General features: G+C 41.5%; 12 protein-coding genes and 1 pseudogene across 15 annotated transcripts; 8 read left to right on the forward strand and 5 right to left on the reverse strand.

Moving 5' to 3' along the window:
- Positions 1-10374: 10374 nt before the first annotated feature.
- rps24 (ribosomal protein S24) lies at positions 10375-14116 on the reverse strand. 2 transcript variants are annotated; one of them, XM_062401194.1, is made up of 6 exons: positions 14006-14116; positions 13268-13333; positions 12957-13166; positions 12159-12272; positions 11022-11042; positions 10375-10467 (listed from the first exon to the last, which is right to left on the reverse strand). In XM_062401194.1, exons 1-5 carry the CDS (start codon positions 14006-14008, stop codon positions 11037-11039), a joined length of 399 nt encoding a protein of 132 aa, XP_062257178.1. In that variant the 5' UTR covers positions 14009-14116; the 3' UTR covers positions 10375-10467; positions 11022-11036. The 2 variants fall into 2 exon arrangements, with proteins under 2 accessions (XP_062257178.1, XP_062257179.1); XM_062401195.1 differs by lacking the exon at positions 11022-11042.
- A 1272-nt stretch (positions 14117-15388) lies between these two features.
- eif4ebp2 (eukaryotic translation initiation factor 4E binding protein 2) lies at positions 15389-20244 on the reverse strand. The gene is made up of 3 exons (XM_062400614.1): positions 19944-20244; positions 18164-18343; positions 15389-17970 (listed from the first exon to the last, which is right to left on the reverse strand). The coding sequence occupies exons 1-3, from the start codon at positions 20074-20076 to the stop codon at positions 17939-17941; spliced, it is 345 nt and encodes a 114-aa protein (XP_062256598.1). The 5' UTR covers positions 20077-20244; the 3' UTR covers positions 15389-17938.
- A 584-nt stretch (positions 20245-20828) lies between these two features.
- On the forward strand, positions 20829-24911 carry ppa1b (inorganic pyrophosphatase 1b). The gene is made up of 11 exons (XM_062400613.1): positions 20829-20995; positions 22327-22391; positions 22795-22848; positions 23063-23182; positions 23273-23359; positions 23445-23571; positions 23670-23797; positions 24024-24109; positions 24229-24301; positions 24383-24422; positions 24528-24911. The coding sequence occupies exons 1-11, from the start codon at positions 20935-20937 to the stop codon at positions 24557-24559; spliced, it is 873 nt and encodes a 290-aa protein (XP_062256597.1). The 5' UTR covers positions 20829-20934; the 3' UTR covers positions 24560-24911.
- Positions 24912-26186: 1275 nt separating this feature from the next.
- Positions 26187-30963, forward strand: sar1ab (secretion associated, Ras related GTPase 1Ab). The gene is made up of 7 exons (XM_062401450.1): positions 26187-26287; positions 27275-27345; positions 27576-27695; positions 27794-27859; positions 27945-28048; positions 28145-28276; positions 29739-30963. Exons 2-7 carry the CDS (start codon positions 27288-27290, stop codon positions 29853-29855), a joined length of 597 nt encoding a protein of 198 aa, XP_062257434.1. The 5' UTR covers positions 26187-26287; positions 27275-27287; the 3' UTR covers positions 29856-30963.
- A 493-nt stretch (positions 30964-31456) lies between these two features.
- Positions 31457-34345, forward strand: tysnd1 (trypsin like peroxisomal matrix peptidase 1). Its single transcript, XM_062401583.1, has 4 exons — positions 31457-32741; positions 33164-33294; positions 33426-33611; positions 33806-34345. The coding sequence occupies exons 1-4, from the start codon at positions 31648-31650 to the stop codon at positions 34006-34008; spliced, it is 1614 nt and encodes a 537-aa protein (XP_062257567.1). The 5' UTR covers positions 31457-31647; the 3' UTR covers positions 34009-34345.
- A 1882-nt stretch (positions 34346-36227) lies between these two features.
- On the reverse strand, positions 36228-62610 carry spock2 (SPARC (osteonectin), cwcv and kazal like domains proteoglycan 2). Its single transcript, XM_062401755.1, has 10 exons — positions 62284-62610; positions 49469-49514; positions 42974-43088; positions 42554-42659; positions 40662-40770; positions 40240-40374; positions 39295-39513; positions 38762-38824; positions 37732-37863; positions 36228-37190 (listed from the first exon to the last, which is right to left on the reverse strand). Exons 1-10 carry the CDS (start codon positions 62470-62472, stop codon positions 37045-37047), a joined length of 1260 nt encoding a protein of 419 aa, XP_062257739.1. The 5' UTR covers positions 62473-62610; the 3' UTR covers positions 36228-37044.
- A 5850-nt stretch (positions 62611-68460) lies between these two features.
- LOC133966564 (DNA damage-inducible transcript 4 protein-like) lies at positions 68461-69741 on the forward strand (annotated as a pseudogene).
- Positions 69742-70150: 409 nt separating this feature from the next.
- Positions 70151-76369, reverse strand: dnajb12a (DnaJ heat shock protein family (Hsp40) member B12a). Its single transcript, XM_062400959.1, has 9 exons — positions 76199-76369; positions 75677-75854; positions 74699-74844; positions 74440-74610; positions 73155-73234; positions 72959-73068; positions 72692-72864; positions 71996-72138; positions 70151-71280 (listed from the first exon to the last, which is right to left on the reverse strand). Exons 1-8 carry the CDS (start codon positions 76329-76331, stop codon positions 72017-72019), a joined length of 1113 nt encoding a protein of 370 aa, XP_062256943.1. The 5' UTR covers positions 76332-76369; the 3' UTR covers positions 70151-71280; positions 71996-72016.
- trmt2b (tRNA methyltransferase 2 homolog B) lies at positions 76353-79105 on the forward strand. Its single transcript, XM_062400958.1, has 2 exons — positions 76353-77384; positions 78309-79105. Exons 1-2 carry the CDS (start codon positions 76545-76547, stop codon positions 78927-78929), a joined length of 1461 nt encoding a protein of 486 aa, XP_062256942.1. The 5' UTR covers positions 76353-76544; the 3' UTR covers positions 78930-79105.
- Positions 79106-80377: 1272 nt separating this feature from the next.
- Positions 80378-89098, forward strand: scdb (stearoyl-CoA desaturase b). 2 transcript variants are annotated; one of them, XM_062400962.1, is made up of 7 exons: positions 80386-80536; positions 82296-82426; positions 83294-83575; positions 84406-84536; positions 84859-85064; positions 86175-86407; positions 87342-89098. In XM_062400962.1, exons 3-7 carry the CDS (start codon positions 83320-83322, stop codon positions 87539-87541), a joined length of 1026 nt encoding a protein of 341 aa, XP_062256946.1. In that variant the 5' UTR covers positions 80386-80536; positions 82296-82426; positions 83294-83319; the 3' UTR covers positions 87542-89098. The 2 variants fall into 2 exon arrangements, with proteins under 2 accessions (XP_062256944.1, XP_062256946.1); XM_062400960.1 differs by lacking the exon at positions 82296-82426 and having other exon boundaries at positions 80378-80536.
- Positions 89099-91890: 2792 nt separating this feature from the next.
- wnt8b (wingless-type MMTV integration site family, member 8b) lies at positions 91891-97582 on the forward strand. Its single transcript, XM_062400404.1, has 6 exons — positions 91891-92035; positions 92985-93018; positions 94006-94144; positions 94776-94901; positions 94999-95141; positions 96324-97582. The coding sequence occupies exons 1-6, from the start codon at positions 91965-91967 to the stop codon at positions 96891-96893; spliced, it is 1083 nt and encodes a 360-aa protein (XP_062256388.1). The 5' UTR covers positions 91891-91964; the 3' UTR covers positions 96894-97582.
- A 5261-nt stretch (positions 97583-102843) lies between these two features.
- Positions 102844-112308, forward strand: hif1an (hypoxia inducible factor 1 subunit alpha inhibitor). The gene is made up of 8 exons (XM_062401120.1): positions 102844-103232; positions 107353-107603; positions 108462-108610; positions 108761-108906; positions 109047-109153; positions 109728-109791; positions 109879-109989; positions 110287-112308. The coding sequence occupies exons 1-8, from the start codon at positions 103050-103052 to the stop codon at positions 110341-110343; spliced, it is 1068 nt and encodes a 355-aa protein (XP_062257104.1). The 5' UTR covers positions 102844-103049; the 3' UTR covers positions 110344-112308.
- A 398-nt stretch (positions 112309-112706) lies between these two features.
- On the reverse strand, positions 112707-117700 carry cuedc2 (CUE domain containing 2). 2 transcript variants are annotated; one of them, XM_062401589.1, is made up of 9 exons: positions 117611-117700; positions 116783-116887; positions 116063-116206; positions 115888-115949; positions 115465-115598; positions 115141-115308; positions 114989-115053; positions 114842-114902; positions 112707-114740 (listed from the first exon to the last, which is right to left on the reverse strand). In XM_062401589.1, the coding sequence occupies exons 2-9, from the start codon at positions 116854-116856 to the stop codon at positions 114594-114596; spliced, it is 855 nt and encodes a 284-aa protein (XP_062257573.1). In that variant the 5' UTR covers positions 116857-116887; positions 117611-117700; the 3' UTR covers positions 112707-114593. The 2 variants fall into 2 exon arrangements, with proteins under 2 accessions (XP_062257573.1, XP_062257572.1); XM_062401588.1 differs by having other exon boundaries at positions 117566-117700.
- Between the last annotated feature and the right edge of the window lie 23318 nt (positions 117701-141018).

The following is a 141018-nucleotide window of genomic DNA, read 5'->3' on the forward strand; positions in this document are numbered from 1 at the left end:
ACACATACTGCTGGAGCTGTGGAGACACAATCAGCAGCATCCTCCACTTCTCACTGTTGTTTTGGTGGTGGATTAACCTGCCAGACGTGGACCGTGCATGTGAATCACAGCTGTTTCATCCTGATGGAGGTGCTCTGACCCATCTTCCTCACACATTGTACAGCTTTGCACACGTGCACGGAGAAGTGGATCTCTACATGTATCTTTCCAATCAATCGATCCAAACAACATCAAGACAGAAGCATAATCCCGAATAAAAGGCATGTTTATCTCCTGCAGACGACGGCCGCGCACCAATCAGGTTTCAGATGGAAACGTTTAGCTGTGGTCCGACAGAAAAAGCCTGCACTTCAAAAGCACTTTTGATGTTTCCCTTCTGTTTTTCCAGGACACTCATGCATCAATAGTTTTGTGAAAAACACAGACTCTGAGACAATATTAGAAACAATGCCCGGAGGCGGTTCTTTGAAGCTGAACGCCAGAGCCAGTCGGCCAGTCAGCCCATTGATAGCGTGCTACTCTCTCCACTAGTTTGTATGATGCTGGTTTTTCAGCCGGGCTGGAGGGAATACAAAACAGCTCCTTTTTTTTCTTTTCCCGTCCAACCTATGTCAGCAGTGATGTTAAATCTTAATATTGCGGCCCGGGCTTCAACAGAGGCCGGTGAAAATCTCACCGCCATTTGCTCAGCGGAGCATGTAACATTTGGCATGAAGCAACTCGAGCGGCTCATAATACACTCATATCAAGTTAATATAAGCAAAGTCAAAGAGTATCCTTGTGCCTTTAGTCCTCTGAAGTACTGAGTAAATATTCAACGTGGCACTGGTTCACATTCGAGATCAGACTAGCTCTACACTGCGAGAAAGCAGATGTATCCCAAGAAGTCGTGGCAGTCGGTAAACTCCGGCACTGCACCCACAACACAGTTCTCTCTCTCTCCCCGTATTTGATCAGGTTTTATGTTAAGTCTTCGCATCAGATGTCTTTAGATTGTGGGCTGAGCCTCGCCGGGAACAAACACCACCGCTGGGACGCTAATCATAGCTGCAGCTCTTGGAATAGCTGCCCCAGCAGGCGTGAAATCATGCATACGTTCCAGCAGACACCAGGGATTACATAGGTGTTCTACTTCTCCGACAAACACACACACAGGGAAGTACTTCATGTAATCGTTCCCCCTGTAATGAAAGATAATAAGCCCAACATAGACGGATGATCGTCCGTGGAGAAGATTACCGCTGTCTTTACTGTGTACATGACACCACAGAGGAAGAGAGAGTGTGAAATACCTGTATTCACACCTGACCTTCACCAGATATAAGAAATGCACAGGGTTTCTGAGGAAGGTCCATGACGATTCTTGATGTCAAGTTTTTCACTGCATCATTAAAAAATGAGCATTTCCCAGTTAACCTTCCCTGACTGCTTTCTCTCCCTGGTATCCATATTTCATTAGCACTTCTCACCGTTCATCCCCTTCTCCTCTTCATCCCGGCTCCTCTTCTTCGTGCCAGTACAGTTGACTGCACAACAGGGAGCAGCTTACATTCTGGGTTCCTCTTAATTATTGATGGGCCTCTCGACACGTAGCCTAATCCATCTACACAACTTGAAATACTGACACGGGCTTTCTGAGGTGTAGCTTCTCCTTATGAGATTAGAGGCTGACCCATTTTTCACCTGACTTTACGGTGAATACAGGAGCGACTGGCATCTTGTGGTGTTGGACTGGGCACCTATTCAAATTGCTAAGAAAGAATCATTGAATATTTATTGCAGGGGCTACATTTTCTTCAGGGTCATCCATTTCATGTAAGGATATTGTGTGAAACATGTAAATTTACTATTTCTATGCATAGCAATGCCAATCACGCTGACATATGACTAGTGCTGGAGTTGTGCCGGATTTGGGCGCATGAAATAGATTTGTGGGTCTTGACCTAAAGTGCTTACTGGTGGTCGACCTTCTGTCGGATTGAGGCACGGAACATGAAACGACAGCCACTCTGTGCATATGTTTTAAACAGGAACTGTCTGTCACGTCTTGAAATAGGTCTTTACTTTGACTTGCAGCTATAGTAGGTTGGTGGCAAACGGTTCCAAAAACACACTCAGACTCTTGGGTCAGACCAAAAAAACTAATTTGGTCACAGAGGAATAAACATTAGGAAGATGCTGGATCGCTGACACAGAAACTGACGAGACGAAGTGGCCCTGAGGAAGGAGAAACACACAGGGACTGAACACACAAAGGAACTAGAGGAGACGCTAATTAAGTCGGGGCAGGTAATCGACGAAGGAGACAAACCTCCAGTAGTGGAACATACTGAAGAACATTTACTTTGTTACTCCACCCAAGAACATTTATAAAAATGTTTTATTTTCTGGTACTTTTCACTTTTACTCCACAACATTTTTCCATTATTGTTCTAGGTGCAAACAAATATGAATCAAAAAAATCCAAATATATAAAACAAAGTACAAATACAAGAAGATTAAAAGTCTAAACTGAAATAAGCCACTTAAAGAATGAGTACATACAATAGAAAATATTTTAATTGGTTATATATTATATATTTTTATATTGGCAAACACGAACGCAGATATCAATGTGTCTGTGAAAGGCTTGAATCAGTTGATTAAATCACTGAGGCTCTTCTCTAAATAATACAATAAAGAAGAAGAAAGGAGTGAATATTCTAACACAAGTGTTTTATAAATACACTGCTGTGATATTGGCTAAAATCACATCGCCCACGAGCACTCAACTGCTGCCCACAGTGTTTACCAGTGGCTTTAGTAGTCAACTAGTGCCTCTACTGAGACACTGGAGGACATACTGTGCTCTGATGGGGTCTCCGACACAGCCTCTGACACACGTAAGGTCAGAGCCTATTGATTTTTAACACTGCTCAATAAGACAGCAGGCTGCTCGCTGCAAAAGATACCACTGTAGAGCCGGTGTAGAGCAACACGGCCTCGGCTCAGTTACACTGGCTGCTACATCCATTTCATGTAGGTGCGCTATAATGAAAAAGCAATACAGGGGGATCTCTATATGATTGGCTTTCCACCTGGATGCTTTCATCCATTTTATCTCTCAGATCAGCAATCACCTTGAGGAAGAAAGGCTGCAGGGAATAGGGGAGGCCTCCCTCGCTGCACCATGCACTACAGAGGAGCAGCCAGGGCGGCGGCCTTTGTGTGCCGCACACAGCATACGTGGGCGGGAGGGAAAAGTGGGGCATGGCGCCTTTTAATGTGCAGGGCGGTATTATATATCCTTTTAATCATGCTCCCCCAACCAGCAGCAGTTTAGGATGAGAGTGACGGAGAGCCAACACAAAGCTAATTCCGCCGCTGTCACATCTGATCGTCTCTTCCCTCGCAAATGAGCAGCGGTAATGACACTCGCCTGATGGCCCATGCTCATGCACATTTGCGGGGGTAATGTTTGATAGAAATCAATCCGTGATAATATGGCGGATGGGAGCGCTAAGGTGATTTTCCAGAGATGGGTTTGGTGTATTGTGAATGGTTCAGGGCTCTGGGGGTATGTCTCCGAATCCGCGAGCAGGCCATGCTATATGTCCCCAGAATCTTTAACCTGTAACCCTGAGATGCACAGCAAAGAGATTATGTTGTTTTTTTGCCTCATGATGTTTAGCTCTACTTATGGTCGTCAGAGGGATTGGTGTTTTAAATGTAACATTTGTTTTATCGTGGGTAAAAGTGGGAATAGAATCAGAATGATAAACTTGCATGGACAGTTAAGTAAAGGGACTCACGGAGGCGTAAGAGCCAGTACAAATAAAACAGTACACAATTATTTGGAATCAGCAAACACAGGAATACAACAGCAGAACACCATTCAAATGTACAGTAGATCACTTCACACTATTTAGTATAATAACCGGCAAGTTCTGGCAGAAAAAGTATATTATCGTGACTTTCTCTGGATGTATGAAGTGTTAAAAACCAAATAACTCTCCCAAGGGTATTATGAGTTAATATATGTGTTAATAAAAACAAAATCTCCCTCGACAAAGAAGGTTTTTTACAGTTTTACAACAAATACAAATTTAGTTTAATATTTTCCGGCGCTGATTAAGCTTCTTGCTGTTTCCAAACAAAAGAATAATAAAAAGAAAACAATCTGCAAATACGTTAAGATTGCAGGATTAACACAAAACATGCCAGCGAGGAGACGATCACTCAAATGGCAATAATACGATTTTAATTATCTGGGCAAGTGTTAACAGACTGGTGAGTAAATTGAGAGTCCCAGATTTAAACAGGGAACATCAATTACTCTAATGATGACCTGATATAATGGTAATGACTAACTTGACTTTTTCATTCATTTCGTGTGTAGTGTATGAGGGAGGGGATATGTTGAGAGTCACTAACAACACCATGAATTATGCATTTCTCCAGCGACAGAACATATTATGGGCTCTGAGAGGCAATATGAGCAAATCTCCCTTTTTATTCATGCCAGTCCTGTTTAATGAATCACTGGGAGATTGCTCTCACTGTTGCCATTAATCAGAGCCTCTCTGCTGCTGATTGAAGAGGGTAATATGAATAGGAATACCAATGAGTGCAGGAATGTGCGCTGGCTGAAAAATGGCAGAATAACTCAGCCGCACACAGACAGCCGAGAGCTGTGCAAAGTCAAGAGACAACCTTGTCCCGTCCTCACAAGGAAGTCCATTACAATTGTTACCGCGTTCTCTGAGGATGAAGAGAGACTGTATCAAACCACCGTGGACCCACAGGAGACGGAGACTATTTTTTATTTTTTTAAACAGCTATTGGAAAACCATGTGCCACAGTCATATTGGTGCTATGGAGGATGTGTGATGCCACGTCAAGACCCAAACACAAATTTGCTTCATTGATCGAAGAAAACTGGACCTGTCTCGTCCTCCAGGGAGCGTTTTGTTCATAAATGGAATCTATAAATTTGTCCATATGCAGTTAGTGTCTGTAGAACAAGGACAAGTTATACACCATTTAGGTTTGTTGGGTGCAATTTCTCTCTAGGTTTTCAGATTCTGTTTCCGTCTGCCTCTAAAACCTTTACAAAGTTTGACGAGTGGGACCAAGATGTTTAAAGTAGTTTATGGATATTTGGGAAAATACATTTCACTTTCTCTCCTCGAGTTAGGTGAGAAGATCAATACCACTTTCTGTCCGATCATGTAATGATAATGTATCCTTAGTTGTGGTAATGAGGTCCCACTCGGTCTCAGTTGTCAAACACGACATTTTATCCCACCTTATAGAATTAAATTAGTAATTCTTTTTGTCAGTGTCCAATCCACTAACACGGAGGTGGCAGGGATTTGGACCTATACTGCAGTCAGCCACGAGGCAGTGATCAAGGTTTCACTTTTTGAGAGTTGTCGTCCATCTTGATAAACATATGTTCTATACAAGTCATATTTCAGCAAGTGCCAAGAAAAGTCTGTTAGCAGTCATGAAGCCACAATTCATTTGACAGTTTTAACTAAGCTAATCTAGTTTAATATATATCTCTGGTTTATGAAATATGATCTGTAGTGAGTCTAGTAAATTAGCTTAGCTTAGCACCAAACCTGAGCTGTGTCTCAATCCCTTCGAAGTGCCCGGTCTACACAGCCGATGTCAGCTGCATCCTTCATCCGCCGCGTGGACCGAGTCGGCTGAACCGAAACGAGAGTGTCATGTCTTTTAATTGCATCACCGGCTTATCCTGCCCTTACAGCCGTTGCCTGGCAACAGAGCTATGGACAAAAAAGTTCTTTGGTGTATTCAAAGCGTTGAAAGGTTTATTTTTGTTAGCTGTTCTGTTGAGTACTATTCCATTTAACAAATTAATTCTTATGATGTTTTCGCCATTCTTTTTGCCACCATTATCTCGTGCAAATTAAGAAAACAACTTCATCACTTTGAGGACACACACGCTGCAAACAGTCACAACACGAGCAAAGACAGAAACGAGCTGCAAACTGCGAAAATTGGCTGTAATCAATGTTTTGTGAAGTTTGTGAAGTCTGCCACTCATCAGTGGTTATGGAACTTCACAAAGCTTTGAACTACAGCCAGGTTCATCACTTTATTAGGTCCCCCCGGAAACATTTCTGTTGTGCATGTTGTGCTCCGTCATGTCTGAGAGGTTGGGTGGAGGAAGGCGGAGGATTTTGGAGGCAACATGTGTGATACTGGTGAGATTGTTTTTATTGGAGATGGACCTCATGGTGTGGAAACAGTAGTTCACAGCAGGATGATTTGAGTTATGCTTTTGTGAAGTAACAACAGTCGGCACAGAAATGACATTGATTCTTTAGCTGGGATCAATTATGGATGAGCTATCACTGATGCATTGATCAAAGCTTATTGTCTGTGTGACTTTACGGTTTAACGTTACCCTTGTTCTGCATCATTTAACTTAATTGACTGAAAGTGACTTTGAAGGGCAAAGAACCAAATTTTTGCACAAACCTGATAAGACGATATGATAGTTTCTCTAAAGCCCAAGGACACACACACACACACACACACACCAACACACAGTCTGTGGCGTACAGCGTGGCTATCACACGGAGCATTCCATCATACTGTCACTCACATCTGCTGCCCTTTCTCATTACTGCACCCTCCCGATTCTCCCTCTCCTTTAAATCCCCTTCAGCCAAACCCGTTTTTTGCCTCCCCTCCCCTCCACTTCAGCCCTGCACCTTATTCTCCCGCTCCCCTTTCTTCCTGCTCCAGACTCTTTTCTTCAGTGCCAACAAAAAAATTCTCAATTCCTCAGGACGTGGGTGGCTTGGCGGGGAGGCAGGTGGGCTGACATGCTTTTACACCGGCCTGATGTCCTCTGAGCCTCAGACAGCATGTTCGCAGTCTAAATAAAGGCCACACTCAAAGTGGTTTCAATACGCCTCCCATGATTGAAACCGAGGAGTGATTTTTCACATGTGCACACCGGCAAGAGAGCCAGAATAAGACAGCAGGTATCACGTTTCATCCACCTCTGCCTGAATCTGTGAAAATGGACTGATGGAAAATACCTTTGGTGCATTTTGGCGACAACACAATCTACCCAATGTAGCTGTGTCTGTTTGGGCAGATGTAGTAAGCTGCGGGTTTTCTCTCTCCCGTCCGCCACTTCCAGAGAGGGATAAATGACAAAACCATGTCGGGCTGGTGATGCAAAGAGGATAATTAGGATTCACCAAACACAGTTTGTCCTCAAAAAGCAAATCACTTCCCTGGTGCTCAGGGGCTACCAAGGCACAGATCATTTTATATATCAGCACCTAGCAACTGGCAGATGGAGTGAACTTAGTGCAGGCTGCCAAAGCTGATAGGACACTGCAGGACTGCAAAATGAGCTGTGATGATTTCCCTGCTGAGGCCAACAAGAGAGACACACCTCATTAAGATGCATAGCATCCCCGAATGCATGGCCACACTTTACAGCACCAAGTTGCCCCTTTGCAAAAATGTTCACAGTGCCACTGAAAACATAGAGTTTGTAGCTGATGTCTGCAAAACAAACACCGGCTAGCTCAGTAATTATAAACATAAACTCACTGGAACATCCCATATAAGAGAAATATGGTCCTGATTCCTAAATACTGCCTAATATCCAGTTTAGAAACCACATGGATACACAATAATGGACTGGTGCAAGGGGAAACAGGGAGACTGTGACATCTATTGCAGCTATTGATCTGCATGTACAAAAACAAACAGTGAGTCATCAGGAATTCTGTCCATTTTCTCCGTTATAATAGCACAACTCAGTTTCCTGCGTGGAGAGAGATTGGCCATTAAAACGGTGCATGTTGTGAGGGCGTAAATACGTGTCCCTCGTAACTGTCTGTCAAAAACCTGACTGCAGAAAACCAGACAGCAAATAAAAGCTCTTTGCTGTGCAGGCATGCAGGGGACTGTTGTCTCATTGTAGAAGTCTGTCCTGCTCCAGAGGAGGGCAGAGGTGAGTGTTTTATTTGTTATGTATGGGGGGTCCCTGCAGGGCCCACAGAGACCGACCCTACCACACACTTCCTGCAGACGTACCTGCGAGCATGACATTTGCTTTGCAGCTCAACTTCCACTCTTTTATCTCTCATTTCACTTATCAGCCTTTAACCCATCTCTTCTGTCGTCCTCTCAGCTCATACCGCATCTTCCTGTCACTCTTTCAATAACATCTTGCTTATTGCATTATCCCCCTGCTAACTATCCAATTGATGTCATCCTGTTTCCCTGTTATAACACAAACACAGGGGAGGGAGAGCATGGAGGGAAATAGACTTCACACGTCCAAATGCTGAAGACAAGGAGGGGGCCAGAGGAAGAAGAGCAAAAAAAAAAAAAAAAAAACAGCCAAGAAAAGGATTGCGGGACGCAAAAAAAAACGGTCCTGCAAGAAGAAAGAGAAAGAGAGACAAAGACAGAGAGGCAGAGACTCCAGGGACGGAGCGACAGTGCTGTGGAGACAGGAGCCTAATTTCCCAACACCATCTGTTCCCAGTCCCTGGGTTTGAAAGCTCCACTTATGTCAAACCTCCCACATCCACACACCAGTAGAACACTACAGAGCCGCGAGACACCCCACTGCCTCTTCTTTCCTGGTCCGTCCACTGCACCTTTCTAAGCACCAGTCCCCCCCATCCGCTCTGCCCCTCTACAGTGGCACTATAAAACAAACACACACTTTAGCAGAGATTAATGACACTGCCTGCTCTATTATTTGGGTCATGGTGTGTTTAGGATCCTGCTGGGGAAGAAAAACCACACATACATGTTTAGGTGCCAACACGTTAAATATCCCTACACACTGCAGGGTTGTTAGAACATTAACCTGTACACCAAGTCCAGCTTCCTCTTAATGAATGAGGCGCCGATACATTAACTACCATTTCTGTCGTGCTGGACTTTTGAATTATCTTCATTAACTGTCAGTGTTTAGTGTTGGCAGGGAAGCATGGATTGAAGCTATGCCCAAGGGGATGCTGGATATATATATATAATGCTTTCAGCTGGTAAAGAAGAGCCCACGATTCAAAATGTGTCAATTGAAGTGCCTCCAAGCTAGTTTTCTTTTTTTCCCAGTGGTGTAGGCAGGGGATTGGTGGCAAAATGTCTGGCCTATATACAAGAGTTTGTACAGGCATGGTAATGTCAAATAACAGTGTTTATAATTTTATATAATGTGTTAAATCGTATTTACAGTCCCTAATATGCAGCTATATAGTAGTCGCAGCATTTGGATGATGATCCTGAGAAGGGTGTTATTGTTTAAAAGGCAATGGGGGTTAAAAGCTCTTATTTTTTAAGTTGCAATAATAAAAGGCAAGTAGTTTTCTCGTTGCATGCAGATTAATGATAAATAATGCATCTTCCATGAATATCTTCGCTCTCTGCTTTGATTCTGAAGAGTAACGACACACGTCTCCTGCACTGAAACTAAATGCAATAGTCCACAAAGCGAAAAGAGGGGGTTGATGTTCCTGTATCTACAGCACGAGGAAATGTTATCAATATAACACTGGAAGGCAACAGTGGAATATGGGGGGTGGTGATGGTGGGGTTACCCTGAGGACAGACCATTCTCTGGCATTTTAATCACTTCATTTACTCAGTCTCAGGGTATTTCTATGCAAATGATCTGTAAAGGTCACGCTGCAAAGTGGGATAGCCATTCTGTTCCAAATGGTGTTTATAAACCGGATAAAGGCAAAAGTGCACACGCAGACAGGTTTATCTGCACATTAGTACAATTTAGTCTCTGGGGGCTTTGAGGTAAACATCCAGCAGGTTAACAACATATCATGTGCAGAAATGTTTAACTGTTAGTGCAAAGCATCTGCAAAATTAACAAGTGAAATGATAAATTACAAGGGAAACAAATGGCCTTACATGGACATAGTGTGCTCATGTCTTTAAAAAAATTTAAAATATAAATAAATAACTATTTTGACCTTCACAAAACCTATTTTAGTAAATTAAGGGCAATGAATGGCTCAGGTGTTATTTGAGCTGCTTTGAAGTAATGTCAATACAAAACCACTAGATGTCAGTGTTTACAAGGTTTCCTCTACTGGGGTTGAATATTGATCAAAAACGTCTTACAGAGAACCTTATGTATTTAGTATTAAAAACAAACCATAGAATTCAGAGGTTCAAAATGTAAATGTCGAACCCATTCAAGATGTTAAACACAGCTGTCATTCAACCAACATCACATCCTTTATCAATCCTGGGTACCAACCGTACTTCAAAGTACTTTGAATAATTTCACGGCGTGAGTTCAAGAAGATGAACTGGGCTCAGGTAGGACCTGGTTATTCAAAACACCAAAAAGCACACAGGTTCTTTTTTTGTCCAATTTTTTCCAACTTTTATTCGATGACAATATACAAGAGCATGTTGAAGCCAAGGACCCTCGCAGACTGTCCGGACTCACTGTGAGGGGAGAAGAGCAGAATTAGGACAAGAACCAAATCAGTTTGAATCATCAAACACACAACATGTGAGAAATATCAGGTTAAAAAAGGTAAAATTGGGACCACAAATGTTAAACGGTTTTTAAAAGGGAGAAACAGCATTAAACTCAACACCATAGTTATAAGCTCCATCTTTTTTAAAACAACTGTTATGGCTTTTAAAGGAAAATGTTTCAGGAAAGACTTCACATTTTAGTTCAGATGGACCACACACAAACAGACTAATGACACTATAATCTAAATGCTACACTCAGATTCTGCATCTAAAAACAAGGAATCTGAAGGATTTAAAAAGCACTTGTCTATGTAAGACTATGTAATCTCAAGGATAACCCTGTTATGTAGCAGAGACAGAGGGATGAAGGAGAGGGATAGAGGAAAAACCTATGAAACAACGCGGGAAAAACATTGAAGGAAAACTGTAGTGGGAAGTAGGGTGTGACATGCATGGCACAGTTCAGTTCTATCAGCTTCGGATGTGCAACACAGTGCCACTCCATGCTGCTTCTATACCTGCACAACGACACCTCATTTCTGCCAAAGAAATCCATGGAAAGCAAAATCAAAAACAAAAATGGAGGGGGGATAAGATGAACGTGTTGATACTTAAATTGTGGAACAGAAAAGATAAATCTGGAGTATGTTTTAAGGCCCAGGTTTTGTACTACAGTCAGAAACAAGCTAATGGAAACCATGGGAGATATGGTTAGTTAGCATCAATATATTTAGAAACCATTATGTGGGAGCCATAACAGGGGGAAGCGCATGATAGTAATCACAGAGCAGGTGGGATTGCTACCCAGGGACCCCTTCTAGTATTTTCCTCTCCAGAACATGGTATGAAGCACTATCAGCAGGTGAAGGTGATCATTAGAATTAGGAGCAGGAATATGGCCTGGCTAAATGTAAACCAGTGGGTCACATTTGATATTGGATGAATTGTGTACATCCAATGTGAAAAGCAGCGAGTCTGTGGCTCTCAGGTGATAGTTGAGGGGTAAATGGAGGGAAGTTAACTAGTATCCATCAAGCCTGGATATCTGCACACTGCGGTCAGTCTATCCATGGACATTTACCTTCTAAAGTTCCAGAAGAACATTTGATATGATTGGAAAAATGACAACGGCAATTAAAGCAGGAAACAGTGAAAAGCAAAGATTAACAAAGCGAGAAAAGAAAAGATGAATGAAAAGAAAATAAAGAAACAATTATGTTGCTCTGATTTGACAGGTTATATTCATCCACGGTTGATAACCACAGAACTACTTCATGTTACAGGTGCTACATGCTAGTTCTCTGCCACCCCTAATGAAAAGTCCTTTAGGGAGGTTATAATAATCCTTATTACAGTGACTAGTTGTAAGATAAAGTGAGGAGCTGGGCTGGATATGTTGGCGCTAGCGGTTTATGCTAACTTAAGTAGAAGGAAACAAGTGACAGAAACAAGAGTTACAGTCTTCGTTCCACCTCTAGAGGCAGGTCTTGGCAAGTACAGGACTTTTCCTTCATGCTTAACTCACAAGGTTTATGCTGGAGTGATCATTAACAGCTGCTAATGCTAACATTGTCTATGTAGCAAAAGACATCATATAGCCTGTTTAATGTTATCATTGACACTTTGGCACAAAGTATGTGAAACAGTGAAGTTACCTTCTTGCCAGCAGCACCCACACTGGCCTTCTTGGTGCCTCGTACTTTCTTCATTCTGTTCTTGCGTTCCTTGCGCTGTTTCCTTGAGGTCTTCTTTTTCTCATAGAGGCCGTGCTGGGGAACACAAACAAACATGTCAATACAAGAATCATCTAGAGACTAGATGTTCAATTTAGTTCAACTTCAAACTTTGTGGATATATTGCTGTAGATCTCAGAATGAGCCGTGTCAACAGAAGTTTGTTTTGAACGAGCTGCTCTGGAAAATGAATGCTGACGATGACATCAAGATTGTTTCATGTCTTAGAAGCTGCCAAAACAATAATTTCTAGGATGCAGCACAGACAAATGTGTTGCTATAAAGCTGCCGAGTTTCTACAACAGTCCATGACTGATTAACTTGATTTGAAATAACTAAAACAGCACCTATCTTTATCAATGCAAAATTTTTCCTCTGATGACTACAGATTTACAGACAAAAATGCTGTTAAAAAAAATGCTTTTTAATACATGGGATGGATAGTTGTCTTGCTTTTCACTTCTCATACCTCCAGACCTTCCAACTTAAATGTGTCGACTCAGTGGCTGAAACCTGCCTCTACAATAAGAAAAGACTGTCGCCTGGGTAGAAATTCAGATCATACTAAACTGACTCTGCTTGTTGCTGCTAAATTTATAAAGATGGGTAAAAACAGGATGCTTCTCTGCTGTGCAACACACACAAAAAAGAAAATCTGTATTTGCCCATGAACTGTCAAAGCTTTCAATTTGACAAGCAGCTCGACAGTGAAGAACTCACCCTGGCCAGTCTGTGTTTGGGCTCATTCTTCTTCGCGTAGTCTAGGGAGTCGTAGACCATGGCAAAGCCTGTTGTCTTGCCGCCACCAAACTGAGTCCTGAAGCCGAAGACGAACACAACATCAGGAGTGGTCTTGTACATCTTGGCGAGCTTCTCCCTGATTTCAGTCTTGGGGACTGTAGCCTTGCCGGGATGCAGGACATCGACGACCTGCAGGGAGGCACAGACAAAAGGGGGGGAAATGTTATCAAAGTGACAAATTATGTGAAAGATGAGAATTAAAAGGAGGGAAAGGGGATATGGATGCTCACCATTTGCTTCCTCTGAAGGAGCCGGTTCGTCATGAACTTGCGAGTCCTGACTGTCACTGTGTCATTCTGAAGACGGGGGAGGAAAGTTGTGATCAGTTTCTTAGCTTCATCTACTGCCCATAAGACCGTTAATACAATTCCCACAATGCAACTGTAACACAGAGTGGCTCATGAGCTTCTCAGCCATCATGCTGCTGTAGCTTCTCAGCTAATGTGTTAACTACAAATCAACCACAGCACTGGTCCTCTATTTTCTGTTACACAATAACATAAATATATAAACCTGAGTTTGTGGTATTAACAATATCCGTGTTCGCCTACAATGAGGGGCCTGCTCACGTATGGCGGCGGAGTGTGTGCTAACGTTAGCCACCAGGGGCTACTACTTAGCTTTCCGGTAGTATTAATACTTTTAACGTCTACCTACAATGTGTCAGAGCAGCCATGCGGGCGGAGGAGGCCATTTACGAGGTGGAATGAAGGTGGAAGTGTAAAGAGTGAATTATAGACGCTGACCCAAAGCGGGTGGACTCAGTGTGAGTGTGTGTAACATCAGTCCGGGTAGCATCGGGACGGCGCCGCTTCATTTCCACTCAATTCTCTCCCGCCCGCGTCAATATCCACATTTTATTATAAAGCGGACTTCCACCCTCACGTAGTGTGTAGTAAAAGTGTGACAATGGACGGATGGCCGCGATGATGAACAGATTATTCTGATATTGTCGCCACAACACTCACCATCTTTACGTCGGCCTCGCTCAGGGACGTAGAAAAGGAGGAAGGACCGGCAAGCGGCCGCAATAATGCCTGTTCAAAAAAGTTGCCCGGGCACGCACGCGCGATGCCTGATTGAAAATCGTAAAAAGAAAACGGAGGAACCACTTAGTTTAAAAAGTATTTGTGTCTGGTTATTTTAACTACACACTCTGGTTGAGGAAATATGATCAATTACGTATTTTTCCTTTCTCTAATTAATTTCAAACTGCTTCAAAGTTTGTAAATAAAATGCAAGACCTGTGAAGTGAAATCAGGGGCTAGGCCTGCTGGACGTGCATATTAAAAAAATACATACAACTATATTACTAATGAATACAGCGTTGTGTAGTGTACAACTGACATAAGGTGAATCCTCCTAAATCCACACGGGGTTAGTATTGCGGGATCCACTGTAATCTCTGAAGCACTATTGCGATAAATGACATGAATGACAATATTTAATAAAAGAGCACATGCATTCACAGATATACACATTTTACAGTTGTTTGGGTCGCCAGATTAACTCACTGGGGCACTTACAGTTGCACTTAGTCTCTATTGATCTCTACTCAGCCATCACCTAGTGCTCTCTGTATATTGTTTATGAAGTCTGTCTCTTTCCAAATCCAATTAAGTACAAAGCACCCAGCAGACACTGCATGGCATCTTGTCTGGGAACCAAGAGCCCCCTCTACAGTGATCAACCAGCACTATGCTTGTGTTAATTTGGTTAAGCACCACATTTTAATTTGATGATAAGAATTAAAACACATTTTTTTTTTACATTCCCTTACCATGTCTGTTTTTTACAAATTAAATTACAAAAGCCAAAGGACATACAACAAGCACTGCTCCAAAATAAACACATGCTTCTTGAATGTTACAATTTTCAAAACATTGATTCCAAGATAAATTGTGTGCACTTTGAAAATGACCACTCTGACTTTGCCTTCAATCCACTTCTGCAGTTTTACAATACTGTTGACTGTAGGTCATGTACACAGCTAAAAACTAAATGGCATATATTTACACACATTACCCTTCTTCAGAGACAGTATTTGCTAATATGCATATATTAGCAAATATGCCTGTGGGAATAATTGGGTCCCATGAACGAGAGCATGAATGGGAGAAATCAGAGAAAATGTAAACAAAGAGATTTTATTTTTAGCTTCTTAATGAGCACTTGTGATGTGACATTTCTGATGAGGAGAGAGCTTCACTGTGCTCAGCATGAATCAGTAAGTGAGCGTGGAGAACACTGTGCTAATGTGGTGGGTGAGTACATAGTTAAGACATGTTGAACAACTCCCTCCCTAATGTTGTCTGTGTCTGAATAAGCAAACAAACACACAAAACATTGCATTTTCTTTGTTACGGTACTTTATTGATCTTGCAGCAACAATGTCCACTGCTGTTTGAGATCCACTGAAGATAAAAGTTTTTTTAAATCCGAACGGATGGTAACAGTTACTTGTTTCACATTTCTTTCAACACGATGTTAAAGCCCTCATTGTCAAAGCAAACCGATCTGATATAAATCTGAAATCTGAATGACGATGCAGTTATACAGAGTTTAATCGTAAAAGAAAAAAATTTGCAATGCAAATCGGGTTGAAGCAAACCCCTGATGTACTCGTCACCAAACATGGTAGTAGTTAATTCAAAAGCCAAAAAGAAGAAAATGAAATCAAATCTATCAGAGATATCTTGTCAGCCATTCAGTGGTTCCAGTCACACAGAGAAATGAATGAATGGATTTTAAATCAAACAGAAACACAAAGTTTGTGGTGATTTTTTGCCAAATTTAATATTACTTATTGGACTGAATAAGCAGATACGACTATGATGACGGACTAAATGAGCGTGAGGTGCTCTTTCAACCACCATCACCATCTGAACTTCAGAATCCCAGAATGACACAAGTCACGTTCGGACTTCAGAGATGCATGAGGAAGAAAATTATGAAAGGAAAAAAATAAAAATAAAAACCTATTAGTTTTTATCTCAAGTGCTAAGTACGATGTGACCTATTCAATGTTACAGTGAAAAAATAAACATCTGTTGGAAAGTACAAATTGATGACAAGGAGCCTAGGTTTATAGTTACTGCATCTTGTGTCGAGTAAGGCATGGGCAGACATGACACGCGAACAGAATCAGGTAGCGTAAAATGGATTAAGGACACTGGAGACAGATTTGTAGATTAAGGGACGGCCTCCATCAAGCCCGGGTTCATACAGTGTTTCCTGGTTTCTCGACTAGTTCAAAGGCTTGACAGCGCTTATTCCCAAACTAATAACCCTCAATACTACCAAACTGTATTCAACGATAAAATGCATATAAAACATCTTGATTTATTTCAAGTTTTCCCCCACGCAAAATTTGTATATTTCACCCATTACTTTAACACTGGGATTTCCATGGAATTTTAACCACTTCCAGTTTGTTCTGAATGTGAAGCTGGTCTGGAGATGCAGAGAGTATTTCATCTTTTTTTAGACCCTGTTCAGACCTGGTATAAACATCTGTCCCGAGAGATCAGATCCCAAGTGGAGAGCTTGAAGTATGTCTTTTCACACCTGACATTAACATTTATCCTGAAAGCATCTCCAGTGACCACGATCAGTCGGATCTCAGTTACCTGCTCTACATGTCATTAGTTAGTAACAGTTGTGTTCATGAAGACAAAATTATGTTGTTTTTATGCAGTCGGAGTTTACAGATATGTCCAATGAAATTTGTGAGTGTGTGTGTGTTGGCACAAGAGAGAGAGAACTAAATGAGTCAATGAGCTAAACGCAGCTGTTAAGATGTTACTCATTTGAATTAAAGACCTGAATTTAGCGCAGACCACTTGTTATCGGATGACTCAGGATGGATGTAAATACCAGGTGGAACGAGGTCTAATACTCATCAGATTATGAACATAAATCTTCTGCCAAAACAATAAACCAGTGAAGCCAAAGTAGGTTTTAAAAGTGTATTCCCGATACTAGGCAGGGGATAAAATTTGCAAAAGAAATTTATAGAAAGATCTTGACAACCAAAGTGGTTTGATTATTGATATATTTTTATATATTGATATAATTCTTATGAAAAGCTTGTTTGTAGTTGCGGGATATACATTTAGCTTTATAGTAATAGTTGGAAATACAATTATTTGAGGATTTAAAAAACAATTAACGTCCCAGCCTAAGATTTGAATATGTTTTCCCCTGAAAATCAGAAACTCACGGGCCTGTGTTGGTAATGAAAGCTAAAATCTTGAAATGGCATGAAATAGTCTCCTTATTGGGAAAATAAAAACAACACAGCATCCCTTTTACAGACCAGCAGGGGGAAACTAAACTGACCAACCAACCAATAATAGATTGAGGACCTTTTCAAGTAGTTCCAAAAAAAGAAAAAACAAATCCCTTAAATAACATGCACACATGGGCCTGCAGAACCAAAGGCTGAATATGAATATCAAAGCTTTTGACTGATTCCAAGGCCGGTATTTAAAAATGACCACTTCCTTCACCAATTAATCAGAATATTATATGTTCTACACTGTGCTCTGTTGAAGATAAGAAGCTAAGAAACCTTTCAATTTGAGCACTGCTGTCGACTAATTGGACCATGTGTCTGGATACATAATAATCAGGCCTGAGTGGTTGTTGATTTGTTCAGCGACGGTTAACCATGTAAATCTATTAAAAAAAAAACTATAGCTTCCAGAGTTGGCCACACTGTACCTGTATGCATGATATACTGACTCCCCAATGGTTTACACACATTACATCCAGCAGTGAGACAGAGAGCTAGAGAAGATGGCTGCCATGAGGGCTCACAACATTGGTTTCTACAAGCCAAGCCACTGGCACGTGTGATGCCAGGTCATTTGCTTTATCGCTGGTGGTGTTCCAGTCGGTTAGATGTCCATTTCAAACTGGGCATCATCACCTAGAAAAAAAGAAAGGTGTGAGGGGATCACGCTGGATTGTTTTAGAGAAAAAAACAACAATAAACGACATATGCGTGTATATACATTTAATAACGGGTGCAATGTTTGCCTGCCTCTACCTTTAGAAGCAGATGACATGTGAGACGGACTGGTGACGGACATACAAAACAATTCCTTTGACATAATCCTTACCGGTTGTGGGCTTGCCATCATGCTTTTTGATATGGTTATTGGCTTCGTTCTTCTGGTTCTCACGTAGGACATTTTGGCTGGTCACTCCGGGGATGACAGGCAGGCGAGCTGGTGGATTCTGGGCAATGGGGGAGTTGCGCCTGTCCAGGAGGAACTTCCGGTCGTAGATGATCCGGGTTCCTGCAATAGGACAAACATCAAGTTTCTGTTATTCTGCTCCATCTGAGGAAATAAATGTTTAATTGGGTTCTGTTGATTAGAGTCAAAAGGTTGATTTTCTACAAGCACCGTCCTTTTTTCTAAAGTATCATTAGAATCATTATCCGTCTCACAGTCTGGGTGCTTGTGGAAATTTTCAAACCAAATAGGGCAAAAACAGAGGAGTGGAGAAAGGTGAATGTGAATCATCAGCAGCATGAGCCAGACAGTGATGACTGCACTTGCTCTCAGTCAGTGCCCTTCTTAAGAGCTTTGTGAGTTTTTCCTTTCTGTTGAAGTCCAGTCTGTCCAGTACTTTATGTGTTCTTTGTTTTCTGAGACAGAATAACCTTCATTTTGATGGCATTACAGTATCCTTTTTTTTAAATGATTATTTGCAAAAAGGTCAGATTTATTGTCTGTTCCCACAGCAGACTTTTAGATTCCTCATGGCAGGAAGACACAGGTGGAACCAGTGACATACATAGTGGCTCAGTTCCAGGGAGAGGTCTTTTCAAATCATATTCCACTTGTTTACTCTGGTTATGTGCGTCCTGAGATAAATGAGCCATGGCCTGTAAAAACTTATTTCAACATACAAAACCAGCATCTATTTTCATTATGCGGTTTCATTAAACATAACCAAACTGGTTTTCAACCTGCTCAGTTGACTCTGGGCCTGATCATGTGGAAGAAGTAGAGTTATTTATTACGAGCAACTTTGAAATAAGTTTTTAACATAAGAAGAAACAATGATGCCTGTAGATTAAACCAGGTCATATATTAAGAGTATATGATCAGTTAAGAAAAGAAAAGAAAGAAAGACAAAAATAAATTATTTGCAGTTATGAAAGTCAGACTGGGGATTTATTGTAGAAAAGGAATTATGTTGCTCTTTTGTCTGATAATAATTTATTATGAATATATCATGCAAATAGGAAGAAAACGTTGACCTAGACAGAGATGAGAGCATGAAAGCAGCTATTTTCTGCCATGCCTGATGAGGTCAAACTGAGGATAAAAATATTCAGATGTGTGTTTGTGATGCACTGACGGAACAACAGCTGAATCACAAACCACTACCACAGATGCTGGTGCAGCTGTTGAGCTCTTCCTACATTGTTAAAGCAATAAATTGCATTTTTTACTTCAGAACCACCCTTATTCTCTGTATCATTATAGCGAATTACTCAGTGAGATATCATTGCTGAGTGAATGACCGATTTAAAGTGTCCATGCTAAATGTAATGCACTTCCTTACATGCTCTGTTATGAATCGTGTTGCAGAACAAGCTGTACTACAGACGATATGACACAGAGTTCACGTGTTCACTCTGAGTTACATCAAAACTGCCACGATTGACAAACCCAACATTTTTGTATATAGGCAGCAAGGCTTTCATCAGAATCTCTGCGTTGCACACCAGCCAATCAGAGAGCGGCCTGTGAGCGTGTGGGCGGGGCCAGGCTTTGTTTTTGTTTTGAACAGGCCACAGTGACAGAACTCTCAGGTTCACCGACAGCACCTATCCTCCATTTTGATGACAGGCCCATCCTAAGGCAGACGGGCTTGCCCCATTACCTCCGGGGGTGGTGGAGAATAAAGTGCCTCCGGGGGTGGTGCAGTAGTCGTGAGGTAGCTGCGTTGTGTCGTTGATCATCACCGTCCTGGTCGGGATGGCCCTGCTCTCGCTCAGCTGACGACTGGACGACATGTTTCCTTCCGATTCGGTGGCAAATCCAGCAGCTACAGTAAAACCGGGGTTGTTAGCGGTGGAAACCCGGGCCGATCCCCTCTCTCTTTAATCTCTCTGTCTCCTGTCGTCCTCCCAGCCGTCAGCTCCGTCCCCTCCCTCAGCAAGACAGGATGAGCGACAGGCTGCGGGCGGATGTGACGTCATGGGCCCTCTTATACTTATCATATGAATCTGTGATATTATTGTGTATCAAATATAATCAGTTTAATTTATCATAAAACATCTGTGTTTGTCTATTTGAGAGCTTTTATGATCCCTGGTGTTGTAGATATGTTTATTTCTATTTGTTTATGTTAGTCAATGTTAGTTAAATGTCCTTAGATGCAGAATGGCAAACATTACCAGTAACTTTCACAGTGTTTCTATCTGATATATTCTTTAAATCCAGTCCTGTGAATGAGGGCCATTGTTTGCCATTCTGAATATATAGATGCCAAAAATGTATGAAAGGAGCCTTTGTTACGATTCTCATCTTCAAGACGTGTAACTACATTTTGCAGTCAAATTTCCTACTAACATTAGTTTCCACAACATATATTTACCATTCAATATATAATCCAATTGAGTCTAAAACATGTAATTTAATCTCTACAATTGGGCAATGAGTGTGTCAAATATTCTGCCTCATCGTTACAGGATTTACATTTTGAATCCTCTGAACAATATTTCCGATTGTCCGTGAAGGCGTCGTTGATACACAGCGCATGCGCGGTTTACCCCCCTGCCTCCTGTCTTCTAACCGCCCCTCGACAAACTTGTTCCGCCGCCATCCTCCATCCAGGTCTCAGACGTCTTAACCTCCTCCGGCCCCCAGACATGAGCTTCACCGTGGAGGAGAGGGGAGCCCCCAACTCCCTGAACTTCCGCCTGTTCTACAGTAAGTCGAGAAGATGAAGTTCTCTGTGTGTTTCACTTCTCCGAGGAGCCGGACCACCGACGGGCCAGCGAACCTCCCACGTGTCGTTTATTCTTTTAGTGACCCGTGTGTATTCAGCTCATCGCCCACAGGCTGCAGCCGCTTGAAGCTAAAGCTAAACACTGCGCGTTGAAGATGTTTAATATCAGTAGTTAACTCGTCGTGAGTGAGTGAAGCAGCCGGGTGAGATGACGTGAGCAGTGAGACTCAACGTATCACCGCGTCGACCTGACGTGCACCAGACTTCCTGCCTGAACTTGGCACAGGAGAGATGATTGTTCTGGAAAAATCATAAAATGAAAACATAATCTTGAATAGTGAACGCCCTCTCTGATTATAAGACGGTATTAACCCACACTGATACTGACAGGAGCAGACTGTGGGTTGATTATTACCCACAGGATGATGATTATGTATTTCTGGAATAGTTACAGGACTGGACGATCGGGCAAAACATGACGACGATAAATGTCAAATGAATGTTTTCTCTAATGGGCAGAGAACGATAACAACTTGACAAACAGCAACACGTTTTTCAAATCTGAGCCAGAACCTTAAAACCAATTATTTATCAAACCTTCTCATCGTTCTCGCTCAATGCAAATGCAATGCATTGCTATATTTAGAAAGACTGTTATGTTGTTATTGATTCAAATCACATTATTTTGTTATTGTTTTATTGTCCTTGATCACAGTTTTAAAAAACAAAATAAGGTCATGTCTTCGATTTAAATACCAGACTTTATTTGAATTGAATGGAAACCATGTTTATTGTAATAACCACATCTAATAATAATAATGATACATTAGTAATCACTGATTTTGTTTTCTTGCATTGCTGAGTATGATTTGGCTTTTGTGTGCTTTGCTATCTTTGCAGCACCTAGTAACTCTGCTTTAGAAATAGTGTTTATTCTTATTATTGAATGGGTCAAATAAGCCTGTGGGTGTAGCAGTGTAAATATTTAGAGTAACTGAAATAAATGGCCTCTATAGCCGCCAGGTTGGAAATGTAATTATTAAAGACACTGTCAAACCGGTTCTGCTTGTTTCATTGTTTGCACTGCCCAAGATTGTTAACTGATACATAAATGACCAGAAATATATGGTTTCTCATAATTCTTGCTGTACAAGCATTAGGTTATCTGTGTCTGTTGTTGGGTCCATGGGACATGAAGGCTCATTTAACTGTTTTAGCTACTCAGTTGTTGATATGACCTTTACACACAGAATAACATAACATTAGTTGTATCTACCTGCCTCCACCAAGCTAACACATCTTTGTTTTACAGAAAATGCAGAAGGAAAATACATCTCGCCATTCCATGACATACCGATGTATGCTGATGAGAGCCAGGTAATGCCTGCCGCCTTTATGCCATTAAATCTGTAAATAAGTGTGTGTAAATAAACAATAAACTGTTTAAACATCACCTGTTGTGCTGCCATGAATATTGAGTTTTTGCAGCAAAGGTAGTGAAGTGCTGCAGGTAATGCGTTCCAGAATAGTGAGGTCATAGTCTAATCTCGAAGGCAGTGGCCTTTACCCCTTATTTTGTGAGTGCTGTTTCAATATCTGTGTAAACTGCAGATTATCGATTTATCTTATCGTCTTCAAACAATTAATGCTCTTTATGGTGACGTTTCAATCAGAGCAATTAAATTAAAGACAGAATGTAAGGACGTTGTGCTTTTGAAATTGTGTCATCTTTAGTTGTGTCATAAACTGTTTCATAATAACTGAATCGTGTCTCTTACAGAACATCTTCCACATGGTCGTTGAAGTACCAAGATGGACAAATGCAAAGATGGAGGTATGAATGAACATGTTGTATTCCATCATCAACAGTTACGCGTTTGTCCAACAAGTTTTTCAAAGTTTTCACTGCTTTTATGACCTGACGTGCTCGTTCTAAACCTGCCTGTGTGGAAGGACCTGTTTGCTTGGCCTGTGGCGATGCCTTTTGCGGCTTTTCCTGCCTTGTGTGTCTGCTCCTTTTCAAAAGTAACAGCATAGTTTCTTTTCAGATTGCTACCAAAGAACTCCTTAACCCGATTAAGCAAGATGTGAAGAAGGGCAAGCTGCGATATGTTGCCAACGTTTTCCCACATAGAGGCTACATATGGAACTATGGAGCCATTCCCCAGGTTAGCAAACATTTCTGATCCTGATGTGGTCTGTCCTGCAGTGTTTACATTGAACAACAAACATTTTATATTTGTTTTGTAATGTTTCAGACATGGGAAGATCCCACACACAAGGACAAAGACACTGACTGCTGTGGCGACAACGACCCCATCGATGTCTGTGAAATCGGCAGCAAGGTAAATCACTGGCTGGTGATTTCGCAGCTTATCGTTGTCATTGCTGTGTAAATTAATTTAATGGAAAAAAGGAAATCTCTTCCAGGTGTGTGCCCGTGGGGAGGTAATGAAAGTGAAGGTGCTCGGGGTCCTGGCCATGATCGATGAGGGCGAGACTGATTGGAAGGTGATTGCGATCAATGTAGAGGACCCCGAAGCCAAAGACTTGAACAGTAAGATCCACTATTTATTTATTTAACTTTTTCTCGCCCTTTGTCTGTTTGAGAAGTTCTGCATCTGAACACCTGTGGTTTTCCCCGTCCATTTTCAGACATCAGTGACGTCCGGCGCCTGAAACCCGGCTACCTGGAGGCCACAATCGACTGGTTCAGGAGATACAAAGTGCCCGATGGGAAACCAGAGAACCGGTTTGCTTTCAATGACGAGTTCAAAGACAAGGTGTCCATCAGACTCATCTTTTTATTTATAGTTTTTTTCACGGCGACAAATACATTTTGATTTATCTCTCGCACTTGCCTGCAATGTCAAATTCTAACATTTAATTTGCACTGCTCTGGGAAAATATGGGTTCCTGTACTAGAAGTAATCTGCGGATTTTCATTCATGCATGTCATAGTTAATGTTTAATCTCACTATGAACTAACCAGATAATGTTGTGTTTCAGGACTTTGCCATTGAAGTTATCAAGAGCACTCACAACAGCTGGAAGGACCTCATCTCCAAACCGAGCAACGCTGGTGAACTGAACTGGTACGATGACAGTTTTGTCCTGGTTGTCTTGTAAAATTAGTTATCCTACATTAGGATGTAGTGATAACTGTATGATGTGATTTTTTTAATAATTCCTTTATGTATCTTGTGCAATGCAGCAAAAACACCTGTGTCTCTGAAGGCGACAGCTGTCACTGCTGCTCAGCGGATGAGGCAAAAGCTGCTGTTGATGTAAGTAACATCCCACTTTTCAACGTAAATTCATTTGAACTGCAGGACTCATTCATTCCTGATGTTTCGCTCTGTCTCTAGATGTATCCTTGTGGAAAAGCAGAATGTGTCCCCTCATCAGGTAGAAGTTTGATACATATTTGCGTCTGTATTGATCAAAATCTACAAAAGGTGTCTTGTTATTTTTATTTGTTGAGGGACTGACTGTTGTTCTTCTCTTTTACAGTGGACAAATGGTTCTACTATGAAAAGAAGTAATCGGGAGCCTGTTTGGATTGGAGCAGACCACAATGCTAATTTCTCACAGGACTACTTGATTATGACCTTATATCAGGAACCAATGGGATGGCAGGATGGGACGTGGGTGTCGGTGTTGAGTTGGCAGATTTTCCATGTAGACGGAGAGAGGTAGTGATAATTTCTGTAGAAGAAGAGAAAAGTTTTAAAAAAACACAATCATGTCTTGACCAATTCATTTTCATTTATTTAACAAAGATCTCTTTGGAGATGTGCTTTAATAACAAAGTGCGTGTACTGAGCCGAGTAGACACTTGTGGCCTGTTGGAGATATGAACTGCTTTAATAAAGCTTCGCTCGTTAAATTATCAAACGTGTGATTCATTTATTTTATCTGTTTATTATTCAATAAGAAAAGATTGCACTTGGTGGTTACAGGATTTACGATGAATAAGAAGTTCCGATTGTCTTTGTTTTTGCGACACACAGGAGACATTAATGAGGAGTGTGAAGGAAAGAAAGCTGAAATTATAATCCTTTGCTTTGTTATAATCCTTTGCTTTGTTATAATACTGCGACCTAGTGGTCAGTGCCCAATACTACCTTTCTTTTTGTCTACTGGGATGCTCAGTGTTTTCAGACTTGACCAAAATGTTACAATGTGTTCTACCAGGTATAAGGTTTGATTTCCCCATTCATAACAAGAGTGATAAAGAAATGAAAGCTTATTCTCTGTCCTTCACATTTTAGTGTTCAAGACCTCACAAATGAGATGATTCTTCTCAAGAGATTCACCCTCATGAATAAACTTTTACAACAAAAATAAAATATATTCATAAACTATATTTTATCCCTATGTTATTGTTTGCAAATAAAGATCGAATCTTAAGTTGATTTATAGTTATATGTATCTTTTGTGATGCATTTCTAGCTTTAAAATGTTACTTGTAGGTTATCCACAAAGGATGAAGTGTTCATTCTTTGTGATTAACCCATTTTATATCCCTGAAAGCAACACTTAACTACATCTAAATTAAACTACATTTGATTTGCTAGTTTTACTGTTGAAGAAAGTGATAAGGCAGTTCGTGGACCATGTGTGCCAGTGAGTAATAGCACATGTATTGCTCAGTTTATATTGCTTTGTTGAACACTCATAACTTGTGCACACACTTACCTTAATGTCCCTGGTATTAGTAAAGATGGGTCTGTGGACTTTCAACATATCTTGTAACCGAATAATCACGTAGTGTTTGCAGTTTAAATCATTATTACATTAAGTCATCTTGATTATAGGCAATCATGTTATTTCCAATGTTTATTTGAGTTTATTGCCATGTCTAATTTACTTATTTTTTATATTTGGAACCTAGACTGCAATTAACATTATAAACAGATGTATTATAAATATAATGGAAAAAGTATGACTGCATTATAATGCTTTATTCCCTATTTTAGAACTAATCCACCGTCCAGGATTACTTTTTTATATAAGGAGGAAACACAACTCAAAGACTCAGTAGTTGTTGTGTAATACTGTTTTCAAACAAACGGAGGAAAACATATAACAGACTTAAACAAATAATACACAAGCTAATACATGAGACACGCGGGGCCCCGCCCCCTCCGCATTACTCCGTGTGACGCGTTTCCGGTGTCCTGTCAAAGTTGCGGGCTCGGTGTCAGTGGACGGGACAGACTCAACGACCCAAAGCAAACAACAGACCGAGAACCGACAACTTCACCCAGGTAATACAACCACGGATTTACGTGTTTGATATTTGTAGCCCTGTTGAACCTCCTTTCCTCTGTTATAAAGTTATGGACTCATAAAGTTGTGTCTGTGGAACCAGGCTGCTGCTTGTTGTTTACCACTTTTATCATGATTTACCGAAGTGAGGCAACAGTCACAGGAAAACACAGGAATCCTCGTTCAACAGCCTGACGTGTTTTTTTAAGTGGTTATTCGTGAGTACGTGTTTTAGAGAATTTGTCTGAAATTTGCGTGAAAACTTGCGGCCTCATAATACATGACTGTGTAATGTGGATTCGACCAAAGACTTAAATGTCTTCTTTTTTACATGGAGTCTGGTTGTTCAAGTGACCCAGTTGAAATGATTTCCTCAAGCCTTAGTCACTGGAGGCCTCACTAGTAAGGCACTTCAAGTTCCAAATAGTGACAGGTGTCTCGCTCTCTCTCTCTCTCTCTCTCTCTCTCTCTCTCTCTCTCTCTCTCTCTCAGTGTGTGAGTGAGTGTGAGAGTGTGAGAGGGAAGCTGGGGGTAACAGATCAAGTGTCCTTGTATAAATAGTCAGAAGAAGATCAGATGTGACTCAGTGAGGCAACTCGCTAAATACACCAGCATTTATTAAAACCATTTGAAAGCCTGTTGGCTGTTTAGTCTGTCCCTCTTTTTTCCTTTTGTACTTTAGAGCTTGTGTGATTACACAGAGTTTACACATACCACCAGAGTAATCCAGGGTTAGGAATAAGGATCAACAATGGGCTTCAGTGATTGAATCTGTACCGCAACCGTGTCCTTTTGCAATAGTTGGGTAAGATTCTGTGCTCATTTGTTAGTGTGAGCTGTGTTGTTATCTGGACCATGATCTGATTGTCATGGTCTGACAGCAGATTAAACATGAACTAATCACCGACTGATACCTGATGAGTACACCGCTGTGGTCCTATTCTTTAATGAGACGTAATGATTCATTTCCGTTTTCTGTATTGCAGGCAGTCAGCAGACATGTCTTTTATATTTGACTGGATCTACAGGGGCTTCAGCGGCGTCCTGCAACTATTAGGTAGAGTTGAACGGTGCAACTTTAACACAACAACTTTTTCAAATCCAGAATAACTTACTCATCCAGTCCTCACAACATTGTGCAATTTGACAGATGTACAGTAACTTCCTGAATATTACATAAAATAAAATGCATGGTGTTTGTAACGACTGAGGCGAAGATAGACTGATCACACAACCGTGCAATGAGGTTACATGAAATTCACATAATTTGCATATTTTTACCATTAGGGTTGTACAGGAAGAGTGGCAAGCTGGTGTTCCTCGGACTAGACAACGCTGGAAAAACAACGCTCCTGCACATGCTCCGAGACGACAGACTAGGGCAGCACGTGCCAACGCTACATCCAAGTACATCCAGCAGATTGACCTGTTGTCAGTTCAGTATTCAGCCTTGTGTTCATTGCTGCCCTGCTTATCTAAAGTCAGTGCTTCCCCTCTGTCCGCAGCATCTGAGGAGTTGACCATCGCCGGCATGACCTTTACGACGTTTGACCTTGGAGGTCACACACAAGGTATAGCACTGAAGAAAGAATCTGTTTGAGTCGCCAGTGTCATTATAAGTGTTTCACGAATAATGACACTGTTTTGCCCACGCAGCAAGAAGGATCTGGAAGAACTACCTCCCGGCCATAAATGGTATTGTCTACATGGTGGATTGCGCTGATCATGAGCGACTAGTAGAGGCTAAGATTGAACTGGATGTAAGTATATTGATGTTACATGACACACCACACAATCTGTTATAGCTTTCACTGCAGTGAACTGCTCACTGATCACATGACCCCTCTCGTGTGAAGGCCCTGTTAACAGATGAAACCATCTCCAACGTACCGGTTCTCATTCTGGGGAATAAGATAGACCGTCCAGAGGCCGTCAGTGAAGACGGACTGAGGGGCATGTTTGGTCTTCATGGACACACGTCTGGGAAGGTACTGCACACATTCATAGACGGACTAAAATAAGGCTAAAAATGGACGTAGACTCTGGAAAGTGGGGCCAATGCAGGAGTGCCTGATGCCTGTATTACCTAGAATTACCAGCAGAGGACTCCACTTTTTGCAAAAAGAAATCACTCTTTGAGAAAATTAAGCTTCCTGTCACTTCATTTATAACATCAGAAACATTTTCACATGGACTTTATGGTCTCAATCACTAGTCTCAATTCTTCCTCAATACAACATGATATTCACTTTGTAAATGATGGTCTCATTTATCTTAATTGGCATGGATATCACATGATCGACAGCTAGGATTGTCCAATGGGTGCAGATCACAGGTGTAGATGGGCGTGCAGTGTCCACAAACCCTCAGTCAGGCTCAAATAGGGTCACTGTATTATGGCAACAGTGATCTTCACACTTTCAGTGTAACTGCACCCATAGTTGTTCTGAAGCAGCTCAAAATTCTATGTTGCTTGAATTTGTAATTTACAAATCCGAATCGCCGAGGGCAAATAAAAATGAGCTCAGATCACCACCGCTGCTGTTAAATCCAGTGGCAGTGGGGGGGCAGTCTGCTGTTGAGAAGCCCTACCTGTGTTATGCAAATTTTTCATTGTTATTGTAAATCTCCTCAAGCACCTGCTGTTTCTTGGCAGAGGAGCTGGAAAAGAGAGCGAAAGGAATCAGGTTTTTATAGTGAGCCATTACAAAGCTCTGTCTCAGTGTTCCCCTGCTCCGAAAATACAAACCATATATACCTCAAATGTATTAATTTAATACAGACATACATTACGCACTACATACATGACAATATGATACGAAACATTGCTGTACATCCAATAAAATAATTAGATTTACACCACCAATATTTAAAGAAATGGATTATAAAATAGTTCTTGAACTATAGTTCTTGGACGGTGACTGAGGACTGGAGTGGCGTCTGGTCTGGATGGTGGAGCGGGACTGCTTGGCATGTCATGTTGAGGTTGTCCTTCGGGATGTCTACCCTCATCAATGCTGCTAGGGACTTTGATTATTGATGATGTTCTCCTGCACGTGGCATCTATTGCACTTCTGTCCGTCCTGTGAGAGGGATCCCTCACATGTGGCTCTCTCTGAGGTTTCTACATATTTTTACCCTGTTAAAAGGTTTTTTTGTAGTTTTTCCTTACTCTTGCTGAGGGTTAAGGACAGAGGATGTCACACCCTGTTAAAGCCCTATGAGATGAATTGTAATTTGCGAATATGGGCTATACAAATAAAATTTGATTGAATTTGATTGATTGATTCAGCTTATAAAATAAATGTTTTACCCTGCAAAGATAACTGTATTTATTATCTGGGGATAGATTTCAACCCGAACATAATGTTTGAAGGTTTAAGATTTAAGTAATGATGCTGAAATGTTTGTGTCATGAATTCAAATCATGTGTTTCTTGTTTCCTTTCAGGGCAAAGTGTCCCTGAAGGAGCTGAATCTGAGGCCGATGGAGGTTTTCATGTGCAGCGTTCTGAAGAGACAAGGATATGGAGAGGGTTTCCGCTGGCTCTCTCAGTACATTGACTGATTCACATTCAGATTTACCACGCTGCCTGTGCGTACAAAAACATGTTCCACACCAAACTACCTGCCACAGAGAGATATGATAGACTGTATTTATAATTTTTGACTGTGCCAGTAGGATACTTGTTTCAGGTCGTGTTTTTAAAATCTATTTGTCTTATCAATCATAGCACAGCAAGTCTAAGATGAGTTACAAATGCTGTGGGTTTTACCTTCACTTAAAGCTTGTAGGAAATGTAGCCTGCAGTATAGAACATGTCCTCGCCATGAACCAGCTTCTAACCCGGGTTTATTTTTAAGTGCTGGTGTTGACTTACAGTGAAGGTCATTCAGGATAACATTCTGGGGCTTGGACGTACTCTTCCTTGATAGAGAGTTTAAAAAAAAACTGTGTGCCACCATAGCTGATTAGCAGAGATAAAACATTACAAATTCATTTGGATTCAGTTTCAACCAAATGGGAATCTTGAGACAGCTTAAAAAATGCTTTTCCCAGAACAGAAAAAGGTTAACATGGAAAGTTCTGCAGTGATTCGGTGAAATATTTGTTAATGAGAAAAGTGCCAATACCGTAGCCTGCTACCTCCAAAGCTGACATTTGATGCTGATTGCATGTTTTTTTTAATTCAATGAAAATGTTTACCACTATAGGCCAATTTTACAAACGTGACCATAAGTGCATTAACTGACTTTTTGCTGTGAGGAGCTTCATTAAACAGAGGCAGTAAGTGCAGGATGTGTTTACTGCATGAGCGCAGCCAGATGATGAAACACTCGTCAGCCTACCTGTTTTCACGACAGTTACTTGCTGTGACGCGACTCGGGTACTTTGTGATTAGTTGCTGCTCATGACCTGCAGGGATATTATGAGAGTACTTGGGTAGTGTTCAAAATATGGCACGCAATTTGCTATGCATGAATATCCAGTTGGTGCAATACTATACATTATTTTGTATATAAGGTGTTATTTATATTTTGCAATATGATAGGCTTTCCTTATTATCATAAAGCACTGAACTCTAAAGTTATACATCTGTTACAAAAGGCAGGTTATATTGTTTTTGAACACTTGTGAAGTTTGAGCAAAATAAATATTTTTGACGAGTTGAAAACTTTGTTGTATGACTAATTTTTATACTAAGTGGCATTGTTTGATATAAGTAATTACACAAACTATCTAACCACACTTATACCAATATTATATATTGTAATAATCATCATTGATAATAATAATAGTTATTTTTGTTTAGAGCATCAAACAATGGTCTAAGACACTCCTTATGTAAAAGAATAAAGAAATTAGCTAAAAGCAAATCATTAGAAATGTAAAATACACATCATTAATCACATTCACAAAAAGTGAGCTAGGGTCCAAAAATAACTAATAAAATATCCCCAAATATTACAGTCTTCGCTAAAGTAATGAAATAACACTAATCTATTATCAGTAATAATATCAGAGGAACATGTGGAGATGCTGTGTCGCAAGACACTAGTCCTGCCTCCTCGTTTTCTATTGGCTCGGACCTTTTCGTGATTGCCTTCTAACCAATCACGTTGAGCAGTGGATGTCGTTTATTTCCGTGCACCAATGCGAGACAACCAGGAAACCAGAATACGGAAGTAGAGTTCCTTGAACCCGAACTAAAAGAAAACATAACAGTTTAAAGTCCTCAGTGTGTGTTTGCTGTGTTTCCTCAGCATGGCACCTTGTTTCCTGGTCTCTCCACCGGCTGTTAGCTGCCTTTAAAGTGCTGCTTTTACCGGTGTTTAAACTCCGCCTGGGTCGGTGAGGCATGGAGCTGCAGGAGGTGGAGAGGCGCTGCTGTGTGGTCAAAGTGTCCAGAGCTTCCTCAGAGAAGAAACCCGTCAGCTGCAGCGGAGTGATCGTCCACCATCAGACCGGAACCGTGATATGTACCGGCCTCCCGTTTTCACGTTTCGTCGCCGACAAAGAGCGCTTCTCCTCGGCCGGTGAGTCCAGCTTCCTGCCCCCGCGCAGCCTGACTGACAAACTGAGAATCCGCGTCAGCTTCTCCCCTCAGCAGGATGAAGACACCGGCCGAGACCAGCTCACACCCGCCCGGTCCAAGCCCACGCGGCAGCGGGAGGTCCCCGCCCGGCTGCTGCTGCTGGTGAACTGCCTGGAGTTCAGACGAGCTTTCCGGGCTGTGTTCCAGGATGCGGACCGGTGGCGTTTCCATGGCGACGAGGAGCAGGAGGAGGAGGAGGAGGATGCGGAGCTGATGAAGGATGTTCACCTCCTCAGCTGGTTCGCTGTGCTCCAGACAGGTGAGGTCGGAAGCAGCCCATACTCGGCGGGGAGCGTCCCATGGCAGAGCAGCTCATCCCTCCTGAAGGGCAGCCCGGTGCTTGCCTGTGGTTCACCGTTCGGCTCCCTCTGCCTGGACCTCTTCATCAGCACCCTCAGCAGAGGCATCGTCAGCAACCTCGCCGGAGAGGACAACGCTGTCATCCTCACAGACGCCCGCTGTCTGCCAGGCACGGAGGGTGGAGGCTTGTTTTCGGTGGAGGGCGCAGACGACGTGCGTCTCGTCGGGCTGATAGTGTCCCCGTTTGGCTGGAAGGCCAACGAGTGGATAGGCCTGTCCCTGGTCTGCTCTGTTCACTCCATCTTCAGGAACATCATAAGCTGCACGAGCACTGAAGATCCACTCCGAGATGTCTGGCTCGGTGCGGGAGAGTCCGACCTCCACATGTCCACCACAGCCCACGAGTCAAAGGCTGGGAGATACCCGACTGTGTGCTTTGTGGACAGCGGCGAGTTGTGGGGCTCAGGGGTCGTTGTCTCCCCTCATCTGGTTTTAACCTGCCGGCATGTGGTCAACGGGAAGTCGACAGTCAACCTGAAGTTCCATCACAGGGGCAGGTGACACATTCACTGTCCTCATGAACTTGTCCATCCCTCTCTGGACAGGAAGGGATTTGATTCAGAAAGAAGTGAAAGGAATCAGGAGACAAATTTTCACAGCAACACTTTTGCCGTTTACCTCAATGATTTCAGCTGTTGTTAAAAGTTAACTCATAGATCTGTATTTGTCCTTCAATGACATTTGAAAAGAAAACTTATTTAAATCTTGTAGTTCTAGAAGCCCTTTAAAGGCCCATGATTCTCCTCTTTAGGTGGTGGTTTTTACACCTTCACTGTTATTAGTAGTTCATTGACTTTGGTGACCTTCATATTAATTACAACCAACTTCAATCTGACTTTAGGTTTTGTCAAGCGGTTGTATTTCTGATTATTGTTTTTTTTCCTTATTCTGGATTTCAAAGTGATGTTCTCTTTCACAGAGTCCGTAATGTTGTGGGGGGTGTGCTGTTTTCCACGAAGCCGTCTTCACCCTATGATCTGGCTTTAGTGGAGCTCAGAGACTCTGTCCCAGACACAGCAGTCCCTCAAATGGCTCACAGTTTCATCCCAGGTTTGATTTCATTTGTTGAGTCTGAGTGGAAAGATTGATTTAGAAAAGCACCTTGCTACATATTCAGCATTATAGGAGATCTATCTCTGTTCCTTTACACCAATGTAACAGTTGGGTTTGTCTGCCTGCAGGTGAATCTGTAGTTGTGGTGGGATACGGTGGGTTAGGCCAACGCTGCGGTCCGTCCCTGACTGGTGGCATCCTCTCCAAAGCCATTAGCCTGAAATCCCAGCCTGTGATGCTTCAGACCACTTGTGCAGTACAAGCAGGGGCCAGTGGAGGTGCTGTAGTGCGGAATCACTCGGGAGAGCTGCTTGGTAACAAACCGCTTGCAACAAAATCCTGTTTTCCTTTTGATCAGTGGGGGGCATATGATGACCACAGGAGAAACTAAACCTGCACAGCACACATGAGTTGGGGGGGAAAAGCTGCTATGCACAACAGACTGCTGTCCCTGCACTGCTGTATCTGCAGTTTTAAAACAGTGTAATGAATATCTGCTGTTCTGCAGGCATTGTGTCCAGCAACACCAGGGACCTGGCTGCCAAAGTGACCTACCCACACCTGAACTTCAGCATCCCGGTGACTGTTTTCCAGAGACTGGTGCAGCGTTTTCAACAGACAAAGGACGTTAATATGTTCAGGGTTTTGGACACTGCAGAAAAAGAAGTCCGGAGGGTGTGGAGACTACAAGGTGCTCCAAGCAAACTATAACTGAGACACCCTCAGATGGGTTAGAGAGAATAGTTGGATCTTTCAATTAAATTTACTTAACTGTGAAAATCACTTTGGAAACCAAATTAAACAAACGTTTTTTAAACAAAACTGGTAATTTTGAAATACATACATTTGACTTTTTACTTCTTGATTTGTTGCAAGGTCACAAATCATAAAGAATAAATGCATATAATGAATTCCTAATGATGATATGATCAATATTGAAAAACACCAAACACAATGTATAACAGCCAAATTACAGTAACCTTAATAGCTGTAGTGATTGTTTATTTGTACAGTAATTCAATTAATAAAGTAATTTATTTGGGTAGCATTCAGGGTATGCTGTGTGTATTTCTGTACACAACATAAACCGTTGTTGTAAAGGAAGGCGCATACTACCCATACCTCTCCAGCATATTATATAAATTGAATGTGTGAATCTAACACATGTGAGCCTTAGGTATTTTACAGCTACAGCGTCAAGAAATGCATCAGTATGTGTTAAGATTCACATCTGGCTCTCTTCCATATGGCTGGTGTTCAGCGAGCGGGAGGAATATTCAGCATAACAAGCCGACAGGTTGCTGAAAATGATTGGTCCCTTTGGGAAGCCACAGGACTTACCGTCAATATCAGGTATTCAGACATCTGTTGGCAGGTAAACCCACTCGAAACACATTTAAGGTTTCACCCACTGGGACACCACCAATAATGATTTTCATTATCATAGAAACGTGAAACTGAGTAGTGACATTTCAGAGTATCGGCGACTGTCAGGTGTTTTGAGCTCCAGCAGATGTTCATAAGATACTGGAAGGTTTTTTATTTCACTATTCCCAGACTGAATAGTTTTTAGCGGAGAGTCTAAGGCCATATCCCGAGGTGGCTGAGGAGTTTTCTATAGGCATTGTGCTTTTGAAATTGCTGATATGCAGACCTGAGCCTGTATCTCGTTTCTGCTGGTTTCCCATAGCACAAGATACTCGCCACTGCAGAGAGAGGTGAGGCAAGAGGAGAGCGCCAACAATAAGGTCTGCTCCTCTGAGAGAGAGAGAGGCACTGAGAGGAGATTAATGGCTTTGAAATGGGACCTCATGAGAATTAAAACAAGTCTTTAAAGGAGGAGATGCTAACACATGCATTATAACATATTCAGTTCAGAAAAATGCAAATTTGCCGTGTAGGTTATTTTAAAGGTTTTTTTTACACTGACAACTAGAAATTAACAATTAATCAAATTTTTTATATCCCATATTCTCGAATCACAATTTGCCTCATAGGGTTTAACAATCCTCTGTCCTTAGTCCTTAAATAGTGATGATGTGAATAAGTTTGAATCAACATTAGTTGCCTATTATATGTCAAAATTAAGTACAGTATATTTAAGAATCATTAGAAAAAAGCATTTTCTCTCTGTAGACAAAACTGCCATCGTTCATGTCGTACATCAACCTGAGTAAGTGCATGTGGAAACTAAGGGGTAGTGATGATGGAAGATGTGGTAATTACAGTTCATCCAACATACTGCATCAGCGCTGGTGCATACATGTGAAACAAGAAATACTGGTGCAGGATGTCAGTCTGAGCTGAGTAGCTTTGTGTTAATAGGAAATATTAACATGGTAATAGGCTAAACCATAGACTGTTTATAAAGGTAGATGAGCATCTCCACTTCCTCTCATGATGATACCCGTGCCGACCACCAGTCAGTCGCAGCTATCAATCATGAAAATTCACCCCATTTCATTGGCTAAGAATAACTGATTAAGACCAAATCTACTGGAAAATATCAGTTTGATAAGAGAACCTAAATTACATAGCATTGAGGATCAGGTTTTATTATTTATACTGCAGCCAGCAGGGGGCGATCAAGGTGCTTTGGCTTTGCTTTTGAGGGCGTCCATCTTTAAAAACTGTCTATGGGCTTAAAACTAAGATGGTGGAAATATGTTAAACATTAGCTTGGTAGCACGCTGTCGTAGCATTTACATCAAACACAATTAGTCTTGTGGGAACTATCAATATCACAGTCAGAAATACAATACAAACTTCTGATGCTTATAATCCAATAACTATTGAAAAATCTTTTACACTAGTGTATTTTACACAAAATAATACATCACTGTACATATTCAATGAAATTGTATGGTCTAAACTTTCATTATAGTGCTAAAATCTGGCAGTAAATAAGAAAAAGAGCACAGATGCAGAAGTATGGTGGCCTGCTGGACCACAAACACCAGTTTATTGAATTTGACTTTTTTTATTAAACACAATAATTGTTCCACATTATGATAGGATGTACACTTGTCAACGGAGCAGTACGCTCTGCTCGTCTTTCAAGGCGTTGATAACGGGACTAATAGGTGACAATCCGTCTTCTGATACACACATTATATACAAGCTAAAGAGTGATGCGTGAGAAACTTCTCCTTAATAAGTCATGGATGAGACAGAGCACTACTGTCACATATGAGCCAAAGCTTATGACGTGTAAACAGTAAAGTTAAAAAGGTGCTTTCTGTTTTCTTATGTGGCCTCTCTCTTTTTCACTGCTTTTTCTGCCCAAAACCAAAAACTGGTGGTGTAAAAAGACAAGAGGCCTCTTTAGAATACTGAAATGCACCTGATATTTATCAATTTTTTTATGCTAACACATGACAAGCACCTGCAGCTGCTTAGAGTCTCTGTTATGCATCAGCTAAACTGCTCAAAGATAGTTTAAAGGACAAACAACAGAAGAAAACAAAGATTCACAAGTATGAGGGACAAAAATCTTGACTCCAGACCCCAACATTTCTAAATAGCAATATTTCCCCCTTCCCCTGCCCAGTTAAAGAACACCCTGCAACATTAAATACACCCATAACCTCCTATAACATATGCATATTCCCTCTCCCGACCCACGGCACCCTCATAAGCAGTGTTGTTCTGAGTGCGAGACCTTCACCATGTCCATCTCTTTGCAGGATCTCCGTGCGAGTGTGTGTGTCTGTGTGTTTGGAACAATCAAGACGCCTGGTTGGCCCTTTACCAGATATATCCCCCATCATCCACCTCTCCCACCTCCCCCTCTTCCTCTTCAGCCTCCTCTGCAGTCTCCTCCGCTCCTTTCTCCTCCTCATCCTCCCATCCGACGCCGCTGCCAAAGTCACCTGAATACTCCATTTCCTTATCTGTGGAAAGATGAATGACAACATGCAGGGAACAGGGGGGGGGGGGGGGGGTGCACAGGGAGATTGAATTATCCACTGTGGTCAGCATGTCTTCCTGAGAACTCGGATGCAGCCCCTCTCTCTACCAATTAAAAATGCTAAAATCAATTTAAAAACACTGACTGCAGGAGCAAAAAGGGGGCATATGTTTGACTTTGTCTGGATTTTAATAGCTCATTCTAAACCATGCCAGGGGACCCATTTCTATCAGGCGAAGGTTCAGTCCAAGCCGTCCTCATTTATCTTGAAAGACTTTTCTCACAGCGACAAGCAGCGCCTCAGAATGCAAATGACTCCGGACACATGACTGTGGCCCTGGTCTCTGCACTGAGTTATGTTGCAGTGGGCCTCAGTCCTTCAACATAAAGGCAGCCTTGTGCAAAATGCATGTGCAGGAGCGGGATGATCCACAGCCGAGCATGTTTTTTTTTTTCTTGCTACATCCAGCTTTCAGGTTCAATTATAATATTGTATACTGACAGCTGGGAGCTATTGGATTTACCGCAGTCTGGCTTCCCACGAATCCTAGATCCGGCGACTTCTCCTCCGTTCTGGTCAACACACCAGCACTCTCCCCTGTCACACTGCTGCTTCCTGTAGTAGCCGTCTTCGTCGCAGCTAGGGATGAATCGACCTGGCATTTGGACGTGCACACACACATGCATTAATAAATATGAGTCAGGTATGGTAAAGTGTCCCTGACCTTACATACTGTAATCGTTCCAAACCCCAGTGAAGGCAAAAGCAGATAAACACATCTTGCATCATGCCTCATCACCCATTGGCAGCCTGCCCGTTGGAGACTGTAATGCATGCGGCAGACAATTCCATATTCTATGAATACAAATATGTTCACGCAGCAAGACAGGGGTGAAGAAGTATTAAGTCAGCACAGTGCAGCGTATTGGGGTGATGTGGAGGCGCTGTGGGGGTGCCTAGCTAATCATCACGGAATCAGGGAGGACGCCAGATGGAAAAGTTTTTGATTTCTGATCAGTTGCATGAATATGAATCCCAGAATGTGTTTGCACATAACAGTGTGGAAGGCCAGGGAAACTGCACTGAGGCCAATCTTAACCTTCATACTCTTAAGAGATGGGTGGATTTGTTGCAGTCAATTTATTCTCACAATAGTGCAAACACAAATGAGACCGGGCAAAACAGAACTGTCCGTCCAGGCTTTCCAGGGAACATCTGAGCGTCGCGCTGGCGGACATGCTCCCTGGTCTCTGTGTCCTTGGAGAGCCCTGACTCAGAGCCCAGTGAGCCAGCCAAAATCTGCAGCTCGGACAGGCGTACAAACACACAACTCCAAATACACACACAAGCACATTTTCACACGCTTACACACACATGTAAGACACACTGATGGTTGCTTTCCTTTGCCGTCTGTCAGCCTCAAAGTCTAATCCACAAGTCTGATCAGGGCCTAATCCCCGCCTCCTGCTTGTCATCTGCTCCACGGAACCCGTCAACCAAGAAAGGCCGACACAGATGAGTTGAAACGCTTCCATGAGAAGTCAGTTACCTACCAAACTTTCTCTTGCCGCCGTCGAGCACTTGGATCCTCTCCAGTTCAGACAGACAGGCCGGCTCTGAAAAGAACAGAGAAATTGTGTTTTACACGTGAAAAAAAGGAAGATCTGACGCATACAATCAAAACTATAAATTCCCCTGTGAGTAATGTGATGACCTCTTGTGCTTTCAAAATCAATTCTCATGTATTTCCCTCACAAACAGAAAAACTGTAGCACCTGGGGACCCAGACCTAGATTCTGCTCGGCTGGTTGGCTTACAGGGGCAATCTACAGGAGCTGTGGGAGAACCAGGCTGTCAACAAGCAGCAGGAATGCTTTTAGAGCCTGGCAGTGACCGTTTCATCCCGTAGGGGAGCAGGGGGGTGACCAGGAAGACAAATAGTGACAGACTAGTGCAGGACAGAGGTAGATACACCTGAGGGGCAGTTGACATCCTTTAAGTTTAAATGCATTTGCCACAGGGAGTATGTCAGCACACAAGCACATGATGGTGTGTGTATATGCACGTCCTCCCCCAGGATACTCACTCTCCCTCCAGAAGCAGAGGCACCACTCAGCGGTGGACACCTTGCCGTCCCTGTAGGAGTCGCAGGAGTTGAAGAAGGGGCGGATGCAGACCTCGTACTTGTCCAGGTTGATGGCCCCCAGCTCGGCCTGGTCGAGGTACAAGTCTTTGTTGGTGTCCAGCTTGGAAAACATCCAGCCTATGGAGTCCTTACAGCTGGCGCCCAGGCTCCTGTCCAGCACTGCAAACACGCATACAAAACAAAACATTTTTGTCATCAGGGGTCCAGCTGCACAAATGGCGAATGAAACCGTGCTCATGAATATTCCCTACTTCCAATCTGAAAGCCATTTGTTTTCTAAAAGACATCCTGCAAACTTGAACATGTTTTTTTAAGCATTAAACTAAATGATATGACTGTTTTTTAATGAACAGTAATTCTCCTCTGGAGTTTCTGCCAAAACTTATGGGTGAAACTACAATCATATCACAGGTTTCAATTAAAAACTATGTATTTCATGAAAGCAGCATTAGAAGTGAAATTTAAGATCCAAATTTAAGAATGTTCCACTTCAGAATTTACAGTTTATTTTAGACTTGGTGCTCGTCCGGCACTAACTTGTGTGACTAAATCCTGAGGCTTAGTTCCTGTTTCCCTCAAGCACAGTGTGCTCAAGTATGTGATGCAATGTTAGCTTCTCCTCTAATTATATTTGAACATGTGTTATCCAGTAGTGGGTTGCAGGATCCTTGCAGTGAGAGCAAAAGAAAAGCACAGAAGTGGAAGCTGCACTGTAGCAGAACTGTAATGTTGCAATTTATTCTTGCTTTAACAGATGTAGTGTGGCAGCAACAACTATTGTTTTCACCGAGGCATGAGACCTAAGACTTGTTCGGACTATTTTTATTGTGTATCTGCAGATACTGTTACTTCGTCTTAATGGGGTCAGGATTCTTTAGCTCTTACCTGATGTGGTGATGACTGCGGTGGCTCTGGCCCCGGGCTTGCTGCTGTTGTTCTGCTTGGCGTTGCTCTGCAGGAGCTGGAACCAGTCCCTGAGACGCTCCCCGAGATCAGCCAGGTCCTGACCGGTGCAGCTCTCTGTGGACGCCGCAGAGACGGGAAGGATATGATGCTTCTTGCATCCATTTAAGTGGTTGTAATGATTGTTCAGTGTTCATGAGAGACGGAGATAAAGTATGGCACGCATGTGTACCTCTGCCAAGGCCCAACAATCCCTTTAAATTCAATCAAGCTTCACTACATTCCACAAACTTATAGAAATCAGTCGAGAGATTGTTTTCATCAAGATCCTTGAGAGAAAATGTAAATGCAAATATATTCAACAGAGTTTTTTCTTGTAATGGTTGTTATGTGTTTGATCTTACCACGTTTACTTTCATTGGGCGTGGGGGCAGCGGTTGGACAAGGACACAGACCCAAACACTTCAGGGCGAGCTCCTTCCCTGTAAGACATGCCTGCTGCTCCAGCTTACACTGCAATACAAACCCACACACACATATGCATTAGCACACACACACACATGCACACGCACACAAGCGACATCAACAAGGGGACACAAAAGGTGAAGTAAAATGAGTTATTGCCGCAACACACATCAAATATTCATGAGGTGGCCGACTGTACGCCCTAATTCAAATCTGAGAATTGCACCTGAATGCACTTTCTGACTTCTGCACGCAAGGTCAAGAATAGCGATCCAAACGACAGAGCATAAATCAATAAACGCCTGGGATTGTGTCTCCGTCACCTCACCCCCCCGATCGGTCCTGCTGAGGCTGTAGATTACAACTCTTTGTCTTGGCTTTTCTCCCCCCGAGATTCTCTTCACGCTGCTCAGCTCTGAATGTGCGAGGTCTATACCGTTAATGACACCACAATGCAGAGGTGTACATTATGCTATAATCTATAATTCTTTATCAACACCTATATTTTAAAGCAGACAGTGCATCTGAATCTGAATTCACACATTGATAATTAACTGGAAAAAAGAGGGAAGCACAAATCCACAGCCAATGATTCTCAGCTTCTGTGCACACCCAGCGATTATCTCAACCCTTATTTAAACAAATAAAGCTACAGAAAAGGTTTTACCTTTTTAAAAGGCATGTTTTAATCTTGAACCTGCACTGATTGTTTTTTCATTTGCGGTTCCTGGTACAACTTGGTAAATGTAGGTCAGTTCTTCTCTCTCCTTCCTTAGCTCTGTGCTGCTCTCCATCAACTCCTGAGGGAAATCTCTGTTTGTTTTGCTCCTAAATGCTCCACCAGCTGGTTGCTGGGGCTTTGTTTGTGAGTGGTGCAGAGCAGGTAGAGGACAGTGGGTTAATCAGAGAGTCTTTAGTTGAAAGCAGCTGCCCTGCTCCGAGCGGAAACACTGATGAGAGCAACGAGAGCGAGGCAAAACAAAAACAAAAGATCTGAAAGATACATAGTAATTTGATCTATTATTAAAATAAAAAGAATTGATCAGAGCAACTTTGATATCAAGACAACAGCGGGGTTAAATAAATCAAAAAATATCTGGCAGATGGGCTAAGGATATTACTTTCTTTTGTTTTTAAAATTCGGTTTGTCATGAATGTGCTATTTCAAGGGTGGGAGGCTTCATCTAATGTCTCTCAGTTTAACATATGAAAGATTTTATGTGTGACAGTAACTTATCATTTTATGAGACATAAGACTTGTAAGACTTGGTGAAACAACTTACATCAATAATACAATATTTAGAATATAGGATAGGATATTTATGTTGATATCAACCATAGACTGTATATAAAGATAGATGGCAGATGTGGAGCTGCGGTATCATGGTCCCGCCGATGCACAACAAATCAGTCAATCATGACCAACTCCCCAGAAGAATGGACATTTGAACTTATGTCAGAGTGATAATTCCTTAATTGACAGAAACCATCTTTGAGTTGAGGCGAAGATAGCGAAAGTACCCGTCATCTAAAAGTAATGTTCTTGTGTGGATTTTACTTTATGGTCTCTCTGGCAGCTGCAGGTTGTCCAATTGTATTGGATTTTGCCGACAGATTTCTCTTCTATTCCATTTACCATTCACTGTGATATGAATGGTTAAGGAATAATAACCCTTCTTGGAATGATTAAACATAGTAGCAGGTACAAACTATTGACTCCTAAATGATCATACAGTTTGTAAAATGCATCATTGGGAAATGAAACCCCTGAAAGGAGATGAGCTGATCATTTTGAATTGATTTCCAGTCCTGCGTCTTTGTCTTAGTTTACCTTTGAGGCGTAGTTGTGTCCGTCTGATCCGCACACAGGCCCAGAGGAGGAGATGGGACAGGGATGACAGTTTCCATCAGGAGACCTGAGGGCAGGCTGCTTCAGCCTGCAGTAGGGCAGAGGACACAAACACTGAGTCCAGCTGTGCTAATTCAGCAGCATCGCGCTGAACATGAAGCAAACAGCCCTCGTACACATTGTCTGAACGTATTAGCTTATCATTAAACAACAGGCAGTCCTATTGTTCTGATGCATGATCCAACGTTATTATTAGCACAGTCGCTGATGGGGAGAAACATCCCAGACTGTGAGCTTGCTGTGTCGACCTCATGTTACTGTTACCGCATGAAGATTTTTTGAATGTGTTTGTTATAGGATTTCATCTGTACCTGCCCAGGGGCTGCACACACACACACTCACCTGTGCTCGAGCTTCTTGCGGTTGACGCACACAGCTCTTTGGTAGCCTTGGGCAATACACACCTTGTGCCGGCTGCACTTAACCTTTTGACAGGGGTCCTTGGTGGTGTCTACATCTGGGGGCGGGAAAAAACAGGGCACGTTTGTTATTGAGTACTTTGCTTTTACCATTTTCTCTATCTTTCTCTGCAAGTCACGCTTCTGTTCGCTCGAAACCTGAATCTCTCCCCTCCATTATCTCAGAATAACCTGAGAGTCAGTGTAATGTCAGAATGGTTCAGAACTGTCGGAGGTGCACTTACCAATATTTATCCAGCGTAAGCATCTTGTGCTTTATAGAAAATACCTTTTTAAAAAATACAATAGTCAAGAGACCTATCAGGATGGAGAGTATTAGTACTTGTTTTGAGTTTTTGTTTAAAGTCTCCAATTAAAAAGATAATTTGTGCCAGAACAAAGAGAGAAACAGCCTTTGTCGCACCTCGCTAGTATGTTTACTTATTTAAATATGATTACCCTTAAGGTGACCTGCAGTGACAAACATATCGTGCGATGTTGGCCTGCGTGGCTACCTCACTCCACGTCATCCATCACACTCGCTGCTGCTGGCAGCTAATGCCGGACCGTGTGTCAGCAACCCAAACACACTCATATGTCACACCTGTCTGTTCCTAGCAGGCCTCCTGGAGCCCGACCTCAATGTCACACTCTATTCTCTTCAACTCCCACAGCTTTTTATCACTTACACTATCCATCGGCACAGCGCACCTGAATATGGCTCATTCACAGATTACTGTTGCAAAGTCCCGTCTCTGTGGTAGATGTGCTCGCGCATCAAGCATTCGTTCATCCCCCTGCTCTACTGTATCCTGTTTTTATGGCACTGTTATAATTTAGCAAGGAGGCTTAGGATCGCCTCTCTTGTCCTCTCCAGTGGCTGAATACGTTAATGCTGCCGACATCCCAGGATTATTGAGGCGAACAGACAGATATCTGATTTGAGAAGCAAATCCCAAACAACACACACCCCCTGTCATGGCTGAGCTGGTTGTATAACTGACTGACTGACTGCTCTGCTGCTGCGGAGAAACAGTGAGGCTCGGAGGCAGTAATGCCCACATGCAGACTCCTCATCCATTTTGACTGTCAACATCGGAGCCTTATTCTCGGGTCGCCCAGTCTTCTGCTTGGCACTGATAGTGTGGAGCATCTCCATGAACAATATCACACACATCTCACAGCTTTTCTCTATTTCTGTCTGTCCCTGCCTTACCAGCGCTTTCTCTCACTCTCCCTCTTTTGTCACTGCCTTTCTTGTCTTTGCAGATTTGCCGTTTCACCCCCAGTCCAATTCACACCATCCACTGAATCAGGGGGCGCAGCAGCCAATACATTTCTTTGGACACTGGATGAGGAAATCAAGGTAGTAATAGGCAGCACAGTAGGTGGGAAGGCAAGAATATGTAGCCTCGAACAACCTAGAACAAAGTGTAGCACTGGACTATACGGACCAAAATTATACAACGATAAAAATGTTCACGTCAGTTTATATTGCGATTAATTTCACAATATTTGATTAAAGTTTAAAGACATTTTACAAATGAGAGATACTTCTTCATTGTCCTTGCACAATGCTCGGACAATATATCAATATATACAGTAAAATGAACCATGGTAAGGTATTTTGCTACTGATGTAAATTATACTGCGATAGTTATTGATGTTGTATTATTGTCCAGCTGAAGCAGAAAGCACAGAGTAAATAATCCTGCCTTTCTAATAGCAAAACGTATAAATAAAGCCCGTTGGTGGTGAGCGGCTACAATGCTGGCGCGACGTTGTGTTGTGAACACAGAAACATAAGGTGGCTGCCTGAGCCTCATGTTAATTTAACAGGCTTCCACAGATTAAAGCGCTGCCTGCGATGATGACGTTCCCATAGCAACAGGCGCTCTTGCGGTTCAATCTGGTGTTTCTGAGAACTCTCTCTCTCCCACTCCAGGTTCTGAAACCCCCGTCATGCAATCAGGTCCATCATTCTACTTTTCTTCCTTCTTATGACATTCCTTTGTCTTCCCATTGTATCAGACATCTGCACTGTGTGTTCTCATTCTTCGTTCGCCCGCATGTTCATTATTTCCTTCAACGCATCCTCTGTCTGTGCTCAACCCCTGATTCACCCACCTACTTCCATTTTTACTTTTTCGAAACGCTCTCCTTTGGTGCTAAACCAAAGCCCGCAGCAGCGAACCTCTCCTAATTAGGCTGCCTGTGCCTCGGTTTGATCCAGTCTAGATTTGCATGAGGTTTATCTCTGCAGATTGGGGCCACATCCTCATCATTCACCCTCTTATCTTATTTTTACCCACTCAGGCTCTAATATCGTCAGTGCCATCTTGTCTTCTAGGAAACAGCAAGGACAAGAAATTCTTTGTTTGTCTGCAATTGTTAGTCCAGGCTTGAATCCCCACAGTGATTAACAAAATGGCCACCAAGAAAAAAGCATACTGAACATGTCAACAAGGTTCGTAAAAGTGGCAAGACAAACAGTCAAGCTGTGCATTATAAAACCAAAACAGTGCTTAAGCTGCACGCTGTAAAACCCAAATAAAGCTAAAGCTACCTGCTGTTAAACCAGAGAAGAGCTAAAGCTCCTAAAAAAGTTCTGACAAACCTTTAGAGCTGCTACTTTCAAACTATACACACCCCTTTGATCTATTTGGTTTTCTAAATATAGTAAGGCTAGCTGTTCATTCCAGTCTCTATGCTAAGCTAAACTAATCAGACAGTAGCTAGAGCTTCATGTTAAGCATACACACAAGCCAAACTAAAAAGAAAACAAATCAGGGTCTAGTGATTATTGTTTAATATGTGTTAATCCAGCACACTGAGACGTTTGCAGTCTTGAATGCTGGGTTTTGAGTTTGATAGAAGCAGCCCCAGGTGGCTAGAGAAGAGAGCAGAGGAAGGTGTGACACTGGGAAAGTTTTTGGAGTGTGAAGGTGAGAAGGGCAGCAGTGCTCCCTGGAGGATCGTAGCGGTTGTTTTTGGAGATTGAGAGTTGCAGTCGTCCTGACACAAGATGTGTGCAACTTGTACAAGAGCCCTGTAAGGACTCCTCTGGGGGAGAGTCTGCTTTGTGTATTACAGTGGATTAACAACGTGTTAGTGGAGAGGGTCTTACAGAGGGCAGGATTTTTCCAAGGCAAAATGAAAGATCTGCTCCATCGTCCATCTATTGCTGCAGATTTCAACAAGGTGTTTGATGGCAATTTACTTTGGGTGAATGTGTGGTCAGCCCAAGCCCCAATATCTATCAAAGGCCTCAAGAGGCATTAAACTCTAGACCTTGTTGAGTGTGGACTCAGCATGTTTTCCTATCTCTTTAGCGTCTGCCATTGATCTGAAACCATTGATTTGTCGGAAAGCGTAGAATCACCATTCACCTGGCCTCTCTGTCTGAGATAAGCTTCTAGGAAGCCAAGATAGTCTTAAATGTGTATGTATAAAAAGAGTCCTGTGAATGGAGTGCACAAACACGTGAGTGATGCTGGGTGTGTGCAAGTGTGCATTTACTTGTTTGTTCTTACAAATCCAAATTACAACTGTTCTCCTGCAGTGTTTGGTGTCTTAAGGGCAAGGTGACTTAATCAGTTGCTGGATGGATGAATTGACTGTAGAAATCCACAGCAAATTACCCTGACCTCTCTCTCTCACTGAGCGCAGTGCCAGCTGAAGTGGAGTCAGCCACTGCAGTGTCTGAATACAAATTTCTACCTCGGTCTATTATTGGCGTTGACGGTTTGCATGTCAGGAGTGTTGACAGTTCAAACGCTCTGTCTTACTCCGCATGGTGCCGAAGCGGCTGGAGCTGCCCGGCTGAGAGATGAGGCCTGCGGGCTCAGCCAAAGTCGGGTGTAAAGATATCACAATGATTTAGGAACGTCTCACAGGGACAAATCTCCTCTTTTTCACTCCCTCGTTTTAGTTCAACCACTCAAAAGAGATGGCCGATCGATGGGAGTGAGGTAGCACACTATAGTCAAGATCAGAAAAAGGGAAATAGATGAATGAAGGGCCTTGTGGTGTGTGAAATAAAAGTAGTGAAGAGCTATTCATCCGCTAACATGAGAGAAGTATTTCAAACTTTGGTACAGTTTCATAAAAGCTTAGCACACACGGCTGAACTCTACATTATAGAGATGCCACTTGTGACGGTGGTCGATGTCAGTTCGGTCGACTCAGAGGAAAAATGGTGTATTATTTCTGCTCTACTGATGAACTAGCAAATCTGAGAAAGCCAGTCTTATGTTCAAATCAGAGTGCCAATGCTTTTTTATATTAACAGTGGCATGACCAAGGCTGTGTCACTTGCTGGTCACTTACAGGAAAGGTGAGTGTTGGAAGTTCATGAAGAGGCGAATGCATCTACCACCTCATCGCGACACATTTATTATTACCTCATTCACCTCAAAGGGTTCCTACTTAAGACATGGACAGAGACATTGGAATTGAATGTAACTCATGAGATGTAGAACAGGCCAATAATGAGGTAACCTGAGAGGTTATTTTAATGATACGTCAATGTCAACTAAATAGATTCTCCCTGCTTTAGACGACACTCTGCACCAACGTCATCAAAATGATGAATGAGGGAATGTCTTTGAGAAGAATCAAGCTCCATCTTCCCATTGAAACTAAAGCTGGCACTTGAGCTGCTCTAGAGGCTTGTGGTGGCTGATCTCAATGTAAATACAGTCAATACCTGGTGAATACTCTTTGTCTTTATATCATTGCAGGAATTTCTAAGTTGATATTTGCATTTCAGTAAATCTATATCCTATTTCCTAGCTTAATCTGTTATTGAAACCCTAGAAATATAATAGAGATGTTTTAACACATGCAAAGATTACACAGCTTTGTTTATGTTTTCTACAAATGCAATGACATTGAAAATAAGATGTCCAGTAGCCATGTTGTTGGCGCTGTATGTGAGAGCGCAAATGCCCAAGTGTGTTGCTCTTGACATTTTCCAGAACTCTTTGAACCTGACTTTCATAACATGTGATAGACGCTAAAGTGAAAAAAAACAACAAAAGAATACAAATATTTCAGGATGATAAAAAAGACGTAGATGAAGATGTCAACTTGGAAACAAAATGGGATTCAAGAGCTTTTAGCGATAAGGGCAGACACCTGACTCCACTCCTTATCTAAACATTACCGACATTAACTTATTATTGTGGACGTGTCTGACCATCTCCTGCCCAGAGTTCATGTCTAAAAACAACAACAGTTTTTAGACATGAAGCAAAACGATTCCTCTTTAAAGATGACTAGAAAACAGACAGTTAATAACTGTCTTCATGTTCAACCCATCATAATCTTACACTAATTAACTTGCCTTCGCCTTCCAGTCCACAATTTCCTCATCACCAAACTGCCGTAACGTCGAAAGGAATAACGTTGATGTAATTTGCTTCATATTAAATCAATGCCTCATCCTCATCCTGTGCTTTTACTTCTATCACCCTGTCCTTTCATTGGAAACCATAAGTAGTGCTTTGTTAAGCTCTTGGAAATTGCTCTAATGGACCCTGCCATTCAGCTCAGTTCATTTAAGCTGCAAATCAAGTGTCATGACTTCATCTTGTGGCAGCTCAATTAAGACCAGAGCGGACCTCGGATGTTCAGCCTCTCCACGTGGCTCCTGCTTCAGAGCGGAAGACAAGGAGGAAAGGGAGGAAGCAGAAGGAAGTGGCGATAGGTTGTTGAGCCAGTGTTTAGTATCTCCTGGGGGAGACACATCGGACCCACTCAGGCGGACAAAAACAGAGCGCTAACATCTTGCAACCTTTTTGCAGATGAACCCAAACAGAATCGGACAGAGAGTGCAGGACCAGAGAACAAACATGGTTCAGTGGCGTCTAATATAATGAACTAACCCTAACCCTGACCATCTCATCTGGGAGGCATCGCAATTCGAACACAGGCCACAGAATCTGCCTCCATCCCTCAGGACAGGCGACTGACTCACTTTCACTAAATCATGCGACCTTCACTTCCTGAATGCATGAATGCCATGGAGTTTAATACGCTTTTTTAATATTAAGACTTTATGAATTATGTTCGTGCCTGGAATCTGAGCATGTGAGGAAACATTTAAATCTTTTGAATCTGAAGTCACTCTTTCATACGGAAATGTCATGACCGCTAAAAGTAAATAAATCTTCCATTTCATAATTGGTGACATGGCATAACATCTGACGTTCATGCCTTGTCTTATGCTTACTGAACCTTCAGGGAGTATTGCATTATGGGTTGTGTATTTTTTACTCTCGGGACAAATAAAAGAATAATTGAGGAGGAAAACTTTATGCTAAAGCTTCTTTCGGATATGCAATGAGGTCAAGATATTTTCTCGAAATTTTCTGGGGGGCATGTTACATTAACGGACAAATATAGGTAAAAAGACATGAGATTGTGTGAGACTTACTGTCATTTGAGCCCTGATTTTCATCCCAAGTACGGACGTCATCATCCTACAGAAACACAAAGAAAACAGTCTTTTATTAGCGAGTGCAGGATAATTCACACTGCAGGCCTGAGCACACAGTGTCGCTGATAGCAAAAACCATTAACACTGTCATCTGCACAGAGGAGAAGTGATGTCGTTTACATTATCCTTGCACACTGACTATAATGTGTACATTAGTCTTGCAGGATGATAATTAGTTGAGTGAGTCAAACACACCGGAGACAGGCGAGTATCTAGTGTGGCTGATCCGTGTGGAAATGAGCCCAACAAATCTATGTGTGAGACATATGGCTTTGGGGGGCGAGCTGCCTTTTAAGTCTTTTCTTTTTTCCTTTACTTGATTAGAACATGAATCGCTCTAATTAAAATAGGCAACTTGAAGGAGATGATGTATAAAAAAAAAAAAAAAGAGGCAGGGGAGGAGGATGGATGGTGAATGAGAGATAATGACATAAAAAGACAAGGGAATGTGTCATGAATGAAGACGACATCATCATACAAAGGCAGCGGGAGAACTGTGGGAGAATAAAAAGGGGACAACTGACCTCTACCTCCTGGTGGAATGACAGCAAGAAGGAGAGAGAAGAGCCAATATTAGTGAGGAAGAGACATGTATATTTAGATACAGTCATTGATTAAGCTGCAATCAATGACACTAGAAAGCCACAAGAAAGACGAATAAACTTAAATGAAGGGGAAGGTTATTAACCAGCAGCTTGGCAATAAAGAAAAACACTTCAAACGTCATCACATTTTATTTAAATATGGCAAACACATTTTTGAGGATTACTTTTATGTTACCTCACAATACATTTTGCTTATCTCGAAATACTTTTGCACATCCTCACGATAGTCGCCCTCTTCTAGTCCTTCTAAGCCATGTGTTGCTCATCTTCTCCAACCGCAGCCCCACAGTATGGGTCAACTTATTGGATTTTTTTATTTGAATGGGCATAAAGTACTTATATCCAACTGCTGCACAATAAGGCATGGTTATATCTTTGGTGAAAATAAACTAAAATGAACGCAGGGTGGTGATCTGCAGGATGCTCTTGGATTCATTATGGCAATGAGAAACTCTTGCCAGATAATACGAAACTATTGCAAGGGAATTTAAAAGCAATTCAGCATTAACCTTCAACGGATCCGTTGATTGATGTATGGAAATAAAGAATAAAAAAATCAGACAGAAAAAAAGATGAAGCCTTGACAGAAATCTATATATTCTTATCGTATTCCATCATTAAGAAGCTGATTAAGTAAATATGAAAAAGTTTTAATATTAAATCAAAATCATCACAGACTGGCAGTAGGGACCTTTCTAAAGGAATTTGTTAATGCTGAGACTGAAATCTCAAGATGGAGTGAGTGCATTCAGTCAAACACAAATCCGCCTGTGCTTCTTTCAATAAATAATGGATCCCATAGGCTACAGTGCAGATGCAAAGCCTTTTGAGCATATTTGCTGTGTCTGAACATGAGTCATTTCAAGAAATTTACAATCGGCCAACCCCCCCTCCCCTCCGCTCCTCCTTAGCGATGACTTACTCATCACCGTAAACATTTACTGTACAAGAAGCGTGTGCCAAACAGCTCCCTGGAAGGCGATGAATCCTGACACAACACATGAAATAAGCAGCCCTCATGAAAGCTGAGACCTTCTTCCTTGACCCTGACAGTTTTATTTCACAGAGGTAAATATTTTCAGCGCTTGCAAGCACTCCAAACACCACAACGCTGAAATCTACCAAACTGCACCGCTGTTTGCTTCCCGTCCTCTCTGCTCGCCAAGGTGTTAAGGTCACTTCCCCTTCTCAATGATATAAAGATCGCTTCCAGTAAACTGGAACTTTTTAACTCAACACTCCAGCTGAGCTTCATGAATGATTGTCAGTCATGCAGTTTAACCTTGTTGGGCCTAATGGAGTCAAGCATTAGCAGGGTATAAGACCTCAAAGAGTTTATGACCTGGCCATTAATCCAACACCTCCCATGTCTCCTTTATTGATGCTTCAGCTCCTGCATTATTTAGCAGCCTTTCTGTGTTTGTGTTTCTGCCAAAACCGATGAGAGTGTCCTGCTGCGCTGACAAGACGGCAAATCAATGAATTCATAAAGGAACGGTTGCAGAAAATGTATTCGGGGGAAATAAATTCTCCTGAGTGTACAAGGAAATTGAGCATGAAAAGCAGAGTGCAGCGACAAGTTGAGAACACCGCAGAGGAGTTGCATCACTCTGGGGGAAAAAAAGAAAAGGAGAGCAAAGTTGTGATGAAAGGGCTGCTGGTTTTTACAGACACGTGATTAAAGGAAACTGGATGAGAGCTGGAAACACTCTGCTGTACCCAGGAGCCCTGTGATTTACCTGATAACATCAAATCAGAGCTCCTCTTGTTAAACAGAGCGGAGCAGCTTACCCTCCACTTCAAACAAGGCAGACTGTTTGCCTCGCTGCCGGGCTCCACTGTAGCTGATTGGCAGATCACAGTACCTCTCATATCTCTGCACCTGATAAGTCTCTTCACTGGAAAACTGGACTCAACTCCAGAGGAGCAGCAAAGTGGCTAATACATCTCTAAACTAGCATTACTGCCCTGCAGTTATATTACATAGTGCAGTTTCAGTCTGCATAATTTTTTTCCATACTCAGATGAGATCATTTTGAACTTTGCCCTTTTATCACTGGCATCTTATCAAATAAGCTTTGAATCCAGGATACAATGGGTCAACATTTGAAGAAACTTGAGTTGTTCATGTTCAAGAGGCTAAAAACAGATTTTGTAAGACCTTGACCTTCCACCACAATTTAGCTTCTTCGCAAATGCCAAAACCAAACCCTTCATTCCTTAAGTCCAAGTAAACATCTGAACCAAATTGAAGGAAATTCTTTAAAGAAGTATATGAGATATTATGTTCACAAGCATGGGACAGAGGGACGGACAAGTCTAAACATAAAGCCACCTGGCATAAAGTATGAAAAGTATGACTAAGATTCTGTTATTTGGGGGGGATAAAGACGTCTAAACAGGAAAACAGTTGAAATTAATGTAAGGGTCTCTGCGTGTCTATCTGACATGTCATGTGTGTGTGACTGACGGGTGTTCCTGTGTAAATGTCAGCTGTCAGCTGCACTTAGGGTTCTATGGTGGTTATCCTGAGGGGTTTGTTTTGTGCTGACAGCGGGAGGGCGTCGATGCCTCATCAGTAACAAAGGACACAGTAATATCACTCATGTGGAGATCCGTGCAGGCATATCTGCCAAATGAAGGTTCCTACTTGACCTTATCCTCACAATTAGTGTTAATATCTGCCTTTTGTGAATTCATCCACCCATGCAGAACAGCACAGGGCTGCGATGTACAAGCTGCGTCTTGCATCAAAAAGCACCACGGGTCATACAATTCACAGCAGGAGCCAATTTCAGCCCACACAGAACCCCAGTCTAAGATTTTTATGTAAAACTGTGTTTTTCTGGCCAGAAACCTTTACATGAGTGAAGCTTCAGAGCTGCTGCAAAGTAAACACAAGCATCAAGGGAGATCCCGGTCTGTAAATGTAAGCCAGTTCCTAGCTTTGATTTTAAAAAGATGTAATTTCTGTTTGCTTGCTCCTTGATGAGAAACCAAACAGGTCATTGAACAAAACCAATTGAGTGGGTAAAAAAGTTTGACATTCAAATCGTGTAAAAACAAACATTATACATAGTTGGTCCATGTCCCTCAGAATAACATATTTATTATTTTTATTTTTTTTATGCATTTATTAGTCCTAAACACATGCACAGACATGCAAAGGCACACTCATGCAGGTAGGAAAATGTAATCTCTGCTTTTGACCCATCTGGTGCAGGACACACAGAGCAGTGAGCGACCATGTACATCACTCGGGGAGCAGATGTTGGGGGACATCTCAGGGGCACTAGACAGGCTTAGGAGAATCCTCTTGGATTTTTGGACAGATCAATCCAGGTTTGTCTTTTGTTGTCTCTCCGTGGATTCGAACCAGAGACGAACCAGAGACCTTCTCTGCCCATAGTCCAAGTTTCTGCCACTAGACCACCGCCTCTCCATCTTAAACATCAGTTTCATTCAATGAAAATAGCATAACAGTTTCCTTTCACTGCTACGGTTACACAGGTTTTTAAACCTGCAAAAAAAGGTTCAGTAGAGGAGTTTGCATTTCTGTTGTTCCCCAATTAATCAAGAGTGGAGTGTAAACATATGTTGTTTTTTGTCCTCGCGGAAATGACTGATGCTGACACGTTAGGGGTTTGGTGAGAAAGTCACCTGCTTTGCACAAATGAGTCTGAGCTGCACTCTACACCGAAGGTCCAGCTTACTGTAATCTCTCCCTCCAGACTTTCTCTGAAGGGTTTCATGCCCAACACGCCTGCAGCTGAAGTCCCCTCTTTCATTCTGCCCACACCGAGAGGTCTTAAGGAAACGCAAGAAGCCCTTTCAAGTTAAGAGCCACTGAGAGATGAAGGTGTCCATGTGCAACGTAAACTTCGGTCGACTGCTGGTTATACTGCTCTCTCAACACACTTCCCATCATATACTGTATTTAAATATGACTGACCAAAAGTAAAGCTTAGCATTTAAAACCATGCTAGTGGATGGGCATTCAAGATTCAAGATTCAAGATTTTTATTTGTCAAATGCACAACAATAACATTAAGCAGTCGCTGGCAGTGAAATGCTTGAGTCTCAGGCTCTCTTCTAACAATGCTCAAGTAATTACACACTATACAATAAAATGAGAGAAATAGTATAAAATAGAATATCAAAATAGGAAATAATGTATGTATATCTAAATATATATGAACAGCTGAGGAGAAAATAAATGGGAGGAAGTGAAAAAGTGTTATCCATCTATATATAGAGTCCATGACAACTTGATATACTGCAGTTGTGTGATACATTCACGGGTACCTAGTATACACAGGGGAAGATAACCCACATCATGGCAGGAATCCTAATTTAACTTTAAAATAGTTTTAAAAGGAATGCCTTCAGCATTCATGCACTGATGTTCTCAGTTTACATTAATGATAATCCTGCTGAAGCACACTACTGAAAAAAGTGTGCTGGGTACGAATGTAGCAGAAAAAATAACCCAAAAATCTGATGAAACACAGAGAGAAAATTACACTGCCTGGAGGATTTATTCAGCTGCGGTGCTACATGCAGCATCAAATAATTTCCTCCCACCTAGAGACTCATATAAAGACTAGGTTGCTGCTCGCATCCGTTCAGCTTTGGTTTACAGATCACATGAGACACGTCTGAGATGAAATAAAACCCCTCTCCACCACATTCTCATCCTGTATGTTCTCCTCTTATCTTCACAGCTTCAGGGCAGCAGAAGCAAGCCTCTTGTTTCCTGTATTCCTGCATGCGCACACTGGAATCTGAGCAGATGCTTAAGGACTGTAAAGGCAGAAGAAGAGGCAGAGCATCAAATGCTGAAAGTCTGGTCTGCTTCCCTTACAGCACGGAGTCAAGTGCCGAGCTTATGTAAGAGAGAGGGACGGGTGAATAAAGGTGAGGTGGGGGTTAGTACTTCTGGGGAGAAGATCAATGGATGACAGGGGGAAAGAGAGCAGTGGGGAAATGTTTTCAGACAGAATTCACCAAGAGTGAGCAGGCATGTTAAACAAAAATAATCCACTTCTCAGGATGGAAAAGGAAATGCCAAACATGTAGAAAACAAAAATGTCAAACTGGAAACTGGGCACTGGACACTTGAGTGAAGGTAAACGAATACCTGTGATCTGACTGTTAGGATTTATACGATAATTATCGTTATGATAGTCATAATTATTTCATGTCATCTCTATATGCTCTTTTTTTATGTCATTATGTGCATTGAGATTTGAAGGACTTGCATATGAAAGCTTGGCTTCATTATTACCGCATGGTGCTTAGGCTAATAATCCCTCAGTTCAAACACAGGGAACAGAAGCAAATGAATATAATTATCAGAAAGCTTAGAAATGTATATTTTATACATTAGACTGAAACATTATGAATGCTACATATAGCTTTTTACTTTTTCATATGGAATCGCTGAATATTTTGTATGCATTTTGACAGATGAATAAACCCATATTCTGCAGTGCGCTTCATTCATGACAAATCTCTTTCACAACGAAGGCGTAATAATTTACGTCTGCACTGAATTGTGCGACGCTCACGCCATGACTACTATAGATATAATGCTTTATATATAATAATCCCCTGCCTTTTTTAAGAGAGGGTCTGACGCTTTTCTTCACACTCAAGAAGAGATGATTGATGTCAGCAATACTGGGACAAGAGAGGATGGGAAAAAGATCAAATACAAAGCCCAAGTCGAAGAAAATTACACTCAAGTATGTAAACAGTGAATTGCTTTCTCCTCTTCACTAAATACAGAAATACAGAACCAAAAAAAACAACTGCTTTCATCAAATCTGGCAGTAATGTTGACACAGTGTTGAATCCTTTTTATTTCAACGTTATAGATCTGTACACACACACACACACACACACACACTTACCCACCCACACACGCAGATACAGCCATAAATATAAATTCACACTTGGTCCAAAAAGTCTTGGTGCATCAATGACAGCCCTGTACTCACTATCTATAAATAAGATAAGCCCTGGTGCCTCTCGGGGGCACCGGAGGAGACGAGAAAACCGCCTGTACCCCACTGGAGAATCTGGTTCAAACAGCGAGAACCTCTAGAATTCAGGGAAAACACCAAACTCAATCGGAAAAAGACGGCTTGTAACAACAACGGAAAATCAATGACGTTTCCTTGGTAGTGGCCACAAGATGGAGAAGAATCAGCCAGTGAGTCGAGACGAGGAACAATGTTATCGAATAAGAGAGTCACAACCAGATCAGCAGCAGTGGAGGGATACCTGTCTCGTCTCGTGGAAGAGGCCAACCGGCTGTTATTTCTGTTGCATAAGACCAATCATTTCACTACTCATATCTAATGCGTTGAAGACTTCTTGAAAATAGATTCACAAGAGCTCAGATTTTAGTATTATTTTTAAGCTACGAACTCCTTCGGACACTAAATGTTTTTACTATTTTCCTACATTTTTTCTATCACATCATTCACAATGGTCACAGTTTATTGTTTTTTTGCCCATTGGCTGTATCTAAACATGACAACATGACCAAAGCGTCTTGATCGCCACCTGGTGGCTGGCTGCAGTATAGATCATAAATTCTAGTTTTTTATGTCCATACAGTGTGGGGTCTGGGGTTTTATATCTGTTTGTCGTATTTTATTTAGCTACAGTCATTCACTGTCATTCATCACTCTCAGGTTCTCATATGGGCTAAAACACCTGGATTTATATTCAACAACTTCAATATTTTCTGACATTCATCCTCTTGAATTAGCGGCTGTGCCCACAGGAGATGATCTCACCCAGGCGGTGACTCACTCTGGCTTAAACCCAAAGGTAATAACACTTTGGTGCCACTTAGAATTATTGTTAGTTTTAAAAGGGGGAAAAAGGGGTTTGATTAATTGAGCCTCTCTTATATAATTTCAAAGGCCATACACAGTTTTATAATAATTTAAGAGGTGTAAGGACAGTTATTATTATAAATATGACCTGTTTTACATCTGGATTCATGTAAGCAAACGTCACATTGCGTAACTGTTGAAAGAAAAAGTATTTAGGAGCTTTTACTGCTGCTATTGTATGGGCTATTTACTGTTTCGTAACCATTGCAGGACATTGGATGTATCCCACAAAGATCTAATAACAGGCAGATTCCTGAATGTAAGTTGCTTTTGCAGCGAGCAACCTATTTGGCAAACAGACTCCCAGGTGTAGCCAACACAGAAGCAGGTCACTCTATGTAGCCAGGCGTGTGAAATGCTTGCAGGGGTTTCTGGCATCTGCAAAGAGGAGTGTTGTCCAAAGAATGCCTCAAAGAGTCCAGTCGTCTTCTGCAGCTATTATTCCGGGTGAAAATACTTTATCTAGTTTTCTACACAATTGCATCTGCTTCTAAAATTGATATTTATCACTTTTCATTGCTACCCTTATCAGATCGTCTCCCTGTCTCTCTCCCGCAGCACCTGTGCCCTTCAGTGGGTGGCTGTTGTACTGCAGTGGGAAGCAGCTGTAGTTGTGAGAGCGAGGCACGATGAAAGAAAGTTTCTTTCATTCTTTTTTTCTCCTTCTACTCAATTACAGCCCACCTAAGCCTCTGGTAACCGGCCAAGACACCCTACGGCACATCGGTAATGCGTTCAAATCATGAGCGACCAGATTGACGCTCTGAGAAGTGTCCGCGGTAATCGAGAACAACTCCATCCAAATCTCCAACAGAGTTCTGGGCATTTGTGGGCCGATAAGTAACTACTTACGTCAGAACAAAGCATGATGGGACAGACTTATGGGTTTCTGATTAGCTGTTATCAACGTTCATGGCATTAATGCATCAATAGCAGTCTATTCTAGTATCAGAGAGCACCGAGACAGTCAAAGGTTTCTATATACGAAAGCCAGACTTTGAGAGACTGCCGATGACAAATTTACTGACTGGATAGTCTTTAATGGAGTATTTGGCTCCGGTTTTGCAGATGCCATTATCCACAATTATGTTTCCTATAGTGGTGAAAGGATTAAAAGGTGCAGTGAGAATCCCAAAGTGTTGAAATTCTGCTGGAGTTAAGCCAGTTTAAGAGAAGGAAATAATCAGGTAAAGGACGAACCAGTTGACCGGACGATCAAATGTTCTATAAAACACCAACAGGGTGGTGCAGGAGAAACAGATCACATCATGATAACATCTGCCAGAACCTGCAGCAAGTGCCGTCATCAGTCTACATATTTAATCCGCTGGCATCGACGAGGGATGTGATGTTTTTTCTTTGTGCTGGCACCAAGTGTTTTCTGCTCATTAAAAATTAAGTGGCTGGATAACGGGTGCAGGCAGGATTGGTACTGGGTGGTCCAGAGCTGCATGAGAGCACACACATATGTGTTTAGATTTGCCAGGCACGGAAAGAGCAAAGAGAAATAATGAACCAAAAAACTTAAATCTTAAACTCCGACCTCTTCCTGTGATGGATACTGACATTAAATACCCCCACTCCTGGGAGAACTTACATAAACGTGCCCCTAATCCTCTTCTCTTTTGGGCTCATATATTAGTTTGGCTTAAATCAACTGGAATGAAACACTAAACCACTCGGCTCCATGATTTCACCAGCCGAGTGGTTTTCACAAAAAAAATGGATTTACCGTTGATTTGCTTTTATTAGTCACAGCAGATCGGATCTGTTATGCATAAAATCCTGGCCATTTAGGATAATTTTATACTGAAATAAAGATAGACTTTAGTGATGAGGTAATCCCCGCTGACATATAACTTTCCCTATGATGAGTCTGTGAATTTCTCTGAGCTCAGCAAAATGTCTTTTAGCGTCTGTTCTAAAAAATTACACTTAAAATAAAAATGAGCTCACAAGATTTATTTTCATGATCCCATAGATTTAAATATATCTAGCTACTTGCGTGTCTCCATATTAAACCATATATTAGAGCTTGATTTCTATTTAGACCTCTATGTTGAAGGTTCATTAACAGTAAAGAACTTTCCAATTTTAGCTAAAGCAACTCTGTGTTCAGTTTCCATGACTGCCTTTGCCTCGTCAGGCACAATTATTTATTTATATTCCCTGCATCTGCGGCATTAGTGGAATGAAATGTTGAGTGCACCTGTCAGATTAAAGGATTGAAGGTATCCCATTCTGTTATTTGTTGACTGCAACTGTTAAATCTAATAGTCTCCCTGTGAAATAGATTGAAGTGTGGGAGCCATTTTTGTTGGGAGTGAGAGAGGCTCTTGTCCTGAATCTGCTTTTTACATTTCGTAAGAGAATAAATATGAAATATTTACAGTGTGTGTTCATATATGCATTGTGTGTGCTTGTGTGTGTGTGTGTTTGAGGGCTTGTGCGTGTGTGACTTTGTGTGTTTGAGATTGAGAGAGCTTGTCTTTCATGTTTCGCAGCTTTGATTATTGCTTTCCAGTGTTGAATTAAAATTCAACATTCAGCTCTCTGAGGACTGTGCACGTCAACATCAATTTGTGTAATCTGAATACCTATAAGTGTGTCATTGGCAGCCCTTTATACATCAGCCGACAAATTCCCAGAGACTGAAACTTTTTTTTTTGTAGCTCAAAGACCAACATGAAGCAGCAGCAATTATATTTTCATTAATTTCAATATTCAGCAGCCCTCATTAAGAATCATCAAGAAAGTACTAGCTGCTGCACAAATGATATTTCAGTGGAAGACGTCCAGGGTCTTAATGATATAAAAAATCTTAATAGAGGAAGTTTCCACTCATTCACCCCCCCGAAGTGGGACTGGTGAGGTGGATAGAGTCATCTAACTCCCAACGGTACAGACTCCATTTCAACACCATAACAAACAGACTGCTGTTGCTAAGGCAGCAAGCTGGAATCAAAGCTGTTCCTACTGGCAATTCCCCCGGGAGGTTCAGTGGTTCACTTCTCTGATGTTTCTGCTGTCATCATCACCAGAGACACAATGACTCCTGCCCTTTAATGCACTTGCAAATGAGTACACACCCACAGACACATGCACTGTTTGGTGACTTCCATTCATTGTTGACAGTCTGACAAAAACCTTACACCTAACCTTAACCATGACCAATTCATTTCTAACCCTAACCTCAACCTAACCACAAGTAATATCTCACCACTAAGCTACACTAGGACCTCAGAAAGGATGTTTTGCTTTAATAGGACCTTATAAGGTCTATTGGTCCTGATAAGGTCAGTGTTGGAAAAGGTCCCAAAAAGGAAATAAAAACAAGTCAACACACACACACACACACACACACACACACACACAAAGTATCTTGCACAATATAGACATAATCATGCACATGTAAGCTCACACAAACACACACACACACACACACACACACACACGCCCCTCCCCCCCCCACACATACACATTAAGAAAATTACTCCTGGGAATTATGATCATGAAAGAGATACAGCGTGCAGCTGTTCGGCAGCTTTGATGTGAAACTGAGAAAAAAGGGTCAAATAGAGCAAGTGACATCTTCATATTGGATGGCAAACTCTTAAACGTTGAACAGAAGAGAAAGAATAAGAAGAATAAGAAGAAGAAGAAGAAGAAGAAGAAGAAGAAGATTTCCTTACACCATTTATATCTGGGGATGCTCTACATACTCCAGGTGTTTGTGTTTTGACCATGTGCTGAATAGAGAGTGAAGATGCTGCTCTAGCCGATCAAACTAATCCGCTCCCAGGAGACCAATTTTTCACAATCATTCCCCTCTTCGTCGGGGACGTCCTTGGCTCAGTATTTACAGAGGTGTATGATTTTATGTAGAAAGGATCAGCTTCTCCTCCTGCATCGCTCTCATATAAACGCTCCAGCCAACTGCTCACATTTCAAATCCAATAATGACACCTATCACGTGCTGCACTGACCAACCTGGATCAATTAAAACCCAATTAACAGGAGTCATATGGAACATAATCCAACTGCACTATTGTCCAAATCCTATTGGGATCATTAGTAATCATTTCACAGAGCCAGAGGCAAAACTCCTTCTTTACAATTGCAGATATGGCAATACATCACTGTGCATGCAAACATACAAACATGCCCCGCAGGCTTTCATCAATCGCTGCAGCCCGGTTTAATCTGTTCAGTAGGTGAATATGTGCATCAATCAATCAGCAAGCCTTGGCTCTAATTGCTTAATTCTCTTGTTTGTGAAATCTCCAGGGACACATCTGGGGAAACACATCGGAGGTAACCCATATTTGGGTCAGTATGATGGAAGAGGTGCTCCTGCTGTAGAGCAGAGACTAAAACGTGAATTGCTCATTATTAACAAAGGGTTAAAAGTGGGAAGAGAAACAGTCTATATGTGGATTGTGTTATTGCTTTGTGTTGAAGTAAAGCTTTTCTGGTAAAGATAGTTTGCATAACCTGATTTTGACAAAAAATTTGAATTGTCAGCCACTATAGTAGCTACACGTTTCATTCAGACTGTTTTGATTAATTCTTAGAGGGGAAAAAAAACAAGGTAAACATGTTCGTGTGGAGTTGACACATATACAAAACAAAAAAGATTGAAGGGCTAACAGGAACACAATCTTAGTATAATCTTAATATGTATTTAGGCCTTCCCTAGTTTACAAATTTATATATTTTGCAAGATTTGTATCCTATTTTCACAGTTTTCTTTGTCTTAACTCCAAACACTCAATTGCACTTTTCTGTTTCTACCATTAACAAACATACCACAACAAAGTGTGTGTATGTGTAAACCTACTCTGCAATAAAAACAGATTTTCTCGCTTTATCATTAGACTTGGTCCACATGACATTTCGTTATACCTGTAGTGATAGTAAAGATCTTTTGAATCTCCCGGCCACCCCCCCCCCCCCAAAAAAAAATATTCCATACACTTTTTGTTTTTTCATTTTCTTATTTCTATATATTATTTTTTTATGCAAAGTGTGCTTGTATTTCTCCAGTGTGTGTGCGAATGTTTCAACAGCAGCAGCACCAACTTGTGTTGTGTGGTGTAACTATGTTTTACTAAATGATCGTGCATGTGCGTGTCCCCGCATCCCCAGCGCATCTTGTACCGCATTATACCGCGCATCTCTCTATCATCATCACCACCACCATCATCATCATCATCAGCGGCAGCGGTGGACTTACGTCTCTGAAGCGGTTCCAGTGCTTGAGCTTGCGGCTGTACTGTGAAATGGTGGACAGCCACTGGTCGTCCTCCATGAAATTCCCCGTCTTGTCCGCCTCCTTCACGCTCCTCACGTCCGTCTGGACGCTGGACCCGGCGAGCAGCGCCAGCGGGACGAGAAGGCACACGACGTCCGTAATGTCCACCATGGTCTCGGATAATTAAAACAAACCCAACAACAACCACACACACCTCACACAAACACCGGCTGTCGGGTTTTCTTCTGGGAGGATGGAGGAGGAGGAGGATGCTGATGCTGAGGCTGAAAGTACCAACTGATCACCTTCTAGGATGCTGCTGCTGAGGGGGAGGGAGGGGGTGAGGAGAGAGGGAGAGAGAGAGTGTGGGGGGGGAGAGAGAGAGAGAGAGAGAGAGAGAGAAAGTGATAGAATTATGATTGAAATTTGAGATGAAAAGACTTTATCTATCTATCTATCTATCGATCTATATATCTATCTATCTATCTATCTATATATATATATTTATCTTTCTATCTATCTATCTATCTATCTATCTATCTATCTATCTATCTATCTATCTATCTATCTATCTATCTATCTATCTATCTATCTATCTATCTATCTATATATATATTTATCTTTCTATCTATCTATCTATCTATCTATCTATCTATCTATCTATCTATCTATCTATCTATCTGTCTATCTGTCTATATATATTTATCTTTCTATTTATCTATCTATCTATCTATCTATCTATCTATCTATCTATCTATCTATCTATCTATCTATCTATCTATCTATCTATCTATCTATCTATCTATCTATCTATCTATCTATCTATCTATCTATCTATTTATCTATCTATCTACACAATCATCATAACATAGATATTACTCAGTAAGTTCTAAAGTTTCATATTTATTGTCTTAGCAGAGTTTCATTAATTGAAGAACACCCAAGCAAGATTTTAAATCCTTATTCAGGGAATTTCACACTTTCAGCATATACACATATGGACTAAAAAAATTCTTCTTCCTTTTATTATGATGATTGAAGTTACTAATCTTACTTGCACTGCTTCAGCTCTCACACCACTGTCGTTGAGCTGAATCATTAAAAACTGAACATTAATGTGTCACATTACCGGTATATTAAATTGTGATATTAGTATGAACCGTCTAGATTAATGTAATACAAAGATTAATTGCATGATACTGAACATTGTCTCTTTGTTAACTCTACATCCACCTATGCATGAAACTGAATTACTTGCCAAACCTGCAATCTTCTCCTTCCTGCCACTATGAGAGTAAAATATCGGAGACTTAATAATAAAGTTCGAGATGTGATGTCTGTGCTGCCTCAGATTCGTTATCACCATTGATTAAGAGACGACACAAAGGCAGTCAGTCTGAGATAATTCCCATGTTTTCGGAATTTGGGCGTTTTCATTGTGCCACAGCTTTAGTACCTGACTGTTTCTGCCCTGCCTGCTGCATTGCTCCCTGCCGTGCCCTCAGCAGATTCCTCCAGAGACACACACTGATTGACAGCTCTTAATTGAAGTGCTGGATTAACCGATGCCATGGTTTTGTTTCTTCATCCTGAAAAGAGTGTCTTTGAAGCCTTCTTAATAACGGCAGGCACTAGACAGGGCGTCATCCATCCTCTCGGCTGGGCGCTATAAAGTTTACGAGGAAAGATAAAGAGAGGGGGAGTTGTTTAAACTGAACACACACGTTAAAATGTAAAAAGAGTGGGACGTGATCAAATCCAAGTTTCTCAATCCAGACAGGATGACATGAGTGTGAACACATTTTACAGTAGAGCTGCACACTCTCAGATTGGTGAAAAACTATCATGTATGCAAACAACAGATTCTAACACTGTGCCTCTGCAGCTGTAGCGATCAGTCCGCTTCATTCTACATTAATCAGACTAAGAGCAATGAGTCAAATGAAGCAACGTGAATACAATTAAAAACATCCCATAAACCACATATTCAGTGCAGCTCTGGGAGTCACAGACGTGGCATGAACCGACTGACAGGTGAGAAGTGACAGTCACACAACTGAGAGGAGGAGCAGAACATGACAGGCCAACAATGTTCATCGTATTTATTGGAGTAAGTTACAGAAAGAAAGAAATGTGTGAGTCACAGAGCCAAAGGGGGTTTCGTGGTTTCGTGTAATCCTGATAAAGGGGAGGAAAATGTCAGTAGTGTGAGAGTGGTTTCCCCGGGTCCTATGCTTTGTGAAGGAAAGAAGAGAAACCTAATTGTGATGGTAAGAATAGCTGCAGGACGGAGACATGCAAAGATCAGATGATGCCCATAAACAAAACATGTTACCATACTGTCAGCCACCACATACCACAGAAGATAACACAACTTTCACAATCCTCTAGAATATCAAATGCTTTGTGTCACGTTTTGGAACCCAAGCGCATGGCATGATGAATGGCTGTGTGGTGATCGGGTAGTGGATCAATTAGTTTGGTCCAAACCATAAAGATGGAGGACACATCACTACTTCCTCCTGTTATTCAAAATTAAAGCTAAAATATCCCAGTAATGGGATCCACCATCTTGCCCTTTAGACGCAATTTGGATCTATATATACGTCTATGAATAAGTGATCATGGTGTGGATCCACATGGTCCCACCTATACACATAATCAACCAGTCACAAGTCTATTTCAGCTGTAAACACCACATTACTGTAGCATTAAATAACAAATTAAAACCAAATTCACCAGAAAAGAAATCAACGCATGAGCAAACATGGATGGATTTATGACCTGGATTGACACTAATATTCATTCATGGTTGATATTTCAGGATTTACAGAAATGTTAATTTATTATTATTATTAAGTTACACCCCATACGGATTATATCTGAAGTTATTCAATATTTAAAGAGTAGTCACAACAGCAACAACGAGTCGTGTTTAATTCAAACCAACCACAAAAGCATAACATCGGCAGCATGTCTAAATAATGCACAAGGTTCTAAAATGAGAGATCGCTTCAGTCAGGGACAAGCCGCGTTAAGAGTACTTATAAATAATGATCAGGATCCTTTCCGCTGTCTGATGTCATATGGTCGCGGCTCATCAGGTATGCATCGACTGTCATTTACTCCTTCACCTATCAACCGACAAAGCCTGATGACGTTCAACCGATATCAATAATCAGGCTCATTTTCAGGCACAGCCCTAATAACTGGAAACTAGAATAAGCTAATGAAAAATGTCAGTGAACCATATTTAAATTATGAATGAATTATATAAATTATATGTATATGTCAAATTAAATAATGCGACTCTCCTTAAATATATGTACAAACTGTGGAGTGGATAGATGCTCACAAACATTTATATATATTGATTCATGTAGTATCACTGTGCAGCTTATTTGAGTGTGTGGTCATGTTGCTTCTAATTTAATTTAAAGAGCTAAGTTTAATAAATGAGATTCAGTCTTAGAGGATGCTTGTACGTTCACAGTTCAGCAATGTCATACAACACAGTCAGTCAACTTTAGTTTTCTCACATTGTACTTAAATATAATTTCCTCAGTTGGTCTCATATATACATGGAAAAGGGATTTGATATTTCATTTGTAGACGATAATTTAAGAAAAATGGTTGTAAAAAAACTGCACATGTGCCAAACAGCTATTTCTGTTCAAGCTCATAAAATCTAAGTAATTGCTCAACCTTTTTTAAACATTCTCAATGAAGGGCGGTACTTTGAAACACCGGGTAGTTAATACTTTAACTCTCTTTTTGTGCAAATATAGTCTAATGCTCCATTAAACCCAACATTCAAAGTACAGGCCATAAGAAATAGATGTGTTAATGTGTTAGTGCAGCCGATTGTGCCTCAGCAAATATTCCCCCCCCCCCCCCTCTTGAGATTGCAGGTCTGTTTCTGCCTCCTCTAGCAATAAATCACAACCTAAAAGAAACGCTGTCCCACCTCTGACTTCAGGTGTCGCACTCACATGGAGCCAAACACAGAACCCTGCCCTTGGAGACCCCAGGGTTTTCAGATAATAAACACTGGGCTGTGAGGAATGAGATGATGCACACATGGGGTATTTAGCAGGGAAATGGAATGACCCTCTATTCGTACTATGATCGTACGCAGAGGGGACGACGCTGCCCCACTTTTCATGTACAAAAACCCCCCATAAAGAGTCCAGGACTGTTACACAAAGACATTTCAGACGTCTCAGTAAGGTGGACCCTGCTCCCGACAGCACGCTGTTGCCATAGTTACAGCCTGGCAAACACAAGCCAGGAACCCTTTTACCTTTTACCCGTTTTCTGAATTAATCACCAACATGGGCACATTCAAAAGTGCCTGAAGAAGGTTGCATGTGTCCACTCTCTGTAAGTGCCTCGTAATCACTGGATAATTCTCACAACCAATGCTGGAACAAATAATAGGAAAATGAAAAATAGAGAGGGCAAAGGTTTTTGGTTTCTGATTCATTGCAATGTGCTGCAGATCAAAGCACAATGTTCCAGAAATGGACAAATAAATCAATTCCTAACAATTCATTTTGCAGTAGATTTATTATAGGTGAATTATGGAATGGCCTGAGGCTGGTTGGCCTAACAGCTCTCTCACGCCTTCGTTGAACAGTAAAACACAGAGCCTGTCACGCTTTATTTCCTCTTCAACATTTTACTCCCTTGTTTTCCCCACGACATGTCAAAAATAATGTTTCACCCCAAACAGGGAAACTTAGTAAAATGACACATTAACATCCGTATGCCGGGTTCAGTGACACATTAACAAGCAAGGAAAAAAGACCATAGGGGAGACCATGGCAGCTTCTTTATTGTCTTCAATTTTAAGGTGATGGACTGGCGCCACGATCTGGATATACAGTGTATTACACCATTTATGTTGAGATATTGCATCAGTAGATATACTGTAAAGTAAACGCCTGCAGTAAATCCATCTGCAACCATTCTAGTAATATTCTTTCATGTGGATTCCCCAGTTTTACCAGTACAAGTAAGTTTTGTGACCTATTTCCATGGCAGATTAGATTTTTAAGGTGTCTGATATTGTTTTCTTGACAAATTATGATGAATAGTCTAGAACTGGGCTTTACTAGCAGCCAACCTTCATTCGTTAAGGGTGTTTCACATTGCCTATGTTTGAACAGCACCCCATTGAAGTGCATGCAATGGTGTGATTTTTTAGGCTACTCCCATGGATATCACACACAGGGAGGGTTTAGCTCTGAAGGACTAGAAAGGGGGGACAGAGTTGTTTTTTCAGCAGTGGGGGATGGTCTCTCTCTCTCTCTGTGTGTTCAGGCTTGTGGTCAGGAGTTACTCCAAAAGTTGCTATAGACCTGTCGGCTGCTTCTCTAAAGCTCTTGGAATCAATCTCTAATCTAAATCTAAAAAAAAAGGGTTCTTGTAAATGATTGAAATCCTTGTAAAAGATCACACCACCTCCGCACACTAGACAAACACACATTTAACCAACCTACTGACACAGTGTGAAACAATCAGCACATGCAGTCCAGATACACTACATGTGTTGACTCTGGTCAATTCAATGATGACCCGCATTAAAGTATTACCATAATAGTTGGTAATAAATGGGTTTAATTGTATCTGGAGCTAAAATATCTTAATTTCTGCCATGATCCTACTTTGATTTCACAGTTATTTTTTTTTTTATTAAAGTAAAGTTTCAAATAATGCTCTTTTCCTTTTTTATGTGTGACACAGTCTTACCCACATTGATTGGCTCGGTCAGTGTGGCTCCTATTTGTGGCTCTTGGTATTATAAATAAAAACTTGTGAATTAGTTTGAGTGGGGGTCAAGCGGCTGTGGGGGTCAGAGGGGAGGGGGCTGCACATCAAAGCAGCCAACAATGTTACCAGGCAGGCTAGCGAGATGGGAGACGTGTGCTTTAACCTCATTGGCTTACCAAAACAATGGGCGGGCCGTTGAGGGCTTGGGTATTTAATGCTTTGTTCCATTGTTACAGTGTTTTCCAGCTGGTCTGGTGATAGGAGCTTCGGGGCCCCACTGTTACGGGACACTGTTGCACCCTCTCTTTCTTTCTTTACGCTAACAGTCCCTTTTTTTACTTGTTTTTGTCTGAAGATGTCTTTTTCCTGCAACCAGTCCCTTGACGGCAGCTTTCCTCCCTCTCCGGCGGAGGACAGGGGCGCACAGCGGCTGTCCTGGGGCAGCCTGCTGCACAGGCTGGCCGAGCTGAAGGGGCTCAACCAGCAGGTCCCAGAAGAGCAGGGCTGCATGAGCGAGTCTGGTGAGTGTCACTGGCTTTTGTTTGGAGCAGGAGGACCCAATGTCTTTTGTTTGTGTTGATGCAAATAGTCGCCTAGATGCTTTTTATTTGATCTTTTGTTGAGATGTTTACTTGCACATCAAAAAACCCTGAAACAACTGAAAATAGAGCGACAAAGGGTGAAAGGAGATTAAAGCTTATACTGACCAGCCTCTATCTTTAACCACCATTAAACTGAGTTTTAAATTTAGGGTGAGTCTAACCTGTATTCTTTTGTTTCAGGATCTTTAGCAGACATGTCTCTCTCAGAGTCTGACAGCAGCATCTTTTCTGACCCCCTGGAGGAGGCCCTAGCCACAGATGTCCGTGCAACTATCACACAAAGCCTCAACAATGCCTCCCACATCCTGGGCTGCTCCAAACTCATCCTACCCGACTGTCTCTTGCACAGCATCAGCCAGGAGCTGCTCCACCTGGCTACATGCGAGCCCTGCGGCCTCAGGGGAGCACTCATCGACCTGTGTGTGGACAGGGGGGAACAGGGCTCCTTGTGCACTGTGGACCAAATAGCAGTAGATGCCACCCTGGTCCCAACCTTCCACGTGACCCTCCTGCTCAGACCCGAGTCCAGCGGGTTGTGGCCGAGGGTTCAGAAGCTCTTCAAGGGGAGCAGGTCCCCGCAGACGTCTGGGACGCCTCTGGGGCCCCGGAGCACTCTGAGGCTGAGTAGGAGATTCAGGGCCATCAAGAGGAAACTGTATAGTTCAGGGGAGTTGCTGATTGAAGAGTGCTGCTGACCAAGCACTTCTCTCCTTGATGAGCTGAACTAAATTCATGTTGAACATGAAAAAGAAGCAATGTAACGCCCATCGGTACCGACCAGATTGCCCTGACACAACACGTACATCTCTTTGAGTGCATTAACGTGTGACTAAGGTTTTCCTGGAACCAGCTACAGTCATGAGGTTGCTACTCACCTGTCTGCAGGTGAATCAACAGTGAAGACTCATGTTGGAACATGGGTCGCTTTGTTTCCTATGATTGTAAAGTCACACCCTAAAAGGAACTGGCTTAAGTATTTGATAGTCAAATATTATCAACCAAAACTTGTGTTGTTTTGTACATGACTCAAAGAACATAAAGAAATAAATTATTTTCTACTGAATTGTGTTACGATTTTCTGCTTTGTGAAAACAGTGTCCCATTACCAAACTAATCCTATAAAGCATTTAATAGTGACAGACTATACACACTAATGATCATAGCACACTGATAGCAGCTAGTAAACAGAATAAAATAAATTGTATACAACTGCTGTGCTTTATTTAGTAAACTAGAACTGCACTGAGTACTCAGCTGTGGCATATGATGTGGTGAGGGGCATTCCAAAAAAGATCACCTAAAATGTCAGGTGTCGATGGTTTGGTTAGTGGCTGTGTTCTAAATACTGAACACCTAACTGTCCCTGACTGTTATGCTGGCGTATAAGCGTTACATATAGTAGTGCAGTGTGAAAGAGTGAATCTGACTTAACTGGAGAGAGCTATGAGTGGTAGGCAAGACTGGAAAACAGATTCACAAATTCAGTCCACTTACTCAGATGCATATGTGAAGGCCGAACAATCCTACATTGAAAACAGCCGACATTTTGCAAACATGCTCTGTTCTACAATGTAAAAGAGAAAAAAAAAAATCAAAATTCCCCCTTAATCTGTATCACAATTTAATGGTTTCTTCCCAGGAACAGGTGTCATTTCCCAATCAAATTTGGTGGAAATCAATTATGAGTTTTTGCATAATTCTGCTAACAAGTAAACACAAGACACAGCTGAAAACATATCATGTCATTGTTAATAACAATTAGTTTGTTATCTGTTATTTGCATCGACAGAACAGTATCTATCAACAGCACATTCATAAAATAGGCTCTGTGCAGTACATCTGGTGTCTGATTTAACTATACTTAATTTTTTAATTAATACACATTAGAGTCACAGATGCATTATGAATTTGGGACGAGCACATCAGCTCATTACAAAAGCACAAGTGTGTGTGTGCCTGAATGCTTTACAGAAAAGATAGGCACCCAACAATCATTGAAGAAATTTAATTTAAAGAAATCTTTGTACAATTTTAGCTTGTTAATTTAATAAATATGTTTTAGTTTTATTTGTGCAATGATTCTCAATACTCCAACAGACTACAAGCGATTCCACATAACATTATAGTATATGATATTAACTTCAATAAACCCTGAACTGTTAAAAGTAAAATGAATATTTACATAGGTAAGAACTATAAAAATGACACACGCACGTTGTGAGTGGCTCAGACGTCTGTCTATGAGAAGGCCATGAGGTTTCTCAAAATGTTAAAGGAAAAACAAAAAAAAGATCCGGACAGAGAAAACTAGACTTAGCAGCTTTGTTACTGTTCAAATATGCTCTTACTTTTCCACGGAAGCCCAGTGGACCCTCGCCACCCCGAAGACACTAGAGTAAGAAAATGTCAGCAGTCAACTCAAAGCTTCTCACAGTTCTACAGGAAGTCAATCTACAGCGAGTTGCAGAGAGGTTCCCTGATGAGGTCTGTCGCCCACTGCACACAAGGCATGTTTGATTCTCTTGGTTTTGCCGCAGAAATATGCTCCAATCTGAGTGGGCTCCGACCAATTTTTTCTAATTAGATTCAAGTACAGAGGAACCTGAGGAGAACAAAAGAATCAGGGATTAGTATGCAGCAATCACTTACCATATGATAAACATTTAACACATGTGAATACAGCCAAGACACAGAATCAATTATTCAATCATCACCACCATCACTTGTGCAATATTCTGTATCAGTGGAGCAGCTACAAGATGAAATTGATGACTTGAGTTTGATCCACTCAACTACAACTTTTACTATTCTTACAGTTCAAAAAGCAGATTTCCTTTCATACATATTTTTTTAAATACACTCCCCACTTACAGGTGACTAAGAGTTTTGTTCGGTAAAAGACCTGCAGCGACTTGACCCTTGCTCAACCCTTGGATTATAGGTAATCCATCACAGTGACCCATCAGTTGCCTCTATTGATGCATCTTTATTGGTCAAAGTTCTGTCATCACATGGTAATGCAGTTGTAAGTGGGGGGCCTGTGTTAAAAGCTCTCCTTGTTGTTGCAGTAAAAAGTTTGTGGGAATCTCATGACATCTGAGACAGCAGCCCAGGTGACCCTCGAGCATCAGGTGTCAGTCGATAGGACGGAAATAAATATATACACGCTGTAATGGATTAAAATGAATGGCGACAGTGGCCTGCAGGGTCGGCAATCAAGGTGGTGGGATAAAACATGCAGAACACCCAAGTCGTTGCAGGTCATTTACTGTGCATATTAGCAGCTCTAATGTCCCTGTGATGTCCGTGCAACTTACCCATGTATGTGCAAGTGGTTTCTAGCCATCCAATAGGACCTGAATGTCTGATAGTCTGGAACAGCTGGGTGTCCCCATTCTCTGCGCCCTTTGGTACAACTCTGAATCCCCAAAGTAACGAGCACGGTACAGTAAGCCTTCCTCTGAAAGCACAAGAGGACAGCATGTCAGTTAGCGAAACTGGGCTTCAGTCAATTACTCTTAAAAACACAATACCATAATAAAATAACAATAATAAACTTTTAAAAACAGATTTTCTAACTCATACAAAAGGTTGAAATAGTATCATAACTTTTCAGGGACAAAGCCAAGATCAGGGAATAAAATAATAAAGAAATAAAACATTACAATACGGGTAATAAAAATGGCATACCAGGATTAGTTAAATAAAAAAAGATACGTTTTAGGAGCAGATGTCATTGCATTCCAACAATCAACAAAAAAGCAAAGTCAGCAGAAGAAAACCAGCTGAAATACAGGTGGTGTACTATACTATGCAGCTGCATTACTTTAGCCTGGAGCTGAGATAATCTATTGAATTATTAATCAATCACTCGTAAATTATTCTGCATACATTTTTAAAGCTTATTTGTTTTAGCTAGCTTTAAAGGCTTGAATATTTAAAATCAGGAGAATCCCCAGCAAATTAATTGAAAATTTTAATAAGTGTGATGTGCAGCATTTCTGTGAACTCACTCTGCTGCTTTTCCTTCCAACAGTTGTTTCTAAGGTTGGAGATATAGTCATCTTCTACACTTCTCTCCAAATTCTTCATGTTATTCCCCGAATATTCTTCATTGAAACGATCTCCCACGTAAAAAGGCACCTTCAGGTGGGATGTATGCCTTTTGTGAATGTGTCCAGCTGATCTAAGGCAAGGAGGAGATACAGTAACAGAGTGAGACAGACGTCGATGCATTTCCACACGGACTCAGAAAGCATTAGGATTGTTGTGCCACTTACGGGCGGTAGCTAAGGCTGTAAGGAGGCTGGGTAACCATCATCTGGCTGAGAGCAGAAACAATGATAAGGATTAAGATGGGCATCAGCTGGACAAAGAGAGCCAGTCCTCCCTGTCGAGAGAAGGAAAAAAGAGGAGGGTTTATTCTCAGCTGGTATCATATTCAAGTGTGACTGAAATATTAAAGACGGGACTTACATCTCTCTGTTGTTCTCGTCTTTCTTGTCTGTTATTTTGTGCAAAATGCATTCTTCCGTTTCTGTAAACGTGTACGTTACCTAAAATGAATGAAAATAAAAATAAAAAAAACATAAACATAAACAGGCACAAAGCAGAGTTGAGACCAAGCTATCGGAGGAGATTAAAAGGCGTTTAGAACATTCTATTACAACTATCACATCGTCGAACAGAGGCCTTGTTAAGAACTGGTATGAACACCTGGCAAGGGTGTTTTGATAACTAGTGGAAAACTTTAAATTCAGCTGTTAACGCACCGATGACACATTTGAGCTCTGATCACTCAGACCACATTCAGAGGTGGTCTAGGCCAGATTCTTTTAGCAGTGTGACCAAAAAATGCGTCCTGGGCCCTATTTAAAGGTTCTCTTAATAGGTTGACGTCCTCTGACCTGCTACAGTTTCATAATGCACCAAATTTTTTTTATGTAGTATTATTTTAAAACATGCCTGTGTTAAGTTGCATATAAAGTGGGGAAGTGAGATCCTATCACACGTGGTCACTTGAGACATACATGGTGACACATACAAGGTGTGAACTGTAGTACTAGCTGTCCACTTGTCATCGTATCACTCGAGACTGATGTTAATACCAAGTCTGATCAGGGCCAGAGGGAACATTTCAATGAGTATATTTGCAGACAGAATTCTATTTTTAATGAGGCTGGTGAAGTATGTAACCTACATCGACTGATCCGATCTTAAGACATTTGTTTCAGCCTGTTCACGCCAAATAGTTGATATATATATATATATATATATATATATATATCACATTATATAGCAGTGCAATGAATGTAGTAATTACAGCTGACATGACTGAAGTCTGTCTTTTTCACCCTATCACACAGAGGCAAACAAAACAAGGAACCAGGCATAATGATGCTCAACATGGTTTTAAGATATTAAATAGATAATAACTGCTGTAAGTTGCACTGAGCTTTGCTTGGAACTGGCATCAGCTGGTATTGTTTGGCTTGTGGAACAGAAGGTGTGGTTGAAATTGAGGCTGAACAGCCAGTCAGACAGCTATCTAAGATACCATCAGTCTGAACACGGATAAGATCTGAGCAAAGCAAGCTTTTCAAGACAACGCACAACAACCACCAGTGATGGCGACACAAGGTCCAATGACTGCTGATGGCAAACTGATGGCTTTGAGTGGCTCACCCTCATGTCAAATGGGTTCGTCAGGCATGTCAACCCAAAATACAACACACACAGCGTTCACCTGGCCTCTACTTACTTGACGGGAAGCCTCCACCGAAGAACATGTTGAAGAGGTCCTCGGGTGAAATGTCTGCTTCAAAATCACGCTGGTGTCTCTGTCTGGTTGGATGTGATCGTTCCTCTCCATACTGGTCATATTGCTTTCGTTTGTCAGTGTTGCTCAGGACGGCGTAGGCATTACCAATAGCTGAAAGAAACACACAAAAATGTGCACTTATAATAATGACATTTACATGTCCCCCATAGAACAGCAGCCGAGAGAACTTTTAATTTACCTTTAAATGCCTCTGTGGCTCCAGGTGCATGATTTTTGTCTGGGTGAAATTTCAAGGCCAGCTTCCTGTAAGCCTTTTTAAGATCCTCTTCAGAAGCCTCCTTTTCAACTCCCAGAGTTTGGTAATAATCTTTACAGCTCTTAATTCTGAAACAGAAAATAAGAATTAGATATGGTTAGACTCTAGCCGCTAAGAGGATTGTGGGGGAGACAAATAAATAAAAATACTGAAGACACAACAAACAGGTACATCTACATCCTCATTAAGCTATAAGTCGTTCAACCAACATACTATTGGCGATATCTGAGTTAACCATCTGAACATTATTCCGCACTCTGGATGCATCATGTTCACTTGAAATTGCCATTTTCAAATTATATATGAAAAAAGGCATATTTTTTTACAATTTAAACCCTATGTTTACTGTGTGGAGCATCATGGTAGATTGTGGTTTGTTCGATAATTAAAACGTGCATCACAAATTATGCATTTTCACAGTAAAAGCAGTATTAACATTAGGTTATTTGACTCATGATAAAATCAGTGCTTCTACCTTCTTGGTCAACTTATCAGAGACGACATCTCCAATCCTAGATCTGATAGAAACTGCTACAAGATAATCGACAACATACCAATTATTGATTGATATCAGGAAACCGAGTAATTCTGCAAATCACATTCATTTCACCAACTCATCAATGAAATGTGATTTGTAAATTCTCAGATGCAATGACGATGCCGTGTTTTGTCTGGATAAAGCTGCAACATTCAACTTCAACCCTTATTTCTACACACTAGACCTTTAAGATATTCACTGTGGCAAGAAAATAACATAATCACATTGTAGAAGCAGAATCATGATAAGTTTTTCTTCGAGTGATACTCTGCAGACTGCCCATGATGCAAGTAATAGACTCATTGTCGTAGTTTTAGCACTGAGTAGAACACACAACAGGACAGCTCCACATGTTCACTGACTTTCTGACAGCCTCGACCTGCTCGGCAGTGAAGGGTTTGGCCGAGTCTGTGGTACCCGGGGCGGATCCAGCCGGCTGCTCTGCGGGGCCGCGGTGCCTCATAGCGGGCCCGTCTCCGTTCACAGGGCCGCCGTTCTCCTCTGGAGGCTTCCCGTTCTGCTCTAATGACTCCAACAAGTCTGGAAAGAAAGTGCAGCCATGTTACTCACGAATAACAATCGAATGTGTTTACCAGGCAGTTAGCACATCGAGCTAAAGGCTAGTAGCGTAGCGGCTACCGAGGACGTCGGGGCTGAAATTTAAACTACGAATAAGCAAAAGCTGTTTAAAGCCGGTGCGTAACCAAATATATCAGAGGGACTGTGGCTGGAGTCTGAGAAAACTACAAATACCAGCATCGGTCGGTGGCAGGTGGTGTGACGGTTAAGACGGTTATGCTAACGTTGGCTAATTTGGCTTCAGAGCCATGGCCCACCGTAAGACACACAAACCACCGAAGAAAACACACGTTTGTTCGACGTACTTTTGGCTCGATCCGTGGGAAACAGGCGCTGCGCCTTGTCCAGGAACTTCCTGGCTTTGTCTGGTTGGTTGTTGCCGATCGCGTTCAGGGCTATTTTGATGCACCGATCGGCTTCGTCCTTGTTTGAGTCCATCGCGACACAGCGGAAATGTTTACTTGCCTCGGGTCGCAGCTAAGTGACGTCAGGAAGACGTCTCTGTAATTATACGTCATGCGAAGTGAAACGACTTTACCCTTCAGACCTTTGAAACCCTCCTACAACACGCGGGTCAACTCTGATATTTAAACTAATCTATGTCGATTATATGTTTTTAATCTTAAATGCACATTCTCTAGCTTAAAAAAAATGGTGCTGGCAGCTTCACGGAGCAGGTCAGTCGTTTTTCTTAAATGCAACATGCTGTGTTCACCCAGGACTCCATGTTTGTGGTTTTCAACTGATGACAGTGTTTTAGCTGAGCAAAGGAAACCACAGTCAAAGCCCCAGCAGAGAAAGAGTCAGAAGGAACCTCCCTGTTCGTGGGAGGAGAGGCTGGCGGATGTGGTCACCCCTCTGTGGAGGCTCAGCTACGAGGAGCAACTTGAGCTCAAGCAAAACCACCAGCTGAGGATCCTGTCACAGCTCTCCGGGCATCAATCACAGTCCTTCTCCCCTGCGAGAGGTAGACTCAGCTTCCCCGTCCTCTCCATCCTGCCCTCCCCGGTGAGGGACGGCTACCGCAACAAGTCCACGTTTTCTGTCAACAGAGGAGTGGATGGAAACCCAAAGACGGTGGGCTTCTACGTGGGCACAGGCCGGCAGGGGAACATCGTCTGCGTCAATGGAGACCACCTGCTCAACATCCCGGAGAAGCACAAACAAGTGGCCAGATGCTACCAGGAGTTCATCCGCCTATCCCCCTTAGAGCCCTGCCTGCAGTTCCACACCGGGGGGCACTGGCGAGAGGTCACAGTGAGGACCAACACGAAGGGCCACACCATGGTTATAGTCTACTTCCATCCGCAGAGTCTCACTCAAGAGGAGATGGCGGTACATAAGGCTGACCTGATGGGTCACTTCACGCAGGGTCCTGGGTCAGTGTGTCAGCTGGATTCACTGTTCTTCCAGGAGAGTAGCATGACTCGCTGCACTCATGAGGAATCTCCCTACCAGCTGCTGCATGGTCAGCCACACATATACGAGGAGGTAATATGGACCAACTGGGCACAATAACACGGAATCTGTGAGGGACTTCTGTAACTTTATAATCTTCAGACGCTCTCGTACAGTTGGTTGTTTTTTAATCTTAATACAAATTTAGTTTGTTTAAAGATATTGATACATATATACTTTGTTTTCATGGTTTCTAAGTGACATAATACTGAAGACACAGATTTGAAGAAACAGTTTTCTCATCAACAATAAAAATAATACTGGAAAAATTCCTTTCGTAAAAGATACTTAGAAATACCTGTTGGACATGACTTCTAAATGTAAAGTTGGTAGGGATTTAACAATATCAGACCTTGATGTTTGAGCCGAGTCTTTTTTGGTTTTCAAGTCGACTGACTTTAATGGGAGTCTCCTCTCTCTGGATTATTATCTGTCTTGATCTAATTAAACAAGTGCAACATTAACCACATATTCGATGACTCAATCAGGAATGCAACAAAATATGAGACACACACAGAGGTGAAACTGAAATTTTATTTAGCTCAAATGCTGCAATTGCTGCTGTGGCAACATGTTGGGGTATTGTGATTCTTTAGTCCTGTGAGAATGTGAGAATGTGGATGTTTGTATCACAGTTTCAGAACCGTTACACCCAGAAGGCCGCTCAGAGAGCACCTTCCTCTGCCAAGACTAACGCCCTATCTGGCCATGTTGAACAATGGACAAATTCTTGCATCCACACCCAAAATTCAATGAGTTCCTACAGGGGTTATTCCCCACCCCTCCCCAAGCTTTTATAATAATCAGTCAAGTAGGTTCTGAGTACTCCTGCTGACAGAGAGACATACGACAATGAAAACATAATCTGCTTGGCTGAGTAAGAAATTGGGGATAGTAGTAAGTGTTGACTTTAAGATTTTTTTTCATTTCTGATTCTATGTCTCTTGTCATCCACAGTTGCTGGGATTCAAGTTCCGCATCTCTGCTGATGCCTTTTTCCAAGTGAACCAGGTGGCTGCTCAGGTGCTCTATGGAACAGTGAGAGACCTGTGTGTCCCAAACACAGAGGAAAGCAGAGAAAGAAGGACACTTGGTGGTTCTCTTTTAGACGTGTGCTGTGGGACAGGTGCTATTGGCATTACCATATCACCCAGAGTGGAAAAAGTTATTGGTATAGAGCTCATAGAACAGGCAGTGGAAGATGCAAGACACAATGCAGCTTTCAATAACGTCCCGAACTGTGAGTTTATTCCTGGTAAGGCAGAGGTGGTGCTTCCTGGACTCATGTCACAGCTCAGCTCCACAGGTGGAGGCCTCACAGCTGTGGTAAACCCTGCTCGGGCTGGCCTGCACCCCAGAGTGGTCCGAGCGTTACGAAACCAGCCTTCTATTCGCCGTCTGGTCTACGTCTCCTGTAAACCACAAGGAGAGGCTATGAGGAACTTCAGGGAGCTGTGCTGTGAACCCGACCCGCAGAAGAAACTCACAGGAGACGCGTTCTCTCCTACTCTGGCTGTGCCTGTGGACATGTTCCCACACACTCCTCACTGTGAACTGGTGCTCCTTTTTGAGCGCTAGCAAATGTGTCACACTCAAAGGTTTAATGGGTTTAATCTTTCACCAACAACGCTGCTTTAGAAGGAGAACACGGGGTTGAATAATGATTTACATTTGCTAGATGATAATAGAGGTGTTTGTTACCACCACTATCTACACACAGAGTGTTTTTTTACATGATTAAACCTCCTTTCAGAGCTCTGTGGTACCACTGATTATTACCTCTGTTCAGAAGGTTATGTTTTCATCTTTACCATTTATTTGTTTGTCAGCAGGACTATGGGAAAACCCACTGAATAGATTTTTTTGTTCAAGTACAGGACCTGGGCATAGAAAGAAACCATTTCATCTTGGGCAGATCCAAGAATAGTTTTTCACTTTATTTAGCATTTTGAGATATGTCTGTGAGATACATTTTCATAAATTTCCCAGGGAATCATACTCCTATTGTCTTTCCCCATTTCACACTCGCACGGTCCTGTCAATAAAGGCAAAAAGGGCCAAAAATATATGTGCGTGCAATTTGGTGCAGCTTGAAGTTAAGTGGAGGACGTGGAGGTGTGTGCTCGAATCATTTCCGTTTAGCTAAAGGGACTTTTTTTCATTAACCATTTACTCCATACAATCTCTTACACTGTCTTTATCTGAGGCTATCACATTAGATTTATTACATTATAGTATCAACTGTGCACAATCTCTGTCGGGATTCCCGCTTACTCTGCCCTGCAGTAGCTGTGTTTGTGCAATAGGTGGTGTCAGTTCTGCCTCTTTGCCTCCATCCCTCAAGGAAACTGGGTGAAAACAGCTGTTGCACAACCATGTGTTGGTCCATCCCATTCATATCAGTTCACTAAAGTTTAGAACATGGTGTCTGAATGGTATAACCGTCAGTGGCCACCATCGTTTAAGTGTGGTCATACATTACGACAGGGCTCAAAGATAAGATGATCTTTTATCTCCGTGCATGAAGTAATGGGATGATTATGCTTAAATCATCCAGGCAGTGCCAGGGTAAACACTCAGTCAGGGAACTGAACTATAATAGCCCCACAACAGCTGCCAGGGTTACTTGGTACATAAATGTCACCAGTTATGTTTTAGCCCGATTAACTTCTGCTCTTGAAAACGTTTTCAAAAGTGAATATTAAAAAAAATATATGTATATATTAGTTATGAGTTATGTCAATAAGAAAATAAAATCTAAACTTTGTTAAGTCATTGCTGCAAAGTGCTGTCCCACTTATTTCAGGTTTAATGGGTACAAATGTCAATGTTGCCTGACATCATGGTGTCTGCAACCTCTTGCACTGTTTCATCAGATAAAAGAGTGGAGACATTCATATAAATGATTGAGTAACAGTATCCCCCTTATGATAAGACTGATAATAAAAAACTGAGGGTGGTAAACGTGAGTTAAGGAATCAGCCAATGAAAATTCAGAGCCTGTGACATAATTTCCCCATCGAGCATTTGCTTTAAAACAGACCCAGAATAGGTAATAAGAGGATTTCAGAAACCAGGGATCCACTTGACACAGCTTTATTTTTCATCTTTATCTACATCTCAAGTGTTGCCTGCATCCCCGCGGCTCCAGTGTCCTCTTCTGTAAGGAAACATCTCAGCGCACAGTGAGTATAAAATTACCCATATTTTATTCTTTTAGAGGGACTAAATAAGCTGATCTTTAAATCAGCTTATAAAGTCAGTTTAAAATTTGTATGTGTCACTTATGTTTGAGCACTTCACACCACTTTATGATGAGTGATTACTGTCATAATGCTCTGCTGTGTGTTGCTGTGCAGCTGCTGTGTGGTACATGAAGGCAACACTGCACCTGTGGGGGTGCACACATGGCCAGATTAACCTCCCAGGGGGCCCCGGGGCAAAAGTTTGTTGGGTCCCCATTGACCCCCATAGTATAGCTTACATGGCTGTTTCATTATTCCCCTTAAGCAGAAACCAACCAGTGATCTGTGGCACTCTGTTAAAGAAAGAATTGGCAACAATCTTGGTTATGGATTATTAGTTTAACTCATTATTCAATTAGATAAAATGCCAACAACTCACCAACTGCAGCTTTTCATGTGAATACTTGCAACTTTCTACAGCTTTATTAGACAGTAAAATGAAGAGATTTGTTTCTTTGACTTGTAGGACTGAAATCAATTTGTGTTGTTGGGGCTTTTAGGGCCGCTGAAGGTCTTTGGCCCCTGGGCATGTTATGATCCAACCTTGATCACTGAGATTTGGCACATGTGGTGTAAAGTTGAAGTCAAACACAAGAGACAGTTGTCTATCATTACCATGGGCGATGAACAGGTATTCAAAATATAATTTTCATTCATAGCAATATAACGGAAATCCGGTAGGCTTATATACATATTGCGTATGCATTGTGCAAGCACTATGAGGATGTATAACAAATAATTGATCTACCTCAGATGTGTTTTTTCAAACTTACATAATGTGCCATTTATCATGATAATTATTAATATGCAATTTTTTAAAATTCTGATATGATGTTCGACCATATCGTCCAACATTACACATAACACTGTATGAGCAAATAAGAAGCCAATGGTACAATACATGTCCAATATCTTTTTAAAGCACTTTTCCCAAGTTCTTATCTTACTTTACTAAGTAGAAATGTAAAAAAAAAAGTTTACAGATTCAGTCATTACAAATGATCATTGTATATGGTCTTCATGTGTTGACATGTGCATATTTTTAATACACCTTTAGGATATGTCTATTGTGTTGTTCTCCTAAAGTAGAAATGTAAAAAAAAAGTTATGTCATACTGAACATGAGGGCTGTAGGGGTCAGTAAAAAGTTTCGGGATCAGCATTTAAAGTGATCATGGTAGGTCGGTTTATGTTTACATGGTGAAAATGCTTTCAAAACATGGCGAAATTCTCTCCAACATATTTCCCGAATGGTATTCTCTTACATAATCATTAGAAATGTAACGGAATAGTCACATTTTCCCGAGGGGAATTAATGAATGCAAGGGCTGGGTTCAATTCAAATGATTATGAAATGGCAATTATAATGTTGACATGGTGATAATATTTGTATACAAGGAGGGGGGGGGGCTAACACATAATAGTTTATGTCAACATGGAATAATAACTTGTGTTTTCAGTCTGTACTTGGCTCAGGGCACCGCGAAGTGCAGGTGCAAAGAAAGAATTGGCAACAATCTTGGTTATGGATTATTAGTTTAACTCATTATTCAATTAGATAAAATGCCAACAACTCACCAACTGCAGCTTTTCATGTGAATACTTGCAACTTTCTACAGCTTTATTAGACAGTAAAATGAAGAGATTTGTTTCTTTGACTTGTAGGACTGAAATCAATTTGTGTTGTTGGGGCTTTTAGGGCCGCTGAGGGTCTTTGGCCCCTGGGCATGTTATGATCCAACCTTGACCACTGAGATTTGGCACATGTGGTGTAAAGTTGAAGTCAAACACAAGAGACGGTTGTCTATCATTACCATGGGCGATGAACAGGTATTCACAATATAATTTTCATTCATAGCAATATAACGGAAATCCGGTAGGCTTATATACATATTGCGTATGCATTGTGCAAGCACTATGAGGATGTATAACAAATAATTGATCTACCTCAGATGTGTTTTTTCAAACTAACATAATGTGCCATTTATCATGATAATTATTAATATGCAATTTTTTAAAATCCTGATATGATGTTCGACCATATCGTCCAACATTACACATAACACTGGATGAGCAAATAAGAAGCCAATGGTACAATACATGTCCAATATCTTTTTTAAGCACTTTTCCCAAGTTCTTATCTTACTTTACTAAGTAGAAATGTAAAAAAAAAGTTTACAGATTCAGTCATTACAAATGATCATTGTATATGGTCTTCATGTGTTGACATGTGCATATTTTTAATACACCTTTAGGATATGTCTATTGTGTTGTTCTCCTAAAGTAGAAATGTAAAAAAAAAGTTATGTCATACTGAACATGAGGGCCGTAGGGGTCAGTAAAAAGTTTGAAATGGCAATTATAATGTTGACATGGTGACAATATTTGTATACAAGGGGGGGGGGGGCTAGATACATAATAGTTTATGTCAACATGGAATAATAACTCGTGTTTTCAGTCTGTACTTGGCTCAGGGCGCCGCGAAGTGCAGTATGTACTCGGCCAGCCTCCGTACCTCCCCCCTCTCTCGCTCTCCCTCCCCTCTCTATGTAGCTCTCTTCCTCCCCTCTCTCTCTCTCTCTCTCTCGCTCTCCCCACTGCCTCTCCCCCTGCTCTCCGCTCTTGCATCCTGCTGTGCGCATTAATCTCACCAACTTCTCCCCGGATTTCCTCTGACCCTCTGCGCTCCGCACCCAGGCAAACCTCCCCTCAGCCCCCCGAAAATGACCGAGACGGAAACCAGGGAGCGCCAGCAGCACCGCGGCGGCGACAAGCAGCAGAACGGCGACGCCGTGGCAGAATTGCCGCCGACGACGACGAGGGATGATGTTTTCGACGACACCTACAAGGAGAAAGAGGGACCCAAACCTCCGAGGTCGCTGGTGTGGAGAAACATCATCCTCATGGTGCTGCTGCACACAGGCGCACTTTACGGACTCACCCTCCTACCCTCCGCCTCGGCGCCAACTCTCGCCTGGAGTGAGTATTGTGGCGCACACGATGTTTCAGCCTCCGCAGCTGGGTTTCCTCTGGTGCCTACAGGCCACAGGCAGAGGACAGAATGTGCTGATGTTGTGTGATCACTGTTAATACAGTACACACCGGCCGAGGGGTCATGCCACTGGCAATAATGGAGAATGCGTCACCCCAGGCCTTGTGATTTTCATTATAGGTGTGCACGCTGGTGTACGTCTGCCAGACTATGTCATCCTCCTCAGTTATTTAAGAGCCCTGGCATGTGGCTGCGTGTAAACTACTTGTTGGTCTGTCAGAACTATGTGGACTTCACTCTCTGATAAATAATTAGTGTTTTGTGATCTGTTTAGACTTATGTAAAGGCATGACTCAGATTCGTGAACAGTCCCAACTTTGTGTCCACTCTGTTGCTGCATAATTTTTCCCCTCTCATTGCAATGCTGAGCTGCATATTATTTCACCAGGGGGAAGACAAAGCACAATCAGCCTTCCCATAGACATCCCATTGTGAGGCTGCATGCATGGCACCACAACAGAATGCTCTCTGCCAGCCCAGAAGCCCCCGCTTCAAATCCTGTGTCGTCTTGTCTGGGCCTCACATAGTCAACACATTCAGCGCGTGTTTTTTGAGAGGAGCAACACAAAATTGAGAGGGCAGAGCTGCCCCTGCGCCGTCCCATCTCCGCACACACGTGACTTTTCTCACAGTCCTCCTGGGCAGCAATGGAAAGAACTTGTCGTCCTAGTGACTCTGCCCCCTCGGGGGGTGTAAAAGCAATCTCAGGGTAGTGGTGACACTTCCTGCTTAACATTTCCACCTCTCTTCCTTCCAGCGGTAGTGTGCTACCTCCTCAGTGCCCTCGGCGTGACTGCCGGCGCACACAGATTATGGAGCCACAAATCCTACAAGGCTTCATTCCCCCTGCGAGTCTTCCTCGCTCTCGCCAACTCAATGTCTTTTCAGGTAAAGTTATAGAGTCAATTAATCCACCTCCTCCATGCAGGGTTTGACCACATGAGGCTGTCGCTATGTTCATCTGTTGAAAGTTTCATAAGTCTAAACACATTAAAGAAGAGGTATAGCATGTGACTTCTTGCACCATACATGTTATCAAAGATGCCAATAGAGGATTTATTGATTGAAGTCAATGAAAAGATATCATCTGAGCCGTAAACATTTATTGTTTTGTTGCCACATGTTTCCTGACCTTAATCTGATTGTGCATACCAGGGGTGCATCATATAATCCTCTCTGTATCTCTGCCTGTGTCTGTCCCTGTGAGCAGAATGACATATACGAGTGGGCGAGGGATCACCGCGTCCACCACAAGTACTCAGAGACAGATGCGGACCCCCACAATGCCCTGCGGGGGTTCTTCTTCGCCCACATCGGATGGCTGCTGGTTCGCAAGCATCCCGACGTCATTGAAAAGGGCCGGAAGCTGGAGCTGTTGGACCTGAAGGCAGATGAAGTGGTTATGTTTCAGAGACGGTGAGCGCAAATACCCTACAGACATTATACTTGTTTGTATATTTACTGGAGTCACAGGTCTATCATGTCTTTCTTCAGCGTATGGTAAAACTCTAGTTTTTAGATCTGTGTTAAAGATCCTGGAGGTTATAGAACTAAAACCAATTGGAAAAGAACAACAATCATCATAGGTGATTAGGATGTCATTGACTGTATAGCTGTTCTCAGCCATGCTCTAAAGTCCAGATATTTTCCTGACATTATTCAGAGGAGCTCTATGTGAACATGCAAATGTCCCAATCCGTTGCTCTGGACATTTTACTGAACTTTCATTACCAGCTAACTTGTAAATATCAGAGTGAGCCCATGAGAGAATACATAAGGACAATGTCAGAGAACTTCACAGCGCGTGAGTGGGCGTGTCGATGACGCAGCAGACACAACACTAAAAAAAAATCTAAATAGCAAAGGGAATACAAGTATTCCAGGATGAAATAGAGATGCCACACACGTGGAAGATGTAGGCAAAGATGTCAACTTGGAAATACAAATTGATTTGAGAGCTTCTGGTGACAAGAGCAGACGCTGGGTGGCCTGGATGTTCACATCTTTCCCTCCTTAAGTGATATATGAATATCAAATTCCTCAATTGGCAGTGAAGGTTGACATTGAATACATCATTAATGACGTAGAGTTACCATGTACATTTATTTCCGGGGTTTGCAAGTATCTGACACAAAGTCACTTCCCCTCTGGCTCAGACAGGATGTGGTCCTGTGGCTCATACGGGCCAGAGGTGCCTCGTAGTGACAGATCCAGCGTGAAGGGATGTTTCTAGGCAGTGAATCACAGCGTGCTCACGCAGCGTCCACTCGCTGGTCATTTGTCAACCTTTCTACTCGGCTCTCTGGAAGCGGTGCCAGTTTTTTCATTTGTGCTCTAAGGCAAAGGGGATTACCATTGGCATGAGTGACCCAATCAAAGGCCCTGTCAACTGTGAACAGTGAACTGATGTACATAACTGTGTTACCATGTTTATAATGTAACGTTTAGTGTTTTCTGGTGTTTTTCTGGTTTGATAGAAGAAAATATAGGAGAAGTGAGGATTGATGGTTCTTCTCTTGTTTACAGTCACTACAAGATGTCTGTGTTGCTCCTCTGCTTCGTTGTGCCCACCGTGGTGCCCTGGTACTTCTGGGGTGAGTCCTTTGCCGTGGCATACTTCGTCCCCGGGCTCCTGAGATACGCCGTTGTGCTCAACGCTACCTGGCTGGTCAACAGCGCTGCACATTTATGGGGCAGCAGGCCTTACGACACCACCATCAACCCGAGGGAAAACCCGTTCGTTGCTTTCAGCGCCATGGGTAAGGAAACAGCGTATTGATGACCTACTAATCCTACAGCTGCATTCATGTTTGTGTCATTTTGTGTTTCATTGGTGTGATCTTTGTTATTACTTACAACTTTCTATTTTGTGGTGACTGGTAACACCGTGACGCGGCAAATGTCATCAACTTTGTTCTAAATAACCTTAAATAAATCCCAAGTACAAACAAATATATAGAACTTGAATTAAGAATAAAAACATAATTTTCTTTATGTAAAACATTAACAAAAATGCACATCTTTTCTGCATTGTTTGTTCCATAAAATAAAGGTGAACAACTACAGCAAACATAAACGCCAACACTGGTATGTTTGTGGAGTATCTTTAAGAAAGAGTATCGGAAGTATTTTCTACTTAAATTCACAAATGAAGGTTTCTGATGATATCCGAACATCCGGATACACAAAAGCCACCATCAGGATTCTTTACTACTCGGTGAAGGAGATGGGAATCATTCGTTTGAACATAGTCAGAACTTAATTGTAATGAGGGGAAACCGCTGCACTAAAAGTTTTAGACTTTATCCCTGAAAGAGACCTGAATAAACTCTTACATATTACCTGTGTTGGTTACAGGGTCTTACTGCAGGTCTCGCTGGGATTCACAGCTTTTCAATGAAGTCTTTATATAGAAACATCTTTTACTGTAACCATGACAACTGTGCAGCGTGATAATGATTACAGATTAATTCAGCAGATCTGATTACGATGGTTTGTAAATTGCATCATGTGACAGTCAGCCTGTAAGGTTTTCCCATCCATAAATAAGTCTCCTCTTTAGCCTCCAGTACATGGATTTTGTCTCCACCAGACACTTTGTGTGTTTAAATTACTGTACATTCACCATATCATAATAATTCTCCTCATTATAAACTATATAGCATATCACATTTTTTTGTGTTTGTTTTACAGGGGAAGGCTTCCACAACTACCATCACACATTCCCCTTTGACTACTCCACCAGCGAGTTCGGCTGCAAGCTCAATCTCACCACTGCCTTCATAGACACCATGTGCTTCCTGGGTTTGGCCCAGGACTGCAAGAGGGTGTCAAAGGAGGTTATCACCGCTCGCGTTCAGCGGACGGGTGACTGCAGCATCAGAAGTGGCTGAGTCCCGTTCGCCTGCGAACTCGATTGCAACTGATACCGACATGTCGAACCGAGACAGAACGTAGCCACAGGTATAGCAGCATTTCAGTGGTGGGGTGGTGATTGCCATGCTTCTGATTATAAGTTAAAACTCTTCCTGAGATTAATACTGGCTTCAAAGAGCTATAGCCCTTTTTCATAAAAATTGTGTGGGTCTCTTATACGTTTTGAAGTGTCCTCACTGACTATTAGCCACAGCCGGCCCCTTTGGCGGCAGATGCAAGCACAGCGTTTTTTTCACCATAATATCAAAACAGGCACAAAGAGAATGAAGGTGACTAAGTAAGGATTTAAGTCTTCTTTTTGGCATTAGTAGGACAGACAGCCAAACTGGTCTGTGTGAGCGCTGTGTAAAGGCCGATATTACAGAATAATTTACTGTATCTCCTATTTATTAATGTGCTATTTATTAACAGTCTTTGGCACTTTTTGAGAGCTTTATGAAAATCTTTAACGGTGTGGTGTTTCTACAAGCCAGACTGAGGGCCTTTCACTCTGAACTTCTGTCAGTGCTTTGTCCCATTCCAAAAGGAGTGGTGCTTAATCCTTGTATTTGTCTATTTTTCATTTTTTCATTTTTGTAAGCTCGTAGTCTTACTAAAAATAAGCTGCTATGTTCAAGGCCGATATTTCAAGGGCCCGTTTATCATAGAAGAGTGACCCTGGCTGAAAGTAGGGAATGCGTTCACACCCACCCTCTCCAAACTATCCGAGGGTATCTAGATGAGGATTGATGAGGAGCGCTCTGGCGTAGCATCGAGTATACGTTGAGCCGCCTCACACTTTGTCATTAATCCTCCTCATTCAGATGCTTCTGAACTGAAACATAGAACTAGACTGCTCGCTCTTAATCTGAAGAGACTGAGGTATTTGCATTTACTTTGTATTGGGTTTATATACACTCAGTTGTTTGATTCCCTCTCCCTCAGATACGGCCAATGACGCAGGTGCATTTACCTTTTGTGCTATGTGATATTACATAAACATGCCAGGACTCTTGACCAAATGCCTTAAGAGGGTTGCACATCTGTTTAAAAAAAAATAACTAAAAGTGGGAGTGGGAGTTATGAAAGACAATTAGTGCTTCAATTTTCTGTCTATTCTCGGCTATGTGGTATCTGCTTATAAGGAAAACTTGAAAAACCTGTCGTCCCTTATTTATATTGAAAAGAGAGGGACCTTTCAACAAAACAATGCTTTTGAAATATGATTTAATTTTCTATATCAAATACTTTGCTCTTATACAAGAACCAAACTCATGAATATCATTAACAATACTGTTGTAATACTTGTCCAACTTCCTCTTTTACAGAGCAAAGTTTTTTTTATTTTACAGTGTTAACTTCTTCAACTTTGAATGCCTTAAAACGGCACATTTTTTTCAAAGAATGTTTTTGCCCGCAGTATGTGTACAATGAATAAAACCAAATTTTCTACTTGTGTAAAGTATGTTTTGCTGGTTTTGTTGGAATTCTGTAATATTCCTTATTCGTATACTGAATAAAAAAATATGATCATACCCTTTCTATTTCATCATTTATCTGGCATGCTGCATCAACACCCTATACATATATTGGACTATTATTGAAGTATTGTAGGAAGTATACTATAAATAACTATTCACAAGGCCCTTTAGTAACATGTATGACATAAAGAAACATGGCATAAAAGAATAAAACGTAAGTCATAGAAACTGGAAGCTTTGTTATATATTGCAAATCATATATATCAATCATATTTAATAAGCTATGTTTTCAAACTAAGCAGTGGGACATTTGTTATTTTCAGAAATTAAGTGATAACAGCAGAATGAAATGTAAAAATTGGTTATATAAGTGAAAAAGCACACAGCTTATAACCATGTGTAAAAATGTTCACATAATGCATCACAGTGACGTCTTTTAAGTGATGGTAAAAATCCGTCTCTGCAACATTTTCATAGTGATCAGCCAAGACTTGGTCCAACAGGAGTTAAAAATCTCTGAAGGTTTTTATCTTTATCTTATCGCTGACATCGCAGCCTACATGATTGGGATCTACTGTACCTGTGCCGTTCAGGCTTTATCTCTCGCTTGTTTCACCCTCATCTGTTCTCGGGCGGTGGCCTTTGCACCTGTGACACCTGCGTACTGCACATATTTAAAATGCCTCCAGATATTGTTTCGGAAATGGTTAGGTCCTAGTGTGCACATTTCTATAGATACAACACAGTGTGTGGGGTGTTCTGCAGCTTTGTGTGTTCACCTCTGCAAACAGGCTCTTTATCACTTATTTGTGTGTTCAACTCTGCAAACAGGCTCCTCGTCACTCTGTGTCCGCATGATGGGAGCAGCTCGGTGTCGTCCAACAGGCTGAGATCCACATTTCTTGTAGCAGTTACCAGGGCCTCTAGATCAAATTCATGGCAGCTCCCACTGTGTGAGTCTGGCGTGTTCCGAGGAGGAGAAGCAAGGAGAGAAAGCCTCCTGCATTTGAAACATCTGCGCACTTGCTCCCTCTGCTGGAGAGTCCCTTCACAGTAAACCCACCCTGCCGTCCCAGTGCATCCTCCTTTGTTGTGTGGGAGAACAATACGTGTGTTTTGTTTTTTTTGGCAGAAAACAGTCCGCAGAGCACAGGCACCACAGTGAGTCTGAGCCCAAATACTTTAGCAGCATTGATCCCTGTTGACCCGGTCGGTGACATCAGCTCTGTGTCTATTGGCTGCTGACTGTCAGGCCATCGTCCTCTTCATGTAACACCTCAGTGTGGTCACACAGTCAGCTGGAGCTCGGACGCTCTGCTGGGGTCACTCTCTCGCTTGTGCAACATGGACTGGTGAAAATGTGTAATGCTGCTGCTGCTGCTGATGTTCACTTTGTCACAACTTCTTATATATATATATATATATTTTTTCCTATAAACATGTCCAGGGTCAAATTCCTGTTCAGGTGATTCCATTTGTGCAAAAGCTAGAAATGCACGAACAACACAAAGCCTGTTGCAAGTTTGCTAGTAAAGTTATTTCTCCAATGGCTTTGCACTTTTTTTTAGGTTATCTCCTTAAGCCTAAAACAACAGGATGAACCCCCCCACTTTTGTCTCATTTTACTTGTCATTCCTCTTGAAATCTTAATCCAAAAACATCCCTCAGAACCGCCACAACCCCCTCCTACTCCTCCTCCCCCTCCTCAAAATCACTTTTGCTCTAAATCCTAATTTGCACACAAGACGTTTCCTAAAGGGGGAAAGGGACCTGTGGGTCAGATGGGGTTAGTGGGAAATAACCCTTCATCTCACTGTCAGCTGTATAGGGACCATCTGGATTAGTGATGCAAATGTAGCCTATCATACCTGATCAATGGCTCAGTCCCAATCCTCCTTTTTGTTTTCTGATGGGGGGATTCTCTGACCCTTTAAATTCTGCAGACACAGGCACCCACGGAATTTAAAACATCGAAAAGGTACCTCGTGGATGCTGTTGTTAAATATTGTCCGCCATGAGAAGATTGCTAAAACTCGTCTTGATGACACGAAACAAATACTAATACTACTAATAAGCATGCACCACCACGGATTATAGCTGTTAAATTGATTATTCATTGGTTATTATATCAATATTATGATTGATGCCTTATAAGGATAATCATTTCACCGTATGAGATATAAATTTAGTAGTAGTAGTATTGTAGTCGTCATCATCCAATAGTTGCGTAGATCTAGACTCGCTATTCTGGATGATTATGCGAAGAACCTGTTGCGCATCCGCGTGCAGTTAATCTCTCTGTGGAGATCTTTTTGTTTATTTTTGCGTAAACTGCTTATTCTGCAAATTTAACGTCACTCGACGCTTTTGGTTCCCTGGCGTCACGCGCCTGAGTGAGGGACAGGCCCCGTGTGTCGGGAAGATAAACTGATCCAATCACACTTTTGTTACAGCCATGAATTATTTCATCTAAAACAAACACACATTGCTCTGGTCCTGTCGCAAAGTGTCCTTCTCCTTCCAATTAATTCTCATCTGCGTAAAATAACTTAAATAAATTCGATCTCGTTCCTCGGAGCTGCAGAAACTCGGGGGATCAGTGTTACACTTTCCTCTGCGGGATTAAACTGATCTTCCATCCGCCGCTGAATGGAGGCAGGGAAGCCACGGTTGCCCGGCCCCGAAGGCCCAGGGTGCCCTTTTGATCACTTCACTCTCTCCCCGGTGCAAATACCTCTGATTGGCCCGGAGGCTGAGAAGAGGGAAAATCTTTAATTAAGCAGATAATCTCTCGTTGGGACGAGAGTGGCTCCATTTCACAGCCCCCTCCTCGACTCCTGCAGGCCCACTGCTGAAGTCTGATGTGCAGGGAGCTCAGTTTCCTCTCCATCGTCGGAGCGTCTGGACCTCACCTGGCAGGATGTTCATGCATCTGGAGGTTTTCTACTACATCTTCATTCTCCTGGCTCACTCGAAGTCCTGCTGTTGCTGGTAAGTTTGGTTTATTATAGTATATTGTTTGTTTTTTAAATCAGCACATCCCTTAATTGGTCTTCATTTTGAACTCCAATATTACTTGGATTGCTTCATTGACTACACTAGCACTACTTCGTAATAAAGTCTGAACCCTTATAGATGGTTTATAAGTGTAACAACCTGTTTTAATTAATGTGTTAATATTCTATAAATCAGTTGTACCATTACTAAGAACAACATTTGGCTTTGCGTGTTATTAAAACTCATTTGGACTGGATTTTATCATCTACTTGCAAGAGGGTTGCACCAAACTCTATTTATTAACCATCAATCATCACTTTAATTTAAACACTGGAGGATTTAAATCTATTTATTAATAATTCATTGACATTTTGACAGCCGATTTGATGCTATATCATAAAAATGAGACATTAAAGAGGTCATGGGACTAGAACAATATTTTTTTTACATAGACATTCCTGCTGCAATTAGGCTAGTCTGCTGGTTTACTTATTTACTGTTTTACAGATTGCTTGCTCTTTAATTATTAAATCTGTTTATGCCATCCAATGCCGCAGAGCTGCTGAATGGCTTTCCATTGTTCTCAGAGCACAGTGACAATAAAGATCTATCTTTATCTGCTTAATTTGCAAATATAAGGGATAAACAGCAGCCAACATCATTGACAATTTAATTGAATTCAATTCAAATCAAATCAAAGTTTATAGTCACATGCATAAGCATTGATAATATATTTAATTTCCTACCCAGTGTGCTTCAGCTCCCACATGTCCTTACAGTTTATCCTTCTTTTACGAAAGTAAAAATATTGCTCAGTAATGTTTGGATGCTCACCGGTGTCACGGTTTAACATGTTACAAAGCGCACTAATGAGAGATGTGAGCGGAGGAATTTGTGAAGCACTCTGAGCTTCCCTGAGTGAATAAGCTGTCTTCTTTTCCAGGTCAGTGAATAATTTCTTGATGACTGGACCCAAGGTAAGCCAACGTTCTTTTGATCTTTTTTTTTTTAACCCTGTCCTTTTGCGAGAGAGTAGGCGGTGAAACATGGTTTCGGTCTGTGTTGTGTTTTTTAGGGATATTGTCCTTGAGAACCCTTAAATCAAGGGCATGGGCGAGCTCAGGTATCTGCCCAAATGCAACAATGGCTCTGATGATATATCAGTGATGTTCTTGGCCCTTTGTGATTTTTTCTTTCCCCCCTCCGTACACTTGACCTTATTCAGCGGCTCATGTGCGGGCTGAATGTGTGAAGAGGCGAGGGTAGCCATGGCTGTAGTGGGTGGTCATCATTAGCGGGTGAGACCCCTGTGAAAGAGGTGGTGCTCCATTTCCCCAATGGCCACTTGAGACATATTAGTTATATTATCGTTCACACAGTCTGGACAAGCAGCAGAGCGGCAGCCGAAAGCCGAGGACAGAGCCCGCGGGTTAGAGAGCTCTCTGCAGTTAAAAAAGTATGAAGATGTCAAATTTCAATCAGGTTGTTATAATGTCAGTGGAAGTCAGTTTTAATCTCAATGTCTGAATTGTTGAGGCCTCTTTTTTTAAATATTTGTTATCCACGTCTTTAAAAGCAAAGAGGCGAGACACATTTTAAAACCCCCAAAGCATTTGAGTGTTTCTGTCCAAGTCCCCCCCAAAAAAAGTGACAGAGATTTATCTCAAGTTGAAGAGTACAATATTTGAAGTTATAAATATAAAAGAGGTTCAAAGAAACTTTCATCAGTTGCATGACCCAGGAATGTTCTCATAATTTGTTGCATCCATCACATCTGACTCTTTACGTGGAATCTGTGTCACATTTTTGCATTTGGTAAATCTTTGCTAAAAGGGTTATGATGTGTTTTATTCTCCTACTGTGCTCATATCTGGGTACCACATCAAACCACAACCACCTCATCTTCCTCAACCTCTGTTTCTCAGGATGACGGTTTAATACATGTCTTGTCTCTGTCCGTGCAGGCGTACCTGATCTACTCCAGCAGTGTGGCGGCGGGCGCTCAGAGTGGCATAGAGGAGTGCAAGTATCAGTTTGCATGGGACCGCTGGAACTGCCCCGAAAGAGCTCTGCAGCTCTCCACGCACAGCAGCATACGCAGCGGTAAGTCCCCTGAGCTCCACCAGCCTTCAGACATCTCTACATAGCAGCCATACGCTAACAAAGAGAGAGAGAGAGAGAGAGAGAGAGAGAGAGAGAGAGAGAGAGAGAGAGACGGAATTCTGGATGGTACATATCCATAGAAGTTTGAGAAAAAAACATCTTGTGAGCCTCTTCGTCTTTCAGGCTGCGTGTCCCGTCTCAGGGGGCAGGGTTTTCTTTCTTCGGTGAATGGGAGATGTTTGCTCAGTGAAAACATTCATCAGCCTGTAGAATAGTTACAGTGGCAATGGTCAGAGGCAAATCAAACACGTTAATCCACTGCACAACAACACCCGAATTACTGCCTCTCTTGGCAGCTTCTAAAAGAATATGTTGACATTCACAAGACCAACAGTCATTGAGTTAGGGAAGAAAAAATCGACTCTAAGTTTAGATACCCGGATTCATGTTGTTTAACAGAATATGAGAAATCTAATCTTCTTTTTAAAGCCATTTTATACATGAAATGGTCACCTAAATACTGCATGTAGTCATCAGTTGTATGCAATTACACTTAGAGGAGAGTTTGATATGAAGGATACAAGTCCTGACCGACCTCTGAGTGATAGTTAACAAATGTCTCTGTTTGCAGCAAATCGGGAGACGGCATTCGTTCACGCCATCAGCTCTGCTGGGGTCATGTACACTTTAACCAGGAACTGCAGCCTCGGAGACTTTGACAACTGTGGCTGCGACGACAGCAGGAACGGACAACGTGGTAAGACGGACGTCTACATATGTCCCCACTGCCAAATGCTTACTTTTCAATATCAATGAAAGAACAGAGGTCCATTTATTCTTAACGTTTTTCCCAGGTGGTCATGGTTGGCTCTGGGGCGGCTGCAGCGACAATGTCGGCTTTGGAGAGGCCATTTCCAAGCAGTTCGTAGATGCGCTGGAGACGGGGCAGGACGCACGGGCAGCCATGAACCTCCACAATAACGAGGCTGGGCGCAAGGTACAGTAGATGCTCCCTCCGTCAACTTGGCACTGAGAGTCGAGCCCCTCTTAGGAGCTGCAGGACAATCATGACACTTTAGACGCTTGATTTTGAACCATACAGTATTTAAACGGTACCTCGTACGAGATTTTTTGGGGGAATCTCTCCCGGGGCCTCCGATTGATTCCGCTGTGTAAAGCACCTTTTGAATCATTTTTTCCCCGCTTAGAATTACACTGAGTGTGCCACCCAAGAATCCCTTTCACGTCGCTATAAGTGAGGTGCCACTCGTCCCCAATCATAACAGTGTGTTCGGTGTACCAGAAGGGCCTATTTACCAGTGCTGAATGCCCCTTATGACAATACCTCAACTCGAGAATCTCAGGATCACTGGTGCAGGCTTAATTAGAGATCCTGCGGAGCCAGACATTGCACAGCATTCTGTATTATGCTGCTTTTTAAAATAAGTGTTTAGTTTTTATTCTTGCAATACGGATCCCACATTTATGTTGGTCTTTGTTTGGCCCCGAGGGAGTCTGAGGGGACCACAGGCGTGCAGCTGAAGTGCTCTTTGTTTACGGTGCCTTTGCTCCCCCCCCGTCGGGCCCTAGGATCCCCAAGGCACCTGGAGCATCATTGTAACAGAAAAAAATGGGGATAGAGTGAGAGAAAAACTCCTTTTTCATTTCTCCACTCAATGGGACCCTCCATTGGGTCTTCTCACACTAGAAAACATGTTGATAATGAACATGCTAAATAAATACTCCTATTTCATCCTGGGGGACAATGGGGCTCGATGTGAAACTTTGATTCAGCCTCACCTCAACAGAAAGTTCATCCCCTCCTCGCCAAAAGAAAACGCTCCTTTTCAGATGACAGCTCTTTTGTGTCAAGTAAAGTCAGGAAACACGGGGGACGACACAGAAACTCAGCAATGGACCATGAAACTATCATTTCTTCCTTTCAGCGTATTCAGCCTTTCTTTACTTAACTGGAAAACTAGAATACTATCAGTTAATCGGACAACACACCAATCAGGACACAATGGACATCCAGGCCTTCACTAACATACTCCTATACACATTTAAGCCTACAGAGAATCCTATTGCACACAACCAACTTCTTACTATTTTCATATACAACTGTGGGCAAAACATAATATTCTTTCAACAAACAATCTCTCTGTTTCTCCCCCTTTAGGCTGTTAAGGGGACCATGCAGAAGACGTGTAAATGCCACGGTGTGTCTGGAAGCTGCACCACTCAGACCTGCTGGCTGCAGCTGCCAGAGTTCAGGGAGGTGGGCAACTACCTGAAGGAGAAGTACCACAGGGCGCTGAAGGTGGACCTCCTCCGTGGAGCCGGGAACAGCGCAGCCAGCCGAGGGGCCGTGGCCGAGACCTTCAGCTCCATCTCCCGCAAGGAGCTGGTCCACCTGGAGGACTCCCCAGATTACTGCCTGGAGAACCGCACCCTGGGCTTCGCGGGCACAGAGGGCCGCGAGTGCCTCAAGAAGGGCAAGAGCCTGAGCAAATGGGAGAAGCGGAGCTGCAAGAGGCTCTGCGGGGAGTGCGGCCTGGCCGTGGAGGAGCGGAAAGCCGAGATGGTGTCGAGCTGCAATTGCAAATTCCACTGGTGCTGCGCGGTGAAGTGTGAGCAGTGCAGAAAGACAGTGACCAAGTACTTCTGCGTGAAGAGGGGAGGTCAGAGGGGAAGGAACGAGAGCGCCGGCAGCCGCCGCAAGAACCTCAGACTGAAGAAGAAGCACTAAGCATCTTCATCGCCTGCTGTGCCACGACCACTTTCAGACTCTGTGCATGTTCAGATAGTGTGTGTTATGGACAAAATTCACAATTTTTTTTTCTCTTTCTACAACCTTTATTGCCAGTTTTGTATTAAAATTTAAAAACAGTGGGCCGCACACAAATCCACATGAAGCCACGTTTGGAATACATGTATTTAAGATATATTTTTTTATTCTTTTTTAACATTTTAATAGTCACCAAGCATTTGAACATAATTTCTTTAACTTCAAAGTTCTCCACAACATGATTTATTTATTTCCATACATACAGAAAAAAATCTAGGGGAAATGATTAATTATTTTTCGAGTGACTGATGATCTGACTTTTGAACATTGACACAATTAGCTTTTAAAAATCCCAATTTTTAAGAATCAGTCAGGGTTGTGTTCTCATGAATTGTGCCATTGATGAATGTCATGTATCACTTCCAGGCTTTGAATTTATTCAGAAAACATTTTAACATTTTTGGACTCACTATGCTCTCCCACTGCCCTGGCCTTTGCTGCCCTCCTGATGTATTTAATTGTACATAAAATGAAGCACTTTGTACTGTACATTGTTAATTTATTGCACAGCGTTTCCTAGTTTTGTTTGTTAGTCGCTTATATGGTTTGTTTTCTATTAAAATGTAAGGTAAGACAAATAAATTCTTGGATCTCATATATTATACTGCCTGAAGAAAGCGCTCGTCCTGCTCTTTGTGACAGTAATACCTGATGCTCCGCAGCAAACTCAGCCTTGCTCTCCTCATTGTTCACGTCGGGGTTAGGATACTCGGGGGCCACAACAAGAAGAATGGAAAACTTTCCAGCGCACTCTTCCGTCCATCACGCCTTTCTCAATTTCGCCTCAACAAATACCTCCCCGTTCTCCCCCTCATCATGGTAATCCTCAAAGAGCCCCCTAACTCCCTGGCGCTTGGAAGTTTCTTTACTGTTTAATACTGGTTTAATTAACTTTGTCCAGACAGAGTAGGGCTGTGGGGGTGGAGGGCATGAGGCAAGTCGCCCTTAAAAAATCATCCCGCCTCTAATTTTGTATGCTAATCTCCTTTTTCACGCTGCACCTCCTTAGGAGCAGGGAAAAGAAATGTTGGGAAAACTTTGGGTTGCCTGTGCAGGGCTTCCTGTGGCTGTTTTATTTCTGGGCCCACCTATTTGGATCCTTTCACTCCTCTAGGGCCTTCCTTTGCTCGATTTAACAATGAATGCAGAGCTAATCAGCTCTCTCGGAAATGCACCACTGTCGAGGAAGGTAATCCCTTCTTCTCCTCTCTCAATGGGCCGTCGCCTTCTAAAGGACTTTGGGAAAAGGCTTTGCACAGATTCACACTGTTCGCTCAAAAGAAGTTAGTTCAAGTATTGTGCCCAAACAAGTGGGTTTTATAAACACATGCTTGCCAGGATACTCACCCCACCTGCGAGTAAGAGGTGCCAGGCCCAGGCGGACCAGCACATGGCAGCTGAGGCCGAGACCCTTCAGAAGAGATGGGACATGAAAGAGCAGATTAGAGTTCCCATTGAGAAGGGGGCGTTCATTTCTGCACCTTCCTCCTTTTGCTCAATGAAGTGTCAAGGAACCACCTTGTTGACATCTTATTTACCAAATAATGATCATAATCAAAACTCCTCCTTCCTCTGGTGACCCCTGTGGCCCGGCTGGATTGCTCTGCCTGGCACGCAGCGAAAACCCTCTCAGCAACAAAAGGACCAGCATACCAAGCTTTTACCCCACGGCTCTGTGGAAGCTCTGCAATTTACTCTGATCAGGGAGAAAGACTGCGCCACATCCAAATCCAAAATGTTCATTTATAATATTCTAAAGGAAACGCAAACATTTGAATTAGTACTTGGTATTTTGTGGTAAGACATGTTTTAAAACCTTGAAAATCATTTCAACTTTGCCTTTTCCTTTTTATCAAGAATATCTTTGTGAAAAGTAACACATTTGAAACAAGTACAAACAAATTTATGGATTAAATGAACGAAAACGCTTTAAAGTTCATATATCATACTTTAAGACTGGTTCAGGATGATCTTAAAGTATGATATATGAACTTTAAAGCGTTTTTTTGTGTACTTGTTTCAGCAGAAACTGTCCTTCTTCTACCCACATGTAAATATAAGCACACAAAGGCGAGTCTGCTAACACAACATGTGTGGGAAACCACAGAAAAACCTGTTTGGTCATTTTAATATTCAGCTGTTTGACACGTTAGTCACACTTACTGCTAATTCAGTCAAGATGAGGCTCAGAAGAAAACTAGAATAGCACTCAGAAGAGCACATACCTCCGCCGAGGCCCAACAGTCCCCTTAAATTCAATTAAGCTGCACCAAAATGCACATACTCATAAATGTCAGTCCTCCAAGTCTGTTTTTCTTCAAGATCCATTGATGATTCCCTGAGAAATCAGTGAAAATATATGAAAAAATGTGAAAAGAAATTCTGGGATTATACCACACCCTTCCAAAAATATTTGTTTGTTGTGCCTGGAGACTTAACATCTGATGCTGCCTGTAGGCTAAGCTATAATGTTTACATTGCATGAGATTACAACTGTCACACTGACACTTTAACATTATTTACTGTCTTTAATCATAGTTTGTATGTTCAAAACATTATGGACTACTACCGTAATAATAATAATACTCATACATTTAATTCATATTACACTTTTATCAATTCTCAAAGACACAAAAATAATCACACATTAAAGTTTAAAATACACATCATAATCACATACTAAAGTTTAAAATAAAAAATTCACATAAACAGAAGGCCACAGTTTGAGGTTAACAGAGGTTTAAAAGCATCATTGGCTCTGTTCCGCTCTCTCTCTCTCTCTCACTAGTCTCAGGCTGTGTCCCTCCCCCGAATGCACCCCCAGCTGAACTGAATGGTTATAAAGATGTGTGAAACAGCACATAATGTTGATCATGACTCGGCCTCACAATTCCCCCCTCAACCCACCCAGAGGGTGACACGACCTCTGACCGAGGGGTCTGAACTTCCGTCTCTCGGCCCGGCCCTGCCACCTCCTATTTGCAGGCACACATGAGCCCAAGGTGACGGTGAGAGAGACGACACCTCAGAGGAAGATGTGGGGCTCTAGCAGAAGGTTTCTCCCATGGAACCTTTGAATTAATTACAACTCAGAAACAGAGATTTTACCGACAAAAATATTTACATGTTGTTCTTTTACTGTAGCTCCTAAACAGAAGTGTTGTCAAATTTTCAGTTTTGAATGGCGGTGAAATTGAACCTTTTGTTTAAGTTGCATTCCTGGACCTGCAACATGCCACTCTGACATATAATTAACGTGGAGAAATGAATCAGACAAAGGAGGCAGATTTGTTTCTGCTACTGAGTGATAGCGCAATCACTGAAAGATGGGAAAACGACTTATAATGCTTCAGAGAATCCTTGACTAATAGGATTTAAGGCTTAGGGGTTTTGGACCTACAACACCTACAGGGGCGAGGGTCAGCATGAATGTGAGAGAAAGCCAATACAGATAGATGCTCTTAAAGTGGTCGACAAAACTGTGGGAAATCAGTCGTAAGCCGTGCGTTTATATGTCGATTTATTCCATTGGCTGTACGCTCAGTAACGGAGCTGTAACGAATAACGAATGGGTGTTTCACTCATCAGGGAAAGTTTCAGTGTAAAGAGCAGTCTTTGTTTTGACAGCAGTCTATCTGTAGGGGAGAAGGTGAATGAGTGAGCCGCTATCAGCAGGATGGAGATACAGACTTCTCGGGGCTCAACAGGGTGGTCAATCTCCTGGTATCTGCAAAGAATGGGGAGGAGTGGAGCATCACAGGGATCAGCTCAGCTCAACCCACTGATCTATACAGGAAACAAGGAGCATGGGAACTCCCCAGGGGGCCCGGACAAGTCCCTGAGGTGGAAACCTGCTGATAAAGCATGACTCAGGAGACAACATATAGCTTTAGGTTCAGGAAGAAAAAAAGGAAATGTAATTGAAAACTTTCGTCCAGAGGTGAAAAACAAGAGCTGATGAACCAATCAGTCGTTGATCGGTCAAAGTGATTGATAACGTGCACTCCAGCGAGTTCAATACCAGCCGGACACTGACCAGACTGAGCGGGCACACATGAGCTGATGAGTCCACTGTGCAAGGTACAGCGTGCCCTGCTATCTCAGGAAGAATGATCAGCCAGATCAATGGGGTAATGCTGAGGGTATGATTGCCACAGCTAAATATTGTCTCAGTGTTTCAAAAGTATTTGCTCAGTGGAGAGCAAACACAACAGAGATAAGATAGCTGTTTGATAATATGCATTAAATATAAAATAAAATATTTCCATCTAAAGTGTGGAGGAGTAAAAAAACAGTATGAGTAACACAATGGAAAAATGTTAAGTGTAAGTACGTTTTCTGATAAGAATACAACCCCTGCATGCACCACTTACTACAATCCCTCATAAAATAGTAAAATACATGTACTGTTTCCATGTGGTCTCTACTGCAATTAACATTTCTTATTTCTTATTAACTTATTTCTTAAAGGTCTTGGTCTTTTATTTTCTTATGCATGAAATTTCTTTAATTATATATCTAGGTCTTAGTAGTTTTATATGTTTAATGTGAAATAGAGACCTGCAATCCTCCGTCAAGTACTACTCTGCCTCTAGAATACGTATATGTACCGAATGTATTCCCTTGCCAATTACTCTGATCTGTCGCTGGAACAAAAACACCAGGGATGTTTTGTCAAGCCGAAGCTAAATAATGAACTGCAGTGTTGTGTGTTTGAGTCCAACCGGGACCTTTGTGGGTATGTTGTCCAATCTAATTAATGTCAAAAGTAAAAGTACTTATTATGGAGAATGGCCACTCTTGGGTGCTATGCTAATATTTGTTGTTGTATTAATATGATGTAGTGATGTTAGTATCATCATTATAACGTGGCAGCTGATGGAAATATTTCTCAATTTAAGTGAATGTTTTACTTTCTACCGCCGATGCAGTCCACATTCTCTGATGGTGCAGCCAAATGAAAACATATATTTAACGAGATTTTTTAAACTGTACAATAAAGTACACTGGATGATAAAATTGTCAACCAATTAAATTAACACTTCAATACTTCAACACTCGAATGAATTGAGTCTATTCATATCGAAGTAATCAGCTGTGCTCAGACGGCTTGTTAGCTTCATTTTTGAATAGCCTAAATCCCTTGAGTGTTATAATTGAAGTATTTCTTTAAGTTTGACCGACAACAATTTTTTTTAGAACATTTAAAAAAAATTATATATTATTTTCAACCCAAAATGATCCCTGCCTATGTGACAACAAGTTTCTGAAAAAATATACTAAACTACACTTGTTCACGTTAAGTAAAGTATAAAGTCAACTACAACAGGAGCTTTTTTATTTTTTACTTTAGACTATATTTAATAAAGTACACTGGATAGGAACATTATTTACATATTAAATAAACACACGAATGAATTAAGTTTGCTATATATAAAAGCTACCAGCCGTGTTCATATGACTTGTTAACTTCATTCGAGTGTTACAATTAAAGTATTTCCTAAAGTCGGCACAACAACTTATTTTTTTTCTTGTTTATCAGTTGAATTCTTTGTTTTATCATGAATCTAGCGTGACGTTCTCTTTATATGTTGCGGTCAGTGGGTTGAGCAATATACTAATGTACGCTGTTGTGGCCGTATCAACGTACATTTAAAAGAAACACTACAAAACGTGTCACTGCCTGTCTTACTCTACTATACTACAACTGTTCCCTCTAGCGGTGGAGTCACATTACCACAGCAGGGGCAGTGTAGTCCCCCGGTGCAGTAGGTGTCGCTGTTTGATGTCCTGAACCTGGATTGGTCGAGGTGTTCTCCTGTCTCCGGTTCGTGTCGTTGTTTGTCTGCTGTCAACACGGTGTGTAAACACCTCCACCTTCAGGCGGCGGGACCGCGCACACACACTCCCTCCGCTAGCGTAAAAACCTTGAATGGGAAAAACCTGCGTGATTCTGACTCCGTGGCTTGGTCCGGGGAAGAGTCCGGTAAAGGAGCCGCTGTTCGTGGGTTCACAGCCCAGAGAACGCAGGCAGCTGAGCGGCGCTGGTCGACGGCCATGGCAGCAGCGTCAATGGTGGAGCCCGATCCGGCGGCGAGCGAAGGCGGCGCCGCTGCTTCCCCGGGCGTCCAGAGCCGAGACTGGGACGAGTCTCAGCTCCGCAAATACCCGTTCACCACCAGAGCCATTCCCCGGCTGTCCCACACGGACCCCCGCGCTGAGCTGCTCATCGACAACGAGGTAAAGCTGATGAGAGAGAAACCGCATCTCTCCACACTCTACCTGTCAGATGAGGGCTGTCAGACATGTTCTATTAATGAACCAACTGAACGATCCTATGTTCTAAAAGCTTGAAAACTATATTAAAACTCAGTGTTATTGTTAAAAGAGAAAACCTTTCCTTGGTGAGGTTTGGAAGATGAAAGTAAAAGCAGTGACAACACCTAAGGTGAAGCAAACCTTCATCAAGGCTGCAACTAACTATTTTATCTCGATTAATCGATTATTCCTTTAGCTTTTATTATAATTATTTCCTGGAGCTCTAGAGAATGTCCTTAAAAGTTTTTTTTCTCTGACACGATCCCTAACCCAAATATTTTTCACAGTAAATCCACCTTTTACAAATAAAAGCATTATAATCTTTCACTTTAAGAAGATGTAAGCAGTGAATATTTGCCTTTTTTTTTACTTTACCACTGACCCAAAACACATTTTTTTTTTGTAGTTATTGGAATGAAGGCACAATAAACTACAAAGCTCGTTTGGGATTCAAGCCAAAGGGGGAATACAGTCAGTTTCATTGCTTCAGGTAGTTTGATTTCGCCTTGTGTTTGTAAAACACCTGCACTGAGCTGAAATGAACAGAAACCAGTCAGCAGCAGGTTTTCTACTGGACGTGATCCAAAGTGGATTATCCTCCTTCCTCCTCCTCACCTTTTAAGGGGAAACATGAAATGACAAATCTGACAGCAATGCAGACTCTGTGATTTCAATTTGCAGGTTCTCAAGTTGAGACAACAACCTGCTGTCTGGAGGATAGTATCCCTCTAATGAGTAACATGTTGAGTTGAGCCAAGGTTGGCAAAAATTGCTTTGACACAAGAGGAACGAACGCATGATGTTAATTTGATTCACCCAGGGATACAAGCCTCATTCAGTTGTATTCATTGTCAGGCAGCCGGAGCCTCTCCCAGCAGAGTTATCTACCTGTTGAGCTTTAATAGACTATAGCTCACTTGGTGAGGTTAGAAAATAAACTGTTTCCCCATTCGCCTTGTTTGGTTTATAATCGTTAGTCAATAAAACCATAAACAAAATGTTTAGCACAATAAGCACAAGTTCACAGGTCAATGCTGTCAAATCATCATTTGGCACAACATCAGAGATTAGTAGAAAATTCTATCAAAAGACTTGAGAAGAAAAAGGGTTGGACTGATCAGCCATAGTCACAGGTCAAATAAAACAAGCCATCACCTGAAGGAGTAAAACACTTTATGTATTTTTATTGCTCTCAAAAAGGTAAAACGTTGATGTTAGCAAATTAAAACGAGGAGCTTGGAGTCCATGAAGAGCTGTCGGCTCTGAAAGGGGATTTAAGTTTTCAACGGGAACATTCTCTTTGTTTTCCACACTGAGATCACAAACCAACAGATCACATCAAGTGTTCAGACTGACTCAAACAAAAGAAACACACAACACTTTCCCTTATCAAACACAGGTTTACTAAACGTCTGAGTTTTCTTAAGAAACATTGTCTCTGGTTTATCTTTTTGTGGATGGATTTGATCAGTTGTCACAGGCTCCACTTGGGTTAAAGCAAGAGAAGTGATGCTACTTCAACATCTCTTTGGTCTTTGACACGTTCAGTTGTAAAAGACTGTTAACGGACACATTCTTCTACCATTAGTCTTTTCCTCTGTATCGCTTTGTGCAAAAGGCAGATTATTAAAGAATGATTGGCATATTTAAGAACACAGCTGCCTTTATAATGGGTCATTTTCCCAGGAGAAAAATGAGGAGTGTACTTGATAGAGAAGCTTTTACTGCAGCTCTCTGTGCTCTATTTGTCCAAACAATTAGCAGGCAATGTTGTAACTTCAGTTTAACATCAACCAAAGATGCAGGGCTGTATACAATGAAGAAACATCAGTGATCAATGAGAAATGAGTAATTATACAGTTCTGTAGAAATGTATGATGATGTCAATTGTCATTTGTTATCGTGTGTCATTCTAAAGAAACAACACCCACCTAACCACACCCTCATTTTCAACACAGAAATGAAACATTACTTAATTCTCTCACATCCTTGGGTCTATTGAAAGGCGCTATATACATCCAAGATAAATAAATATTATTATTTGTTTTGGGGCAAGTTTGCCCTTTTTTTATTGTGTTCATTATTATGTCTTTTGGGATAATCTTCCATGTAACTCAAAGCTTGGATATAACAGGTTGAATAAAGATGAGCCTTTATGGAGCTGTGTTGATGTTCTGACTGATAAAGCAACAGCTTTACTGGTACACAAAGGTCATTCAATGAAATAAAAGAAGCATAAAAGCACAGATCAGAACAATAACAAATTTAAATATTAAACACATAAAACGTTAAAAGGTAAAGAAACAGTTTAAAAGCCCAGAAGGATAGAAGAGGAACCTGTTTATCTTCACAGAGATCAGGTTGGATTTTCTGCTAGCTCACTCGAGTGTGTCTCACTCCAGACAAAAAATATGTTAATTTAGCAGATTCCATTCTGCATTAATATAAACTATCCTTTCTGCTCTGTCTAGTCATTGACACAGACATATGACTCCACTTTCATTTTAACAACGCTGCTGCACTTTAAACTAATGACAAACTTCAGATCTCAAGAAACGTACAAGAGAAGCACAACCATCTTTTAAACATCTTGAGTAGTTTGCTTCTCAGAGCTGGCATATGCAGAGAAGGTGGGATGGGCAGGTAGGGGTCATATAATAAATTTGGTATCTTATCATATACAATAAATATTAATTATTATTAAAGAACATAAGAGCAGATTATTGTTCTATTCACTACAGTGGCTTGAATGAGTTCACCTATAGACTTTAAAACAGATTGAAAATTGAATGTTATGTATGTAGGACAGGTTGGTTCATACACTGTCACTGTGTTAGTTAACTGTTAAAAAACAGTCCCTGTTCATGTTGAAGTCTGTGGGTTAAGAGTAATACTAATACAACTATTATTATTATATTTGTAAAACACGTTTTATACAAGAAATACAGCTCAAAGTGCTATACATATAAGGTTAATACCAATAAAAACATGTTAAAACGTCATTCATATAAAAGAACAAGTCACATCAATATGCTATAACCCACACCTGTGAATTAAAAAGACACAACAATGATTTTAATACTACTCAAAGATAAACAGAAAAACAGGGACCTGAAGGTGAAGCACAGTCGCTGCATGAAGACACAGTGAAGTTATTAAAACCTGTGTTTCCTCCATCGTCCGAACTCTTCGGCATGACACGGCACGGCACACACACACACTACCACACACCCACGCGCACGCATACACTCCCCGCGTGCTCCTGCGAAAGTGAAACCGGGGCCAGTGAGCGGGGTGCGCGTGCAGCGGGCAGCGGGAGCGCGCTCACCGCTCTACGTTCTGTTAGTCACGTAGCCCTCTCACGCACATCCGCGTGCCACGCGCTGTTGGCTGCGGAGGACGTGCTGCGTGCACGTCTGTTGGTCAAGTTCCTCCAGATCCTGTTCGAGACATAAATATAATTTAAATAAATATTGAGGAGATTTATTTTGGAAATTGTGACACAGTCATATGACAAATATTGAAGGTTAAGATATTAAAAAAGGTACGTATGTGCAGTTTGAATTACTTTGCACCCATTTAATGAAGCAGAGTTAAAACGTTAGAGTTCAACCATAAATAGCAGTTTCATGAATAAAGCCCCCCCCCAGTAAAATTAAATGAGATAAGATGTACCTTTCTTGATCCTCCATAGATGTAATTCAAATCTGACACAGCTGCACAACAGCGCAGCATTGCAAGAGAAAAATCATATAATATGTGATATAATGAGAAATTAATTAAGAAAAAGAGATCAAATAGAAATACTGCAATACCATTACAACAGTAGTATACAATGCAATGACCGCAGTGCTATAATCATGATACAGTTTAAACATAGAATACACAAAGTACTACACAAAACAATGATAATCCCTTTTGAACGTCATTCAGTGATTATTCCTCAGTCCACCAGTAGTTTGAAACACTATTAAGTGTATATGGGCCAATAAATATAATGTAATAAATTAATTGTTTTTAAATGTCCTTTGTCTATCTCCAGGAACCGGTGGTTTTAACTGACACAAACCTTGTGTATCCAGCGCTCAAATGGGACATTGCATACCTGCAGGAGAACATTGGAAATGGAGACTTCTCTGTTTACACCGCAGAAAACCACAAATTCCTTTACTACGACGAGAAGAAAATGTCCAACTATGAGAACTTTGCCCCCACTTCACGGCGGCTGGAGATGAAATTCTCAGAGTTTGTGGATAAAATGCACAAAACGGAAGAAGATGGAGGAGAGGAGAGGTAAGAGTTAATTGTTAGAAAGGATATTTCAGTTGTGAGTTCTGCTTTGTTGTGTTAAACAGGAATAGATGTTCATATTAAACCTTTCTGGGTTAATGCACAGTGGAAACACACTCCTCTCCTTGAAGCTCAAACAGTAACCTGGGCACCAGGATGTAATGTTGCTGCAGGTGTGTCTGACAGCGAAGGGGGTTTTCTCTCTGGAAATGTAAAGCAGCACAGGAAAGTGCTGCAAATGACTAAGCATTTACTCAGGAGAGTCGGGGCAGGAGCCGCTTCCTGTGACCTGACTTGGCCACTCAGACACAGATCACTTACTAAATGTCTGGAATGCCTCCCAGGCTTCCAGGTCACGGTTTTGCAACACGAAGGCAACTGGACTCTCCTGAGGTTCTTGAAAATGTTTCTCAGACAAGTCCAGTTCGTTTTGCACGTAATAAATCCAATGATCATGTGAACTCGCAGTTTGACTTGATGAAACAATCACACTGGCTGTTTTCTTTCCATTATGTTTTCACTCCTGTCGGTTTGTTATCAAGATTACACAAAAGCTACTGGACGGATTGCTACGGAATTTTGTAGAAGGATGCAATGCGGGTTAGGGAAGAACCATTTTTAATTTTGCGTGGCTCTGGGTCAAGTGGCGGATCCAGGAGATTTTTATTTTCACTTTATTTCACATTTTGATATAGGGTTGCATTTTTTAAAAAACATTTTAGTTTATTTCGCAGACTATAATTCACGGATATGTGTATTTACATGTTTTTTCATCAAGGGACACTTTACTGTGATCCATTTTATAGATATATACATATAAAAACAAAAATGCCTTACACGTTCTTTCTTGTGCTTCTCCAGAGTTTACCTGCAGCAGACCTTGAATGACACAGTGGGGAAGAAGATAGTCGTTGACTTCCTCGGTTTCAACTGGAACTGGATCAACAAGCAGCAAGCCAAGAGGAACTGGGGACAGCTGACATCCAACCTGCTGCTCATCGGCATGGAGGGTAAGGGATTTGACAGGAGCCACTCACTGCATGAGGAATTGAGTAAAACCTAATGTCAGCAGACCTGATCCAAGTGTTTTAAATCAACTCCGCAGCTGTAGATGCTTTTGCGTTCCGTTGTATTTCACGCTTCATATCCTCTCACCACAGGGAATGTGACACCGGCACATTACGACGAGCAGCAGAACTTCTTTGCACAAATTAAAGGACATAAGAGATGCATCCTCTTCCCCCCAGACCAGTTTGAGTGTCTCTATCCGTATCCTGTGCACCACCCATGTGACAGACAGAGCCAAGTAAGACAAGGACAAGTAACAATCCACCCACAATGTGAACTTATTTTTATGTGATTGCATGTTAGCGATTTGGAAGGAGAACAAATCAAAACTTTGTGTGTTCATTTTTTTTAACGATTGTGTGTTTTTTTTATTTCTAGGTGGATTTTGATAACCCTGATTTAGAGCAGTTTCCCAGTTTTAAAAATATTGTTGGCTATGAGGCTGTTGTAGGCCCAGGAGATGTGCTCTACATTCCCATGTATTGGTAAGAAATACATCCACGAGGCTTGTGTATAGAAATGATTTTCTTTAACATGAATTAAATCAGCTGATAATTTAATTTCTTGGGCAGACTGTCAGCTGTTTTGTTTTCATGCTCTCTGCTTTCAGTGTGACTGTAACAGCTCAGTTAAGAAGCTGTTTTTACTTTATTTTGTTGTTTCTTTTGGCTCAACTCCAGATGTTTTTAATGTGCTATGTAAATAAATCTGACTTTCAGGTACAGGTAATATTATGATTTTAAATTACAACATGCAGGATATTGATAACCTATCACAATGTGTTGGTGACCCTTATTGTAATTTGAAATTACCTGCTTAAACATAGAATTGAATAAGTTTACTTAATAAACAACAAACACATTTTTAGATTGGGATACCAAGAGAAATAGGAAAACAGCATTTTACTGCAACTTTAAAGACTGGACGTGCATCACAAATTCAAACGTTTTATGCTTGAATTTATATTTAGTATTTTATTTGTTTGCTGGAGGCTACACTCAACTGTTTTTGACACAACAACCTGAACATTTATGCATTTTTCCTTCTCATTTTCTTCAGGTGGCATCACATTGAATCATTGTTGAGCGGTGGAGTGACGATCACTGTCAACTTCTGGTACAAGGTAAATCACTTGGACTCTGTTTACTTTAAATTTTACTATGTTTGTATTTAGTTCATGACACTCACCTGAATGACTTATTTTGCTCAGGGCGCCCCCACCCCCAAGAGGATAGAGTACCCACTGAGATCCCATCAGAAGGTTGCCATCATGAGAAACATCGAGAAGATGCTGGGAGAAGCTCTTGGAAACCCACATGAAGTAAAAATTACTTAATCTCCCCTCTCCTGTCATCATTGTACTGATTATATAAGTCGCACATGAAAGTCCCACTGCAAGTTTCTAGAACATCGAATCAGATCCACATCTAGGTCGCCTGTTGGATGAAATCCCGGGGGCTTGCTGACCCTTCGCTGCAACCCAATTACTGTGAATATTTATGGCTTACCTGATTTTAGTAGAAAGGAAAGAGATATCCAGAGTGGGACGATGAATAAAACAACGTGATCTGTCTCTTTAAAGTGGCTGAAACTAACCAAGAACTCTGTGTCTCCGTAGGTTGGACCCTTACTGAAAACCATGATCAAGGGGCGATATGACCAGGATTTCAGTTAGAGCCCCCCCCCTGCACCCTTGAGACTGTTAACTTTAGTCCTTTCGAAATGTGTGAAAGTGAGACTGCTGCGTGTGTCATGCGCATCCTGACTGTGGAGCTACGCATCACTGCATGGCAACAGGCCGCCATCTTGAAAACCATTCTGCTTGAGTCGTCTCCAAGTGCCATCGTTTTCACCAATATGACGATTACAGAAGAAGCTCCTCCCTAACTCGTAAGAATTGGAGCCTACTTGAAGAGGTCTTCTTTTTATTTTTCCTTTGGCCTCAAGTCGAGAGGCCAAAGAAAAAAAAAAGTTTTTCTGTAATGCAGTGTTTGGTCAGCACTCATGATTCAAGCTGGTGGGTGTTAAGGGTGTATTTGCTCACCCAGTCAGTAACAGTTGGCTGGAATCGGTACCTTTTGAGCAACCTCAACATTTTGACCACTAATGGATAAATCCGAAACTCGGTTGACTTCAGTTAATGCAGGGCATTTCTATTCACATGTTAAAAAAAGAAAACAGATTAGTCAATGTGGAATGGTCGTATCATGTTCTCCGTGTTTATCACAAACTCGTAAAGATGACAGGTCATCTTGATGGCTAATAACAACATGGTTTCTGTGAGTGATCAGTGAAGACTCTCTGCTGCAAAGAAGACAGAAAAGAACCAGTGATGGAATATGATCAATAGTGTGTTGGAGTGCAAACAGAGGGTTTATATATTAAGCTGAAGGAATATGTGATGGCTGATGCTGCTAAATGATTTTCTCCGAGTGTTTGCCTTGTGCTTTATTTATGCTCTTGCTTGTTTTATGTTTCGAGGAATTTCTGGACGTGTTTTCCTACAGACCAGTAATAGGTCAGGAGGCACTGACGATAAATTGAAGTACAATCTGCAATTTTAGTTGCAAATGTTAAATTTAAAACATACTGTTTTTTGGGAAACTTCAGGTAAATACAGTTGATGTTTTCTTGAAAATTATGCTTTGAACTGTTATGAGTGTAAAACTGCTTAAATGGTTCGGTTTATGTTCAAATGTTATTCACTGACTGATCTAGCAGGGCCATCTGCTGGAATCTCACTCATGTACTCAGCCATTGCAGTGCAACATAAAAGCACCATCTAGTGTTCATGTTTGCAGTTGCATGTTCAGCTTGACGTGTCTGGTCCGTGACTTATACTTCTGCAATACAAATATTCAGTGTGTCGCATTAAATGCAGCAGAGCTGGGATTAAATGACACTGTAATGTGTATAAAAGGATGAATTCCAGTGGAAAACATGCACGTGCTCCAATAATCACTATAGATCCTCAGAAATGAACTCGTCTTCACTTTCCTGCAGCCGCATTTTCACCGTAAGGAGTCCCGAGAGCAACTTAAAATGTGCCGCTGTGCAGTTTGCACACGCTTTATCTCAAACTGTTGTGAAAATGTACATTAAATGAAAGGGAAGGATCATTTCACACACCGTGCTGTATGTGGCAAACCAACATAAACCATCATATCATTATTTTCCTGTGACATTGTATGAATCAGTAAGTGATGCACTAAAAACAATATCATCCGAGCACTTAATTCAAGAGCAATACACAGGTTTTCAATGGTTTTGTTCTGATTAACTTATTGCTGGTAATGTGCAGATCAACACTGCACACTAATTCAACAGTGCTACTTTCTATGTATTTTACGCTATGTGCAACTATTGTTTCAACTGTTCTGTTGCTATGTTACCCAGTTTACTATGTGTGCCTTGCTTGACATGGAAAGGTCACTTAATGCTGCAAGATCATGATTTCTTTCTTCTTTTTTTTTTACAAAAGTGTTTTCACTCTGAAATTTAACAGCTTTAACAGGTGAGAGTGACAAGAGTTCATAGAACTAGTGGCATGTTTTTGATTGATGGCTGCTGGCTTTCTGTTTTGAACATTCAGTTTGTGTTCACCTTGTTCCTCTGATTAAAGTTTGTTTGCAAAGTTCGACCCTGAGTTTCGAATAACTGCTGAAAGATACCGTGAGTTCTTGCACTCATCAAACAGAGATAAAACTAGGAGGGTAGCTGAAGAGCTCATACCTCCTTCAAGGCTGAAGGCCACTTTATCACCATATCCCATTTACATATCTGCAAACTGTTTACAGTAAAAACAAGCAAAATAAACGTTCTATTTAAAATATTAAATATTTGTGACTGTAGAGTAACTGAATTAAAACCACTCCAAATAAAAATACTTAATTTGATCCACAGAATCATAGACATCTGCTCCCTACAGATGTCTGTTTTCAATAAAGATTGCATCTTGAGAAATGTGGAAAAATGTGATTCTATTGAATTAGCAACTTATGAAACAAGTGATTGAGTCAAAGAAAACAACGTGAACGGTAGTCTACAAAAGCTAGTATTTATTTACTATAAATTGTGCGTCAGCGGTTTCTGAAAGCGAGGAGTTAAAACACAGTTGTGACCGATCAGCTCCAGTAAACCTGTTCCATGATCTATAGTAACAATCATATCATAGGTAAAGACCACATTGCTGCTGATATTGACAAGTATCAGCAACAACACATCTTTTTAAACACTTGATTGTGTTACATCAACACTCAGGAAAACGATATTATACCACCAATCAAAAACAAAAGCTTATAGTTCCTCTGAATAGATGCAGAGGGGAATTAACAACTGGTATAAGTCAGGGGAAAAAACAACCTGAACAACCTAACTATTCTAATATAGCTAATAAACTAGAAATAAGATCCCTGTCACAATAATAATTAAAAGAACTTCACAAGTTCACAGAACACACATGAGATGAAAGACGGGAAATCACTTCAGTAACATCATGTGACCCTGAAATCACACAACAGTGCCCCCTCACGGTAAACGCATAACATGAGCTTTGGAGAATCTAAATGTTGATATCAAAAATAAAGACAATACTGTTGGAGTGAATTTTACAATCGAGCCCCTAACCCCTGATCCCAGTCCTCCACTTAATTATGCCAGAATTTATAGTGCTGTGCTTGTTTAATTGTTTGTGCAAAAATGTAATTTACAGACGGTCTTGATAGAGTAACTAAATCGTAATATGTGTGAAAATAAGAGAAACATTAGCTGTGTTACAAACAAATATTAACATAACCGTAAATGATAAATAATAACACTAACTTGTATAGTATTGAACTTTTGCATATCACACATGTTCCTTTGTTTTCTCTAAGTGGTTTGTTTTCTCTTTGGTCTTCCTCTTGACTTCTCCACTGTCTCAGAAACATAGAACCTCCTTCATCAAAGTTATCTGGATAAAGTGTCTCAAACCTGGAACATGGACTGAGGGCACGGTCACACACATGCGAGTGCGAAGTAAATAGGAAGTAAGTGTTTTATTGGTCCTCCTGCTCGCGCTGATGGAAGTGAACTGGGAGGCGAAGGTTTCACCACTGTTATATTGGTGTGTCATGAGAGAAAAATGATTTGTTCAGCAAAGATTTCCGATAATTCAGTTACTCCTTATCATGCCAATTATTCAGTACTGTACAGGCATGTCTTTGTAAGTAAACAATAAAAGGTTCTATCATGAGTAAAGTACTTTAAACTGAATGGTGTTATTCAACCAATGGAGTCCACGTACTAGGTGATGACAACCTGCGGCAACCGGCTTAACAAATGTCTTGTTTAAGTTTCATCTAAAAATAATTTGGTAGCACAAAAAAAATTGTCCTCAAGCCCGACCAAACATTTTCACAGCACTATTCCTCTATGATGTAAAAAATAGAATTTTAAAAGTTGGAATCAATGATTTAATATGTACGTAAACAAACCGCTGTGAGTCGTAACTAACTACCTCGTAAATTTTACAGTATCACTTGAATGTATCTACAAAAAGGAAAACAGATTTATCCGAGTTATGAATCTAGATTGTACTAAGTTAAAATACAACATCGATAGAACGATAGAAAAGATGTTTAAAAAGAAACAAGAACGTCAGTGCAACATCAGACCTGCTGAGATGGCAAAATGTAGATAGATCAGGTTGTTACAGAAACTAAATATAAGTTAAAACATCCCCACCAAAATCTCACACACGATTTTAAAAGTTTCTCACAAAATAAACTGTGATAGAACGGGAACACTAATGTCATGTTGTAACCAAGGCAAATAATGGTAACGTTTTTAAAATAAGCCACTGACACCAACTAACAAACATGTTCCGTAACTTAAATGAACAACAGTGTAAACAATATTGTCAGTATTACGCGGATGTGCTCATCATTAATGGAATCTGTATTTCCGTGAAGGCTTGAGGTTGACGTACGTCTTCTTCATGTCCTCTGTCTCGTTTGTCTTCACAAGCTGAAACCTCTCACCTTTGGTTGTGACCACCTGGTTGCCGTGGTACCGCACTAGCTTCTTTGGAGCCTGCAGAAATCACAGCAGAACGTGTAAGTTTCAAGTTTCATTTTTATGAAACACATTTGATAAAGCTACATGGTAAACATGGAGTACGACCAGAGACTTACATCTTTGGGGGGGACAGGTCGGTGAGTTTTTTTGTCCTCCTCTCTGTCCACATGCATGTACCTGAGGAGATTGATCACAGTCACAAACGCTGAAGAAGGAAGAGAACCTGCACCCTCTCTCTATAGGGTAACATCAGTCTAACTTACTTCTCAAGGATGCTCTCTTTAAGTTTATGGTCCGCCAGTGAAGAAGTACTTTTCCCATGATTTACCTGAGAGGACAGAAAAGCTTCAAATTAGACTCTAGATGCACACGGGGTCGACAGTCACTATGATACTGTGTGTGACAAGAGACTCACATTAAGAGGAGAGGTGCTGAGTTGGATATCGCCCTCTATGATGAGACGCACAGCTTCCTCCATGTCTCCTATGGCAATGCACAGGGCACTACGAGCCTCCGACAGACTACACTTGGGAAACATCTCCAGTAGGTGTTGCTCCTGGGCCTCCCATTTAGACACTGGTACCTGGACATACACACATTTTTATTACTTATATTTCAAGTGGATTCAAACAACACCAACAGCAGTAAAAGGGAAGATCTACAAGTTAAATCATAGTAATACAAAATCTTAATGCTTCACGAAAAGCAGAAGAAAGTGCTCGTGTGCTGAAATGATCACCTTGGCGGTGGCGCCCTCTGTTGGTGTTTCTCTGCACTGTGCTTCTCTCTCCGGTGGAGGTTCATTGGGCAGGGTAGTGATTTTCAATGAAATATCATCTGTCCTGGATTTAGGGGCACCCTTGTCTTCAACAGCTAAAAATTAAAATATAAGAGTGTATAATCCTTTGTTTTCTCATTTTCTCAACAACTGCTGGTCTGATTGAAGAGTTTCAGTTTTTTGTAAAGGGGGTGCTCAAGAAAGTTTGACACATTGCTTTTAACTTGATGTGAAGAAAAACGCATAATTCCAGTGTATGCCAGAGGGCAGAGCATTGAATAGGAATACAGTTGGAGACCAGAATGATGAAAATTAAGAAACCATTTGGAAAGTGTAAGATTGCCACAACAATGAGTGTATCAGGAATAATGACAAATGCAGTACCTGAGGTCCGAGCAGTGGCTAGTTTTGAAGCCAGGTTGAACATCATTTCACAGACTTTTACACTGCAAAATAAAAAAATAATTGTAATGACAACAAGTAATGTTGTTGTTTGGTCACGTTTAACTCCAAAAAAGTACAACCAGAGCAGATACAAAAGGTGTAGCTGTCGGTTTACCTGTCAATATCAGCAAAGCCAGGTATGTAAGCCTCTAACATCTCTACAAAGACCTCCACATCAAAGTTCTCCTCCACGCTCTGCTGGGAACCAAGATCCTCCAGGACTGCAGTGATGTAGGACAAAAGTACATCGTCCAGTGTGCTGCATTGAAAGGTGAAAAAAGAGCTGGTCTTAGACATGTTCTGAAGTCTGGATGTATACTGACATTTTACAGAGGAGCTGTATGTGAAAACACAAATGTCTGGGACAGTTGTTCCAGTTTCTAAGACGTGACAGACTTCACACTGGAAAGAATACAAATGAAAACTAAAGAATATAAATGTTTCTGGATGAAAACTTGGAAAGACAATGAGATTTAGTAGCTTTTGTACCAAAGCGCTGTAAACAAAAACTTGTACATGTCTGCAGTATAATTATTCTTTTTATATATATATATATATATATATATATATATATATATATTTATGTCATGCCTCCTGCATGCAATACACAGGCGCCATCCCTCACCTGACTGTTCGAGACACTTTCCTGTTATTGTGAACGCATCTAACAAAGACAATCTCTTAACTTTGTTTATATGTGAAAGACAAACTCCAGACATTTTCCATAGTTCTTGTTCAAAGTAGGGAGTACAAACAACAGCTTATAAGCTCCTGTTAAACTAAATGAAATTAATTTCTCTTCTCAGGATAAAAAAAAAGACGATGAACTGTTTACCTGAGATCTGCGTCGTGTATGTAAGTCTGAATAAATTCGTGCATGGCGCTGTGGATGATCTTGTGGAGGTCCATAGTGTTCTGCTGCTGTGCAGTAGATGAAGTTCTGGGGACGGAGCAGAGCAGAGGAGGTTTTAACCAGCAACTGTGGCTGCCAACCTCACGTAACCACACACAGCAGCTGTCCTCCATCAAACCAAATATGGTTCAGCTGCTGCTCAGGCTTACGAAAGCTTGGTTGTGAAAGCTTCCCTGACGCTGCCGCATTTTAACTTATGTCACAGTTGAGGGTGTGTTAGCCTGAGTGATGCTAGGAGTAACATTGAAGAAGCTACTTTGCGATATAGCTAAACGAACTGATTGGTGTAAACAACACACACACACAACTAACACACTTATGCACAACGTACATATAAGTACGAATTGTATACGAACTATTATTTTGCATGTCTCACGTGTAGAGTAACGTTCTAACCTCATTACGTTGTTTTTGTTGCTCAGCGTTAGCATCACAGCTACTCAGATGTTAGTTATCAGCTAATGGTTTAGCTAATAGTTTATTAATATCTTCGCAGCTAAGTTAGCATCGTATGCTACCATCTAGCTTGCGTATCCAGCTTCACCTCAAATGCATTTTGACACATTTCCATCGCCCATCAACCCAAAGTGTCCCCCTTCATCTTCGCAGTCTCAGGCATAAACAGCGGTGGGCTGTCAGAGAACTAGCGCTGGCTGAGTGGTTCGTGTTAGCTAGCACACTGCTAACGCTGAAAGCTCAACACACCTCGGTTGTTCACACAGGAACACGTTGTGACGAGGTGAAACTCACGGAGCAGGAGTTATGGAGACATGAAGCTCAGAGTTCCCTCAGAGGAAGCAGAGGTGAAGCAGCTCGGTCTCACGAGGAGGCTGCAGGTTCCTGCCTGTGTTCAAAACACCGTGACGTCACTTCCTCTCGTGGTTAAATATGCAGAAAATAACTGTTATAAAATGTTTTTTTGACCCTTTTCCTTTTGTATGTTGAATATCATTTGACATGATGTGTATATCTACTGTATTTTTCTTATCATTATTTATGTATATACTTGACTATTTAACTGTGTTGTCACTTTAGCTGGATATTTTCTGTGTTGAGCCGCTGTCTGCTATGTTTGTGTTTGTACATAAATAAACTTTAAAAGGCATGAAGTATAAATACTTTAAGGAGATCTTGTCTATATATCTGTATAAAGGACAAAGGTGTCATTTATTTTATCACCGTATTTACACTGTTTACAATGTTTCACTGTTTACAAACATAATTTAAGAAGGCAAAAGTGATAAATTCCCATGAAATGAAAAAAAAAAAATCCTCCAGAGATTAAAAATAAATCAACAAAACAGAATTTAAAATTCTGTCTCTTCTCAGACCAAAAAACAACATCTTAACTCCTAAATGCAGGTTTATATAGTCTATGCAGGCCAGTCCATAGACTATTGCAGGAGAGAAAAGACAGTTTTCTTTAAACAACTGTGGCCCAGACTGAAGTTAGCTCCTGAGAACACCCCCTTCCGTCTACAGCAGAATGGTTCAGTCCAATCATTCAGCCTCCTCTACTTAAACTGTGGTGTTGTAGCAGGTCAATCTTTGCCATTTTGCTGTGAAGATGGTGGACAACAAAACACTGACAGAAAAGTAATTAACAAAGCAATTTTTACCTCACTAAATTTGTGTGTCTAGGGTTTTAACGGTGAATGAAATTGAAGTTATTAGACATTGAAGCATTGACATAAGTTCCCTTCTAAACATGTTCCTGAGGAACCTGCTGATCCCAAAATGTCAATATATCATCTGAATATTTTTTCAAGGCAATATCCACATATGTGTTGTTCTCCTCTAATGGTATCTACTGGTTTTGCATAATTGAAAATAAAGATATATTTTTAGGTTTTGACTACTGATCGGTAAACATACGACATTGATGTTTGTTATGATCTTTCCTTACATTTTTCATAATTTCGATTTCAACTGTTTATTGTTCAATGAGGAAAATAACTAATATATAATATATATTTTTATAACAGTATTTGATAAAGTGATTACAATGATGTGTTTGATATTATATAGAAACAGAAATTAAAAGAAGGCGAGGAACCTCCTGCCTCAAATAAATAAAGATATATAGAACAACACACAAACGCTTCTTTAAAACTTTCTCCCCTTTAAATATGAATATTTCTGTCCCATCTTGGGTTCTTGACTTAACCCTGGTCCGCTAAAAACAAATGGTCGACTCTCACTGGGACATTATCTTGCATCTTCCCAGATCCATACATAGTTGATGATTGAGGTGTTATCTGAGGCAGCATCATTGATGCCATCAGATCCCGCTCTCAGTTACCTCCGTCTGTGTTGGCATTATAGCAGATATGTACATGTAAATCATTAATGCCTGTTCAATTGTTTTCTTGCTCCCCTGGCAGTATCTCTTGCCGGCTGTAGTATTTCATGGGGAAATATGGTACACGCCACTGATAAAACAAGCAAGAACAATCCTCAACTTGGCTGAACTCTGTTTCAACCCTGAGCTCATGGCTAGACAGGTGGGGCTGAGGTATCGATGGGAGAGCGTGTAAGACCTGCAGCTGAGTAGAGCGTCTCGTTTTTCCTCCATGTGTTCTCATCAATAACTCACACTGACACACTTGCACACACTGAGTTGCATCAGTATGCTTCTATCAAACATGTTATAATTGTACAGACTCAAGCTTTAGGCAACATTTAGTTATGTTTTTGTCAGCAATGCCAAATCTGAACCACACTGTAAAATTTAAACAGCCATTTTCTGTGTATTCATGTTTTTCATCTTCTCCAATTCAGCAATCCGTTCTAAATATGAACTCATGCTGACAGACCCAATAAAACTGACACTGTTTCATATTGCTGGGATATTTTTACAGGAAAAGGTGTCCTGACACTAGGTGGCAGCATTGAGTTATAACTGGCATCACCTCCTCTCTGAGAGATGCTTTGATCTCAAAACAACAAAGGAAATTCACTGCTAAAATCGCATCGGCAATGTTTTTACTTCTGGGGAGAAATATTCTCATCGTCATTTTTTATAAAGCTCTTTTCATTATATAACATCAATTTTAGAGCACATCTTGAGAGGAGTTTAACAGTAAATAATTAGTATTATTGCACTTAAATTTTAAAATTATCCATAAATTATGGAAAATATTGTCTTGACTCTAATCTCATAGCATTGCTCGTTAACCTTTTGCATTATGTTAGGTCAGGAATGAGATTTCTTTTAGCATGCAGTAATTGAAGTTGCTGTAAGTTAGTGTTTTTGTGTGAGTGAAAGTGGGAGACAAATAGATGCATGCACCCAGCTAGTCATTCAGTTATCCTCTAACAGTTACCTCAATTATATTTACGTTGGTGCATGAGGATACTTCAGAAAAGTCTATTTTAGATGCACTGTTAAATGTCTTCTGTGAGTTGATACTCCTATTAGAGATACAACTATTTAAAGATTAAACTGAGACAATTTTGTATGTTAACCTCCTTTGTTCTTCTGTTGCTGCATCTCAAGAAACAAACATCCTGAGAAACATGCAGGCATCCCACTGTATAATTATAGCATAATCACATATAACCACACATGCAATGAGCTGAATCAGTGTACACAAATGTCATATAGCATCAGCATTAACTGGGAACATATTGCACCTTTAGCCTCAAGCAACATTATTATTTAAAAATTGCCATTGAGCCGGGCACAAACAATTTGAATGGTTGAGTTAAAGTAGTGTGACGAAACCCATATCCTCTTTGACTCCTTGTGATGATTGCATACTTGTGTGTGGCAGTAAAGTAAATGACTAAATATATTTATAAAATGTTTTTAATGTGAGTTTGATTTCGCAAATTGCGGCATTTCTTCTTCTTTTAGGCAAAAGAACAAGATTTTTCTACAGTTTTCTAAGACGTGTTATATTCAAACACTGCAAGAAAATCATTGAGAAACTTTAGAAACTCACACATCACACACTGTTGCAAGTGGAAGATAATCCTTAATATGTGCTAATGGTGTGTTGACTCTTTTCTCTTCCTATATGCCGGGGCACAATCAAGCATGTCATGCAACAATGTTGAGTCAAGGCACATAATGTGGATATTGTACTGGTGGCACAGATTTCCATTTTCACACAGACAGTAGAGATGGGGGGGGGGTGGTGGCGATGGCAGTGGTGGGTAGCGGTGGGGAGGGAGTGTTGGGGCGGGGGTGTTCAAGGGGAATAGAAAAAAAAGATTTTACAATTCTGATCAGTCACCAAAACACTGAACGATTTACTGGCAAATTAATTACCCCTTTTACCTAACTTTTGACAATAATGCTCGGAGCTGTCTGTCGGAACAGCATTATTCTATTAACGTTCGATCTGCAGTTCAGCCAGAGTGACTTCATATTTAGATTTTATTGTATTTTCCTAGTGAATGTGTAGCATTGCATCCACAATAGAGAGGCGCAGAATTATTATCGTCTGATATTTCTCAGTTTAATCACCTGTGCAGAAGAAATGGGATCAGCACATTATTTGAAGAGAGGATTTGTTAAAAATATCAAACACGTAACATATCTGTTCAACGGCTTCACAAAAGGTGCATTTACAGAGTGAATTCAAGCTTGGTGCAGTTTAATTAATTGGAAAGTCTCACAATATAAAAACCTCCACAATCAGCACCCATCTTTAATCAAATATAAGACTTGGTTTTGGAGGTCGTGTGATTCAAAGCGTTATTGTGTAGAGTTTTTTTTTCTTTCTTTTTACAGAAAAAAAGGCATATGTTTTCAATTAAAACTTCACCTTTCCACTTTATTCTTTCTATGATGAGCTGCAGGTTAGAGAGACTTGAAGAGACTTGGAGCCTGAGCTTGTTATGAGCTGGCCCGGTTTGTCCGATGGGGCGAGGGCGACCTGATCCACATCCGGGCCACCTGTGTGGGCCTGCCTGCCGCCCCGTCTGCCCCCTTTTCCTGTCTCCAGGAAGTGGTCACCAGGCGGTGGTCACCAGGCGGCCTATTGCCTCTTGTCCATGGTCACTGGCTAAACAAGTATGTGGGTGTTAAAGAGGCTGTGCAAAAGTCTCTAAATAACATAAACAATTCTACATCTAATAGAGATGTATGTACAGTACATAAACTTTTGAAAATAAGAGATGTTTAGTGTTGCAGTTTTGCAGAAGTAACGTTTTTTTAGGCATAATTAAGCACAATAGATGGGAGCATCTGTATCTGGTTCATCTCAGTAAATGGGATGGTCTCCCTTGTCTTGTCCTGTGTGTCTCTGTTCAGCAGTCGATAGGTTAACCCGCCTGTAGCATCCATCTTATGTGGCCCCCCTCACATTACCATTGATCTGAGGGAAATAAAGAGCACACGTGTTATTATATACAGCCCAGAAAAACACCCTCTCCCTGTGATGGAGTGAACCGGCCAAATGTATGAAATATTGCCCCTCCAACATATTCTGTCTTCCTGTCAATAGTGCAGCCTTTGCCCACAACCTGGATCAATAGCAACTTATCTTTTCATGATAACACATAACAATGTTGTCTCCTGTCTTTTTCTGATATTGAAGTTCTAATTCTAATGTCCATCTCTTTTTTTTCTTTTTAAATCATCCATGCCGATGAGTCTATTTGGATATTCCTCAGTTTTCCCCTGAAAGAAATAAAATTGGCGCGGCCCCGCTAGCCTGAGACATGGCAGTTGCAAATTTACATGTTGGTTTTCTGGACGTTTCTCTGAAGCTTTTGGGGGTCTCTCATGTGTGAGACTGCTCAGTGGAGAGAAGACACCCCTCTGTAGAAACATCTGTTGTGGAAATGGCTGTCAGACTCCCTTTTGTGGGCTCCCTCTCTTCTTTAGGCTGAGATTGTCAATTGTCTTGATCATTTATGTGGGTGAAAGAATAATGATTAAAAAAAGAATCTGCAGAATGTGCCCATGCAGTCGAGTAGTCTGCAGCGCGGCTGTGTTTGTGTTTTTGAAGGAAAGGAACATTTCTCTTGGATTTAGTGGCATTGTGGTCTGCACATTGAGGCATGTCTTATATAATGTAATGCGTAAACTATAATGCAGTGTGAGTGATGTGACAACATAAAGTTTTTAAAGAAATCTCACTGACTGAACATTTGTTGGTCACAATGACCAGCTGCAAAAAAAATTATTAAAAAAATTAGTCTTTTATTATTCACGATGTAGTGTTTGTTATCACTGGAAAAGAGAATCTGCATTTTCTTTTATTATTCAGAATGATTCGATTGTTGAAAATGCATTTTATTTTTTTACTAAAACTGAAATACCTACATTTCCATTCTCCACGTTAAATATAAAGCAGCTAAATGCTTTAAACAAGTGAGATAGGAAGTGATGAGTATAAAAGGTTGGTGCCCTGTTACAAGAAAAATATTTTGAAAACAAATTCTCTGCATTGTGTCTTTTATTGTATGGCCCGAGGTGCGATGATGCCGGCGTCTTCCACCTACACAGGAAGTGTCTTGAGAGCACCTGTCTGCCACAAGGCATGTCACCCCCATGTAACACAGGTCAGCCGCTATTTGTCTCAGTCAAGCAGCTCACTCAGCTATAATTTCCTTTTTTTTTTATTACTGTCCATGCCAAAACAGCATGAATCCAATCTAAAACAATGAATTGAATAGATCGGTTGCATTCAGATGCATTGAATAAAGATTTAAATAGATATTTCCATTCTTGTTTGTTTGTGGTTTGAGGAACCACACACAACAGGAAAACTACTGCATCAGTGAAACATGCAGAAAATGTATATAAACAGGTATAGATCCTGTCCTTGGAATATTATGTGATTTTATGTCCATGTTACCTAAACCATGTGTCTGAGAGTATGACCAGTTGTCATTGCATCATAAAAATATGCGCATAAACTTAAACATGAAAAAAACATAAAACATATACTATTTTAAAAGTAATTTATTTTGTAAAGCCTTTATAAAACAATCTAAAAACATCTTATCTAAACATTGTGCATAAGACCTGGTTTAAAAGTTGTAAAAACACCTCTACATGGAAATGGCCCACGACAGTAAGATCCCTGCATGAATCAATGGGACGCCTGTTTGTGATTCTGTGATTTTTCCTGCCGCACAGGTGAGTGTTTGAGCAGAGTGACACCTCATAAACTAGCTGATAACCTGTTCCTGTGTCTTCTTATCTGTCTTCCAGACAATCTCTGGTCCCTGAGCACGTTGTCGTTTCCCCTCGGGCCTGTTATCAGATCCCCTCCATAGGCTCTCAGTTGCTGCAGTTATTGTGGAGGACTCGACTTTTATGGCCTTGTGATGTCTGCGACAACACTAGGTTTTATGAGTGAGTACATGCTCTCCAGTGCTCGTTGGGACGGTAGTTTCCTGCTTTTTGGGGGGGTTGACTTTCAAGTTTCACTATTGTTTTACTTCTATTGAACCTGTCAGAGCTACAGAACAAGTTAAAGGTTTTACAAAATATAACAATTCGAGCCTTCTAATTTTCCACTGTCAGTGGCAAGAGGTGTTTTTATCCAAAATCTGAAATGTGTTAATAACATATTACCTACAAGATAACAAAAGAAGGAAAAGGCAAAAAAAGGCTGAATTTAACATTCATATTATTTTCAAATATCGTATCAATAATCATCTTTTTCCTATCATGTTTCTGCACTGATCGGACCAAGGCTCTATCCGTGAGAAAGAGTGTTATCTCCCTCTGCCATTCATGTACACATTTATTGGATTCCAAGTCTCCAGGATCAATCTTTTGGCCACCAGAGGAGCATAACTAATGGCAACATTAGAATGGCTTTGTGAGAGGGACTGGCCGGATACGGGTTAACCAAGCAGGAAATAATCTAGGATTTTATATCCTGCATGAATGGCCATAGGATATGCTGAGAATAAATTAATCCCCCCCAAAATGTTTTGCAGCAAGGTTATCTTTGAATGGAACAGCTGCAGAGGGGTGGACGGTTTATTTGGCTGATTATTTTTCTGGGGGAGGAAGAGGAGGGTGGTGGTGTTGATGCTCCCTGTGTGCACACGTGGAATTTCTTGGCAGATAATGACCGTTGTCCTAATGCTCAGCCAGGGTCAGACTATCTATTCTCTCTCTGACCACAGGTCTAGACAGCCTTCCTCTGGAAAAGCTTTTTTTTTCTTCCTCAGTTCCTTCTTAAAGAACCACTTCTTTTTTTCCTGTTGTGCCCAAACAAGGATTTTATAAAACGGGTGACATCGCCACACAAGCTGTCTGCCGAATCCCCCTTAATTAAAGTGACGTTTAAAGCCTTCCTCCGACACTAATAAACCCTCTCTCCATTAAGATCCTCCTAATTACTGTGTGCAAAGGAAAGGGGACACACACAGACAGACAGTGCGGAGGTAAGCCTGCTGGCATTTGGCCCCGTAAGCTCAGCGCCACACAAAAGAAAATGTCCCCTGGGTTACCCATCCCACCAGACAGATTCCTTTATTTTTGTCAACCTTGCAACCCCCCCCCTGCCCCCCCGCTCCTGTTTTCTTCTTTATGAATGAAAGTATATGACATGTGTGGCTGAGAGTGTCCATTCATGGAGCTGCTGGAATGTGTGGAGAAAGCATGAATGAGGCATGAATCACAGCCACCTGATTAGTCATTAAAGAGTCTTTTGACATTACCATTGTTTAAATGTGCATGGTGGAAGTGAGAGTGCTGTCAACTATAGACTCCTGTTCGCTCATGTGAGGCTGATTACAAAAGAGAGAAATTCAGTGTAAACAGAGGGATGCCGGGATCTTCTCGGGAAGCATCCATCTTATATTATTTCTTGATATATAAAAAAAACAAACCATATGAAACAGTTGTAAGAGCATTTTATACAAAAGCTTTGTTGGGTAACATGTCCCATGATAGTTTCGAATGGCTTGACCAGGGCTTAAATTGATGTAGACAAGAGACTCTCGCATCGTTACACGTCACAATGAGCCACAAGTACAGAGTGTGTGGACAGTCACTACAGCTTCTGTGGCAGAGATCAGCCCAGAGAGGTTAAACGTGTTTGGTTCATGTCCCAGTCTGCAGATTAATGACATTAACAAAGTTTCCATTAGTCGTACAACGGGGGGAGACATGGGCGTCCATGCGGAAAGCCACATGACCGAGGCAGAGATAAGAGAAAATGAAATACGTCTTTTCGCAGAGGAGACTGGAGGGGCCAGGAAGTGCCACTCCAAATTAGCCGCAGGCCCAGTTTGTTGTTACTTCATTAACCCAGCAGCCCCGGGAAAAAACAAAAAGCGGGGTCGCAACCTGTAGCAACAGGGAGGCCTGAAATTTGCAAAGCGATGCTCCATTCAAAGTTCGGCTGGATGCAAGAGTGTATGAGGGAAAGTTGTTATTTAAAGGAAAATCCAGGAAATCTTATTGTTGTGTTTTAACTCAAATGATTGTGTTTAACTTTAAATTAAATCAGTTTCTAATAGCTGCAGTATAATGTGAAGACCATTTAGAGAAACCCAACTTTACAAATTTGAAAATATCCTGCAGGTTAGCATGTATGTATTTTCATATCGTTAATCAATTTCTTTACAATGTCCTGACAAGCTGTTACTATGGAGATGAACCAGTCTGCTGGCCGGTTTTACAAAGCATGATCTTTTAAATGTTAAAAGTTTAAAATAGAAATATCCAATAAAAGAACATACAGCCCTAATAATTGATATGAGTCACAGTCATTTGAAACTTTACACAATATTACATCAAACTTTTAAACTTAACTCACACAAAACCTAATCCTCAGACTTTCTTACAAATGATCAAATAAAATATGATATTAGTGGATCATCAATATTAGATGTGCACCGTGCTCTGTGTGATGATCTCCAACATGTGGAGAGAGAGAGAGAGCTTCAAAACAGAGCCCAGTCGTATAATGGCGTCCTTGTTGTTGTAAGATGAGCCGAGCGGCGGCTCTTTATTTGCAGCCAGTGACTTTATTAGAGTCTATGGTTACAGACCCTTGGAAGGAGGGCTATTGTATTCTTCTCTGGCAAACATACCTGTGCTGCTCTCCTCCTCCGTGCACGCTTCATAACAAACAGGCCGGATGGATTCTGCAGAGACTTGGGAGAAATCTATTATTTAGAGTTTTATTGATTAAAAAGAGGTGTGGTTTGTCATGGAAAATATGACCTCATGAGTCGCAAAAAATTCGGCGCAATAGTTCTGAAGTTTCTTAAAAAGTCAGCAAAGTGCACACCTCTCTCTCTCTTTCACTGTCTCTCTCTCAACATGGATCACCGGCAGCTGACTTGGCTGGAAACTCTGTGGCACAGGTAGACAAGAGGCAGGGTCCAGCGAGTGTCTACTGAGGCTGCAGACACATCTGCCTGCTTGATTTCACTTGGTAACTGAGCATGTAGTATTTACTTCTCGGCTGAAATGCAATCAGGGGCTGGTCGCTGGCAAGGAAGCAATGAGCCTTCCATTTTTTTAAAACCTCTCTCAAGAAGTAAGGTGGAGTTTGAGTGGAAAAAGTGGAGTGGAAAATATGTATTGTAATATTTTGGAAAGTTTTATTTTAATAAATAGTATGTTTTTAAAGTTACAACATAGATGTATAATTAAAAAATATAATAACTAAATCAAAATCATTCTTCTGTTTTGAAATCAATCTAATCCCATGTTTTATAAGGATAATTACCAACACCAAGGAGCTTATAAGAGTTGGTTGGTTTGTAATTAAGATCACAAGAAAACTAGGGGACAACTGACCATGAACCTTGGTGAAAGGATGAAGTATCGGCCACGGAAGAACCCATTCGATTTTGGTGCAGATTTGTATCAGGTGGATCAGGTGGTAGATCAAACATTATTAAATGTCTTTAACATTGAGAGATGTTCATTTCCTTGATTTATCAGAGAATAATTCATGGATTTAAAATCAGGGGCATAGTTGGACGACTGATATTTTTGAGTGTGTGCAATTTGGTGCAAATCCAAATAAAAATGCAGACGGTGCCGTTCTAGTTTTGTCAAGTGTCAAACAGAGAGTTGCAGTTTATTAAACTTAATTCTTCTAACATTTACTTCTAAAGAAGTGGTTTAAACAATAATCAAGCAAGACGACAGGTCATAAGGAATATGATTTAAATAGTTTGAAGTACATCAGTATGAGCTGTTCCACTGCTGAACTCCTGATGATAAATGTAAAAGTGACACTGCTGCGGTTTCCTACGGTAGACCGATCCCCGGTGTGCGTATAAACACTTAACATGCTCGAGACAAGAGTCACCTCTCTAATCTGGCTGAAGGAGTGTGTGGAGAGGCCCTTTATCCCACCCTGCTTTAACCGGTTGCTCACAGAAGAGCCATTTACCTCCACTAATGGGGAGTGAGTCTTTCACTGGGGCCTGTTTGCCTCTCAGCCCTCTGAAAGAAACTTCGCCAGAGAGGAGACATTAAGAAAACCTGTTTATCTCGAGCAGTCTGTCTGTGTGTGTGTGTATGTGTGTATGTGTGTATGTGTGTCTGTCCAGGGATTTGGCCGAGCTCCTTGGTGCCTTTTCAAGAGGCTCCTCTTCACAGCAAGTGTTGGATCAGCACTTTTCTCTATATCCGTCATGAAGACACAGTGGCTAAATAAATTAGTGTTTAGCCTTTTTACTTATATATTCATTTTGCTAATTATGCCAATTATTTAATAAATTAACCACACATAGAGTTATTACTATATACCACTCATATGCCAATGATTTATCATACAACCCTTACATTTTACAAAAATCAAGTACAAATCATGGTCCCCATCTTAGTTTAGGCTCTTTGAATGATAATAATTACTAGAAAGTCCTATTGACTGAAGATAAATATGGACAACTTCCTCCCACTAATCATAAATAAAGCCAAAACTGTGCTGTGGAGGTCAGTGAATTGAACCACAGTATCATGGACCCACTGATACATTCAGTCTTGATATTTAACCCTATTTTTATGGTATCCGATAACTTCTAAAAACCAAACTTACTTGAAAAATAAAGAGTTTATCCAGTTATCCATTAGCTTGATAAAGTGACAGAAACTCTGTTTGAGAAAACTTTATTTAATGTGTATTTTGACTTTTTAGTTTGGCTGATGTCCCATCATTGGAATCCCTCTGCAGCCAGCCAGCAGAGGGCAATCAAAATGATTAGGCTTCACTTTTATGGAGCCGTCATGTCGTCCATCTTTACATACAGTCTATGTTAAGAATTAAATGCAAAGTACAGCTTAGGCTGATGGGGATCTCATTGGTATAAACCTGATTATGGTCCTGAATAAAAAGTTGAGGTTCTGATCAAGAGGAATATGTGGGCTGTCTATCCATCCAGCAGTTGTTAAGGTATATTATCAAAACCGAACATGTCAGTCAACTGGTGGCACTAGAGGAAAAGTCCCGGGATCACCAGGGACACTAGAAATCATTGTTTAGAGAGCATTAACAACAAACATTAAATGCAAAGTCAACCAGTAGTTGTTGAGGTATTTAAGTCTGGATCATTTGTGTGAGTGTGGACAAACTGACACTGTACATCTCAAAAAGTCTTTTGACAAGAAATTTAAAATCAGACACCAAAGATTTGTAAGAACACACAAACAAACACTGCAGAAACAGATTCTTTCTCTTTTTTTACTATGTGTGTTCAATTCTCACTCCAGCCTATATAGAGAAAGCAAATCATTGATTTTAGAGCAGCAGGTAATTCTCTGGACCAGGCAATGAAGCCTCACTCACTCTAACAGGAACCTGAGGAAAGAGTCGCACCAGGAGAAACAGACGCCATAATCACAACCTATAGTCACCGTTACTTACTTTTGTTTGTGACAGTGGGGGCTTTTAAAACCTGCAGACACCCCGTCTTTACTGACCGTTTGAAGAGCAGTGCTACTGTGGTAGGGCTGCTACAACGGGGTCATGAGTGGCTGCAACCTGTCGTTAAAGACGGGACAAACAAACACAGGAGGAACTCTGGAGAATGGGGTTAATCAGGGTGGGCAGACACAATGGCAGGTGGTCAGCAGGTTAGTGTGAGCAGGGAAACAGGACTGTTAGTGTGTGAGACGAGGATGGGAACACAAAAGCATGCACAAATACATAATACATACATACTCTAGCCTCCTACCCTATCCCTAAACCGGGGGGGGGGGGGGGGGGTGGCTGAGGAGTAAAGCTGTCGTCCCTCAACCAGGAGGTTTGCAATTCAATCCTAGTCTTCCCCATCTGCATGCCGCAGTGTCCTAGAGCAAGACACTGAACCCCAAATGGCCACTCAGAAAATGTGCTACACATAAATGCACTGTATGAATCTATGTGTGAATGGCAAACCGTACAAGAAAAGTGCAATATAAATACAGACCAAACTAGATGCCTAGCTATACCCTAACCTGCTAACCATAACCCTAAGTTATCTATTCTCCTAACCCTGAAACCAAATCAGAACCGTCAAACAGATCTTTAAAAAAGTGTGGAGCGGCAAAATGTCCTCAGTAGGGTCTATTCTTATAATGGTCCTCACAAAAGTACAAGTAAAGGAACACACACACACAAACACATATTCTTGTCACCTTTTACAGCCCTTTCAAAAAGTGAGGACCGGCCAAAATGTTCTCACTTCGTAAATTATCTGCTCTTAACTGTCCTTAAAAATACAAGCGCACACTCACACACACACACACACACACACACAAACACACTCAACACACACTTGTGCAACATATGCTGTATGGACCACTGTATTGTCAGCAGTGAAGAAGGGCCTTCAGGGTCTCTGCTGTGCTACACCAGGGATCAGCTGTGACACGCTGACACCGATCCCCCTCCCATGTCACACACAATGCTTTCTTATCCCCACTGCGTTTGTTAGTGTGTGTGAGTGTGCGCGTTGTGGGATTTCATCATGTCAAATGTACAACAGCAAATGTATTCATGTCAGCAGTGTGACATTGCTTTGTGCACCTTCATGAACATACACTTGTCTATCATACCAATATTCATTTTTCTTTTAGTTGCTTAAAAAATAGAGTTTTCATCCATATGTTTTTTTTTGTATACAAAACATAGTCTCCATAGTATTTGGTTGGTGTCAGTACACACAGTGGTGGAGCTGGGAGGTGGGGCTATGGGTTGTACTGCTCATGTTTGGCCAGTTGAGGCCATGCTTTCCTCAGGGTGAGCAGAGCCTGTCCCAGCCTCTACATCGACTTCAAGGCAGCTGTATATATGGGTCATGCACAAAGGGGCATAATCTTTACTTGTTAAGCAAGCAGCAGGATGTAAAAAAGTACATTCATTGAGGCTCTAGATTAAATATTGAGCTGCTAATCCCCTAACTTGATAAGCATTTGCATTGTAGGTGTCTTTTCTTCTGCATTTCATTATTTTTTCTCTCATTTAATAATTTGCAATATTTGTTTTTACCTGTAGACTAGAATGGCACTGAGCACTTATTTCAGCCAACAGTCCCCTTATGCAACCACATGTAAATTCACTATATACACTTTTTTATTTGGATTCTGCACAAAATTTCACACACTCATAAAATGCAGTCCCCCTAACCCTAACATTGCTGAATTATTATTTGAGAAATCAATAGACCCTATGTTGCAATATTACAGAATATCAGCACCAAAATCAATGGTTTCTTTCTTGGCCAATCATTAAACAAAGTCTGGTCGTTTCTATTCCAACTAACTAACAAACAAACCCATATGAAAACTCCTCCTTGGCAGTGTAAACAGAAAATATTATAATATTGAAAAATAGGAGGCTTTCACTTGAAAACATTTTATGCAAGGCCATGCATGAATGATTAAACAATGGACAAGAAGCCATTCATCAGAATTACTTTTATTTACATTTTACTGCAAATATTTGTATACTTTTTCTTAACTATAATTGCAGGTCTTGGAGAATGTTTTTGGTGGAGGATTTTCTTTTTTCCTATGACTGTGCAGAAATCTTACCAATAAATAAGACGACTTGAGGAAATAACATTTAAAAGAAACATAAAGTCTGAATAATCACCACTTTTTAACCAGAAGTGAACTTTTTATGGTTCGAATTTCAACTTCAGTCGAATAAAATTCTGTTTTTAACCTAGTTGTTTAAACCCCCATCATCTCTGCACCTGCAAATAAACACACACTTGCCTGGGATTTTATATGATATATTCAAGACACATTTATGGATGACAGACATAGAACTACAGTACATGTTGCAGAGTGACACCGAGTTGACATTTGCCTGCTCTCCAGCAGTGGGGGTCCATGTACCACGTTGGCCAGTCTCTGTCCATGCAGGTGCAGACCCTCGCCACTGAAAACCACCGTGAGTCTGTCAAATAAAGTCAAACCAGGGAGATGTGTGGCCTGTGAAAGGGATATCCTCACCCCGCTAGTGGGCTCAGAGACGCTTCTTTGTTTCCTGGCATGTCTCACATACTTTCAGAGGCCAGATAAGCTTCAGCACCATGAAACGCCGCTTTATGTTTGGCCTCGGTAATGTCCCGGAGAGGGAAGAGTGGGCTCGGAGGAGAGACCAGTCAGTGAGCAGGTAATATGTTATTAGATTTTCACCTTATTAAAGGGACGGACACATATGAGAGGCCTGGTTTATTTGAAATAAAAAGTAGTCCCGTAACCAAAGCTCCAGTTTAAATATTCCTCCCTCTCACTGCTTTTCTGTCAGTCATTTTTCCTTTTATTTCCGTCTTTCTCTCCGAGGAGCTGGGTTGGTGAAAGCCAAGGAAGGAGGGGAGGGGTTATGTGACGGGTAGGGAGGTTGGGGGGTTTTGCTGTTTCCTGAAATCGGATTAGCAGCTACTCTACACTTCGATCGCAGGGACTGGGGGCTTTAGTTTAGCCCAGCTCAAGACCACCCAACAGGTAAACAGGTACATTACTCTGGAGCAAAAAAGGAAAGTGAATGTTGAGGGGAAAGAGGATAAAAATACTCTTGAGAGATGGGGTTAGTGAAATAAATACAAGACTTGGCAGATTGGTGAAAGTGGATCCCTTAGTGCGGTTAATCTGAAATTAATTCTTCATGAAGGGGTGACAATTTTAAAATTGCAGTGAAACAAACAAAAAGTTTCTAAAAAAGCAGACACCAAACCATACATATTTTTTGAAATGTATTCCAAACTACCAATTTGTGAACTTCCTCTTCTTGAACCAACTCTCTGGACCTGCACAAAAGACCTACATATCTCAGCCCCAACCCTCCCCCCCGCTCGCCAAGATATCTAAACCTCACATTGTCATGCGGCTGCCACTGCATCCCACAGAAAAACCTCCTGAAAATTAGTTTTTGGCAACCGGCTCGCAAACACACTCTCCTGTCTGCTGCAAGCCACCAAGGCTTTGTTAGGCAGGCCTGCTCTGAGCCCAGAGCCTTCAAGACCCCATTATGCAGCAGGACTCAGCGGGGCAGAAAGAGCAGGAGTGTTTTCGCCAGTCATGTGGGCACACAGGCATTATACACTCTTCAGTGGCACTGTAGATATTTTGTGAGTCTTACAAACAGAGAGGAGGCCTGTGAGGCTGCAAGAAGAAGTTTTGGTAATTGGGAGTTATATAAGTTCCCAAATCCTCACAGGAGGATTTTAAGTTTTCTCCTCTATTGTGTGTTTTGAAAAGCCGTGTGTGAAGGCCCCACTGCGAAGGTGACAAATCTTTTGACATAAATCACTGGGTAAAGGTTAAAGGAATACAGTCAAGTGCTCAGGAAGAACACCCTCTAATTGCCTGCTTTGCTCCGGCTTTGCCAAACAGTGTTTTACAAATTAAACAACAGCTCCCGCTCCCTGCGCAGCGTTTGTCTGTGCGTGTGCGTGCCTTTCGTGCGCGCGTGTTTGTGCATCTCTGTTTACACGTGCCTCCTTGTGCGTCCACTTATGTCTTATTGTGAAAATAAGCTTGTTCGGAGCTCATGTCAAAGATCCAACAGACGAGCACATCAGCTGCAGCCGGACAGGAGGAGCTGGAGTTTTTACTAATCAGTGATGGACAAACTCGGGGCTCCCTGCATCTCAAACACAACTGCTTCTGTCAGGGGCCCCGAGTGCAGAGCAGGGAGGCTGAGCAGCTCTGATCAGCGGGGTTGTGTGATTCTTTTTTGCTCCCACTGAATCACACAGGGGAACATGTTTGTGTGTATGTGTGTGTGTGTGTTTGAGATGCAGGGATGCATGGTGCTAACCCTCCCCTGAGTAGTAATGCATGAACTGTTAGCAAAACATTGTTGCTCCTGCTGTTGCCTTCTATGTTAATAAGATGCCGTTTGGGGGGGTGGGATTGGGGGTGTGCGTGCACAGATGTAATAAGAATCATAATGCCCCTGTAGTACAGGATATCATGCATTTGGCTCATCTTAGGCCAACTTTCAAAGTCAATACAGATGAGAGTCGCGGAGTTGTTCACAGATAATGATTTCGCATTAGGCAGCTCTGGGGGGGGGAAAAAGGAAGACAAAATAATTTTGGATTAGATGATTTAAATTATTATCAAACAAACTGTTTTGGAAATCAATTTCTTTTCATAAAAACAAATATATTCGGTAACGTGTCGACGCGGAGAGCTCTCGCAGCTCATTACAAGCCCCTTGTGTTTGTAATGGCCGTGTCTTTTATGCAGCGATTCCATCTGTCAAAGAGGCTCGCCGCCGTGTCACTCAGTTACGTGTTCTCGAGACAAGAGTTCAGGGTGTGTAAATGTATTTATGAATGCATGATTTTGTGAAAGTGTGTACTTGGCTCTCTGCTCTTGCTGTCTAATAACTGGTAACCCCAGCTGTGAGTGTGTGTGTATTTGTCTGCCTGTGTAAAGCTGAGGCTCGCCGGGGCATTGAGGCGGAACTTGCTCCCAGTCAGGCCTGTGCGCAGAGACCAAAAAGCCTCCAGCCGCGCTTTCCCTCTCTCTCCCTCTCTTTCTCTTTCAATCTCTCTCTCTCCTCCGCTGGGATTTGGAAATAGGTAGCCTGGAAGATGTAACATATATTTATTTTGTGTACAGAATAAACGTCCTTGTGTAGGTACACATGCGGTACGTTTTTCGGAGCATGCAATGCCCAGATATAAAACATTAATTTTGTAAGATTGTCCAATTTCCCCAGTATAAAACAAAGACCTATTTTTCTTGCATGTGCAGTGGACAGGGTTTTTTATATCTTCTCACATCAACTCCTTTCTCTCAAACAATAACCTGAGGAGGAAAACCAGCGTGAGCCATGGTGAAGGATTGTCATGCTGGATTTTAAATCAGATTATACATGGACCTGCTCAATTGACTTAATGGATTTGAAGAGACTAGATCCTATTAATAAAGGAATAAAAGAGATGGAGGAAATGAGAGAAAGGGGTGACTTTGCCCCTGAGGCTGTGGCGTCACTGGTGGGACTGCAGGGCTAATCTGCTATGCAAATTAAATACTGCCTCTATGCAGTGGCCCCTCTAATGTCCTCCATTACACACCTTTTATTTGTTGTGATCTGATATAGCTCACAGATTTGTTTCCAGCGGCAGTCAGACTGGTGTGGGAGTGATAACTGAGCGAGATGGAATTTGCGTCTTCTCTCATCCTGACCAGGAGCTCTTAGCCTCGGAGGAATGAGCAATGGGAATATCCCAGCTCGGTCCTCAGATTGGGACTGACACCCGTTTGATTTCCTCTCTGGATGCTTTTTTTTTTCTTCTTCTCCTCTTACAGAATCCACCTTCATGAGTTCCAGGCAGGATTATGATGCAGTTGAGACTGAGAGGTTTAATCAGTGAGAGTGGCAGTATTTGGGCTGTAACAGAGCTTACCTCGCCGTTTTCTCTTTTGTCTTAATGAGGTTGTACTTTGCTTCATTCCTTGGAAGTCTACCTCTCACACTCTGTTTCTGTCAGGCTGTCAAAAGTGGCTGTAAAAACACACATTCGCCGCTTACGCTAATCCGATTTGCACTTAATCATGACAGGGATTATACTGTACGTACAGTAGCTGCAGGGCTGTGAAACTTTCTTTGGTGTTTTCCAGCAGCAAAGTTCACCTTCCTGTGAGTCATGCACATTTTTTTCTACAGGGGCAGAGACTTTGACTGTGATTAGGAATTAAAACTAAACAAGGCTGCAGAAAGAACAAACCTTGCATAAGTGGCTTTTAAGGTTTTTTCCTCGAATAATCGCAACAAATGAGTAGATGAAGTGCTGGCTCAAGTGTTTGTTTGTTTGGTCAGTTGGTGGGAAAGTCTGCTTTCTTTGCATGAAGTAGTATAATTTCAACTACAAGAGCAATGAGTAGAGTACATGGCCCAACAGTCCCCCCATGACACAATGTTTAAATTCACTAAATCTGGATTTTAATTTAGTTCTGCACCAAATTCACCAACACACACTCAATATCAGTCCCCTTAACACGGCTGTGTTTATGACTTAATATCCATTAACTATCTATCTTACAATATTAAAGAAAGTGAAAGAAAAAAATCCGCTTTTACTACGGACCAACTTGCACCTTGCGTTTAGCTTTTTTATTCTATTTTATCTTTCTGACCGATATCACATACTTCCACTAAGTTTCATGGTAAACTGTATGTCGTTTTTTCCATAGTCATCAGATGAAAGCATGACCTCCTCTGCAGCATCAATAAAAATATTGTTATATTGGAAAATAGGATTCCTTGCACCTTAAAGAACTGTATGTATGATTTAACAATGCTTAAGAAGCAACTCTTCAGAATCTGTTCATTTTTACATGCATTTTACTGTAAAAATATATTAATTAACGAGAGTTAGATTAGAAATACCGGTCTTAGAGTTTATCTTGTTTTGCTCAGGATCCAGCCTAACTATAAAAAATATTTCAAAGACCAAACAATACAACATCACAGATCTATGCCAGAAATGAAAATGTTATGAACATACAAACCTTTACCAACTGATAACTGGAACATAAAACTTGATAAAGCAAAAGTGCTTTGACCCTGAATAAACCTGTCACCCAAAATAAAAGCATACATGTGTCCACAGTACATAAATATTTCATGTGTACAAAACATATCCTTGAATAATCCATGATCCTGTCTCATGGTAAAAGATCCAATTTATCATCCTTTCTGTCTGCGAGACTGGTCAATACATAATCATAACTCTCACCTCTGTTTCACAAATAGACCTGATGTTTTCTACCGGGTGATGAAAAGGATGTTCTCCTCTTTCTATTGCCTACTTCATCAGTGTAGGAGGAGCGTTATTTCCGTCCAATCACGGCTGAGAAAAACACACGACTTAAGAACCAAGAGCTAGCTTTCCTTTATTCAGCCTATCACCAGCGCCTGAGCGTTTTACCAATCACTGCAAGAGAAACTGCTCCTGCAGGATAAACATAAACTAAATATGGAATGTATCCTGTATCTTTGATATCAACATCCTGCCAAATAAAAAATGAATATCCACCTTTTCCAACAAAGGTATGCCTGGGAGTGTGGACCTCATTTCAAGCACAATTAACTTGAAATGGAGTGCTGCAAGATCAATAGTCCCCAGTTGATCCAGAGGGAGCTGTCAGTCTATGGAAATGGCACACATATGGTAATATCCCCAGCTTAACAACAACTTAGAGGATTTACTGTTGCTGTTTTCAGACCCACATGAATAACAAACAGTGGGCCACCCCCTGGGAACCATTTTGTTTTATCCCAGCTTCAATTAATCTTTAAGGGGGAGGATACCATTCAAGAGAAATGGCAGGGGGGATATGAAGAGGGCGTTTTGTGGATGGGAAAGGTATTCTGCTAATTATAAAAATTACAAATAGATGATCCACTCATGCAAACTTGGTGTGCCTTATTGCTGTGTTTTCTTCACCTAAGTAGCTTTTCATCATCACAAGCACACACACAGACACACAAACACACACACACACACACACACGTACAGTCAGATAAAGTGTGTTTGCACTTTCGTTTTCTAATTAGGACACTTATGTGTCAGTGAGAGCAGCTATTGACAGCCGCACAGACATTAGCAGGGTTATGAGTTCTTACACAGATGATTGTGATGAGATCTCGGGAGATGCGTATGGATTTTAACTCCTCTCCTCTCCCAGCCCGGGGCCACAAACCTGAGGCTTAAAAAGAACCTCGTAGAAGAGATGAGAGTGAGGTGAGTTGGCAAGCACGAGCGGCCATACGCTCCTGTGTGATGTCATTAAGTCAGATTCGTTTAGAGGCGTCAGGTGCGGACGGCCGGCACATATAGACAACGCGGCGTCACCTGAGATAGCGCTGAGACTTAGGTCAATTCAAAATTGATTTACCTCAACATTCCGCAATTGATGAAGTCCGCTCAGGTTAAACTGCAGAGTTCTAGATTGGACATGCTCTTTGGGGAGCCGCTATTGGAATTGACTCCTGCGTGTCGCCCTCTGCTCAAGCCAGGTGGGAAATTGAGTTACAAAGCACACTATGAGAGGGATAGATGACCTCTGTGACAGTTATACAGTCTGCGTCTGCCTCTCATAACTCCAGCTGCAGAAAGTCAGTCGACTGAACTGAAAAGGAGACTAACGTAGAAATCCATATTGCTCTCTCCTTACTCTTGTAATCTTGAGGAGCTATTTGACTCCTCTTGAGGGTACTGGGTGTGTGTGGGGGCTGCTGTTGGTGAATACCAGAAAGATGGGACAGTCAGAGGCATGTTAAACATTGTCCCTGCTTCTCATTCAAGAAAGGTGGGATGCAGGTGGAGGCACGTGTTATCCGCAGAGGCAATTCCCCGTCCTGTTTCCCGGGCAGCGTGTTGAACTAAATCTAAATTGCCACTATGATTTCGTCACTCGCCTCTGATGAGGGAGAAGTGATGTTTGAATAAATGGAAATAAATTGAAAAAAAAGAAGAGGAAAGCATAACACCAAAGCCTCGTGGCTCTTCCTTGACTCCAGGCTTTTATCATGTAAATAAGGCGAATGGGACTGGGTAAGGGGGACAATTCCCCAGCCGCCACTTGGGCCAAATACAACTTTCCCGGGCTTTAGGCTCACAATGAGGAATGTATTTGGCGGCCTCAGTTTTAATTTAACTCGAGTGGCAGCTGAGGGGGCACCAGGGACCTCATCTCATGACTGCTACCATCACTCCGGTTGAAGGAGGGGAAACCTCAGCCTGGTGCCGTACATTTCAATGCGCAAGACTCTGATTCTGTGTGTGTGTTTATGCACATGTTTGTGTGTTGCAGCTGACTGTTGCATCCGCACCGTGAAACCTCTTGGGGAGGAAACACGCTTCTTGCTCCGCTGTAACATTTGATTCATTACGATCCGAAACAGCACATCAGTTCGCTTATTATGTCTTAAAAAATCCTCCCAGCGTCCCAAAGAGCAAGGGGGGAAAAATCCACCGAAGAGGCGCTGCCTTGAAATTGACAGCTGTTATTGTGCTGTGCCATCTGGTGCGTTTGCCAGGGACCAGAAAAGGGTTAATATTCTATGATGTGTGGTAGCGGTGGCACAGCCTCTTTTGCACAGCCAGAGTGGAATAGCGGGTGCCAGGAGTCTGTGCACCCGATGGAGAGAAACCCTCAACATTAACATGGCACCATATCAACCAATGTGGCTAATTTAATGGGTCAAATATGTTTGGGAGGATGCCAAAATAACAGCCGTACCTCCAGAAATTCTACCGGGATGGAGAATCACAAAGGAAAGTTACAGCTCCACATGGCATTCAGCAGTGTTCTCTGCATAGAAAAGCAAAGCAGCTCCCAGAAATGTTGTTTTCCTCCCTTTTTAACCCGACATTTAGAAAATCTCTGATCAGCTTGTGTGTCTATTTGTGTCCCAGTGAATTTGTGTGCTAGAATGTACTTTGTCGTGTCGGAGCTGTCATTATTCATTGACCACAGATGTAAATGGATCTAAACAATGGGACGCGCGTGCTGTGGGTAGCGATCGCCCCTGGAGAGGACAGGGCCTGCTGAAATTAATAGGCCTCCCGTGGCTAAATAAGCAATGGCAAAATAAGCCTAAATGTCCCCCAATCGCATGACAGACAGGGCCCAAGAATCCAAACAGCAGGTAGTTATTATATGAATTGCTGGAGAGGGACATATTGCAGGCCCAACATGCCACATCAAAACCATCACACCACACAGGATCCGATTCATTATGTGTGCGTGGTATGTTTCAGAGGAGGAAAAAGCTAATTTGCTGCACAGCATATTACTGCTTTCACAAGACTAATCATTTACCAGCATATTAGTCTTTATGAGAAAAGTCAAAGAGTTTTGTTTTTTTTTAGGTGACAGTGATTATCTTTTCTATCGTTTTTCTAACTTTTCTAAGAAGAGAAGCAAAAATACCATCTCTCGAAAAGAAAATACTGCATATGGCATTCATATGCCCAAAAGCACCAATGTTGGAAAAAAAAGCGTGAAAAATATGGGTGTAAATATGCTCCTTTGCTGGAAGACGCTTCTTTCAGCCATCGGCTCATTTCTAATTCTGAACGCCGGTTCCCAAAATGGTCCAACATTTAAAGCGACTGGCAGGGGGTAAATTACTGCTCCGAGATGAATTATCATACAATTAAGGAGCCCAGAATGTGCCAAAACACAAAAAAACACAATATGGGGGAAAGACCTAGTTTCCTTCTAATTCATCAGAGACAGACCAGCGTCCCATCTTCTTTTAAAGGAACAGGCTCTGACTTCATAGTGCATTTACACCAACTCTTTTCAAACTGGTTTTCAACCAAGTCATCTTATTGTGATAATGATTCCTAATATACAGTAAACACCATCCATTTAACATAAAATACTGATATTGTCAGTATCAGCCTTACATTCACCACAACATCGACTCCTGATGCTGTTGCTCTCCGTCTTTTCTTCTATCTTCTGTGTGGCGATAGCGGCGCCTGTAATGGGGGATCTGAGCTGTGTGGAGTGATGGGACTGCTGAGGTGGTCAATAATCTATTACGGCACACAGCCCTCCGCAGAGTGACAAATGTCTGTCAGAGAAATGGGCCCAGAGAGGTCAGAGCTGGGCTACTGACCTCAGCCCCCCCCCCACCCCCTCAGTGCCTGCACACAGATCAGAGCGACGCAGTGACTGAAGTGAAATACTCAGTTTGAAGGCAGGTGTCTGTTTCTGTGTCCACACAGCTCAACAAATCCTGTCA

The sequence above is a fragment of the Platichthys flesus genome, chromosome 12 (assembly GCF_949316205.1).
Source record: "Platichthys flesus chromosome 12, fPlaFle2.1, whole genome shotgun sequence".
In the NCBI taxonomy this organism is placed as follows: Eukaryota; Metazoa; Chordata; class Actinopteri; order Pleuronectiformes; family Pleuronectidae; genus Platichthys; species Platichthys flesus.

Excerpts from the sequence above, each read along its gene's own strand:
- hif1an (XM_062401120.1), top strand. The coding sequence starts at position 103,050 with ATGGCAGCAGCGTCAATGGTGGAGCCCGATCCGGCGGCGAGCGAAGGC. Across the intron at positions 107,604-108,461 it reads GAAGATGGAGGAGAGGAGAG|AGTTTACCTGCAGCAGACCT; the intron begins GTAAGAGTTAAT and ends GTGCTTCTCCAG. Across the intron at positions 108,611-108,760 it reads GCTGCTCATCGGCATGGAGG|GGAATGTGACACCGGCACAT; the intron begins GTAAGGGATTTG and ends CTCTCACCACAG.
- cuedc2 (XM_062401589.1), bottom strand. The coding sequence starts at position 116,856 with ATGGACCTCCACAAGATCATCCACAGCGCCATGCACGAATTTATTCAG. Across the intron at positions 116,207-116,782 it reads ATACACGACGCAGATCTCAG|CACACTGGACGATGTACTTT; the intron begins GTAAACAGTTCA and ends CTTTCAATGCAG. Across the intron at positions 115,599-115,887 it reads AGCCACTGCTCGGACCTCAG|CTGTTGAAGACAAGGGTGCC; the intron begins GTACTGCATTTG and ends TTTAATTTTTAG.
- eif4ebp2 (XM_062400614.1), bottom strand. The coding sequence starts at position 20,076 with ATGTCGTCCAGTCGTCAGCTGAGCGAGAGCAGGGCCATCCCGACCAGG. Across the intron at positions 18,344-19,943 it reads ATTCTCCACCACCCCCGGAG|GAACCCGGATCATCTACGAC; the intron begins GTAATGGGGCAA and ends GTCCTATTGCAG. Across the intron at positions 17,971-18,163 it reads TGATGGCAAGCCCACAACCG|GTGATGATGCCCAGTTTGAA; the intron begins GTAAGGATTATG and ends CTTTTTTTCTAG.
- tysnd1 (XM_062401583.1), top strand. The coding sequence starts at position 31,648 with ATGGAGCTGCAGGAGGTGGAGAGGCGCTGCTGTGTGGTCAAAGTGTCC. Across the intron at positions 33,295-33,425 it reads GGCTCACAGTTTCATCCCAG|GTGAATCTGTAGTTGTGGTG; the intron begins GTTTGATTTCAT and ends GTCTGCCTGCAG. Across the intron at positions 33,612-33,805 it reads TCACTCGGGAGAGCTGCTTG|GCATTGTGTCCAGCAACACC; the intron begins GTAACAAACCGC and ends GCTGTTCTGCAG.
- sar1ab (XM_062401450.1), top strand. The coding sequence starts at position 27,288 with ATGTCTTTTATATTTGACTGGATCTACAGGGGCTTCAGCGGCGTCCTG. Across the intron at positions 27,696-27,793 it reads CGTGCCAACGCTACATCCAA|CATCTGAGGAGTTGACCATC; the intron begins GTACATCCAGCA and ends CTCTGTCCGCAG. Across the intron at positions 27,860-27,944 it reads CCTTGGAGGTCACACACAAG|CAAGAAGGATCTGGAAGAAC; the intron begins GTATAGCACTGA and ends TTGCCCACGCAG.
- trmt2b (XM_062400958.1), top strand. The coding sequence starts at position 76,545 with ATGGTGCTGGCAGCTTCACGGAGCAGGTCAGTCGTTTTTCTTAAATGC. Across the intron at positions 77,385-78,308 it reads AGCCACACATATACGAGGAG|TTGCTGGGATTCAAGTTCCG; the intron begins GTAATATGGACC and ends TGTCATCCACAG.
- scdb (XM_062400960.1), top strand. The coding sequence starts at position 83,320 with ATGACCGAGACGGAAACCAGGGAGCGCCAGCAGCACCGCGGCGGCGAC. Across the intron at positions 83,576-84,405 it reads GGCGCCAACTCTCGCCTGGA|CGGTAGTGTGCTACCTCCTC; the intron begins GTGAGTATTGTG and ends TCTTCCTTCCAG. Across the intron at positions 85,065-86,174 it reads GTGGTTATGTTTCAGAGACG|TCACTACAAGATGTCTGTGT; the intron begins GTGAGCGCAAAT and ends TCTTGTTTACAG.
- dnajb12a (XM_062400959.1), bottom strand. The coding sequence starts at position 76,331 with ATGGACTCAAACAAGGACGAAGCCGATCGGTGCATCAAAATAGCCCTG. Across the intron at positions 75,855-76,198 it reads TCCCACGGATCGAGCCAAAA|ACTTGTTGGAGTCATTAGAG; the intron begins GTACGTCGAACA and ends CTTTCTTTCCAG. Across the intron at positions 72,865-72,958 it reads TACAGCCTTAGCTACCGCCC|ATCAGCTGGACACATTCACA; the intron begins GTAAGTGGCACA and ends TCCTTGCCTTAG.
- rps24 (XM_062401194.1), bottom strand. Across the intron at positions 13,167-13,267 it reads TCCTTCAGAGGAAGCAAATG|GTCGTCGATGTCCTGCATCC; the intron begins GTGAGCATCCAT and ends GCCTCCCTGCAG. Across the intron at positions 12,273-12,956 it reads CCAAACACAGACTGGCCAGG|CACGGCCTCTATGAGAAAAA; the intron begins GTGAGTTCTTCA and ends TGTGTTCCCCAG.
- wnt8b (XM_062400404.1), top strand. The coding sequence starts at position 91,965 with ATGTTCATGCATCTGGAGGTTTTCTACTACATCTTCATTCTCCTGGCT. Across the intron at positions 92,036-92,984 it reads TCGAAGTCCTGCTGTTGCTG|GTCAGTGAATAATTTCTTGA; the intron begins GTAAGTTTGGTT and ends CTTCTTTTCCAG. Across the intron at positions 95,142-96,323 it reads ATAACGAGGCTGGGCGCAAG|GCTGTTAAGGGGACCATGCA; the intron begins GTACAGTAGATG and ends CTCCCCCTTTAG.
- ppa1b (XM_062400613.1), top strand. The coding sequence starts at position 20,935 with ATGAGCTTCACCGTGGAGGAGAGGGGAGCCCCCAACTCCCTGAACTTC. Across the intron at positions 23,360-23,444 it reads TCTGTGAAATCGGCAGCAAG|GTGTGTGCCCGTGGGGAGGT; the intron begins GTAAATCACTGG and ends AATCTCTTCCAG. Across the intron at positions 24,423-24,527 it reads AGAATGTGTCCCCTCATCAG|TGGACAAATGGTTCTACTAT; the intron begins GTAGAAGTTTGA and ends TCTCTTTTACAG.
- spock2 (XM_062401755.1), bottom strand. The coding sequence starts at position 62,472 with ATGGTGGACATTACGGACGTCGTGTGCCTTCTCGTCCCGCTGGCGCTG. Across the intron at positions 43,089-49,468 it reads AAATCAGGGCTCAAATGACA|ATGTAGACACCACCAAGGAC; the intron begins GTAAGTCTCACA and ends TCCCGCCCCCAG. Across the intron at positions 38,825-39,294 it reads CCTCTGCTTCTGGAGGGAGA|AGCCGGCCTGTCTGTCTGAA; the intron begins GTGAGTATCCTG and ends TGTTCTTTTCAG.